Raw genomic sequence first — 144,179 nt, forward strand, 5'->3', positions numbered from 1 at the left:
GGGTGTATAGAGTATAGTGCAAGCAAACCACGGGGGGCAAGAGTGTAAGGAGGGTGTTGAGTGGTGACCGAGGTGTTCAGTCCGGGGCATGTGTGATGGTGACACATGATAATACGGGTGTCCACCCTTAATGGTGGGGTAGTGTGTCACGGAGATGGGGCCTTTGCTCTCTCTCTCTCTCTCTCTCTCTCTCTCTCTCTCTCTCTCTCTCTCTCTCTCTCTCTCTCTCTCTCTCTCTCTCTCTCTCTCTCTCTCTCTCTCTCTCTCTCTCTCTCTCTCTCTCTCTCTCTCTCTCTCTCTCTCTCTCTCTCTCTCTCTCTCTCTCTCTCTCTCTCTCTCTCTCTCTCTCTCTCTCTCTCTCTCTCTCTTTTCCTCCTCCTAAATTATCTTGCGTTAAGCTTTAATATTGGTCACTTGTTATTAATGTCTTCATCCATGGAGGAAAAACCTGAGCATAAGGAGGAGGTATACTATGCCAGAATTATTTGTCACTCTTGTGTCATGAAGATATTGATAAAGATCGTCATGAAGATCTCGTCAAGATCAGCTGTGCTGTGATAATATTCCTTTGGTCACAATATTGTGTGATGTGCCTAATGTTGGGGGTGTTATGGGTGGTAAGGTGATACCGTACCCACACCCAGTGCCACTCCCAGGCACTGGGTGTGGCTGGGTAGAGGCGTGCCAATACCGCGGTCACAATTCCATTGTTTTGTGCAGTTGCTGCTTGAATGGGCAATGTGACCATGTGACCAACTGGCCATTTGTTGTTGTTGTTGTTGTTTAAGATTCGCTGCTTGGAACAAAAAGTTGCAAGTAGTACGGGCTATGGTGAGCCCGAAGAGGACTTACCTGGCACAGGAGCGGGGCTGTAACTTGTGGAAACCCATCTGGTGGCCATTAGATACCCATCCATATATAAACCTCATTCATCCAGGAGGAGGAGGAGAGAGAGAGAGAAAGAGGAGCAGGAGAAGCAGGTGGTGGGGGAGGAGGAGGAGGCGTCGCCATCAAGTTTGCGACAATATTTGTGTAAGAGTTGAGACGTTGCTAGGTAGCTGTCCATAACTTCTTTGGCAGATAGTTGGGTGAGACTCCACGTGTGGAGGGTAGGGGAGGGGCGGGGTACAGATGAGGAGGTGAGTAGTAGGGGAGGGAGAGTAGGGGAGACGTTATGAGTTGACTTATTGGTGGGGGAATACTGGGTAGGGATTTACAGAAGGAGACTGCTGAAATATTGGTGGGGGGGGAGTTGTGGTGTGATGGTTGCAGGGGGAGACAGACGGGGGAGATGTTGGCAGGCAGGGGGGACAGCTTTGCTTTATTTATTTATTTATGTATATATACAAGTTCTTACACTAGAATGACAAATAGTAACGTGCGTGGGGGGTCTATAGGCCTACCTCATTTAAAATTAAAGATAGCTAGAGAAGGCTGAGAGGTACACTATTAACTGGAATGGACTGAAAGACGTAGTGGAAGTCGCCTCCTGTCACCTTGGATCTTAAGATTATAAACTTTTTGTAGAAGTGTATGTAATTACCTAAGGGTAGTTGAGTGACAGAGCAGACAAGCAGAGCGCAACGCCAGTGTCTCCTGAGACTGATGTCTCCTGAGACTGATGTCTCCTGAGACTGATGTCTCCTGAGACTGATGTCTCCTGAGACTGATGTCTCCTGAGACTGATGTCTCCTGAGACTGATGCCTACTACTAGTCGCAGGTAAGAGCTAGGCTGGTGGAGTCCCATCTTCCTGTGTTAAAGCTGTTGTTGTTTCAGATTTAGCTACTCTGAACGAAGTGTCCATGTAGCACGGGCTATGGTGAGCCCGTAACGTTGTTTTGGTCACCACCACCACCACCATCACCTCACTTGTTCCCACCGTCTGTCACTCTGTAAAAAGAAAACTTTCTAATATTTTTACGGAAGCTGTTTCTTTAGCTTGAATCTGTGACCTCTTGTTCTTGAAAATGCAGGTTTCAAGAATTCCTCGATTTAAATTTTGTCGATTCATGTTACTACTTTTTATGCAGTGATCATATAACCTCTTTTTATTCGATCCGGCCTTGGTATATTTAACACATTTAACACATTTAACCTCTTTAAATAGCTCATGTTTTTATTTTTATTTTTAGTTCCGGGAGCATTTAGTTACATGTCTTAGCATTTTTTCAGTTTACTGGTGTATTTCTTGAGATATGGGCGCTATTTAATTGCTGTATATTCCAATTTCGGTCTCACGAAGGTCAAGAAAATTTTCTTTTCATCATCATCCATGTATATAAAAAGTGTACTCATAAATATTATTTGTATACTCTTTGTATTACTATGTGAATAACCTCCTCTTTATTGGAGTAGATGGCGGTGAAATGTGGTAGGAAAGTGGGGGTGGTGGAAGCTCCTTATTTTTTATGTAATCGCGCATATCATGCCTTGGGTGGCGCCAGTGCTCATTAGCTCCGTCCTTATCCTTAAGGATCTGCTTCTTGGACATGGTGAGTGCCGTGTCTCACCAGAACATGCTCGGCATCGACTGGGGTGTGTGTACCTAGCCTCATACTTCTCAATTATCTTGAAGTCTTGGGCTTAGGTGGAGTCCCATGTTGGAGTGTGTGACGGGAACACTATTCGTGCCTCGAATAGAGTTTATGGAATACCTTGTAGAGGGCTCGAACTTGCGGGACAACACATGACAGGGACTCTATCGACTGTATCACAGCATCTCCCCCCTCCCCTCCCGTGTGTGTGTGTGTGTGTGTGTGTGTGTGTGTGTGTGTGTGTGTGTGTGTGTGTGTGTGTGTGTGTGGTTGTGAGTGTGTGGTTGTGAGTGTGTGTGTGTGTGTGTGTGTGTGTGTGTGTGTGTGTGTGTGTGTGGTTGTGAGTGAAGGGACCGTCGGGGCAGCAGTGCCTGCCAGGGTAGCTCTCCGGTTGGTGCCTTGGTAACCTGCTGCTACTTCTCTTTCAGCTCTTCATTACAGGATAAACATGATGGCTGTCATGTGATAGTGAGTCAAACGTCTCCAGCTGTGGACAAGTACCTTGTGTATATTGAGGAGAGTGACTGTAGCACTGCCTGACTACTCGCAGTCTGCTCAAAGTGTCATTCGCCATTCGGTGTAAGCGTAACCGTCGGTTTAAGCGTGAGAGCGTCGGTGTAAGCGTGACGGTCGGTTTAAGCGTGAGAGCGTCGGTGTAAGCGAGTAAGCCATGCTGTCCTCTGAGGACAGTGCTGATGACGAGTTTGTGTTCGTAACCAAGACGACGGCGGGGGCGGGTGTGGCCTACCAGGACTCTCCTGGCACCACCACGCCCATCACCCGCCACCCCCGCCCACACCATCGCCTCAACCAGCCTATACCCATCACCCTGGACCTAGTGACCGTGCCGGCGACGCCAGTGCCACGCACATGGCCCGCCTCTTGCAGTGCCACTGCCACCCGGGCTAAGGTCACCCCGCTGCCCCCTGAGCTGATAGAACTGCTGCCGCCACACCTGCGGGAGAACACGGTACCGGACTACTCAACGTCGACCACACCTGCAGAGGAGAGCTTGCCCGAGAGACCGCCGCTGCCCACCACATACTGCCCAGGTGACTACTCTAATTTGGATGACCCCTCCACCCCCACCACACCACACAACTACGACTATTTGTCCCACATCATCACCCCCGACGCCCTCGGTCCTCTTACGTCCACTCACGCCATCCGGTCCGCGTCTCTCTCGCGGGCCACCGTTCGTAACACCTGCACTCCCAACTCTTCCCACACTGCTCCAGCTGCCCTGGCGCTCACAGACTCTGGTATCAGCAGCGGCGGAAGCAGTAGCAGCAGCAGAAGCAACAGCAGCAGAAGCCTTCCTCGAGAAGTATCAAGGATATGCAACAGTGGGCGGCCCTTACTACCTCCTTCGCCCAAGTTCACTAGGACAGCCACGAGCAGCACCGCCAGCAGCACCAGCACCACTCAGCCCCAAACACGTGTCTCCTACACTGCCGTCCTGGCTAGTGACGGCGAGAGGGCCTCTATGATCCGCCGTCTGGAGGCCCTCACGCCGACACACACACCATTGCTCAGTAACTTCAGAGCTGCTAACAGTCACAACATTGGTGCATTTCAGGCAGATCTCTCTAACATAGAGGAGCGTCCACACACGCGTCACGTGGCCACAGCCCACACTACTGTTGCACCAGTTGACCAGCCCAAACCCAGCCCGGTTGCTAACCTTGTGCCATCCTCTGTGTCTTGGACCACACCCACACTAGAGGGCGGTGTGGGATACTCTTTCCCTGACCCGCCCACCACAACACAGCCCACGCCCTCTGCCCACCCACCATTTCCTCCCGCACCTGTGTCAACATGCGCTCATGTACACACACAGCGAGCATCTACCCGACCCTCACAGACGTGGGCTGCCTCACCGCCCTCCAGTCCTCAAATGCGTCGTGCATGGAACGTGATTGGTGTCCCGGTACGAGAAATACGCCACAAAGGCAGTCCGTCACCAGGTAGCCGTAGCCCGTCACCAGCTGCCCACAGTCCGTCACCAGCTGCCCGGAGTCCTTCGCCAGCTGGTCGAAGTTCGTCACCAATTCAAATGTCCCAACGAGGCCTTCACTGTGGTGGCTTTCATTCGGACTCTGATAACATCTACGATAACGTGGTGGTGCGCCACCCACCCCTGGCTGCCGCCACCGTGCGGACTGCGCCCACTGCCAGCGTTCCGCCCACCTTCACCCCACATCCCCACCCCACCACTCCGCCACGAAGAGTGCCCTGCTCGTCTCTTGCTGGAAAACCACCTTCGCCTCCCACCCAGCGGCGAGCCTCCCGCTCTCCCACGCCCCAGACGGGCTGGAAGCCAGCAGGCAGGCCCAGCAGCCCCCACTGTCCTGCCTTATTATCATACTCCAGACCCACATTATGGGGGATGCTGGGTGCCCATGTGGGGATCGTCGCCGCAGCTGTTCCAGCCGGGCGCCGGCCCCATGTATCCTGCTTATGTATACAGCGGGCCGACCGGGGAAATGTGTGAAGGCCGGAGTCACAGTTGTGATCGCATCCCTGCTCGCCCCTCCCCGCCACCCTCGCCCCGTAACGGGCGGCGATCAGCCTCGCCCTGGCGAGGAGGGTCGGCCTCTCCCATCGGACAGGTGCAGGCCCCCTCCGCAGACTGTGGCAGTGGCCGCCCACCACGCCCCAGACGACCACCCCACAGGAGGTCCAAAACAGTGGAAGTGGGTTGTCTGGGTGTGCTGGCTCACCCGCCATCCAGCGGGGCCATGCCCGCCGTGGTGCTGGCTGACTCCACACAGATATCGCCGCACGCCATCGCCTACCTCCCCTCCTCGCCCACCTCTCGAGGTCCTCCTCCTAACCAGCTATACATGCAAGGCTTTGGCCACCAAAACGTACCCACCTGTCACACGCACACTCAGCCCAGACAGCAATGTGTCCCGCACATCGGTACAATTGCCGAGCAGAGCGGCAGGCTTGGGGTCGAGGCTTGTTCTAGCAGGACAGGAACACCGTCGCCATCCATGATGACGTCGCTGTACAGTCCGCCATCCTTGCCAGTACCTTCACCTGTGTTTGACAGGCAAGCACACGCAGGTTCCTCGAAACATAAGGTAACGTACAAGTCTTCCTTCTACAAGTGCATGAAAAATCTTCTGAGACCGGTACAGTAGTCTCCGCTGCATCTTGCATGAACGCCATTTTCTATGAGACATGCTGTGCATCAAAGAACATGTCTCTGTATCAAGCCGTATGGGTTACTATTTTGTTTGTGAAATAAGTAGGAAAATAATTGAGTATGGTAAGTAACCTTAATAATTCCACGTGATACTTAAAACACTAAGTAGAAAATTATTGGCAACTGTTCCAGTAGGGGGAATATCGACAAGTTATTAGTGCAGCCAGTAAGTATAATCGATCAGGAAATTATTACAAACGAGAAATCTCTTCGCGCAATATATAGCAAGATTTGTACAAGAATATAAAATTAAAAAAGTGTCGATTGCAAATAGAGATGTGGCAGTAGTGAAGTTAGAGACCTTGAGGAAAGAGAATAGTTGTCACTTGTGGAAGGGGTCTCACCAGTGAGCTGCTACGGACTGACCCCCTCTAGTGGTGTGGCCAGGGGGTCCAACTAGTGGTGTGGCCAGGGGGTCCAACTAGTGGTGTGGCCAGAGTTCCAACTAGTGGTGTGGCCAGAGGTCCAACTAGTGGTGTGGCCAGAGGTCCAACTAGTGATGTGGCCAGGGTTCGCTAGTGGTGTGGCCAGGGTCCCCTAGAGGTGTGGCCAGGGTCCGCTAGTGGTGTGGCCAGGGTCCCCTAGAGGTGTGGCCAGGGTCCGCTAGTGGTGTGGCCAGTGTCTTCTAGTGGTGTGGCCAGAGGTCCAACTAGTGGTGTGGCCAGAGGTCCAACTAGTGATGTGGCCAGGGTTCGCTAGTGGTGTGGCCAGGGTCCCCTAGAGGTGTGGCCAGGGTCCGCTAGTGGTGTGGCCAGGGTCCCCTAGAGGTGTGGCCAGGGTCCGCTAGTGGTGTGGCCAGGGTCCCCTAGTGGTGTGGCCAGAGGGTGCAACTAGAGGCCAGGGCCTGACCGAGAGTGGTGAGGTATAGTGAACAAGCCACCTCCTGCAGCTGACAACCTTCACCATCTTGGACACCATCTTGCTTCATGGTAATTATCACAGTTATTGAGTAGATAAACTAATAAAGCTATGCTGTTTGATAGTTATTAGATGTGAAGTGTGCTGCATGCAAGGTTGCTTCCGTTCCGCCTCACCACCCGACCACATCATCACCTCTAACATTATTGACATCATTAACAATTCCCTTTGTCGGGGACAGGAAGCCTATTCTCTAGATTATCGACGTCCCCTCCTAGAGCCTAGGCCAACTATTGACCTTCCCCACGATGCAACCTACAATAAGTTGTCTAACATTTGGGTACCTAATATATATATATATATATATATATATATATATATATATATATATATATATATATATATATATATATATATATATATATATATATATCTGATTTAATTCTGTGACCTGCATTATCTACCTGTGGCTGTCGTAACCTCGTCAAAGCTGTGCCATATTGGGATACATTATCGAGCCGGACACCAGGTGCTCACCACGGAGACTATACCACTTGCACAGTGGACGGAACACGCAGCCATGATTCACTCTCACAGTGCATGACAAGTTTCCTTCACCAACCCTTCACCCACCACAAATCCCTTCCATCAACCTCCCTTGCCTACACAAGGAACGTTTTTGTGCAAACAGTTCCATGGAGGCAGTGGTGGAGGCAGGTGTGACTGGCGGGAGTGATGGGGCTGCCTCTGGCTGTGTGGGAGGCAGTGTTTGTGTACACGGTGGAGGTGGCTGGCCAGCGCCACACCGTCACGCCACATCTCTCCTTTCAGCCCATCTTTACCGGCACTACACACCATGTCTTGCCCCTCACATCGTCTCTCCCAACATCCCAACTCATGACCACCAAACCACAACCCAGAAGACGACGACGACGTTTCGGTCCGTCCTGGATCATGATTAAGTCGACCATCACAATCGACTTGAGAATGGTCCAGGAGGGACCGAAACGTCGTCGTCTCTTCATCTTCTGGTGTGTGGTTTGCTCGACATATCTTCAGCCACGTTATTGGGACTCATCGTCTGCATCCCACCTCATGCCACACCTCATTCTCAAACCACATCTCTAGTGTTTGTTGTGATGAGGTGGGTGTGTGTGTACTCACCTAATTGTGCTTGGGGGCTGAGCTCTGACTCTTTGGTCCCGCCTCTCAACCGTCAATCAACAGGTGTACAGGTTGCTGAGCCTATTGGGTTCTATCATATCTACACTTGAAACTGTGTATGGAGTCGGCCTCCATCACATCACTGCCTAATGCATTATGCAGTGATGTGCAGCGGGCAGCGCCACTCATCCTGTGAGTGGACACACCGCCATAGCAGCATGTACAACACTCCCCAATAGGAAGAAAACCCGCTGGGTTGGAGGACATGTAAAGCCATCAGTGCATGTTCTTCGGCCACGGGATGGGTATGGGGTGCATAATAAATGACTAACTCGACTCAACTCTAGGTCATTGAGGCTACGGGCCCGCGTTAAGTGTTCAAGTTTGGGCTACTTACACACACCCACAGAGACCAGGTAGTCACCAGGGAAGGCTGGTCTCGGGCTAGGCTGCGTATTATGTGTAGGTGACACACTGCCTTCGTTTTGGAACGTTCCGTCCCAGCTTCACGGCAGGGGCGGCAAAGGCAGGGGCAGGGGCGGCAGGGGCAGGGGCGGCAGGGGCGGCAGGGGCAGGGGCAGGGGCGGCAGGGGCAGGGGCAGGGGCGGCAGGGGCGGGGACGGCAGGGTCAGGTCCGATGCAGTTAAATTACGTCCTTTTTTTGTAAGAAATTGTATACCTGGTGGTGCTTAATGCTCTTAAGTAGAGCGGTCATGCACAGGGTAAGGGTGGAAGGATGAGGGGAGGCGGGGTGAGGGTGGAAGGATGAGGGGAGGCAGGGATGAGTGTGAGGGTAGTGAGGGGAGGTGTAGGACCCGGGCAGCGGGGCAGGGAGGTGGTGGTGGTGGGTGGCACGCCGCTGCTGCCGCCTCTGCTACACTTGACCAGGCAGGCACTAGAGGTGGCGGGTGTAGAGCCACATGGCACCCGTGCCCTGACGTGTGTGTGTGATACATTCCACCCTAAACCCACGTTTCAGCCCCCCCCTTCCCCCCCCTCCTCCTGGTCACTGTGGCCGGCGCAGTGTACAAGTGGGTGGTGAGGGCGTGAACCCGGTGAGCAGCCAGCCAGCATGTTGTACTCCAGTGTGGAGGCCATCAGCCAGCGGCGGCGACCTGCCACTCAACATCATGGCGTCTGCGGCAAGCTGCTCCTTATCCTCCCACGGAGGTGTTCTCACTTTCCCTGAGTCCGTCTCATCGTGAGTGAGTTGTCATCCTCCGGATCAGCGAAGCGATTTATGTCCAAGTCTTCCTTCATGCCAGCAAGTCGTCCTCCGTCCCAGTGAGTCGTCCTCCGTCCCAGGAAGTCGTCCTCCGTCCCAGGAAGTCATCCATCACGTCAGTGAGTCGTCCTCCGCCGCCAGTAAGTCATCCATCACGTCAGTGAGTCGTCCTTGGCAAGCTATGAAGATGTCGTCACGCTCGTCGTACCGTGCGAGACTACCTGGCTTCTGCATCGCTCACGCAGGTTTGTGTCTCCCTGTTGTAGGCGTGACGCCCCTGGTGTCTTGGCTGGGGCGTCACGCCGTCTGTTGGAGGGGTGACGTTGGTCTTAGTCCTGCCCCACACCGCCCTCCCGGTACACCACCACCACACTCCCGGTACAGCACCACCACACTCTCCCGGTACACCACCACCACACTCTCCCGGTACACCACCACCACACTCTCCCTGTATACCACCATAAACCTCCGATACACCACTAGTCGTGGATACTATTTCGGTACAGAAAGATACACATTCTATCCTGCGCACAGCAAAACACGTGGAGTCCATCCTGTGGGCAGTGGTGGAGCCCCATACCCATCCTGTGGGCAGTGGTGGAGCCCCATACCCATCCTGTGGGCAGTGGTGGAGCCCCATACCCATCCTGTGGGCAGTGGTGGAGCCCCATACCCATCCTGTGGGCAGTGGTGGAGCCCATACCCATCCTGTGGACAGTGGTGGAGCCCATACCCATCCTGTGGACAGTGGTGGAGCCCATACCCATCCTGTGGACAGTGGTGGAGCCCATACCCATCCTGTGGGCAGTGATGGAAAGGTTACAGTCACGTGTATATAACAATAGTCATGTGTAGTTCACGTGAGCTGATCAAGGATTCAGAGCCTTGAAATTTGGATTTGAAGAATGTGGTAGTGAGGTGGAGCACCCATGGCCGCTCTTGTGTTGTGGGAGTTTAACCCATGATGCCACGACACCTTCCCAACTTGTCAGACTCTGGCCATCAAAACACCGGGATTTAGCTAGGAAACCACTTGAATATTGTCAAAGAATGCGTGGAAATATGCACAAGCAAGTAATTGCTTTAGCAAAAATGACTGTTGGAGATAAAACCTTATCAGCGGTCCGCGGGATTTAAAATTATGAATTTAGTGGTCTGTAAGGTCCGAAAGATTGGCGATCGCTGCTCTGAGAGGTTAGGATTTAACGTTTTGAGTTAATGTTTGGCAAGTTGTACAGACTGTCAGACAAATGTGGTGCAAGTGTCATTAATATGTCGGTGTGACACACGTGTACCCCGATGGCGGCAGTATTGACGGCAGAGGAAGCAGGGAGAGCAGCAGCAGCCGGACGCTGTGCACGTGTTCTCACCCAGTTTAATCAGCTGTATGTTTGGTCCCCGGGGGTGGGGGGGGGGGTTATAGTGTGTGGTACAGCCGCCACTGACGGCGCGGGTCACCCCTGCCCAGTGATCCATGACCCACGGGGTGTGCGGCACTCAACACTTGGGCCTGAGCTCTGCACGTAGTCCTCGACGGGTTACCTAACTCTTCCACGCTATCAAGCTCAAATTGTCGCCTCTGTTCTCTATCCACCACCACTATCCCCTCCCCTCCTCACCGCCGCCACCGCCACCACCACCACCACCTCGCCGCCACCACCATAACCACCACCACCACCACCATAACCACCACCACCACCACCATAACCACCACCACCACAACCACCACCACCACAACCACCACCACCACCACCACCATAACCACCACCACCATAACCACCACCACCATCACCACCATCACCACCATCACCACCATCACCACTACCACCACCACCACCACCATAACCACCACCAGCCTCCTGCTCGCCACCATTATCCTCTGCCAAACCTTCGTCCTCAATCTTCTGGTCATTACTATTATTCTTTGCAAACCATTGCAAGAGGTCTGGTGTTGGGTAGGTGGTGCAGCGGCAGCAGTAGGGGTTGTAGGATGGATGTAGACTCGCCGTAGTTTAGAGTAAACCTCCTTCCTGCCTGGGCACACGGAGGTGGGGGTGTAGGCCCGCTGGCTCTCTTTAGAGACACGTGGGCGACCTGCAGGGAACACAACAGGTGGGGGGCGACCTGCAGGGAACACAACAGGTGGGGGGCGACCTGCAGGGAACACAACAGGTGGGGCGTCCTGCAGGGGACACAACAGGTGGGGGGCGACCTGCAGGGGACACAACAGGTGGGGCGACCTGCAGGGAACACAACAGGTGGGGGGCGACCTGCAGGGAACACAACAGGTGGGGCGTCCTGCAGGGAACACAACAGGTGGGGGGCGACCTGCAGGGGACACAACAGGTGGGGCGTCCTGCAGGGAACACAACAGGTGGGGGGCGACCTGCAGGGAACACAACAGGTGGGGCGTCCTGCAGGGAACACAACAGGTGGGGGGCGACCTGCAGGGGACACAACAGGTGGGGCGACCTGCAGGGGACACAACAGGTGGGGGGCGACCTGCAGGGGACACAACAGGTGGGGGGCGACCTGCAGGGGACACAACAGGTGGGGGGCGACCTGCAGGGGACACAACAGGTGGGGGGCGACCTGCAGGGGACACAACAGGTGGGGCGACCTGCAGGGGACACAACAGGTGGGGGGCGACCTGCAGGGGACACAACAGGTGGGGGGCGACCTGCAGGGGACACAACAGGTGGGGGGCGACCTGCAGGGGACACAACAGGTGGGGGGCGACCTGCAGGGGACACAACAGGTGGGGGGGGCGACCTGCAGGGAACACAACAGGTGGGGGGGGCGACCTGCAGGGGACACAACAGGTGGGGGGCGACCTGCAGGGAACACAACAGGTGGGGCGACCTGCAGGGAACACAACAGGTGGGGGGCGACCTGCAGGGAACACAACAGGTGGGGCGTCCTGCAGGGAACACAACAGGTGGGGGGCGACCTGCAGGGAACACAACAGGTGGGGGGCGACCTGCAGGGAACACAACAGGTGGGGGGCGACCTGCAGGGGACACAACAGGTGGGGGGCGACCTGCAGGGAACACAACAGGTGGGGGGCGACCTGCAGGGGACACAGCAGGTGGGGGGCGACCTGCAGGGGACACAACAGGTGGGGCGACCTGCAGGGGACACAACATGTGGGGGGCGACCTGCAGGGGACACAACAGGTGGGGCGACCTGCAGGGGACACAACAGGTGGGGGGCGACCTGCAGGGGACACAACAGGTGGGGCGACCTGCAGGGGACACAACAGGTGGGGCGACCTGCAGGGAACACAACAGGTGGGGCGTCCTGCAGGGAACACAACAGGTGGGGCGTCCTGCAGGGAACACAACAGGTGGGGCGTCCTGCAGGGAACACAACAGGTGGGGCGACCTGCAGGGAACACAACAGGTGGGGCGTCCTACAGGGGACACAACAGGTGGGGCGTCCTGCAGGGAACACAACAGGTGGGGCGTCCTGCAGGGAACACAACAGGTGGGGCGTCCTGCAGGGGACACAACAGGTGGGGCGTCCTGCAGGGAACACAACAGGTGGGGCGTCCTGCAGGGGACACAACAGGTGGGGCGTCCTGCAGGGAACAGAACAAAGAACTTGTTGCCATGTGGCGAGACACTGGCACTTAAGAACACCGGTTATACAATCTGGTCTCAAAGGCGTCGCTATCTACCTTGTTCTCCAGGAACAATTACCTGTTCTCCAGGAACAATTACCTGTTCTCCAGGAACAATTACCTGTTCTCCAGGAACAATTACCTGTTCTCCCAGGAACAATTACCTGTTCTCCAGGAACAATTACCTGTTCTCCAGGAACAATTACCTGTTCTCCAGGAACAATTACCTGTTCTCCAGGAACAATTACCTGTTCTCCAGGAACAATTACCTGTTCTCCCAGGAACAATTACGTGTTCCGCCAGTCATTGCTGCTAACACTAGAGCCTTGTAAGGTGAGTTACAACACCCTCTCAAGATCGTCGCAAGTCTCTCAGACTGGCCTCTAAAGTCCCATTACACATTGGAACCGTCTTGCTTACGTCACTTGATAACATCATTAAATGTTTAACATTGTGTGTAAGTTCATCATAACAATTTAACAGAAGTTATAAATCTCCATAAAAAAGAGAGATTCATTGAGACATTTGGCTGCTTTACACTACATGTCTACATTTTGCACAGTGAGATCACAATAGGGTGATATAACCAGTGGGAATTTATGAAGCACTGCTTTAGACACACACACCAACATTGTACCTTGGACTGTGTCAAATTAAACCATTTAGAGATAAATCTAAGAACATAAGGACTTCGATTAAGTCTTATTAAAGTGAGGATAATGCTGGTATTCACTGTCATGCAGGACAGAGGGTCATACATAAGACAATAGGTCTAAACTGTAGGCTGAAGTACTGCATATATATATCATGGTTACAATCAATGTTTTAATGTATGGATATGTGAAAACAACTTTCTATTGTGCACACGAGCCAGCAGCTATTTATAACCACCCAATTCCACTCATATACATGTCCAACCCACGTTTGAAACAATAGAGGGACCCCACCTCCTCCACGTTACGAGGTAATTGGTTCCACAAATCAACGACCCTGTTTCATCTAAACTCTCGTTGTCTGAAGTGGCAAACCATCTAATTACTAAGGATAAAATACCTGAAATCCTTGCACTGTATCCATATTTCGCTTCCAGTAGATAAACGACATATGAGATTAAGAAACAAGTAGCGTATTGTGAAGACTAATAATAAACAGCAGCTCCCCTACGACTGTAATATCTCCATTGCTCAAACAATTATGTATTAGCGATAAGACCTATCTTTAATGTATAATGACTTACTGTAAATATATTGCTCTTGAAATAGAACATTCTATGTAACTAGCTGACACTAATTATAAGGTGTGAAGGATAGATGAAAGTGTTTATTTAATAATCTCCGTTGAGGTCTGATAAAGACCTTTTGTGCTCTCTGTAATGCGTTTGCGCTACCGCTCACTGGATGAGTATGGGGTGCACAATAAACTAGCCACCTCCGGCGGCAACAATTAATCACTGCTGAACCTCACCTAGTTGTGTTTGCGGGGGTTGAGCTTTGGCTCTTTGGTCCCGCCTTTCAACTGTGAATCTACTGGTGTACAGATTCCTGAGCTTCTCAAACTCCATCATATCTACATTTAAAACTGTGTATGGAGTCAGCCTCCACCACATCACTTCCTAGTGCATTCCATTTACTAACTACTATGACACTAAAAAAGTTTTTTCTAATGTCTCTGTAGCTCATTTGGTTACTCAGCTTCCACCTGTGTCCCCTTGTGCGTGTACCACCCGTGTTAAATAATCCATCCTTCTCTACCCTGTCAATTCCCCTGAGAATTTTGTATGAGTTGAACATGTCTCCCCGAGCTCTTCTGTCTTTCAGCGACGTGAGGTGCAGTTCCCTCACTCTTTCCTCGTAACTCACATCTTAGTTCTGGGACTACCTCTGAACTTTTTCCAACTTCGTCTTGTGTTTGACATGGTACGAGCTCCATGCTGGGACCGCATACTCCAGGATTGGCCTTACATACGTGGTATATAAGATTTTGAATGATTCCTTACACAGGTTTCTGAAGGCAGTTCTGATGTTAGCGAACCTCGCATATGCCGCCGATGTTATTCTTTTGATGTGGGCTTCAAGAGACAGGTTTGGCGTGATATCACACTCCTAGATCTTTCTCTCTGTACGTTTCGTGAAGGACTTCATCTCCCATTCTGTATCCTGTGTCTGCCCTATTTCCTCCTCCCTAGTTTTATTACCTTACATTTACTTGGGTTGAACTTTAGTAGCCATTTGTTGGACCATTCCTTCAGTTTGTTTAGGTCATCTTGTAGCCTCATACTCTCTTCTTCTGTCTTAATCCTCCTCATAATTTTTGCATCATCAGCAAACACTGAGAGGAACGAGTCTATTCCCTCTGGGAGATCATGTGGATCACATGTTGATCATGGGGTCCGTCTGGGATGCTGGGGAAGTGAACTTGGGTCTCTGGTCACTCTATGTATTAGTGTAAGGTGCAGCTTGAGGTTCACCTCCCGCCATATAAGTGTGTACATTTTTAGGAAGGACTGCTAGTGTAGTATGAGAGATTATATGCTGGTATAGTAGGAGATGCCTCAGTTCTCTGGCTGCCTAAATGTTTGTGTTTTGTTATAATTGATTTTCTACGTTAGACGTGGCCAAGCTGACCAGGATATGTGCGGTGTCGTCTGGGTTGTGGCGTGTCGTGGCCTGCTGACCAGGATATGTGCTGTGTCGTCTGGGTTGTGGCGTGTCGTGGCCATGCTGACCAGGATATGTGCGGTGTCGTCTGGGTTGTGGCGTGTCGTGGCCTGCTGACCAGGATATGTGCGGTGTCGTCTGGGTTGTGGCGTGTCGTGGCCATGCTGACCAGGATATGTGCGGTGTCGTCTGGGTTGTGGCGTGTCGTGCCCTGTTGAACTCTGGCGTTAATGACGTATTTGTTGAGCTGTGGTCTAGTATTTATAGTCAAATAAGGCAACCATGTGAGAGGAGTGTGTGCGTGGGCGGGTTGCTGACCCGCTACACTTACTGGAGTGTCAAGTGGGAGAGGGCGCCACCCACACTCAACACCCCCGCCCACCCTCCACCCACTACCCTCAACACTAGCCTCACCCAAATTTGCAAAGAGAATGGTGTGGGGTGCGGGACGAACATACGCTGGTGGGTACTCTGAGAGAGAACTCAATTGTTGCCTTACGCTCTGCGGCTTGGTCGCCATCCTAAGGTTATCATGAGGAGAAACTGCTAAGCCAGTTTGACTATATAACACGTGGAAACAAATGAGGACAAGGAGCTGAGAAAAGGGGCCCCATCCACCTGGATTATCGGGGATCGAACGCCGACTCAGCATGAAGCGAGGCTCTTCCGACCAGTCCAAATGGATGGACATTAAAATTCTCGGGGAAATATATGGAGAGGGATGATGCTGTGTAGTTTTGTGTAAACTCGATTATAAATATACAGATAAGTTTATCACCTGCAATATTGGCACCTTATTGAGTTATGTTAGGACGATATGAGGCTCCACACTCAGGTGTAGAGTGATGTTTATACTGAAGTTTATACGTGGAGGAGAGAGAAATTAAAGATATAAATAGGGTATGAAAGATCTATACAGGAGAGAGAACCCGCAACTGTTTGTCAATAATGTTGGGGAAGATTAAGACCCTCTAAGGCCATTGGTGGTGATACTCTGTTGCCTTAACTTTTGAGTGAGGATAATTTAGTGAAGTAGGATGTATGTGTAATAGTGCCAGTTGGTCTAGTGGTCACTGGTCGTAGTGAGACGTCCACCCACAACACCTGTCCCGCCATGCCTCAGAGCTCCCTCATCAAAACTTACACCACACGGTTCGACAAAGCCAGTTTTCTGCTCGTCAAGACCTTTATATACAGTGTTTGGTTAGGGTGTATTAGCCAAGGTTAGGCTCATACTGGCTGGTATTGTCTCGGTTATGTTGGGTAATGTTAGGTTGTAAATGTGTTTGAGAAGCGTGTTGTGTAGGGTGAGAGTGGTGTCTCTGTGAGAGGAACCCCAGACGCTGCAGCAGGCGGCGCTGGGGCTCCGGGTTCATCTGGGGCGCCCAGGCATAGGACGCGCCACACCCGCCCAGGCATAGGACGCGCCACACCCGCCCAGACATAGGACGCGCCACACCCGCCCAGACATAGGACGCACCACACCCGCCCAGACATAGGACGCGCCACACCCGCCCAGACATAGGACGCGCCACACCCGCCCAGACATAGGACGCGCCACACCCGCCCAGACATAGGACGCGCCACACCCGCCCAGACATAGGACGCGCCACACCCGCCCAGACATAGGACGCGCCACACCCGCCCAGACATAGGACGCGCCACACCCGCCCAGACATAGGACGCGCCACACCCGCCCAGACATAGGACGCGCCACACCCGCCTTCATTACACAGGATCTGCCACAGGTTTAAAGCAGCCGCAGCAGGTTCCTCCCGTCTGCGATTACTGTTGCTCAGCCCATTGATAGTGTCATTAGCTTTGGTGGTGGGAGGAAATGGCTTAATTTTTGAAGTTATTAAGGCCACCACTAGAGCTTGCTGACCAACCACCAAGTATGCTGTAGAGGTTCACGAGTAAACCCTGTGTATATTCAGCAAGATGTGTGGTTAACGTGTGGGTGTTGCTTATATATGCCTTTGAGCGTGGGTGAAGGCATGTGTGCCACTACACACCAGCAGCAGCAGCAACAGTAACAGCAGCAGAGACTCGTGAGCCTCACCCCGGAATGCCCAGAATGTTGTGTTAGTGGCAGTAGGTGAGTGGCCAGCCCAGGCCGAGGGGAGAGGCACGAGGGGACTAGCACAGCTATTAATATAGTTGACAAGGTAACACACAAGGGTGAGGGAAGCACAGAGGCCTGGTGTTGAGCGTGAGGGGCAGAGGCTGGTGTGTTAGGGTGAGGGGAGAGGCTGGTGTGTTAGGGTGAGGGGAGAGGCTGGGGTGTTAGGGTGAGGGGAGAGGCTGGGGTGTTAGGGTGAGGGGAGAGGCTGGGGTGTCAGGGTGAGGGGAGAGGCTGGGGTGTTAGGGTGAGGGGAGAGGCTGGGGTGTTAGGGTGAGGGGAGAGGCTGGGGTGTTACGGTGAGGGGAGAGGCTGGTGTGTTAGGGTGAGGGGAGAGGCTGGGGTGTTAGGGTGAGGGGAGAGACGCGAGGGTGTTAGGGTGAGGGGAGAGACTGGGGTGTTAGGGTGAGGGGAGAGGCTGGGGTGTTAGGGTGAGGGGAGAGGCTGGGGTGTTAGGGTGAGGGGAGAGGCTGGGGTGTTAGGGTGAGGGGAGAGGCTGGTGTGTTAGGGTGAGGCAACCCGCTCTCGCACAAGACAGCACATATATGACTTATTGTTTATAGTCACTATTTCGCTTATAAATAAGTACATATGTCACATATGCACTTATTCATAGCAAGATATTGACTATAAGCAAGTGCGAGAACGGGTTGGGTGAGAGGTGGTGTGTCACTGGTGGTGCAGGAAGGGCAGGGGACACCATGGGTACACTCGGGTCTCTCCTAAAGGTTAATTTGTTGATGATGGAGGGTGAGGGAGGTGGTGGTGGTGCAGGAGTGGTGGTGTGAAGGAGCAGAGGCACCCACAGATGGGGAGGGAGGGAGGCAGCACAGTACATCTCGCACGAATATGCGCTTCCCCATCAAAATCCATTAGCAAAATGTCCATTAGACGTTTGAGGAAGACTATCAGTGAATAGTAGCCTCATCAAACATTCAGTTGGTGTTCTGAGGTGAATACCAGCGTCACCAAGCCGTGAGTCAGTGTTCAGGAGTCATGAACCCAGCTGATAAACACCGCCATTTTTAACTGTGATTGAAGAAAGGTTTAGGGTAATTTATTTTCCGTAGAGGGAAGGGTAAACAATATGGACTGGTAGAGGTGTGAGCGAGGCACTGTGAGGAGACGAAGGCCAGGCACCCTGGCACTCCTGCGGCCAGAGGCACCTCCTCACGCCCACCCCACCCCCCCCCCCCCCCTCACACTTACGCCCTCTCCTTCCTTCTCATGTTTCCCCCCCACCCGTTTTCTCCATAATATAATAAATACATGCATGGTTATACCTCGTAATATCAACGTTGTAGACCGTACGCTTGTGCCGGGCCACTCTGTACACGTGTGGCCCCGGGACGTGAGAGGGCTGGTCGTGTTGGGTCCACACACACACACACACACACACACACACACACACACACACACACACACACACACACACACACACACACACACACACACACACACACACACACACACACACACACACACACACACTTGTGTGTGTTTCAACACAGTTTCTGTTGAGAGGCGGGACCAAAAGAACGTATACGGGATACATAAACGAGATTAAGCATCTAAATTATTGGGATCGTCTCAAAGCGCTCAGAATGTACTCGCTACAAAGACGAGAGAGATAGCAAATAATATACACGTGGAAAATACTGGAGGACCAGGTCCCAAATCTACACAGTAAAATAACAACGTACTGGAGTGAACGATATGGAAGAAAATGCAGAATAGAACCAGTGAGGAGCAGAGGTGCCATAGGCACAATCAGAGAACACTGTATAAACATCAGAGGTCCGTGGTTGTTCAACATCCTCCCAGCGAGCATAAGAAATATTGCCGGAACAACAGTAGACATCTTCAAGTGGAAACTAGACAGTTTTCTTCAAGGAGTGCCGGACCAACCTGGCTGTGGTGGGTATGTGGGCCTGCGGGCCGCTCCAAGCAACAGCCTGGTGGACCAAACTCTCAAGTCAAGCCTGACCTCGGGCCGGGCTTGGGGAGTAGAAGAACTCCCAGAACCCCATCAGCTAGGTATCAACGAGGTATCATACGGAATGAGAGATGAAGTCCTTCACGAAACGAAGAGAGAGAAAGATCTAGGAGTTTGATATCACTCCAAACCTGTCTCCTGAAGCACACATCAAAAGAATAACATCGGCGGCGTATGCGAGGATGGCTAATATCAGAACCGCCTTCAGAAACCTGTGTAAGGAATCTTTCAAAACCTTGTATACCACGTATGTAAGACCAATTCTGGAGTTTGCGGCCCCAGCATGGAGCCCGTACCTTGTCAAACACAAGATGAATCTGGAAAACGTTCAGAGATATGGCACTAGGCTAGTCCCAGAACTAAGATGTGAGTTACGAGGAAAGAGTGAGGGAACTGCACCTCACGTCGCTGAAAGACAGAAGAGCTCGGAGAGACATGTTCACCTCATACAAAATTCTTAGGGGAATTGACAGGGTAGAGAAGGATGGATTATTTAACACGGGGAAATACACGAACAAGGGGACACAGGTACCAAAGTACCCAAATGAGCCACAGAGACATTAGAAAGAACGTTTTCAGTGTCATAGTAGTTAGTAAAGGGAATGCACTGGGAAGTGATGTGGTGGAGGCTGACTCCATACACAGTTTCAAATGTAGATATGATGGAGCTTGCGAAGCTCAAGAATCTGTACACCAGTAGATGTGACGGTTGAGAGGCGGGACCAAAGAGCCAAAGCTCAACCACCGCAAGCACAACTAGGTGAGTACACACGAGTGTTTGAGATCAATGTTAAATGTACGTTGTCGGGTCCGTAGAGTTTTACGGTGGTCATAATACACCCAAAATTGACCCGTGCAGACTACTGATCACGTGGTCGTGTATGTCTAACCATCCTGTGTGACAGGGATTTTTACCATTAACTTGCTAATTTTTAACACTGTACTCCCTTGATATAGTCTAGGGTAGCTGCATAAATGCCAGTGTACCAAGGTAATAAATAACTTAAGGTAAATTCCCTGCTAAGAGGGGGGAAGTAACAGAGGGTATATGTTCAGGACATACAAGATACTGAGGGAAACAGCCATGGCAGACAATGATAGCTTGTTTAAATTGAGAGAACGAAGGACAAGATCGAAAGAAGGAAGGCAGGGGTGAGAAGAGGATGAAGGAATTTCAATGTTAAAGTGTTTTATAAGGAAAGGCATACAATACAAAACAAGGCATGCAGGAAGGGGAGGGTGAGGCAGGAAGGGGAGGGTGAGGCAGGAAGGGGAGGGTGGTAGGGTGTGAAGGCAGGCAGGAAGGGGAGGGAGAGGCAGGAAGGGGGAGATGAGGCAGGGAGAGTGAGGCAGGTGGTTTACCATTAAGAGTGACCGTGATAGTGTTCAGGAGATCAAACATTGTTGTGTTGGGGAGCCAGTGTCATCGCTATAGACCCCCACCCCCCTGGTACCAACGCTCCTAGACACACGTTTACGACACGTGCCAGACGATAGACACACGATTGTGACACTGTGTCAGACGATAGACACACGATTGTGACACTGTGTCAGACGATAGACACACGATTGTGACACATGTCAGACGATAGACACATGATTGTGACACCTGCCATGATGGAAAACCGTTTATGGGGAAACTTGTACAAGTTGAATTCACGAATCATTTACATTGAGCAGAAAGCTATTGTGTTCATTTAGCGACGAGGCAGAGGAGCAGCAGTAGTGAGACGAGGAGGCGGGGCCCAGGAGACACACCCCGCCACCCCCGCCATCACCCACTCATATCAACAGAGGAGAAAAAAAGGAATCTGCAGATGGCCTTTTGGCCCAATGCTCGGCATCTCCTATTTATATCCAGCCACACCCACTCGTCTGCTTGTCCAACCGAGGCGGGGAACTTGGCCCTGGGTTTGGTTATGGCATGTTGCTTGGTAACTTGTTTTACGAGTCCCACAACTTGTTCTGAACTTCACAAGTTCTCAACTTGTGTTTACCTATGTATCATCTTAATCTACACCTTCCAATTTGAAAACACCGTCTGATGATCTAATTTGGAATAATATCTTTAGAAAAGTGCTGTATTTATATTATTTCTTAAGACTTTCATCTAGTTGTACACTTTCATTGTGTTGTCCCTTACTGTACGACTTTCTAGAGAATTTTAATTTAGTTTCTTTATTAATCATAACGATGAACAGCCTAGCTAGTTTTCTTCCAATGGGGGAGTGCATGTTCAGTGCATGCTGCGGTGGCAGTCTGTTCACTCACAGGCATGACTTCACTCCCCAATGTTTCCTAACAGCCTGTAGAACTCCTCCGATGCTGGGCATTTCATACTGAAAAATATTAAATCAATATATATATATATATATATATATATATATATATATATATATATATATATATATATATATATATATATATATATATATATATAACTGAAAACTCACACCCCAGAAGTGACTCGAACCCATACTCCCAGAAGCAACGCAACTGGTATGTACAAGACGCCTTAATCCACTTGACCATCACGACCGGACAAAATGAGGTGATAGCCGAGGCTATTTGAACCACCCCACCGCCGGCACTCGGATAGTAATCTTGGGCATAGCATTTTACCAAATCACCTCATTCTTTGGGGCACACGTGAGGAACACAAAGAATTTTTTGTGTTCCTCACGTGTGCCCCAAAGAATGAGGTGATTTGGTAAAATGCTATGCCCAAGATTACTATCCGAGTGCCGGCGGTGGGGTGGTTCAAATAGCCTCGGCTATCACCTCATTTTGTCCGGTCGTGATGGTCAAGTGGATTAAGGCGTCTTGTACATACCAGTTGCGTTGCTTCTGGGAGTATGGGTTCGAGTCACTTCTGGGGTGTGAGTTTTCAGTTGCATATTGTCCTGGGGACCATTCAGGCTTGTTCGCATATATATATATATATATATATATATATATATATATATATATATATATATATATATATATATATATATATATATATATTATATATATATATATATATATATATATAGTGTATCAGAGTTACTTTTCTGGTCAAAGCATAGTGGAGAGACTAATTCCGTTCATTAGCATAAGCCCCATGGTCATGTAGGGCCACAGAGCATTATCCCCTCTTGTTTGAGTCTTACTGGTTAGAGAATTACAAACCAAAGCCCAAAATGAGGTGACTATTGTGTTGGAGTGGTTGGTGTGAAGCCTGGCGCTGGAGCAGCGGGGTTACCGCGTCAGGTTGACGGTGGTGCAAGCCTGGTGTGATGGTGACAGGTATGTGGGGTGGGGGCGGTGTAGGTGTGTAGGGTGTGTAGCCGTGGTGGTGTTGTGAGGGGAAGCGAGGGTGGTGGTGAGGGCGTCAGGGGCAAGAAAGGGGAATGGGGGAGAGATTTCCGAGGGTGCCACCTCCCCCCCCCCCTCCCCTGGCATCAGCGGGCACCAGTCAGTTGGTGGGTGAGGTGTAGAGTGCGCGCGGCACTCCTCTCACGCCCTCTACAGCACCAAGTGTGTCACCAGCCCTAGTGTAGGCGGCCCTGGTGCCCTCGGGGGGTGAGGGCGGGTCACTAGCATGCTGGATCACCTGCCAGGGTGTGACCCAGCCCCAGGCTCCCCCTCCCACCGCCCTCACCAGCAGCCCCCAGTAGGGGACGTTCACTCGCAGTGACTCCTACTCCCTAGTGAGGGGCGGGAAGGTGGTGTCGTCCCGCCCCTGGGCCGCGGGCGGGGCGCTGCACGGCACCCTGCACGCCCACGGCAAGAGTCCCAGTGACACACGTACTCCAGGGTCGCCCTCGGGAGGGTCCTCGTCGTCCTCCGACTCGGACGACTCCGACGACACTTCCGAGGAGGAGTACGAGGTGCGAGGGAGAGGGGCGCCGGGAGGCTACGCCCACTTCACCATCCTGGAGGAGGACCTCGGGGCTCCGGAGGGCGGCGCGTGCGGCAGCGAGCAGCGCCTCCCGGGCGACGGGACACTCGCGGCCACACCTCGCGCGGGAAGTTAGGACAAGCGCGCGACAGTGACGCCCAGTGTGAGCGAGGTGACGAAAGTGAGAGTGATGATGACGATGATGATGATAGTGAGAGTGATGAGACAGAGAGCACGGTGCGTGCGAGGCTGCAGGCGGTGAGCGGGTGTGGGGAGGGGCACGGCCACACCTGCGGGGAGGAGCACAACGACACACTCAGCACAGTTAGCGACGACCTCAGCTTCGACGACGGAGACCCGTCGTCTCCTGCTGGCGACCAGGAGGCTGCGGCGGCTATAAGGGGTGACTCCACCCCCGCCCACGTGACGCCCACCCCCGCCCACGTGACGCCCACCCCCGCCCACATGACGCCCACCGCCGCCGTGTTGAGGCGTGACAGTGCCCAAGACAGAGAGGTGGCGGCGGCTCCTGCAGAAGGTGAGGAGGAGGAGGAGAGCGGCGGGGGGCGTCCGCGTGCCTCCCGAGGGGGAGAGGTGCAGGCCCCAGCGGGAGGGTGTCCGCGCCGGGGTGTTCTGCCTCAGTGGGTACCCCCGTCAGGAGCCCCCACACTCCCCCCTCAACCCTGTCCTCTACCCACCGTCCACTCTCCAGACGGACGCCCCGGGCCACCGTGTGGGGGAGACGGGTGAGGACGGGAGGCTGACGGGAGACGCCCCTCACTCATGGCACCAACATGGCCACCATCACCCCTCAACTTACCAAAACCCTCGGCCACAACCACCATTCCCACCTCGAGTTACAGGTGCTCACACTCGAGGGGCTCAGCTGAGTGGAGTGGGAGCGTCCAGGACGCACGAGGAACTCCTAGTAGCGCCCCGCCAGGCACCTGCGCTGCCCTTGTCTTTGAACACCATAGCCGGTACTGTGAGCGGCCAGCAGGAGGGAGAGGGCGGGGCACGTGACACCAGCCAGGCTGCTGTGACACTGGTGACGCAGGTCCACCACCGGCAGCAGCAGGACGCCCCTACACCACAGCAGGCAGCGTATGCCAGCAAGGACACCACTGGTCTGCCAGGCAACATCACACGTAATTATTATTTTGGTATACATTGTTAAGGGGTGGGGGTGGGTGGGTATGCTTCTGTTACTGGTGTTTATGTGTGTGTACTCACCTAATTGTACTCACCTAATTGTGCTTGCGGGGGTTGAGCTCTGGCTCTTTGGTCCCGCCTCTCAACCGTCAATCAACTGGTGTACAGATTCCTGAGCCTATTGGGCTCTATCATATCTACATTTGAAACTGTGTATGGAGTCAGCCTCCACCACATCACTGCCTAATGCATTCCATTTACTAACTACTCTGACACTGAAAAAGTTCTTTCTGTGTGTGCCAGTGTTGGTGTCACACTGACACACCCCAGTGTTGGTGTCACTCTGACACACCCCAGTGTAGGTGTCACACTGTCACACCCCAGTGTTGGTGTCACTCTGACACACCCCAGTGTTGGTGTCACACGGACACACCCCAGTGTTGGTGTCACACTGACACCCCCCAGTGTTGGTGTCACACTGAGAGAGTGCAGAAGCACTAAGTGTGCCACTCTCTATGGTGTATAACAGGTCACTGTAAACAGGAGACCTACCGGAAAGCTGGAAGACAGCTAATGTAAAAACAGCTGCTAAAAGGAGCCTGGAGGTGTGTGCGCGCGCGCGTGTTAGAAATATATCTAGTAGATATAATAGAAGAAAATAGACTGGTTAGAAAGGTGGGGTCCAAGAGCTAATAGCTCCAATCTGCAGACAAATAGTAAATACACTCACACATACAGGTATTGTGTAATACAATACAGTTCTCGATATGTTGAGTTGGAGCCAAGCACAGAGGAGGGACGCGATCTTCTTCTTGAGATGATTTCGGGGCTTTAGTGTTCCCGCGGCCCGGTCCTCGACCAGGCCTCCACCCCCAGGAAGTGGAATGACTGGAACTGGATTACCAGCACAGAACCAGGTCACTTAAGAACAAATGTTCATACACAAATGAAATCACACGCGTTATATATCTACGAGAAAATCTTTGGAGCAGAGCGGTGGAATCGAACCCTCGTCACTAGTCATCCAAGACGCACGCATTACCCATTGGTCCATGCTGTACTTAAAAAGGACCTTAACCTGAAATGTTTGTTTACTTTAAAAACTTACATACAATTTTAAAAGATAAAATAAATGAAATTTTATGAGGTCCCTGCGGATTGTGAGAGGCTTAAGCTGTAGCTTGTTTAACTTATGCCTAAATCCAGCACTGCCTATAGCTGATATTTTGGTCAGTAGAACAACGGCCTCGCTTCTTGCAGAGTCTGTGTTCGATCCCCAATGTTCTAAGAGGCTGGACACCTAACCTTCACTCTGTCCTATTCAAGCTCCTTGTTTTTGTAGCCTTTCTAAGGGCTATATAATGACGCTGGCTTAGTGCTTTCTCCTATTAATGACCTTTTATAAGCACAGTAAAGACACCAGGGGCCAGATTCACGAAGCAGCTACGCAAGCACTTACGAACCTGTACATCTTTTCTCAGTCTTTGGCGGCTTTGTTTACAAATATTAAACAGTTAATGAGCTCCGAAGCACCAGGAGGCTGTTTATAACAATAACAACAGTTGATTGGCAAGTTTTCATGCTTGTAAACTGTTTAATAAATGTAACCAAAGCCGTCAAAGATTGAGGAAAGATGTACACGTTCGTAAGTACTTGTGTAACTGCTTCGTGAATCCGGATCCAGAATGTGATGCTGATTGATTTGATTAATAAAGATTAAGCCACCCAAAAGGTGGCACGGGCATGAATAGCCCGTAAGTGGTGGCCCTTTCGAATCATTACCAGTATCAAGAGATGATACTGGAGATCTGTGGAGGCGCGACTGCACCCTGCGTGACGGGAGATGTCTCCCGGACCAAATGGTGTCAATGTTACCATTATTATTTGTATTGGTCGTGTGTGCTTAGTAGTGGAGTTCCTGGCTAAAGGGGAATGCTCTATAAATTGGCATGCCAGTACGAGCCTCTATTGTAGGTTCAAGCGCAAGTTAGCTCTAAGGTTGCTCTAGTGACCTCTCCCAGGCGGCTCTAACTACTCTCTATATTCAAACTATGGCGCGTGCGCACCAGACGTGTGACGTCACAGCTATACTCGCTGAACGAGGCCGTTAAATCACTTGACTTAACGGTTGAACGACCTTAACGTTCCCTTTACCGTTTAGAACTTCTATTTTGGCTCTAAGCGTTGTTCTTGAGTCGAGAAGACTTGAAAAGATGACACAGAACTTGGTTAAGGATATGCATAAACCTTCAGTTATAAGGTAATTAATAATTTATGTCGACTGTCAGTCCTGGGGCTAGATTCACGAAAGCACTTACGCAAGCACTTGAGAAAGTGAACATCTTTCCTCAATCTTTGACGGCTTTGATTACAATTATTAAACAGTTTACAAGCATGAAAACTTCCCAATCAACTGTTGTTATTGTTATAAACAGCCTCCTGGTGCTTCGGAGCTCATTAACTGTTTAATAATTGGGAACAAAACTGCAAAAGATTGAGAAAAGATGTACAAGTTCGTAAGTGCTTGCGTAACTGCTTTGGTGAATCTGGCCCCTGGAATTTGTCCTCTGGAAATATTCCAAACGTGTTCACCTTCCGGAAAGTTCTGGATTATAATGCTCCGTTCCTCTAAAATTATGTTTAATGACTTTGAATTACAGTAATTATTGATCAATCTGTTTATTACTGTTAAGTGAACAAGATGTTACCCCGTTGATGAAAATATATAAGTGTGTGTGTACTCACCTAGTTGTACTCACCTAGTTGTGTTTGCGGGGGTTGAGCTCTGGCTCTTTGGTTCCGCCTCTCAACCGTCAATCAACAGGTGTACAGATTCCTGAACTGTGTGTGTGTGTGTGTGTGTGTGTGTGTGTGTGTGTGTACTCACCTAGTTGTACTCACCTAGTTGTGTTTGCGGGGGTTGAGCTCTGGCTCTTTGGTCCCGCCTCTCAACCGTCAATCAACAGGTGTACAGATTCATGAGCCTATCGGGCTCTGTCATATCTACACTTGAAACTGTGTATGGAGTCAGCCTCCACCACATCACTTCCTAATGCATTCCATTTGTCAACCACTCTGACACTAAAAAAGTTCTTTCTAATATCTCTGTGGCTCATTTGGGCACTCAGTTTCCACCTGTGTCCCCTTGTGCGTGTTCCCCTTGTGTTAAATAGACTGTCTTTATCTACCCTACCTGTGTGTGTGTGTGTGTGTGTGTGTGTGCGCGTGCGCGCTCATGCTAAGGTCCTTCCTTGTTGTCTAGGAATTAGAATGTCATCGTTGTATAAATAAATTCCATAGTGCACACATATGGAGTGAAGGTGGCGGGGTTGTAGTTCACCAGCTGCGACACTTCACAACCCAAGGTTATTATTGTTATACATTATTATTAACATCTTTATTGATAAAATTAATTACAAATTTTGCCTAATCTGAGGATTTCAATTGTCTTATTAAAGTGAGGACAACTGTTGCTTCGGAGCTTATGAACTGTGTAACGAATGCCAGAAACGCTGTGCGTACTAGTGGCTTTACAAGACTGTAATTACCATATTATGTATCCTCACATTCCCAATGTACCTTCTTGTATATGCATAAATAAATAATAAATAAATAAATAATAAATAAATAAATAAATAAATAAATAAATAAATAAATAAATAAATAAATAAATAAATAAATAAATAAATAAGAATGTAAACAATACTGCCATGACTGCTGAACACAACCCGTCCTCGACTCAAGTCCATTCCATCCAGCGGTCGACCCCACAGACGCATTCATAAATGTGTACATGCTGTTCATTCAAAACAAGAATTTTCTCAAATATAAATTAATATTTGTTCATATTGCTATATTGTACATATTTAGGAACTGATTAGGTTAGTTTAGGTGTTTAGGTTCTGTTGGCGATTATTTGTATTTGTAGTACGTGGGTGAAGCATTTACAGCGTTGTGGTTCGAACAAAATTCGTCAGTGAAGCACTTGTTCCGGATATGTTCGAACGTCAGCAGTTGTGAGTCGTGTGTAAACCGCTTTTCATTCATAAACACCTGAGGGGTTGGCGGGTGCATGGAATCACTTTTGGGTCTTTGACTGGAGGACGGGCTGGCTGAATGATACACAGGTTTCGTTAGTGGATACGTAAATGCTTCATGAGTCTTGGACCTACCTGGCAGGACCCATATCAAGTGAGAGAGCCAGAGTGGGAGAAATTTAAATTGAAATTGAAATAAGTTTAATTTGAGATTTGTAATTTTATCGTCTTCAACCGAGGCTGGTTGGTTGGTTGGTTTTTAGATTTAGCTTCCTTGAACAACAGTTGCAAGTAGCACGGGCTATGGTGAGCCCGTAGTGGACTTACCTGGCACAGGAGCGGGGCAAGTAGCACGGGCTATGGTGAGCCCGTAGTGGACTTACCTGGCACAGGAGCGGGGCAAGTAGCACGGGCTATGGTGAGCCCGTAGTGGACTTACCTGGCACAGGAGCCGGGCTGTGACTGATGTGGAGGTTATTGGTGTACTCGCCTAATTATATTTACGGGAGTTGAGCCGCGGCGCTTGGGTCCCGCCTCTCAGCTCTTAGTCGATTAGTATATCGGTTCCAGAGCCTTCTGGGCGCTTTCCTGCCTCTCTTTAAAGCTGTGTGCGGAGTATATCTGGCGAGGTGTGGCCGTCCCCGTGGTTGGTGGGGTATGTCTGGTGGTGGTGGTGGACACCAGGGAAGATGGTAGGGTAGTGTGTGCTATTTGTGTGGTGGTAGTGGAGGATGGTGGCGGTAATGGCGTGGTTACCATAGGCCTATGATCCGGGGCGGCGCTGGCCGTGCCCTGCCCGCCTCTGTAAGGGCTATAAACGAGCGATCTTGGCACCGGTCAAGGTGGTGTGTGTGTAATGTGGAGTGTTTATGGTTGATCTCTTAATACCTGCTGCTACACGGCGATTTCTGCGAGTGTGTGTGTGTGTGTGTGTGTGTGTGTGTGTGTGTGTGTGTGTGTGTGTGTGTGTGTGTGTGTGTGGCGTAAGCCCTCGGCTTGCTGGGGGGGGGGGGGTCAGTGCCAGGCCAGGCCAGTCGACAGCTGCACACAGCTTCAGTGTTGTGTTGGGTCGCGGTGCCCTGGGACGTCCCACACTTGTCCCCGTCCACACTACTGCTCACTCCCTTGTTCTTCCTCCCCCCTTATCTCTCTCTCTCTCTCTCTCTCTCTCTCTCTCTCTCTCTCTCTCTCTCTCTCTCTCTCTCTCTCTCTCTCTCTCTCTCTCTCTCTCTCTCTCTCTCTAGCTTTCTCTCTCCCTGCCTTGTGTGTGGCCGTAAGCTGGTGTTTGAGCTGTAGGCTGTATAAGAGGTAGTGTGTATGGTGTGTCCAGTGTCGCGGGTGGTGTGTGTGTCCTCAAGAACAGTGCCTCTAGTGACCTCTGCCACCCCCTCAAGAACACCTAGACTTCGGCTTGACCCCCCAGGCACATGTCTGGTGTTGTGCGAGCGCTCCCACGCGCGCCTACTCAAGCTGCAACCCCTCACATGGACCTCCAACCCACATATATGCACTTGCAACCCTCACACAAGTGCTTTGGTGTCTCGGTATACTAGATTCGGAACATAGCTATACTACATATTAATTATATCGGTATATACTCGCTTCTGTTCAGTCTAAACCAAATATACCTCAGGCATCCAGATGTTCCAGCTAGTGAAGTGAGGGAGAGTGCCAGTGAGGGAGTGCCAGTGAGGGAGAGTGCCAGTGTAAGGCCTACAACTATCCACAGTTGACAAATTAACTATAACAATTAAGGAAGGGGAAGTGAAGTTGGGTGATGGAGACACTTTGGGGAAAGAACTGGTAGCCAAGAACACCACTACACACACGCCCACACGCGCCCACACCTCCACACACGCCCACAGGGTACACACTTCAGTACAGGAGAGAACACGACCCCAAATGTGGCGGCAAGTGGAAGCTTCAACCATACATGCCTTCAAAATAGACATGACAAAAAATCATAATAAAATCAGGAAGGTTAAATTATATGCACCAGATACAGTTTGTTAAGAGGCAGGGCCCGAGAGGTGGAGCTCGGTGTGCGGCATGTACTGAGCAAGGTAGGCACACCAACCCTTGCACGCTCCTATATAAACTCAGGCTCTCTCTGTAATCCCGACCCGCGCGGGGCGTGTGTTGTAGTGTACATTTGACACCATTGGTAGTGTTGTGGGGGGGGGGGGGGCAGTCCTACACACCACACCACACCACACCACACACCACACCACACACCACACACACACACACCACACACACACACACCACACACACCACACACACACACACACACCACACACACACACACACACACACACACACACACACACACACACACACACACACACACACACACACCACACCACACACCACACACACACCACACACCACACACACACACACACACACCACACCACACACACACACACACACACACACACACACACACCACACCACACACCACACCACACACCACACACACACACACACACACAAACACCACACCACACACACACACACACACACCACACCACACACACACACACACACACACCACACACACACACACACACACACACACACAAACACCACACCACACCACACACCACACACCACACACCACACCACACACCACACACACACACACACACACACACACACACACACACACACACACACACACCACACACACACCACACACCACACACACACACACACACCACACCACACACACACACACACACAAACACCACACCACACCACACACCACACACCACACACCACACCACACACCACACACACACACACACACACACACACACACACCACACCACACACCTGCCTACCTTAGTGACTGGCCACTAAAGGGTAGAGCATTAATAACTCTTATTTCCCCGACATGAAAGGAGGCCGTGATGTGTTGAGCATAATATACAAGTTTATTAATATACTTGCTGCTACAGCTCGAGCCTTAAGGTAATGTTCCTCTCACTTGGAGGATGAACAACCAAAAATGGTGAGTCGTTCACTGTTGAATAAATGTGAATGGTGTGTGGGTCAATTGTTTGTGGGTTGTGGCGTGGGTGTAGAGAGGAGGTGAGCCATGCTGACCCACCCTCCCACCCACACAGCATGACATGCTGCCTGGGGTGAACACGCCGCCAGCATGTGCAGGACTAAACCCAAACATTAGGAGCAAGTCCGAGGTGTGGCCGGCCACTGGTGCCTGCAGGCCATGATGGAGCACCAGGAAGTGAGAGCCACATCCTTCAAGGTGTATGCCAGTGGCACCAGTCAGAGGTCAACATACACCAATGGCGACAGAAGGAGCGTGGAGCGTGTGGCGAGCCGGGTGGCGGCAGCCTCCTCCTCCCGCGCTTTTCTTCGGGAAAAGTGCGTGTCGTCGAGCCGCCAGTACCACAGCGACGACAGCGCCGTGCGGGGCCCGTGTCAGCCCCAGCACGCCGCCCTCAGGAGGCTCTTTCACAGCCTCAGCGACTACTCCATGTACCCCACCTATCTTACGGGGCTCGGCCTCTCCACCATAGTTCCCAGCGTGTCAGGTGAGGCTCTCACCCGCCCCCTCTTCCCTCACCCGCCCCTCTCCTCTCACCCATACTTGTGCCACCAGATCTTCCCTCTCAGGCATTGGATGTATGGTCATAAACAATGTAAATCGTGGCCAAATGTTCAACCCGTTCTCGCACTTTCTTTAAGTCAATATTGACTTATTAAATAAGTGCATATGTGACATACTAATTTATTGTGAATATTTTAGTTTACCTTGAAAAGCTTCATAGAAAACACCGACCTTACCTATCCTTAATATGTTAAGATAAGCATCTTATTGCTTCGTAATTACAATTATTACTTAACCTATTATAGGTTTAGGTTAAGTAATAATTGTAATTACGAAACAATAAGATGCTTATCTTAACATACTAAGAAGGTTAGGTAAGGTCGGTGTTTTCTATGAAGCTTTTCAAGGTAAACTAAAATATTCACAATAAATTAGTATGTTACATATGCACGTATTTAATAAGTCAATATTGACTATAAGACAGTGCGAGAACGGGTTGAAATGTTACATAAACTGTGTTGAGAGGGAGTCTGGTCCTACCTTATTCCCGTCTCTCCTCATGAACAACTCATCATATTTTGGTTAATGTTTCTATAAAGTTTATGTATAAGCTCCTCTTTTCCTATATATAAGCTCCTCTTTTCCTATATATAAGCTCCTCTTTTCCTATATATAAGCTCCTCTTTTCCTATATATAAGCTCCTCTTTTCCAATAATTTGATATAAACACAATAACAATAAAGGGCAGTTTAACTATTGTCATAATGTCTGGCAATGTTTACTAACGTTGTATCTTTTATATAAACTCATCTTGTAAACACATTGCTGGAAATGCATTATGGAAACATGTAAATGAAAGGAACTCATCAGTTAGGGAGATTCGTGTTGGTAGAGAACTCTTTGACTATTAGGTGCATCATAAGTTTGTGAAGGCACTTTTGGAGTGTCAGTATAGCTGTGGGTTTAATGTTCTTCTTCACATACATCTTCTGTTTTCTTTATAACAAACTTGTGTTTTAAATTTTGCCCCGAGGGGCGAGTTTATTGGGGACAGCGCCACTCATCCTGTGAGTGGACACACCGCCATAGTGACAGTATTGGGCAGCGCCACTCATCCTGTGGGTGGACACACCGCCATAGTGACAGTATTGGGCAGCGCCACTCATCCTGTGAGTGGACACACCGCCATAGTGACAGTATTGGGCAGCGTCACTCGTCCTGTGAGTGGACACACCGCCATAGTGACAGTATTGGGCAGCGCCACTCGTCCTGTGAGTAGACACACCGCCATAGTGACAGTATTGGGCAGCGCCACTCATCCTGTGAGTGGACACACCGCCATAGTGACAGTATTGGGCAGCGCCACTCATCCTGTGAGTGGACACACCGCCATAGTGACAGTATTGGGCAGCGCCACTCGTCCTGTGAGTAGACACACCGCCATAGTGACAGTATTGGGCAGCGCCACTCATCCTGTGAGTGGACACGCCGCCATAGTGACAGTATTGGGCAGCGCCACTCATCCTGTGAGTGGACACACCGCCATAGTGACAGTATTGGGCAGCGCCACTCGTCCTGTGAGTAGACACACCGCCATAGTGACAGTATTGGGCAGCGCCACTCATCCTGTGAGTGGACACACCGCCATAGTGACAGTATTGGGCAGCGCCACTCATCCTGTGAGTGGACACACCGCCATAGTGACAGTATTGGGCAGCGTCACTCATCCTGTGAGTGGACACACCGCCATAGTGACAGTATTGGGCAGCGCCACTCATCCTGTGAGTGGACACACCGCCATAGTGACAGTATTGGGCAGCGCCACTCATCCTGTGAGTGGACACACCGCCATAGTGACAGTATTGGGCAGCGCCACTCATCCTGTGAGTGGACACACCGCCATAGTGACAGTATTGGGCAGCGCCACTCATCCTGTGAGTGGACACACCGCCATAGTGACAGTATTGGGCAGCGCCACTCATCCTGTGAGTGGACACACCGCCATAGTGACAGTATTGGGCAGCGTCACTCATCCTGTGAGTGGACACACCGCCATAGTGACAGTATTGGGCAGCGCCACTCATCCTGTGAGTGGACACACCGCCATAGTGACAGTATTGGGCAGCGCCACTCATCCTGTGAGTGGACACACCGCCATAGTGACAGTATTGGGCAGCGCCACTCATCCTGTGAGTGGACACACCGCCATAGTGACAGTATTGGGCAGCGCCACTCATCCTGTGAGTGGACACACCGCCATAGTGACAGTATTGGGCAGCGCCACTCATCCTGTGAGTGGACACACCGCCATAGTGACAGTATTGGGCAGCGCCACTCATCCTGTGAGTGGACACACCGCCATAGTGACAGTATTGGGCAGCGTCACTCATCCTGTGAGTGGACACACCGCCATAGTGACAGTATTGGGCAGCGCCACTCATCCTGTGAGTGGACACACCGCCATAGTGACAGTATTGGGCAGCGCCACTCATCCTGTGAGTGGACACACCGCCATAGTGACAGTATTGGGCAGCGCCACTCATCCTGTGAGTGGACACACCGCCATAGTGACAGTATTGGGCAGCGCCACTCATCCTGTGAGTGGACACACCGCCATAGTGACAGTATTGGGCAGCGCCACTCATCCTATGAATGGACACACCGCCATAGTGACAGTATTGGGCAGCGCCACTCATCCTGTGAGTGGACACACCGCCATAGTGACAGTATTGGGCAGCGCCACTCATCCTGTGAGTGGACACACCGCCATAGTGACAGTATTGGGCAGCGCCACTCATCCTGTGAGTGGACACACCGCCATAGTGACAGTATTGGGCAGCGCCACTCATCCTGTGAGTGGACACACCGCCATAGTGACAGTATTGGGCAGCGCCACTCATCCTGTGAGTGGACACACCGCCATAGTGACAGTATTGGGCAGCGCCACTCCAAAAACCAGGAGGTTATTGTTATAAAGCACCAGGAGGCTGTTTATAACAATAACAACACTTGATTGGGAAGTTTTCATGCTTGTAAACTGCTTAATAAATGTAGCCAAAGGCGTCAAAGATTGAGGGTAGATGTACAGGTTCGTAAGTACTTGCGTCAGTGCTTCGTGAATCTGGCCCCAGGTCAAGGCATGCCAGGGTAACACTTTTCTCCTGTTACGGTGGCGTAGGTTTCATAGCCGGATGTGTGCTTGAATTACATTTATTATTAACGATGAGTCACAATAACGTGGCTGAAGATATGATGAGCAAACCACACACCAGAAGATGACACGACCACGACGTTTTGTGGGTTGATGATTTGTGGATTATTATTATTAACATCTTTATTGACAAAATTAATTACAATTTTGCCTAATCTGAGGATTTTGATAGTCTTATTAAAGTAGTCTTATTAAAGTGAGGATAATGCTGGTATTCACTGTCACGCAGGATAGAGGGTCTAAACTGTAGGCTGAAGCACATATATATGTTTGGTTACAATCAATGTTTTAATGTATGGATATGTGAAAACAACTTTCTATTGTGGAACCAATTACCGCGTAACGTGATTGAGGTGGGGTCCCTCGATTGTTTCAAGCGCGGGTTGGACATGTATATGAGTGGGATTGGGTGGTTATAAATAGGAGCTGCCTCGTATGGGCCAACAGGCCTTCTGCAGTTATCTTTGTTCTTATGTTCTTATGACGTTTCGACTTAATAATGGTCCAGGGTGGACCGAAACGTCGTTGTCTCTTTACCTTGAGGTGTGTGATTTTTTCATCATACATTTAATGGTTTAAATTGATATGAAAACCACAGTTTTCATCAACATTTATTGAACATAAAAATAATGAAAACTGCAGAAGGCCTATTGGCCCAAACATGCCCCATACTCTCCGGGACTGGTCGGTATAGGGGGAGGCCTCGCTGCTTGCAGGTCAGCGCTCGATCCCCGATGGTCCAAGTGGTTAAGCATCACGTTCCTTCTCCCCGTCCCTTCTATTCTGTCATTGTAGCTTAGCGCGTTCTCTTCATCATAATACCCTCACCTTCCACGGGTATAGTGCCGGGGTCACCATCACCCCCGCGTCACCACCACCTACACGGCTCTCTTGTTAGCAGGTGACTGTGACAGCAGGTGACTGTGACAGCAGGTGACTGTGACAGCAGGTGACTGTGGCAGCAGGTGACTGTGACAGCAGGTGACTGTGACAGCAGGTGACTGTGACAGCAGGTGACTGTGACAGCAGGTGACTGTGACAGCAGGTGACTGTGACAGCAGGTGACTGTGACAGCAGGTGACTGTGACAGCAGGTGGGAGAGCATGACCAGCTGGCAGACCCAGGGGGGGGGGCGGGGATGAGTGAAGCAAATTCAAAAAATCGTTATCAGTAGTGTAGGAGAAGACGGGAAGCGACTGGACGGGTGAGCGGCCCGGGTCCTCGCCCCCTGGGGGGGGGAGGGAGGGGGGCCAAATCCTTTCATACAACAATTTATTAAGTACAGTTGTGGAGAAGTTAAGGTCCAATATCATTGTATTAGACAGTCGGCTACAGGGGAAGGCGGGGCCCGGGAATTAAAGCTGATCCCGTAACCTGTCCTCGTACAAAGAATGTCGCTTTTCGCGCGTAGGCGTTACATGAGGTCAAAAATTGTCGTGCAGGAAAATGGAAGCGGTTGGCGAAAGTGACGTACTGTGCCGTTTTCTGTTTTGGGTCCTCTGGTAGGTTAGGAGAGGGCACTTTACTTCCCAGCCTGTCCTCCACACAAAGACCCAAAAGTGATTCCATGCACCCGCCAACCCCCCCCCCCCAGGTGTTTATGAATGAAAAACGGTTTACACACGACTCACAACTGCTGACGTTCGAACACTTCCGGAACAAGTGCTGCACTGACGACTTGTGTTCGAACCACAACGCTGTAAATGCTTCACCCACGTACTACAAATAATCGCCAACAGAACCTAAACACCTAACCCAACCTATGCCAATATATGCACAATATGCTAATATATTATCATATTAATTTATATTTGAGAAAATTCCTGTTTTGAATGAACAGCATGTACACATTTATAATGCGTCTGTGGGGTCGGCCGCTGGATGGAATGGACTTGAGTCGAGGACAGGTTGTTCATTGACCGTTTTATTGACGTTGGGACAACTTAGGAGGACGAACTGGATCCCGAGGGCACAAATAGGTTATACCACGCACGCACGATCTCGCGCACGCGCACAAGATGTTCACATTGTTAGAATAAAGTTTGCGGCTTATACAAACCTACAAATGCTTGGGTAGCATTCAGGGACGTTGACAAGTAAACCGGAGCGCAGTATACAACGTACGCGAGAGCCATCCTCGAGTATGCAGCTCCCGCATGAAATTCTTCCCATGCAAAAATCACGGGTTGTGGAGTGGTGGAGGCAGACTCCGTAGGTGAGAGCACTTAGTGATGCATTACTCTCTCACTCTCACACACAGTTGTGGTGAAGGTGTGTGTGTGTGTGTGTGTGTGTGTGTGGTGACTGTGTGGTTGACACACGAGGGCCACCACCACCATCACCACCACCACCAACTGTAGCTGTGGACTGTGGTAGTGGTGAAGGTGTTGGCTGGTGGAGAGCATTAAAGTAGTGTGGCGACCAGCGGGTGTGGGAGCCCTGTTGGGTGGTGGTGGTGGTGGTGGTAGTGGTAGTGGTAGTAGAGGTGTGTGGTGTCACACAGGACCCCCAGGTAACGAGGGCACCATTTACCTGTAACAGGCCAGTAATACCGAGCTTGAAGTGGTTATCATCCGATGGTATCCAAAGCAATTTAATCTCAAACATATATTATTGATGAGAGTAAAATATTGTGAGGATGGATTACACACACACACACACACACGCTAGTGTGGGTCCTGCACCAGGGGCCAGGGTAGTGCCACTGGCCAGGGGAGTGTCAGGAGCCAGGGGAGTGCCAGGAGCCAGGGGAGTGCCAGTCTTCACTGGTAGTTCCACCAGCGTAATACTTGACACTTCCCTACTCTATGAGCCAGAGAAGATTGTTTAAATATATTCCAGGCCCCTGGGAGTGCACGGGCTCACCATAGCCCGTGCTACATGGACACTTCGTTCTAAGTAGCTAAATCTGAAACAACAACAACCTGGGAGCGAGGAGACACAAGGAGCCAACAGGAACCAGCTGACTTTTGTTTACAACACCACACTATCACACGCCTCTCATTCATACCCGCCAACCTGTCCTCACACTTAATCCACCCCACCGCCTCTGGGACAGAGCATCGGTCTCTATAGAGCCGGTGAGTGTACTAGAGCCCAGCTCTTTACGGTGGGGCAAGAAAACCCACTTTTAATGTTGACGGTGATCAAATAGTGAAAGCGGACTGCCGGAGGTCAATAATCTCAGTGGGAAGTGACCACCAGAAGTGGTGATCTTCTCTGTAGTTGACACTGGCAGCCACACCATCACTATACAGCCACACCCTCACTGTACATCACTTCCACTCATAGTTCACTGCACTTCCTTCCTTGGGGGGAAAAGATGGAGAAAGTGTTAGGTGTTACAGAGGGAGATGTATGGTGGAGCGCCCTCCCACCCCCCCCCCTCACACGCGACGAACACTGTGGCTTGTATTGGGTACAGTTTACTGGGGGTAGAGTGTGGGTGGATCAGGAGTTTACAGGCGAGGCTGTGTACCGAGAATAAAGAGGAGCGGGATCTGAGTAGCGGAAACGTTGTTGCCAATCAATAATCTAGGCCAAGGTTACTGGCCCCCCTCCCCCCACCCCCCACTCACCCCTCACATTGTAACTATCACTATCAACACGACTATCATCCCCACTACCACCTCCAAGCTCCAGTGTCCTCAGGGATAGTCCACCAGGATAGTCCACCAGTAGGGGAGGCCGAGTATAAACAAACAATGATATAAGAGGGATCACTGCGCCAAATACAGTTCCAAACTGATATCTCTCGTATATAAGACTCACCAAGGCCACACAGGAGAGGAAAATTTAATTTCGTATCTCGGGTTCGTAGGGTAGCAAACTTCATTAGAAATTATAATTAGGCTTCCGAGCCAATTAATGGTAAATCAATCAATTACTCCCCCAAGGGAGACGTGGACCTCTGGATGGATGGGGTTGATCAATACAGGTGAGGAAGCTGGTGTACATCTCCCATGTTGTTACTGGAGTTGGTAGCATCATTGTGTGTTCAGGGTGTGGGTGACGCCGCCTCTCACTCCTACACTCACACTTCTCACTCACACCTCTCACTCCTACATTCACGCCTCTCAATCATATACTCACACCTCTCACTGCCGGGCTTGGGGAGAACAACTCTCAGAACCCCATCAAGCAGGTACCAAGCAGGTACCACCACCAACCCCCGTAATGTTAGTGATAGAAAATGTGGCAATAGTGGTCGTGTCTAGCTTGTCCGGTGAAGCTAAACCTGTAACACGTGTGGTGTATGGGGACACTGGTGGTGTATGGGGACACTGGTGGTGTATGGGGACACTGGTGGTGTATGGGGGACAGTGGTGGTGTATGGGGACACCGGTGGTGTATGGGGGACACTGGTGGTGTATGGGGACACCGGTGGTGTATGGGGGACACTGGTGGTGTATGGGGACACTGGTGGTGTATGGGGACACCGGTGGTGTATGGGGGACAGTGGTGGTGTGTGGGGACACTGGTGGTGTATGGGGACACTGGTGGTGTATGGGGACACTGGTGGTGTATGGGGACACTGGTGGTGTATGGGGACACTGGTGGTGTATGGGGGACAGTGGTGGTGTGTGGGGACACTGGTGGTGTATGGGGACACTGGTGGTGTATGGGGACACTGGTGGTGTATGGGGACACCGGTGGTGTATGGGGGACACTGGTGGTGTGTGGGGTATGGGTGAACAAGGGATGGTGTGTGGCTAGGTATTGGAGACAAGACTTAGAAGCTAGTTCAAGTGATGGGTGAGGGAGGCAGCAGGCGGTACATAGTATCACTACAACAGTACACAGACACCGTCATCCACCACCTGCCCGTGTTGATCTTATCCGGTAGAAATTATGATGAAAATAAGATTTCAAATTGGGCGGGAGAATGGGGGGGGGGGTTGATGGGCGGACGTGATGGGTTTGTCAGGCGTGGGTGGGTGGGTGTGTGTGTGGGGGGGAAGGGCAGATGGGGAGTGCCAGTGGCATGTGTGGCCGGAGCAGTCAGTGCCAGTGGCATGTGTGTGGCCGTGACAGTTGTGGAGGGGGGCAGCGTAGGGTTGTGGTAGCCTCTTGCCTGACCAGAACAACGTGTTTGGGTGTATACCCTCGGCCTCCAGCCCCACATGCGGCCACACTGAGCCTCGCCGCTCACGCCCTCGTAATTAATATTCGAATGCATATTGTGTGTGTAGTAAATGTGTAGCATAGGAGAGGTATTGATTGTGGCGGTGATAAGCTGACGTCAGAGGTAAGGATTGTTTACTAGTGCTTGAGCTCCGTCACACACACTCGTATAATGTCCTTGTGGGTACTCTGGCCCTCACTCTCCTGGTGCCGAACCCCTCCTCTGCACCAGGCATCACGCACCTCACAATTACATCTCGATAGTCTTAATTCCCCTACACTTGTTCCTAGGTTGATCCTTGGAGGGTTGGGTTGCGTGTTGAGGCCCGGCCCAGGCATGTCTTCCCCCGCCCCGGATCCGCCTCGCAAACTTGGTACCTTCTCCTTCTCCTGATCCGGCCCCTAACCCGGCCCCCTAATCCGGTCCCCTAACCCGGACCCCTAACCCGGACCCCTAACCCGGCCCCCTAACCAGGCCCCCCGGGTTGGGAGGCCGGTTTTGTTAGGTTCGACATTATTGTTTATTCATTCCCATACATTCACTTCTTCCCATGAGGTGCATTTGCAATATTTGTCAGGTTGGGATATAGGCCTAGAACCCCAGGTTCTAAAGCTGTTAGGTTACCTCCGCCCGCACACCTCTGTTTATTTTTTGCTATTTGTGTCTGTAGAATCGAGCTATTAGCTCTTGGACCCCGTCTTTCTAACCAATCTATTTTTCCTCTATTATATCTCCTACATATATTTCTAACACACGCGCGCGCGCACACACTTCCCCGGGAAAGAGTCCGTAATAGCTGTCTAACTCCCAGGTATCTATTTACTTCTAGGTGAACAGAGCACTAGGGTAAAAGAAAATATGCCTATTTGTATCCGCCTCCGCCGGGAATCCAACCCGGATCCTTAATAGGACTACGACCCAGGAGCGCTGTCCACTCAGCCGCCAGGTCCCCTAACACAATCGTGTGTGTACTCACCTATATGTACTCACCTATATGTGCTTGCAGGATCGAGCATTGACTCTTGGATCCCGCCTTTCTAGCTATCGGTTGTTTACAGCAATGACTCCTGTCCCATTTCCCTATCATACCTAGTTTTAAAAGTATGAATAGTATTTGCTTCCACAACCTGTTCCCCAAGTGCATTCCATTTTTCTACTACTCTCACGCTAAAAGAAAACTTCCTAACATCTCTGTGACTCATCTGAGTTTCCAGTTTCCACCCATGTCCCCTCGTTCTGTTATTATTACGTGTGAACATTTCATCTATTTCCACTTTATCAATTCCCCTGAGTATTTTATATGTCCCTATCATATCTCCTCTCCCTTCTTTTCTCTAGTGTCGTTAGGTTCAGTTCGTGTGTGTGTGTGTGTGTGTGTGTGTGTGTGTGTGTGTGTGTGTGTGTGTGTGTGTGTGTGTGTGTTTTGAAGGGGGTTAAGACTTGCTCCACACTTAGTCATTATTAAGATATCAAAATGTCTTGTGGTGTGTTGAGGAGAGGTTATGGAGAGTGGGGGAGACCAACCCCAGTAGGTCAGATACAGAACCCCATCAAGTTTTTGTCCCGAGTAAAACTAATGGTTGGAATTAACTAGGCCAAATTTCCCAATCAAATTTCCCCCCACAAACACACCATTAATTTGGATAATAATGAATAGGCCGGAATGCAGGCTTTGCTGAACAAGTCGGAATTTCCTTCATAAATCTAGTTGTGAATCTGGACGCTGAATGTAAATCTGGGTATAGGCCGTGAATCTGGTCGTTTAATGTAAATCTGGGTATGGGCCGTGAATCTGGTCGTTTAATGTAAATCTGGGTATGGGCCGTGAATCTGGTCGTTTAATGTAAATCTGGGTATGGGCCGTGAATCTGGTCGTTTAATGTAAATCTGGGTATGGGCCGTGAATCTGGTCGTTTAATGTAAATCTGGGTATGGGCCGTGAATCTGGTCGTTTAATGTAAATCTGGGTATGGGCCGTGAATCTGGTCGTTTAATGTAAATCTGGGTATGGGCCGTGAATCTGGTCGTTTAATGTAAATCTGGGTATGGGCCGTGAATCTGGTCGTTTAATGTAAATCTGGGTATGGGCCGTGAATCTGGTCGTTTAATGTAAATCTGGGTATGGGCCGTGAATCTGGTCGCTTAATGTAAATCTGGGTATGGGCCGTGAATCTGGTCGTTTAATGTAAATCTGGGTATGGGCCGTGAATCTGGTCGCTTAATGTAAATCTGGGTATGGGCCGTGAATCTGGTCGTTTAATGTAAATCTGGGTATGGGCCGTGAATCTGGTCGCTTAATGTAAATCTGGGTATGGGCCGTGAATCTGGTCGTTTAATGTAAATCTGGGTATGGGCCGTGAATCTGGTCGCTTAATGTAAATCTGGGTATGGGCCGTGAATCTGGTCGTTTAATGTAAATCTGGGTATGGGCCGTGAATCTGGTCCCTTAATGTAAATCTGGATATGGGCCGTGAATCTGGTCGTTTAATGTAAATCTGGGTATGGGCCGTGAATCTGGTCGCTTAATGTAAATCTGGGTATGGGCCGTGAATCTGGTCGTTTAATGTAAATCTGGGTATGGGCCGTGAATCTGGTCGCTTAATGTAAATCTGGGTATGGGCCGTGAATCTGGTCGTTTAATGTAAATCTGGGTATGGGCCGTGAATCTGGTCCCTTAATGTAAATCTGGGTATGGGCCGTGAATCTGGTCATCTCGGCTCTCGTTACCGTCCGATACGATAGTCTAATATATACGTCTCCATAAGGAATTATTGACTGCCCATTAAAGCTATCGTCGCCTCACACCGCTTGTGTAATGTGTGGTGAATGAAGACGTCATGAGTGTAGAGTGTGGGCCCCGACGCTCACACTTCCTTATGGTGAGTCCTTCTCACTTGACTCCAAACACCAGTACCATCTGTGAGGAAATATAACCTGGCTGTGGTGCGTTGTGTTCAGTGTAACCGAGCAACTTACACCTGATGCTTCTATTCACCTAGCAGGAAATCGTTACCCGGGAGCTAGGCACTTGTAGGTTGCGTTCGGGACAGGTCATTGGTTGACCTAGATGTTAGGGGGGGGGGGGAAGGCTTAATAAGACTAGTAGCTTACTAGTCTTACTAGGCACCCCGGCACCATCTAGGTGGTGCCGGGGTGCCAGCTCCCTGCCTGCCCTGGGAGGGAGGGAGTAGTTGGCTGTAACTGGCCCTCGTGATGTGGCACTCCACCACCAACATAATGTGTAAGTGAAGGTTGTGACAAGTGACAAAGTCAACACTGGCCCCGGCCACTGTGACACCAAACGTTCCGCCGCCGCCGCCACCCACCAAACTGTCCCAATTAAGCGTGAGTCGCGTCACTCCTGTGACCAGGTTACGATCTCAACGACAGGTTTGGTGCCGAGCGATGCCTCCCCTTCCCCCTGCCCGCGGTGGGTAGGGTGTGCCTTGAACTCCCCCGAGGTGGGCAGTGTGCCCCAGAGGCAGGAGGAGGAGGAGGAGGGTGCTGATCTAATTTTGGGGATGTGTTGGTGGGTGTGGTGCCAACACCTGGGCAGGAGGGAGGCGGAGGGCTAGACTCAGTGTGGGTATGGCAGTGGGCAGGAGAGGCCAGCCTAATTAGCCACAGAGGCTTAATTGTAACACGCATCACCCTAATATTGTACCCCCCCCCCCCTGTCTCTCTCTCTCTCCCTATATATATATATATATATATATATATATATATATATATATATATATATATATATATATATATATATATACACATATATATACATATATAATGAGAGAGAGAGAGAGAGAGAGAGAGAGAGAGAGAGAGAGAGAGAGAGAGAGAGAGAGAGAGAGAGAGAGAGAGAGAGAGAAGGGGAGAGAGAAAGAGAGAGAGAGAAGGGGAGAGAGAAAGAGAGAGAGAGAAGGGGAGAGAGAGAGAGAGAGAGAGAGAGAGAGAGAGAGAGAGAGAGAGAGAGAGAGAGAGAGAGAGAGAGAGAGAGAGAGAGAGAGAGAGAGAGAGAGAGGGAGAGAGAGAGAGCGGTGAGAGAGAGAGAGAGAGAGAGAGAGAGAGAGAGAGAGAGAGAGAGAGAGAGAGAGAGAGAGAGAGAAGGGGAGAGAGAAAGAGAGAGAGAGAAGGGGAGAGAGAAAGAGAGAGAGAGAAGGGGAGAGAGAAAGAGAGAGAGAGAAGGGGAGAGAGAGAGAGAGAGAGAGAGAGAGAGAGAGAGAGAGAGAGAGAGAGAGAGAGAGAGAGAGAGAGAGAGAGAGAGAGAGAGAGAGAGAGAGAGAGAGAGGTCAGGTGGATGGATATGGCAGGAATCATTATTATTTCCTAGTTATTTTCGTGGGAAGGAAGTTTAGAAATTTAACTTCCCAAGTGAAGAACAATCTAACAAAATTAGACAAGTTTGGTGACAGCGGCGTCGACCTAACTTTTCCCTAATATTCACAGCGGCGTCGACCCAACTTTTCCCTAATATTCACAGCGGCGTCGACCTAACTTTTCCCTAATATTCACAGCGGCGTCGACCCAACTTTTCCCTAATATTCACAGCGGCGTCGACCTAACTTTTCCCTAATATTCACAGCGGCGTCGACCTAACTTTTCCCTAATATTCACAGCGGCGTCGACCTAACTTTTCCCTAATATTCACAGCGGCGTCGACCCAACTTTTCCCTAATATTCACAGCGGCGTCGACCTAACTTTTCCCTAATATTCACAGCGGCGTCGACCCAACTTTTCCCTAATATTCACAGCGGCGTCGACCCAACTTTTCCCTAATATTCACAGCGGCGTCGACCTAACTTTTCCCTAATATTCACAGCGGCGTCGACCTAACTTTTCCCTAATATTCACAGCGGCGTCGACCTAACTTTTCCCTAATATTCACAGCGGCGTCGACCTAACTTTTCCCTAATATTCACAGCGGCGTCGACCTAACTTTTCCCTAATATTCACAGCGGCGTCGACCTAACTTTTCCCTAATATTCACAGCGGCGTCGACCTAACTTTTCCCTAATATTCACAGCGGCGTCGACCCAACTTTTCCCTAATATTCACAGCGGCGTCGACCTAACTTTTCCCTAATATTCACAGCGGCGTCGACCCAACTTTTCCCTAATATTCACAGCGGCGTCGACCTAACTTTTCCCTAATATTCACAGCGGCGTCGACCTAACTTTTCCCTAATATTCACAGCGGCGTCGACCTAACTTTTCCCTAATATTCACAGCGGCGTCGACCTAACTTTTCCCTAATATTCACAGCGGCGTCGACCCAACTTTTCCCTAATATTCACAGCGGCGTCGACCCAACTTTTCCCTAATATTCACAGCGGCGTCGACCTAACTTTTCCCTAATATTCACAGCGGCGTCGACCTAACTTTTCCCTAATATTCACAGCGGCGTCGACCCAACTTTTCCCTAATATTCACAGCGGCGTCGACCCAACTTTTCCCTAATATTCACAGCGGCGTCGACCTAACTTTTCCCTAATATTCACAGCGGCGTCGACCTAACTTTTCCCTAATATTCACAGCGGCGTCGACCTAACTTTTCCCTAATATTCACAGCGGCGTCGACCTAACTTTTCCCTAATATTCACAGCGGCGTCGACCCAACTTTTCCCTAATATTCACAGCGGCGTCGACCTAACTTTTCCCTAATATTCACAGCGGCGTCGACCCAACTTTTCCCTAATATTCACAGCGGCGTCGACCCAACTTTTCCCTAATATTCACAGCGGCGTCGACCTAACTTTTCCCTAATATTCACAGCGGCGTCGACCTAACTTTTCCCTAATATTCACAGCGGCGTCGACCTAACTTTTCCCTAATATTCACAGCGGCGTCGACCCAACTTTTCCCTAATATTCACAGCGGCGTCGACCCAACTTTTCCCTAATATTCACAGCGGCGTCGACCCAACTTTTCCCTAATATTCACAGCGGCGTCGACCTAACTTTTCCCTAATATTCACAGCGGCGTCGACCCAACTTTTCCCTAATATTCACAGCGGCGTCGACCTAACTTTTCCCTAATATTCACAGCGGCGTCGACCTAACTTTTCCCTAATATTCACAGCGGCGTCGACCTAACTTTTCCCTAATATTCACAGCGGCGTCGACCCAACTTTTCCCTAATATTCACAGCGGCGTCGACCTAACTTTTCCCTAATATTCACAGCGGCGTCGACCTAACTTTTCCCTAATATTCACAGCGGCGTCGACCCAACTTTTCCCTAATATTCACAGCGGCGTCGACCCAACTTTTCCCTAATATTCACAGCGGCGTCGACCCAACTTTTCCCTAATATTCACAGCGGCGTCGACCCAACTTTTCCCTAATATTCACAGCGGCGTCGACCCAACTTTTCCCTAATATTCACAGCGGCGTCGACCCAACTTTTCCCTAATATTCACAGCGGCGTCGACCTAACTTTTCCCTAATATTCACAGCGGCGTCGACCTAACTTTTCCCTAATATTCACAGCGGCGTCGACCTAACTTTTCCCTAATATTCACAGCGGCGTCGACCCAACTTTTCCCTAATATTCACAGCGGCGTCGACCCAACTTTTCCCTAATATTCACAGCGGCGTCGACTCAACTTTTCCCTAATATTCACAGCGGCGTCGACCTAACTTTTCCCTAATATTCACAGCGGCGTCGACCCAACTTTTCCCTAATATTCACAGCGGCGTCGACCCAACTTTTCCCTAATATTCACAGCGGCGTCGACCTAACTTTTCCCTAATATTCACAGCGGCGTCGACCTAACTTTTCCCTAATATTCACAGCGGCGTCGACCCAACTTTTCCCTAATATTCACAGCGGCGTCGACCTAACTTTTCCCTAATATTCACAGCGGCGTCGACCTAACTTTTCCCTAATATTCACAGCGGCGTCGACCCAACTTTTCCCTAATATTCACAGCGGCGTCGACCTAACTTTTCCCTAATATTCACAGCGGCGTCGACCCAACTTTTCCCTAATATTCACAGCGGCGTCGACCCAACTTTTCCCTAATATTCAATAAACTAACCTTTGTGGGGACTTGACCTGTGAGATTTATACTTGTTTAGTTTATATTAATTTATATAGTAATTTATAATTTACGTTAATTTATGTTTTTTCGATAGTAAACTGTTTGATGTTTAAAGTGGACTGTATGATTTAAAATTCTCACAAATCGCTTTCCTTACACATTCTGGGGGGTTATAGGTTATTTATATAGTCATCAATATAAATTTTAAATCAATAACAATTTAAACAATATCAATTTAAACTGTTAAACCGACGGTTGAGAGGCGGGACCAAAGAGCCAGAGCTCAATCCCCGCAAGCTCAACTAGGTGAGTACGCACCTAGGGGCCGGTGGCTGAGTGGACAGCACGCTGGGCGCGTGATCCTGTGGTCCCGGGTTCGATTCCCGGCGCCTGCGAGAAACAATGAGCAGAGTTTCTTTCACCCTATGCCCCTGTTACCTAGCAGTAAATAGGTACCTGGGAGTTAGTCAGCTGTCACGGGCGCGGCGGTGAGAGCCACGCCTGCATGTAGTGTCCATGTTTACAGACGCCTCACATAACCTACATTGCTCACTGTGTTGCACTTCTCACACAACCTCAACATGTCAAGAGACGCTTCACGGTTGTCAAGTGAAGCTTTAGTTGACCACCACAAGCATCCTTGACGCCCCATTATTTACCCATTCAGTTTTCTCTTGATATGTTTGTGGCTACTAGATTTGGCCATTATTTTCACTGTAAAAATATTATGGGAGTATAGTTTTAAATTCATTATAATTCATATGATTTGAAACTAATGTGTACGTTGTGTCAAACATTCCGATTGTCCTTTAAAAAATCCCTTATTGATGATATATTATGTACCAAAATCAAACTAAAATACGCATAGTATTTCTAAATACTAAAAGTTCCTAGAGTATGCTTCTAAAGTTTCACAGCCTGATGTTATACCCAACTTACTCGGAGTAGAGGGCATCTAACTCATGCCGAAATCCAAATTGTACCCGATACCCGCTCAGGCAAAGTCACATATACAAGTACACACTGGAGTTGGGCACGAGCTGGACGCCTCCCACTCCATGTAACTTCAGTAGAACATCCGGTTGTGAGACCTTTTGAAGTCTCTCTCCTGGCCCAGTGGGTAGTGTGTGTGTGTGTGTGTTGACATAATAGTGGTGGATTGTGACAGTTGCCACATGTACAGGTGAGGGTGTGTATGGGGGGAGTGGGCGTGGGACCCTCGCCCACGCTGCCCCACCCACCTCGCCCACGCCCCGCCTGCTGGGGTCGACCAGTGGGCTGAGCGGGTCGACCTCGCGCCTGGGCGGGGGCCTGGCTGCTGGGGCGGCCTACGGGGGCGGCCTGACTGCCGCCACCAGACTGGGCGGCTCCTACACGGCGCTGGCTTCCACGACCTCCTCGGGCTACGGGTCGGGCGCCGCCGGGGCAGCCGTGGCCTCCTCCAGACACGAGGACTCCGAGGACCTCTCTGACGTGTCCTCCGGCGCCACCTCCGAGGACTCCGCCAGACGCCGACGCCGACGCTCGGCTCAGTCTATGAAAGGTGATGGAGACTACCACTGTTGAGACTGCTTCAGTAGTCCCCCCACCCCTTCCCCCGTCATCCCTTGTCCCAGACCCCCTCTTAGTGTCCCTACTGTCCCACTACGCTGTGTCCCACCACCCTCGCATGTCCCACAACTTCATCCCTCATGAGCCAGACCGTATTAATTGTCCTACCACGTGTCCTAGACGTCTGTTTATCTTATTGTGTCCAATAATGTTATTATCCTAAATATATCCCAGTTTCTCTTTGGTGTCCAACATGTGTTTCAGGACATTGCTCTACACGTGTCCCATATGTGCTTGCTATTATTTCACGTGTCCCATGGTCCTTGTTATTGTTCCTCACGTGTCCCAAGCCCTGGCATGTGTCATGCACGTGTCCCGCAGGTATCCAGCAGGGATCCAGCAGGTTACAATTAGAATCAATTAGAATTAGAATCTCACATTCTAATTGTCATTGCTCTCGCTTAGTGCGGCGAGGTCCACTTCCCGCAGTCTTTCCTAGTAGCTCAAGCCCATCAGCTCACGAACCAGCCTTGTTGCATATCTTTGAACATTTTAGTGTGTGTAGCGGTGCAGGGTGAGGAACTACGAGGATAGTAAGTGTACTAGTACATGGCTAGACGTCATATTGAGTAAGAACATGGATAGTGAAGGTGGGGTGGGATATACACACACACCTTTCGGATTTGACTTTTAATAGCCGGACAACTCGAAGGTATCTTATGTCCCAAATATCATGTGGCCACTGAGGTACACGGCCTTACGGGGAAGTGAGTACATTGAGGTCTTGTGGCAAGTGTATCCATACAAGTGTCACTTACTTAATATTGTGTTTATATACGTTGAGCTAAAGTGGTATCATATACATTGTGATGGGACAAGGAGGTGTCCCACACAACTGTTGAGATGTTTGTACATCAGGTGGTAGTGGTCACCACGATCGAAGGTCTCGGGTTCGATTCCCTCTGTAGGACAGAGACGTGTGGGCCTCGTTTCTTGTCACATAATTGCTGTGTTAACCTAGCAGTAAATACATAGCCGGGTGGTAGGCAGTTGTTAAGGGTGGCATTCTGGGGAAAGGTGAATGGGTGACCCAAGGGTGGGGGGGGGCACGTTGATCAGCCTGACAGGCTTCCTGTCCCCGTCATTGGGGGACCATTCCCTACACACCGCCCGTCTCGCACACCGTCTTCACAAACCTGCTGTCCGAAAAATAACATAAATGTTAAAATCTAGCGTCTGGGAATGTTTCTTGAAATTCTGGACCTGGGCAGTTGCTGTGGATAAGTTTACGATAGTAAACATGTTGGGTGTGAGTGTACTCATAAACTTGGGTGGTTGTGTGAGAGCCGTGTTGATGAGTGTGGGTGTATGAGGTTATGGAGCCACACGCTATAGTGTGGCTGGTCTAGGCTGCACACAACACATCATCATCATCTCCTTCCCTCAGGAGAAGCTTCAGTATCTGGGAACGAAGACTTTGAATGGGTGCGAGGATCACCCATGTTGACTGGCCTGCTGGAGGGCCATGTCACCCGCCTGGCCACTCCTCCGGACCACCGCACCCACTCCTTGAGGGCCACTCTGGCCACACCGCCAGAGTCTGGAGAGGAAGGCGTCGGAGCGTCGACGCACCGACACCGTCAGTATACCCGGCCGCCTCCCGCGCCGCGCCCCAGGACCCTGGAGGCCGGAGACCTGCTGCCCCACAGACCCGTCAGGGACGGTCTCAGGGACGGTCTCAGGGACTCCAGGGACGGCCTCAGGGATCGTTTATATTCTCCGTGTCGAGAGCTGGTGGCTCACCGACGGTCACGAGACTCCTCCGTGGAGAGGAGTGGGCGAGACTCGTCGTGTGAGCGGGGGTCGGTGTCGAGCCTTCACCAGCACAGTCACCACCACCACCACCACCTCACTCCTCGCCTCCCTCACCAACACCCGTGTGACTCTCCCTCCTGCTGGTGTGACGACGACGAGCCCGGCTACGACTCCTGCGACGAGCGCCATCACCACCACCGACACAGCTACCACGAGGGCCTTCAGCACGCCCACCTGCACCACCTGCAGCCTCACCACCACCACCACCACACCTGCAGGCCGCACGAGAACTCTCCCGCGACCGACGGAACAGAGGCCACACGTCGGCCGACAGCGGGAGGTCGTCACCGTCTTGCTGTAGGCACTGTAACCCGCTCGGGTCGTTAAGTTCACTCTCAAGTCACGACTACTGCAGCAACACTCGCCTGGCGCTGCCCTGCACAGCCAAGGTGGGTGGACGCCTCGCCACCCCCCAGCGGAGCCGCCCACTCCCACGCCTCGACTCTGACTACATCACACTGTGGAGCTGCCACTCCCCGCCGGTATGTGTCGCCTACACTGATGCCCACACTCACACCCACTCTCCAACCTCACACTCCAACCTCACACTCCAACCTCACTCTCCAACCTCACTCTCCAACCTCACACTCACCCTCCAGCCGCGCACACACCCACCCACCCCACCAGAAGTAAGCGTTACTGCAAATAGTTTGAGGAATTTGTGGCACAACTGCAGATTATTAGCTTGAAAGGAAAGATAATTCAATGATTATACATTTTAGCGATGGGAGGAGACAACTATGAGAGTAATATGATGTAGACAAGAGGCTAGGGAGGCTGGTGTGGCCGGCTGGAAGGTGGTGGTGATGTGGTCTTAACATTGGGCATCATGTGGCATCATACACTTGGGCTGACCCATCTTCACAGTTCAGCTCACCTCTTAAAAGGAAACTTTCTTGGCAACACGTACAACAAAAATATCAACATGGGAAGCAACATTGAACTATATTTTACCTCACACCGAGATAAATGTTTCAGATTATTCAAACGCAGCAGTAGCGAATCATTGAGATAATAGCCTGCATATTCTCAGTGTAAATATTGGTGTTGTATGTTGCTGCTGTGAGGTTGAGGCCGAGCACTGTGGCACCCGCGATGTTGAGTGAGGCGCCGGGCACACAGGCGAGCTCTACTGGGGGGGGGGGGGGGGGGGGGACACTCACACACACCCCCAGTATATATATACGTGTTCTTAACCAGCTTTTGTTGTAGTCGTGTGTCTCGCCAAGGTGTAGATATACTGTTATGTATCAGTGTTTAGTGGCAGCTCGGATGAAACCAATCTTCAGTACGTATTGTTCCAGTTACCAGGTGTGTGTGTGTTACCAGGTGTGTGTGTGTTACCAGGTGTGTGTGTGTGCGAGTGTTTCCCGTTGTGTTACGCATGTTTAGTTATGTGTGTAAATCACGAAAAATAAACACGTGATTAAAAATGTGACAGTGTCCGACCACGGAGGAAAATTGAAACAGGGATTTCCTTAAGTACTTTCGTATATTAATACATCTTCAGAAGGAGTCTCCTTCTGAAGATGTATTAATATCCTTCTGAAGATGTATTAATATACGAAACTACTTAAGGAAATTCCTGTTTCAATTTTCCTCCGTGGTCTGACACTGTCACATGTTCAGAGTTATGTATATAGATTCCTAACCAACTATAGCTTTGCCTAACTAAACCTGAACTAACTCATTACTGTACCAACCACAGAGACCAGACATGTAATCATGTCTCTGTTGATTTGTAATATTACACGTGTGTCAGTTATCAATTTCAATAGGCAATTTGTTAGGCTACGAGGCGGCCTGCAGGTAGGCTACTGTGGTCTACGTTCTCGGCTCACAATCCAGGGACCTGGATTCAATCCCATCCTTTCCATTCTTTATGGACATCAAAGGGTTCAATCTTCGGCAGGACGCAAATGGGTTAACATGTTTCCGTTCACCTAATACCTCTGTTCACCTATAGTAGTAAATTGCCAGCCGGAAGTTAGGCCACTTGCTGTGGGTTGTATCCTGGCGGAAGATTAAGTTGATTAGTTGATTAAGGTCTCTAGGGGGAACTTGATAAGATTAAGTACAGGCTTCCTGTTCCCCAAAACGGGAATTCAATTATATTTTCACCCACTGCAAAAATATCCATTTAAGGTTACCTTGCTATGATTTCGAGGCTCAATGTCCCCGCGGCCCGGTCCCCGACCAGGCCCCCTGGTTGCTGCACTGATCAACGAGTCTACCAGTCAAATACTAGACATTGTGTAATATATATATATATATATATATATATATATATATATATATATATATATATATATATATATATAATATATATATATATATATATATATATATATATATATATATATATATATATATATAATATATATATATATATATATATATATATATATATATATATATATATATATATATATATATATATATATATATATATATATATATATGTCGTACCTAGTAGCCAGAACGCACTTTTCAGCCTACTATGCAAGGCCCGATTTGCCTAATAAGCTAAGTTTTCCTGATTTAATATATTTTCTCAAATTTTTTTCTTATGAAATGATAAAGCTACCCATTTCATTATGCATGAGGTCAATTTATTTTATTGGAGTTAAAATTAACGTAGATATATGACCGAACCTAACCAACCCTACCTAACCTAACCTAACTTATCTTTATAGGTTAGGTTAGGTTAGGTAGCCGAAAAAGTTAGGTTAGGTTGAGTTAGGTAGGTTAGGTAATCGAAAAACAATTAATTCATGAAAACTTGGCTTATTAGGCAAATCGGGCCTTGCATAGTAGGCTGAGAAGTGAGTTCTGGCTACTAGGTACGACATATATATATATATATATATATATATATATATATATATATATATATATATATATATATATATATATATATATATATATATATATATATATTACATGTGTCTCATGTGTGGCCGCGTTTGTGGTAGAAAATAATAATATAAAAAACTCATCACCCCATCATTTTCGTTTTATAATAATAATAATAATAATAATAATATATTATTATTATTATTATTATTTATGATGTCTATGCTCTTGTTTACTGTCAAATTTGGGTGCGCATCGCTGCAAGTCGAATGACCTGATTTGACAGAGGTCTATGCTTACACAAAGTTTAATGTTTGTATTAGCTTTGTGTAGTTTTCGTATACTGACATCATAGTTTTGATTAATTTAGTTAAAAGTGCATGAGTAGTCTGCGTGATCTGAAAAAAGGTGCATGTGTAACTATTGAATATATATTGGGTTAGATGTGTGTGTGTGTGTGTGTGTGTGTATTTATTATTTGTGTCTGCAGATTCGAGCTATTTAGCTCTTGGTCCCCACCTTCCTAGGCAGTCTATTTTTCTTATGTCTACTACATGCATTTTTCTCTAACACACGCACGCACACACACACATATCCCCAGGAAGTAGGCCGTAATAGCTGTCTTAACTATCAGGTACTTATTTACTGCTAGGTGAACAGCGAATCATCAGGGTGAAAGAAACTCTGCTCATTTGTTTCCGCCTCCGCCGGGAATCGAACCCGGGCTATTCGGACTACGATCCCCGAGCGTTGTCCAATCAGCCGTAAGGCCCAGTGTGTGTGTGTGTGTGTGTGTGTGTGTGTGTGTGTGTGTGTGTGTGTGTGTGTGTGTGTGTGTGTGTGTGTGTGTGTGTGTGTACTCACCTAGTTGTGCTTGCGGGGGTTGAGGTCTGGGTCTTTGGTCCTGGTTGATACCTGGCAACCCGTTCTCGCAAATTCGTAAAGTCAATATTGACTTATTAACTACGTGCATAGGTGATATACTAAACATAATAGATACCCTTAAAAAGATTCATAGAAAACACCGACCTTACCTAACCTTGTTAGTATCTTAAGATAAGCATCTTATTGCTTCGTAATTACAATTATTACTTAACCTATACCTATTATAGGTTAGGTAATAATTGTAATTACGAAGCAATAAGATGCTTATCTTAACATACTAAGTAGGTTAGGTAAGGTCGGTGTTTTCTATGAAGCTTTTCAAGGGAAACTATTATGTTAAGTATGTCACCTATGCACATATTTTATAAGTCAATATTGACTTATTAAATTTGCGAGAACGGGTTGCACCTGGTTGATGGGGTTCTGGGAGTTCTTCTACTCCCCAAGCCCGGCCCGAGGCCAGGCTCGACTTGTGAGAGTTTGGTCCACCAGGCTGTTGCTTGGAGCGGCCCGCAGGCCCACATACCCACCACAGCCCGGTTGGTCCGGCACTCCTTGGAGGAATAAATCTAGTTTCCTCTTGAAAATGTCCACGGTTGTTCCGGCAATATTTGCCGGAACCGTTGTTCCTGCCTCTCAACCGTCAATCAACTGATGTACAGATTCCTGAGCCTACTGGGCTGTGTGTGTGTGTGTGTGCGTGTGTGTGTGTGTGTGTGTGTGTGTGTGTGTGTGTGTGTGTGTGTGTGTGTGCGTGTGCGTGTGCGTGTGTGTGTGTGTGTGTGTGTGTGTGTGTGTGTGTGTGTGTGTGTGTGTGTGTGTGTGTGCGTGTGTGTGTGTGTGTGTGTGTGTGTGTGTGTGTGTGTGTGTGTGTGTGCGTGTGTGTGTGTGTGTGTGTGTGTGCGTGTGTGTGTGTGTGTGTGTGTGTGTGTGTGTGTGTGTGTGCGTGTGTGTGTGTGTGTGTGTGTGTGTGTGTGTGTGTGTGTGTGTGTGTGTGTGTCCAAACTGAGGGTATGCATTCTTCCTGTCTTCTCAGACTAATATAATCTCTGTTATTTGTATTTGGTGCTTAATGTTTTATTAGTTTTAATTCAATAATGTATTTAGTTGTTTGTTTTAATTAATTGCATAGAATAGTGGCATTATTTCCTTTAAATTACATTAGTCTAATAAAATCCACAGGAGCCGTGGTGGGGATTCGAACCTAATGTGCTGGGTGTTCCCAGATGCACGCTCTATACGACTACATCCCCCCCCACACACACTGGCTCTGTCGTCCAGTAACTCTACCTCTGACGCTCTTCTTTCAATACACAGAGAATCACATTGTCGTGAATGATATATGATCAGTCATATATAATATATACTAGTATATGATATATGGTCAAAATCAACAGGATTTTCTTTTTGATATATCAGATAATGTGAGTCTCTGTGTGTTAAAAGAGGAGCGTCAGAGGTTGAGTTACTAGACGACGGAGTGCATGGGGGGGGGGGGGTTGTGGGAAACCCTGGCTTGGCTTCAGTGGAAGCTTCAGGAATCCTCGAGAGTGCAGTAGTGCCCCAGGTTGCAATTCTTTTACCATGTCGTGGTGTAGTCAAGAGTGTGCATCTGGGAACACCCAACGCATAGATTCGAACCCCCATCACGGCTCCTGTGGATTTTCTCATTCATATATTGTATCACGATAATGTGATTTGTCTGTGTATTATATTAGTCTAGTTTATCCAATTCATTATTTTTTTTTATCGTACTTCGACTAGACTGGTGTTGTTGCTGTTGTGTGTGTTTCATATTGCTGTATATGCCATTTGTGTGGTTAATTCATTAAGTGTGGGTTGCAGGGCAGCTCTGTGGAGGAGCGAGTGAGCAGGTTGGAGGGTGACAAGGAGTCCTTGCAGCTTCAGGTGACGGTCCTCAGTGAGCAGGTGGAGGCGCAGACGGAGAAGATAGCAGACCTGGAGAGTCTCCTCCAACAAAAGAAGGACCAACTGCACAAGTCTGAGGAACAGTTACAGAAAGTATGTTGACTGGTAGTTGCTAGCTAGATGCCCTTCAGTATAAATTGACTTAATATACAAGACTTGAGTGTATTAGGTCAACATATATACACACAGCATATGTATCAGAGATTTGACTTTGACTGGATGTAGAGTGCTTGTCAACAAGCCATCTCTTTGTGACCGTCTTATTCTATCCTGTAGATCTATCTTCCACACCAATGTACATATCACATTTTCTAGATCATGTTGATATTTCCAGCAGTGGTGGAGTGGCTAGTGATAAGGGTGTGCCTCGAAAAAAAGGTACATTAATGCTATTTGTGGACGGGTCTATGGCAAGGTAATCATTTGTATGTGAATTATTTAATGATGATAGATGTTGATATCATGCCAAGCAGCAACTTGCAAATGAGTTCTAGGATGGACATCTAAGATACATCTTCAGCACTTCAATCACAATTTAGCCTTCTGAGGCCAATATTTTGCCATATAAACTGAGGCAGACTTTTCAATAATTATACAGTATTTTCAACCAGGTGTCTAGCTGACTAAAGTGCATTTGGTATGTTGTTTGCTCTGACATTCAGCCATGACATGAAAATTTGACATGCAGACCCTTTGAGGATTTAATATTACCATGGTGTCTAATATGTGGGCATCATTCTGTCATCAGTACTGTTATGAGATGACTTAGTGGTCATTGCAGTATTTTCTGGCCCTTCACCAGATGTCGTTTATTTTCATGATGGTGGTGTCATATTTCTTTGTTATGGCTGTGTGTTGAGCACCGCCTACTGCCCAACACGGCTTGCTTGCTTGTGCAGGTTGGCACTGTTAAGAGTGTTGATGTTGGGGTTTGGTTTATCTTACTTTTCCTCGTGTTATGTCTGGAATTTTTCCACATTTGTTCTTTGCTTTGTACTTGTCATTGGAGTGTCTAGTTTGTGTTAAGGTTCTTCCACTAATAATAATTTTGTTAGGTAATAGGGTTGGGAACTTCTTACGTGTACAATGACGTTCAGGCTTTTTGACATTTGGCCAAGGTGATAATTGTTTTTTCTGTGGTGATCCCCTTCGGCACCCTGGAGCTTATCGGACTGATATTCTCTATATTAGTCTGGGACCTTAATCAATGGAGTTCTACCTACCGGGGACCACGAGCCACAAGCCTGGCCCCCCTCAGAGAGGCGCAGGGAGCAATGGCTCATAGAAACCCCCCCCCCCCTTGTATTTGGGAGTATTCCATATCTGTCATCGACTGGGGTTAGGCACCCAGAAAGGTAGATGTCTAAGGTGGCAGCTCCTCCTTTGGGAGGTTTGGGGCTGGCAGGGCAGGCTTCTTCCCCTTCGCTACGTCAGGTCATCTTGGAGTGGGTACACTTGGGCAGTGGTTGAAACGACCTCGTGTCTCAGGTGGATTTCCTGCTTGTTTCCAGTACCGAAACGGGACTGTGCGGATCTTCGGTTCATTGTGGACTTGTCCCGTCTGAACCGCTGGATTCCTTGCCCCCCTCCTTTCGGATGACCATTCTGTCCCAGGTCCGGCTTCTCTTGGAGCTGGGGTGTTGGATGGTGTCTTTGGACCTCAGGGACGCGTATTGGCACGTCCCGATTCATCTGGGGCTCAGGGACCGGTTAGGTTTCGTTGTGGGGAGGCATGCTTACCACTTTTGTTGCCTTCCTTTTGGCTTGAATCTGGCACCTCATTTTACCTAGGTCATGATGACCTGTCTGCGTATGCTAGGGGTTTGGGTTCTGGTCTACCTCGACGACTGGCTGGTGTGGGATCCCAGCCAGTCTGCTTGTTTGCTCATCAGGAGTGTGGTTCTTTCCCAGCTTGCTAGGTTCGGGTTCCTGGGGAACAGGAGGAAGTCCTATCAGGTTTTGTCCCAGGTTTGGACTTGGCTGGGCCTTGTGTGGGACTCAGATTCAGATTCAGATTCAGATGTTTATTCAGGTAAGGTATATACATACAAGTGATGTTACATTAATGGATTGATATATAGATAGAGCTAGTACATACACTGCCTAAAGCCACTATTACGCAATGCGTTTCGGGCAATGCGTTTTCGGACTCTTGGACAGCTTCCGTGTCTCTCCCTCCTGGGTGTTGCTGCAGCTGCAGTCCCGCCTTCAGTTGTTCCTGGGGGAGGTCCTGGGTCATTTGGCAGTTGCTCGAGCAGTTGTGTGGGAGTCTGAACTTTCCCGTGCTAGTTTACCTGCCGGGTAGGGTCTGGGGGTACTAACCACCCCCACACACACATATTCCCAGTATAAAACTAGATATGATAGGGAAATAGAACCGGAGTCATTGCTGTAAACAACCAATGGCTAGAAAAGCGGGATCCAAGAGTCAATGCTCAATCCTGCAGGCACAAATAGGCGAGTGTACGCACACACACACACAACACACACACACACACACACACACACACACACTCACAACACTGGAAGACAGAAGAGTAAGAGGAGACATGATCACTATAGTACCTACAAAATTCTCAGAGGAATTCACAGGGTAGATAAGGATAAACTTTTTAACATAGGTGGTACGCGAACAAGGGGACACAGGTGGAGACTTGAGTACCCAAATGAGCCACAGGGATGCTAGAAAGAACTTTTTCAGTGACAGAGTATTAACAATTGGAATGCATTAGGCAGTGATGTGGTGGAGGCTGACTCCATACACAGTTTCAAATATAGATATGATAGAGCCCAATAGGCTAAGGAATCTGTACACCAGTTGATTGACAGTTGAGAGGTGGGACCAAAGAGCCAGAGCTCAACCCCCGCAAACACAACTAGGTGTGTACACTCACTCACTCACTCACTCACTCATACTCATGCTTTCACTGTCACACTCACTCTCACTCCATAATGAATCTTTGTACTCTGCTGTACCTTGTATACAATATTATCCTGATAAATGTTGGAACAGCTATTGTATAATGAATCTTTTTACCTCTTTCTCAGTTTCAATATTTAGTATTTATGTTAACTACAGGAAGCAATGGCAAGATCGAGTTTGGAGACGCAGTGTCTGGAACTAGTAAGTGAAATAAGCAATTTGAAGCTCCGTCAAGCTGCATACGAACGCGAAAATATTGATCTTCGAGAAAAAATTAGACGATCGGATCATCAATCTGATCATGCCAAAGCACAGGTACATAAATCCAATTTTTATTTTAACTCTATTTGTATATGCTTTTTAGTCTGTATATGTCAATGTGCTCAGCTAAGTGTTGTGTTGTGTTTTTAAATGTTATTGACAGTATTGTAATTTATTGCTGATGAGTACTAATAAAAGTCCACTTTACCTGCAAGCTTCATTGGCTGTTGTTAAAATGAGACTTGACATTGTTGGTTTTTGTGGTATTAACCTACCGGCCAACTTTGTTGGAGTAGAATGCCTTTATTACTGTTCATTATTAATATTTTATGAAAGGAAGTCTACTTTGCTGATGTGTGCCATTATATCATGATAGAATCTGTTAACATTTATTCATGATTTCAAGTTTTGACAAGCTAGAGATAGTTTACATATTGATTTAAATATGTATATTTTATGTATATTACTTTTACATATCAGTTAGGTTTTTTTCAGTATCCTGAGTAACCTTGGTTATTATGATCAGTTACTACAACATGAGTTCCAAAACAAGTTGTTAACTTCGTAAATTTATGTTGCGTCTTTAGCATGTTACTCTTAAAACTTCATACCTACTGTTTAAATAATTCTAGTTTCCATATGATTTTGTTTAACTAGATATAAGCCTTAAATTGGAAGAGATGTTACCTTATATTTGAGACTAATGGAATGTGTCACATAAGTAGCTTCCTCTGCTAGCCTTTATGTGTCATAATATCATCAGCACCCTGTTTAATGAATGGTCCGTGTATTACATGTAGTGTTGCTATAGTGTTTGTACTGAGCATGTTAGTTATGTGTTGTACCAATTGTGTTGTGGTGTGATCAGCCAGCAGTGTCTGGTGCCTGTATTGGACGCACTCCTAGCATCCGGAGCGTGACACCCGCGGCTGCTTCCACTCCTATTCACTCCTTCCTGGTCACACCAGATTCACCACCACCTAGTCACCAGGTATTGTATTACCTTACTGCTTGCCGGCTAACATGTTTCATTCACTTGGATTGTAAGAGATTTGAACTCAGGCCTTAAAATTATGAGACCACTGTCCTGTGAACCAGGCCATGAATCCTCATACCCTTGTTGTAAGAATCCATGTCCAGGTTGGTAGCCGTCTCTTCTTGTTGAGGCCAGAGTTGAAATTTCCGATAATCTAAGTGAATTGAATGCTATTATCCATGCTAAAGTGGTTTGCATCTTATCATTTAATGTTTTATCTTACCATACTTCAGTAATAAGCATAGCATAGAGAAAACACTTCCCCTTATTGATGGCTTTTATCTTAACAACATTCCAACCTGGTGGTCGACTCTACAGTGCAGTATTTCTTTCTACAAGGTCTTTTCAATGCATAGTGTCCTGGCTATACTGATTTTCTGTTTAGGTATTCCCAGTAGAGATGACTTATGGTTTTCTTTATTTATAAACCAGTCCCCATGTAGTTGCAAATGGCAGACTGAATATAACGTGATGAATAAAACTCAAGCCATCTCTTAGACACAAACATATTATCATACAAAAGAGCAAACATTAAACTCAACATACCCCCTCCCAGTGAATATTTAAATACTGGTACAGTAAAACAGTGCAATACAGTTTAAATATTGTACTACATTAGAGCTGGAAGAGTCTACAACCTCACTTGTGGCTTCATAGTTCACGATTTCTTCTCCAGGTCTGTAGTGGCCAATAGGTTAACTTTTAATCAGTTTATCCTTGAAGATGCTGTCTCTGTGTTGATGGCTGCTCAGGGGCTGCCGCCCCAGCTATCGGGCGCCTGACAGCTGAGTGGACAGCGCTGAGGATTTATAGTCCTGAGGTTCCGGGTTCGATCCCCAGTGGAGGTGGAGACAAATGAGCAAAATGTTTCTTTCAACCTGATGCCCCTGTTACCTAGCAGTAAATAGGTACCTGGGAGTTAGACAGCTGCTACGGGCTGCTTCCTGGGGGGTGTAACAAAAAGGAGGCTTGGTCGAGGACCGGGCCACGGGGACGCTAAGCCCCGAAATCATCTCAAGATAACCTCCATGCTTTAGTGTTTGCTTTGCTGCATATACTGTAACCAGTTATTTGCATGCCACTATCTAGTGTTCTCAATTAGCAGCTTTAAGCAACTTCACCTTCTCCACTGACTGTTGTAGTAGGTAGGGTTACCATATAGTAGTTAATTAGCTAACTATTGATTTGCAGAAGGATAATTGGCTATCCTGTTAATTACAGCTATATCTTAAATGAGGCATAGTGTGTTATGATTATAATATTTGGTTTTATAGCAAGTGGTCACCTTAATCGGGGATTCAGTTATTTCTCCTGTCTTTCTAACTGCAAAGTCAACTTTATGTTGATTTTGGGGATCAACGTCGCTGTGGCCCAGTCTCTGACCAGGCCTTTCGTTTGGTGATTGTACAACCACGATGTTTGATTCAGCTGCTCGCAGCCTGATGTATAAGTCACAGACTGTATGTGATTGTATAATTGTATATTTTTACCCATCTCTACACCAATTATAATGGAGTTTAATGGAGTTTGCATATTATTCTATATTCACCATAACATTGTCTCCCTTTAAATATATATCCCTGGAATTGTATACAGTATGTGGTTATATATATTACTGTTACTGTACTCATTATCCCAAATAACAACTTGGTAGTACAGTACCTCTAGTTACTCAGGTGTATAACATCTATACAGGATATGTATTTCTTTCTCCTTGCATTTAGAGCACGACCTTGAATCATTACTAACGCAATGACGTCCATCTTATGTTGTATTTTAATGACAATAACAATATGCACTTTATTATGGTGTACATTTTTTGTATTTATATATTTATAGAAAAACATCAAATTAACATGCAATATTTTATTAAAATTTACATAAAATGTGATATGTTAACCTGGGTGTGATGCTAACTTGAAATATGTGTCCAGCTTGCAGCCCAGCTGACCAACTCCCCTTCTCCAAGTAGCATCTCAACCCTGTCCACAATCCCAGCCTCCTCACCCACCAAGTCCCCCGCTCAACCCACCACTGCTTCACCTGCCTCATCACCAGTAGCCTCACATGATACGCGCGAGTTCATGCCACCAAGGGTAAGATATTCCTATACCTCAGCTGATGTGTAAATGCTTAAGTCATATTCCATTATACAACCTCAATATACTGTACAGTATATTAATTTTTCACCATCTTTTACTTTGTACAATAAACAAAGGGTATTGTATAGATATATGTCTCATACACAGGATTAACATTACTACTACTGTATATATCATACACTTCTCTTGAGCCACACTACTGCACCATATATCATACACTTCTCTTGAGCCACACTACTGCCCCATATATCATACACTTCTCTTGAGCCACACTACTGCACCATATATCATACACTTCTCTTGAGCCACACTACTGCATCATATATCATACACTTCTCTTGAGCCACACTACTGCTCCATATATCATACACTTCTCTTGAGCCACACTACTGCACCATATATCATACACTTCTCTTGAGCCACACTACTGCACAATATATCATACACTTCTCTTGAGCCACACTACTGCTCCATATATCATACACTTCTCTTGAGCCACACTACTGCACCATATATCATACACTTCTCTTGAGCCATGCTATTACTTCATATATCATACACTTCTCTTGAGCCATGCTATTACTTCATATATCATACACAATTACTTCGTATATTTTCAAACTAACCAGCTTTTTCTCACTGTATAGATTATCATGCACGCTGGGGAACAGTGAAAAATATTTAAATTTGCACAATGTCTTTTGCATTTTGCAGACCCCACCACCAAATGCTAGACGAAAAATTGACCAGTTTGGCACAGTTCCCCGCCAAAGAGAGGCTGGAGTGTGTGGAGAAAACAACCATGGAGCACCATCTTCAGGACGATCTAAGGGCGTCATGTTCGGTAAAGGATTTCACTTCCTTCCATTCCGTGTGGCGGGAAAACGGAGCACTTCGGCCCCCAACTTAGGTGACGGTGGTGATCATGCATGAGTGCAACTCTGGAACTCTCCCTCCTCTCCCCCTGGGTCCTCAGTTACTGTAGTAGAAAATGATGATAAAATGCAAATTATTTATTACTTGGAGTACGTATTTGGAATTTAAATTATCTTCAGTGACGGTACGTACTTAAATTTGGGATTCTGATCAGCTTCATAGTTTTTAAATGCAAACAAAAACAAATTCAAATCTAGATATAGATAATATAAATATAGAGGGATAGAGTGAGATAGAGAGACAAATGAAGAGAGGTAGATATAGAGATATAAATATAGACACTTAGAAATAGAGAGATACGGGTAAAAATATTTGTGTGGTTATAGAAAAGGTTTTTAAACTGTCAACCCACAGCAATGGATACAAACAGAAGGACTTTAGTTTTAGAAAGGGTATAAAGAAGTACTGTACTAGGTTTGAAATAGATTTATCGATAAGTGGAGTTGGCTGCCAACTAGTATTATGATTCAAACAGCTTACCAGCTTTCAAATATAGATTGGATTGGTATATGAGTGAAAGGGGTGGATTTAAATGAGACCCCTCATAATATGGGCCAACAGGCCTACTAATGTGCTCCATAATTCTTATGTTCCTATGTCAGAAATGTAAGGATAATTAGTCCAGATTACTAGATATCCCATATGTGTTGAACATTTGTGAATATTATCATTATTTTCTACTGCAAAGTCTCTGACAGCTGTTTGTGGTTATGAGATGAATTAAGATTTGTAAGATGGCCTTATTTTGTTCTAGATTATGAATACAGATGTTACCTGTGCATATCATACTAGAGCATAAATACAGAAGTATACATCTGTTCATATGGCTCTAGATCATAAATACAGACGTATACATATGTTCATATGGCTCTAGAGCATAAATACAGAAGTATACATATGTTCATATGGTTCTAGAGCATAAATACAGAAGTATACATCTGTTCATATGGCTCTAGAGCATAAATACAGAAGTATACATATGTACATATGGTTCTAGAGCATAAGTACAGAAGTATACATATTGTTCATATGGCACTAGAGCATAAATACAGGATGATGCATCTGTTAATCTCTCTTGCATCTGATAATGGCAGCAGGTGTGAGGTGAGCCTGCCAACCAGTACAGCATGAACTGTGTGCAGGTGGCCCAAGAACTGTCAAAGTAATAGAGCCTTTTGTGTTGCATATAACTTGTAAATACCTCTTAAATGACTGCCGTGCTCTCAGTATGTTTTCCTCAGCATGAGATATGATAATAACTTGATATGATAATAAATCTAAAGTTAATGTTAATGTTCTTTCACAAATATTTGAATGCCCTTGACTGAAGCTCCTTCAGCGGTGCAGTTTGCTGTCGTGCAGACACTGCCTCTGTCTCCCAAGTTGTATGTTCCTGTTATACTCACACTACATGAGTTGTTGGCCTTCCTTACATGCTCATATCTCACACAATACTAACATACTTGCATATGTTTTACTTGGCTAACCCTAGTTATATGAAGGCTTAATAGTCCCTGGTATTTATGGTCTTTTGAGTTATTTAATCTTCATTCTTTGTAAATTCTTAAATTTACAAAGAATTTTACATGTGTTTGCTGAATAGGTAATGTATTGTGTTTTAACATTATTGTTTTGAGAAAGAGCATCAAATATTTATTGAAAGTGATTTTAAAGTGCAGCTTCCTTATTGCCATTTTCTTTCATATTATCTATAACATGGAACTTAAACTTAATGTTATAACAATGCATCCTGTCTGCCAACAAGTTTGGTATTTTTCCTTGGTGTTGACAATTCGTAGTTACATTCTGATGGAATACTGGCTTTTGTTTATAGTATTTTTCCTTCAGCAATACTTCCTGCCGAAATGTCAGCACTGTGGAGAAATGCCCGACAGATCCCTGGAACATTATTTAACACAGTGCAGAGTTACAAACCAAATAAGGTTTCAACTACGATTCAACAGCAGTTGTTGTTAAACACATTGAGCATAATCTTACAGAAATGAATATATAAGTCATAAATACTCATACACCACCTAAGACAGAAACAAGAAACAAGTAACACTTTGTGGGCCAGCCAGATGCTTAGGGCCCATGTAGGAATATCACTGAAAAAATAAAAACAAAATTACTGCCTTTATCTCCTGGTACAATCTCTTTTATGCACTATCCCTTCGTAGATGCTCTTGCAAGACCAGCACCCACTTACCACACAATAGTCACTAGTATGCTGTGTTTAATAGCCTGCATTTATCCTTCACTTTGCAGCATTCTCAGTATGCACCAGAATTTTTGTATTCATCATTTTTCTTGGAAGATGATGTACTAGTTGTGAGAGATAGAGATCAAGGTATGCATTTACTGTTTTATGATATTCACCCTCCATGACTGCTCAGGACCAAGCCGCTATGCATCTATGTTACAGGTATTATTCATGCATGGATTTTTGCATAGAACAATTTTGTGGAAATATCTCAAATCTGCAATGACAAAAATAATGCTTACTTTGTAGTTAGTTCTAGTTTACAGCAGTAATAATATGATAATTGTGCTTCAAAAACTCTATAAGAATAAGCATTTTTCTTGTATATTTATAATGTCCTGATGTTTGCAAGATGCATGTTAGTGTTAATCTATTAAGTGGATTTTATAACGTGACTTGCCTGAAGTTTCCTTGAGATTAATTATGCATGCTGGAAAAACTGGCAAGTTTGAGAAGTTGTACAATAGCCAGGTCAGGTAGATAAATAAAGTAGCATATTGCTTAAGGATATAATGTATACATTGTACAGTTCAGTATATTGAAATGTATTATTACCAAATGACTCCAAAACTCATTGTAGTTAATTATGTTTGTCCTAACAATTATTGAGTAAGGATAACCATCAGATAAATATTTGTGTATTTGCTAATTTTTGTTTAAGTCTTTCTTAGACTTCTTCTTAGACTTCTTTCTTAGACTTTCTTAGACTTTCTTCTTTCTTTCTTTCTTTCTGTCTGTCTGTCTCTCATCCTTTTCTTTCTCTTTCTTTCTCTCTTTCTTTCTTTCGTTCTTTTCTTTCTCTCAAGTAATGCTCATCTACTGGTAATTACCAAATGTCAGATGAATGTGTGGTCAACACCAGCACCACCACCAAGTGGCAGCACAAGTTGTGTACAAGGGAATAGTAATCACTCTCGCCTCGCTTTAAAATCCCGAACCCAGACATGGCACTCAGTAGGCTAGAACAAATGGAGGGCATGTAAGTGCCTGGCTTATAAAGGAGCATTTCATGTACACTCAACGCCTTATTTCTGATCATAGACTGCTTGGTCACTTCGTTAGGCAAGATTAACTACAGTTAGCAGAGACAGAAAACAGAGAAGTGAACTTATGTTTTGTGTTCAAAAGAAGACTCCAGAAGTAGGAGAATTGCAGAAAGGAGGATGCCAAGACCCCAGAGCCTGAATCCTGCCAAAAGATTCAAATGTAAGGGAAGAATGCCTTGTGGCCCATAATAACCCAATGAAAGCAAGGCAGGAAAATGAGTGGCTTTCCAGTGTTCTATTTTCTAGTGTTCTATTTAAAGTACAGTATTTTAAATTTGGAAATCCTCTTGTGTTTAGTATCAAGTCCTTTAATAGTATCCAAGGGTATTGCTTAGTGGGCAGACTGGTAACAGGTTGGTGTAAAGAATTGATGATTGTTCTATCACCAGAACTGAGCAAATAATTGTTGACCATTTACAAAAGTTATAAGGATAGCAGTAAAGCAAGTCATGTGCACAATAAGGGCAAGTCAAGAAATATTACAGGCTCAGGAATATCTTCTTAAAGACCCCCCTCCCCATCACCCTGCAGTCCCCTGATCTGAAAGTTTCCTCCTTGGACTTTCTAAGAGTTCTGTGTGATGACAGCTTGTGGGTCCTTCACTCAAATAAGTTGTGGACCGACGGGTTTTGGCCACCAGCCTTCACAATGGGAAGGAACTCTGGTGTCTGGTGTTGATGTGTGCCTTCATTATTGTGCAGGAATTAGAAGCAGTCTGGACGATGCTTCTGCACATCTTTCTTCTCCTGGGGTAGTGAGTGAGGGTTAGCATAGCCCTGAGGCTAGTGATGGTTTGGATGCCACCTGGTGGCAAGTAGGAAAGAGACCACACGTTGAAAGTTCTGCACTTTTCCAAATTATTTTTCAGAGGGAATTCAGGTGTCTTGTGGCCTTGTTATTTCTTTAGTGCAGTTTACCTAGAATAGTTGAATCTCATAGCTCCCTATCCTCCTCATCCAATAGAGGCAGTAGAAGTAGGTCCCTTGTTCCAGTTTGGTAAAGTCTTTTTGTTACCTGGCATTAGTTAATCTGACTAGTATTATCCCGTGCATAAGCTTAGGGAAGTTCTTAAGACCAAGCCCAGAGAAAGGCATTTCATTATATTCATCACTTAATTTTTTATATTTAATACCAAATACATGGCTGCATTGTGTGTGGACAGTTTTAAATATTAACAGGCTGTAGTGATTGTATAATTTATTTTGTGTCAGCAATGCTGTAATTGTCTTGTATAATTTATTATTATTTCTGAAAAGAATTCAAGACAGTTTTGTGATTTCTACAGCGGAGACTGAAATGCAGATGATCGATGACCTTTCCGAAGGAGATTACTACCCACAGGTGGATGGGGTGGTACAGTCTGCATCATCATCTCCACGGTGCAATACCCTCACTGGCCATAGGTCTCCACCCACACACCCCAAGGCAACAGGCATCAAAAAAATATTTACCAGGTTAGTAAATCTGGTACAAATTTGTCATCATTATTATTGCTTGAATGGGAGGAATCTGTCTGGAAACAGTGGATAAGCTTTATATGAAAGATTGTTAAGCATAGTAAGAATGCTTACTATTCTTACTATGTACAAACAAGTACAGTAACAAATTGTGAAAACAGATATACGGTGTACTGTATTAAGTTGTTAAAATGTAGCTATTTACTGTATCATGACCAGATGAGTCACAACTAGATAGCTACATATTCCGTGGAAGGTTTTTACGTACCCTAATCTTCCATTCACCCAAATTCACATCTCATAGGTTCATACCTATGTACAGAATTTGGAAGCCCCAATAATCCAATATGAATTCAGAAATACTGTATTTCAGATTTCAGTTCTTACCTTTACTGTATGTTATTAGGAATGTTAGAGTTAAGGTTAGGAATTTGAATGGGTTGACCATAATTTAGTGCCTGAATATAAGAGGGAGTCATGTAAAATGTAAATTGGGGTTGAGATTATCGTCCGCAGCCTGTGTGGAGACTTCTGAGACTCTGGATCTGACTTTTATGTGATTGTGGTACAAGGGTTAATATGCGGGACTGACATCCTGCATATGTGTATGTGTAAATCACGAAGAAATTAACATGTGATGAACAATGTGATAGTGTCAGACCACGAAGGAAAGATTAAGACAAGAATTTCCTTAAGTACATTCATATTTAATAATATATCTTCAGAAGGATACCTCTTCATCCTTCTGAAAATGTGTATATGAATGTGGTGGAGGTTGACTCCATACACAGTTTCAAATGTAGATATGATAGAGCCCAGTAGGCTCAGGAATCTGTACACCAGTTGATTGACAGTCGAGAGGCGGGACCAAAGAGCCAAAGCTCAACCCCCGCAAGCACAATTAGGTGAGTATATGTTGATACCTAGTTTTCTTTACCGTTAGTGAGATATAGCTGATATTTTTAGTTTTACCTGATGCATTACTTCTGGTATTATTACATTTGTGCAGGTTGCGTCGTAGCAGTTCTGGTCATCTTGACAGTGACCTGGGGGAAGGAGATTTCAGACGAGGAGGAATGAGAGCCACTGCTTCTGCCCGCCTTGGCTGGACATCTCCTACAACCTCTTTTAAAGAGTAAGTTTTCCATTTGTAGATTTAATCTTGAAAATGTAAAATATATGCAAGTTTGAATATTCTGGAGTAGACAGGCTGGCTTTGGCAGCCCAGGAAATACAGCTTTAGTGGCAGTCAAGTGTGTATCTTTTCTATCACTGATGGTTCTTTAATAAGGTTATAGAAAAGCCAGCTACAGTAGCTAAGGTAGTGAAGAGCTAAGATTTAATTTCATCAGGAGTTTAACAATAAAGAAATAGATTTGGTAATGAAGGAACCTCATGGGGCCCACAGGCCATAGGTAATCATTACTTCCCACTCTCATTGGGTACTGCTTACTGTTTCATTACTCCTAAACTAGATGCTTCTTAGTTTTATGATATCTGTGTGACTTAAATTATAATGCAGGTTGAATTGGAAGTGACATTTGTCAGCGAACCTTTATTAGCAATTCAGGGTTTCCGTAGGCCAACTTCCTGTAGCATGTAAGCATAATTTCTCATCTGAGTCTTCATCACATTCATGCTGAACCACATAAATATGTTTACCAAATTTCATTCTTATATTTCATTGATTTTGTTTCCAGGCCAAATGAAGCCTTTACTGGATGGAGCATAGAGACTATAGAAGCATGGTTTGGTGCTCTTGGACTGAGTCAGTATTGTTCAGGTGTTCGTGCTTGGTCGTCATCTGGACACCATTTGTCTAGAGCTACACAACAACAACTGGAACGAGAGCTTGGCATTCGCCATCCGCTACATCGAAAAAAATTACAATTAGCAATTGCGGCAAGACTGTCTGGGGACCAAATTAATACTCCATTAGCTCGATTAGACCATTCCTGGGTATTGCGGTGGCTGGATGATGTGGGTTTACCTCAGTATAAAGATTCCTTTAGTGAAGCTCGCATTGATGGTAGAGTTCTCAACTGCTTGACATACGATGACTTGTCTTTCCTCCGTCTCTCTAACCTCTTACATGTCACATCTTTAAAGCGAGGTATTCAGGTTAGTACATAAGTGTTGTTATTATTACAAATATGTGTAAAAAATATTTATATATATATTATACTGTATATCAGAGAGAGCTTCCTCTCATGAAAGGTTCAAACCTTAGACTGACAAGGGTAATGAACACCTTGACAAGTCCAGTACTCTGTACTCTGACCAAATGGCTACCAGACTGTTAAGACATTGGTAGCCATAGCTGTTTACATTCAATGTCCCAACAGCAATTCAGTAGCCACAGACCAGGAGTTCGTTTTCATTGACACAATTCACTTATATGAATTGGTCAGAGTACTGGACGTGTCAAAGTATTCATTACCCTATACAGTACAGTACATATATGTATATATTAAACAATCAAAATAACATTACACAACATTTGATTCTAAAAATTTTAAATTAATTTTATAGGTGTTACGAGAGCACAACTTTGATCCTTCTGTGCTGAAACGTCGTTCAGTGCCAGATGAGGGTCAGAGAATTAGAACAGCAGGCTGAAGTTGCCCTTTGGACAAATCACCGGGTCATGGAATGGCTACGAACCGTTGACCTCTCTGAATATGCTCCCAATCTAAGAGGCTCAGGTTAGTTGAATGTACTGTAGGTGTTACTGTACATTGTTATGTATTGAAGCTATTCTGAGCTCTGAGAGTTGGCTGATTCCTGTAGTTAAAATACCACTGTGTCCTTGGACGTGCATTGTGTTATTAGGCAGATGCGACATGCACAGTAGGGCTTTTGTAAGCATCTCTTGGGGAAGATATAATGACTTTGGTATTCCACCCCACCTACTGGACAGGAATGGGTTACAGAGTACTTGATAAAGAGAAAATAGGCCATAGTGATGGGAGAAATGTCATTGTTCATGAAGTATATGGATTACTATCCTGACAGGTAAAGTCTTACATAATAATATTTGCAAATGATACAGAACTGATAAAAAGCATAAGGGGTGAGTGAGATTGCACAATACTACAGGAAGACCTAAGTAAACAACAAATCTGGGCAGGTAAATGCTTAGTAGAGTTCAGTTTCAACAAGTGTAAAGTTATGAGATTTGGGTGAAGGGAAGAAGAGTTCGGGAAGGACAGTGCAGTATATGAAACTGGCTTGAAATGTGAAGATAAATTTGAGTGATGAGAGTTCAGAAGTAAAGTGTTTAGGAGTTAGATAAAAGTGACTGAAGAAATTGAAGGTTACTCAACATTTTAATAGAACAAAGCAGGGAAGTATACATATTAAATGTCTTGTCAATATTGAAGAGGAAATAAAGAGAAGTTCCTGGAGTTAAGGAGTTGCCAGAGATATAAATAAACTGATAGAGAATTTTACTATGATTATATACAAGAAAAAAAAGATGATTATTCTTTTTGTCAATCAGGAGTTCATGGAGCACTAATGGTTTATGAAGTCCGCTTCACATCTGAGCTTCTTGCATCACTCCTTTCAATACCTTGTGGTAAAACACTCCTAAGACGACACCTCAACACACATTTCAAGGAGTTGGTTGGGCGTTCTGTAGTCCAGGAAAAGAGAGAATTAGAAGCTGCATCTGGGTACACTCCTCTAACCACCTCAGCTAAAGTCAAGGTTAGTTTCAAGATTTTCTTTGTAATTGATTTCTGTATATTTTTTAGTGGTTTCTGGTTATATCTTAAGCTCCGAAGAAGATTACTCTATAAATTATTCACATCTTTAATATAGTTTTCTTTATTTTGTGTACAAGAAATTCTCCTTAGTTGTTGTTTAATAATAATTTCCTTAAAACCTACCAAAAATTTTTTGTTTACGATGTGTGATGCCGTAAGAATATGGTAAAGTACTTTCTGCATTAATTTCAGATGCCCAAAAAATCCCAGTTTTCTCTCAAGCGCAAGAAATCTAAGTCTGACTTGGAATTTGACTGACTTGCTGTGCCCTCTTGATGAGAAACCTCCAGTTGGTGCTCTGCAGGACAAGGACAAGGAGGTGAGGACAAGGATAATAGAGAAGATAAGTTGTGTGATGATAGAGAAGGATTTGGAGAAGTAAGTAAGTAGAGAGGTGGTGAATGAGGTAAGAGGAAGATGGTGGTAAGATTATAGATACATTTATGGGGGACCTTTGTGCAAGATTGCCAAAATGAAATGGTGATGGAATTAAAATAATTTTTGTGCAGTGTTTTAGGAAATAGTAAAATCTTTAAAGAGAAACCAAGTGAAGAAGAAGACTAAAGAATGTTTTGAAATATTATGACTTGGTAAAAAAAAGTTTGGTGGAAGGTATATTATTTATACCTTCCGTAAATACTATGGAATTTTATTTATAGTCTGTACAGAAAAGAAAAACTAATTAAAGATAAATATTTAAGAAATACTTATTAATAAACACTTTTGTTCGGTAACGATGCAGAATTGCGTCGTCCATTTAGTAGACGAATGTCCAGTAACGATGCAGCATTGCGTGTTCAGTTAATATATTTGCTAAAAATCGGGGTTTTATCCGATTTTTGGGGGACTGATTTTAAACTGCGCGACAACGTCTTCCCATTTTCCTTGCTAGGTCATGTGGCACCCAGGTGGTGCAACCCACGCCGTAGGCCCATTGTTTTTGCTCCACCGTCGTGACCGGTCTTGCCTTCCCTTGTGTCGCAAACGTGTGAACATTTCGCCTATTTTCCGTGGCTATATTTCTTAGGTGCGGCTTTAGATACAGTACTATCTGCGCTTACTCCACGATGGATAGTGATCCAGAACAGAACCATTCTAGGAAGAAATCAGCGAAAGAAACGTGCCAGAAAGAGAAGCTAAGTACTGTACAGTACTGGTACTTGCAAGTTTGCTTCCCTGCTCTGAACATTGAAGTACTGTACAGTATTTTTCTGGTTTCCATATCTTAACAGGTTTTTGAGGTTTTCATTATTAAAGTCTGGATTTTTGAGGTTACACTTCATGTTTTACTTTATTATGGAATAGGTATTTATGGAATAGCATATATTATGGGATGACACGATACTATATTTTGTCCCTACCATTTAGCCATGCCTTTTGAGCTAAACTAATTTTAGTAAGGCATGGTTATTATAGATAATTTTGGTTAGATTAAGTTGGAAATTGGAACAATTTCACCTTAAACTTGTCATTCATCAGGTGATGCAAAAGTTTGCATGGGATGAATGGAGTCTTCCCCCACATATATCATACAAGCAAGGTTCTACCGTATTCTGCCTCAAGCTATTTGTTCTATCTTGTTTGTTTCTTTCAGTATACATACTACCAAGTACTTTAAATTATAATTTTCTTTATAGTGTAAATATAAGCATGTCAAAAAACTTTTAATTTGGAATGAAATTATCTCTTATGAAAATAGTAAATATAGTTTTCTTCTAGACTGCATGTTTATTGTACAGTGCAATCCAAGACAAAGTTGGTTTCTTGAAGTCAGTCTTGTAGACTGGTTTCTTGATAAAGCCATCCTGGATGGTTGAGTAAATATTGAGGCCATACAATGGTACTGAACCTGTACCTCCTGGACTGCCATGGCACAGGTGGTACTGACTCGACCAGAGACGTGGGTTCACTCACATTGTACGGCCTCCATATTTACTCATAGATACATCACGTTCTTGTACTTTCCCTGTGCCTCCATGGTTATCTTTTCTGGAAATATTAATTTAAAATTGCTGAAAATATTGTCATTAAATTAAAGATAAATGTACTACTATATATATATAGTAGTACACAAAGTGTGTGTGTGTTTTATATATATATATATATATATATATATATATATATATATATATATATATATATATATATATATATATATATATATATATATATATATATATATATATATATATATGTATGTCGTACCTAGTAGCCAGAACGCACTTGTCAGCCTACTATGCAAGGCTCGATTTGCCTAATAAGCCAAGTTTTCATGAATTAATTATTTTTCGACTACCTAACCTACCTAACCTAACCTAACCTAACTTTTTCGGCCACCTAACCTAACCTAACCTTTTAAGATAGGTTAGGTTAGGTTAGGTAGGATTGGTTAGGTTCAGTCACATATCTACGTTAATTTTAACTCCAATAAAAAAAAATTGACCTCATACGTAATGAAATGGGTAGCTTTATCATTTCATAAGAAAAAAATTAGAGAAAATATATTAATTCAGGAAAACTTGGCTTATTAGGCAAATTGGGCCTTGTATAGTTGGCTGAGAAGTGCGTTCTGGCTACTAGGTACGACATTATATATATATATGTATATATATATATATATATATATATATATATATATATATATATATATATATATATATATATATATATATATATATATATATATATATATATATATATATATATATATATATATATATATATATATATATATGTCGTACCTAGTAGCCAGAACTCACTTTTTGGCCTATTATGCAAGGCCCAATTTGCCTAATGAGCCAAGTTTTCCTGAATTAATATATTTTTTCTATTTTTTTTTCTTATGAAATGATAAAGCTACCCATTTCATTATGTATGAAGTCAATTTTTTTTATTGGAGTTAAAATTAACGTAGATATATGACCGAACCTAACCAACCCTACCTAACCTAACCTAACCTATATTTATAGGTAAGGTTAGGCTAGGTAGCCAAAAAAAGCTAGGTTAGGTTAGGTTAGGTAGGTTAGGTAGACGAAAAAACATTAATTCATGAAAACTTGGCTTATTAGGCAAATCGGGCCTTGAATAGTAGGCTGAGAAGTGCGTTCTGGCTATTAGGTACGACATATATATATATATATATATATATATATATATATATATATATATATATATATATATATATATATATATATATATATATATATATATATATATATATATATATATATATATATATATATATATATATATATATATATATATATATATGTCGTACCTAATAGCCAGAACGCACTTCTCAGCCTACTATTCAAGGCCCGATTTGCCTAATAAGCCAAGTTTTCATGAATTAATGTTTTTTCGTCTACCTAACCTACCTAACCTAACCTAACCTAGCTTTTTTTGGCTACCTAGCCTAACCTTACCTATAAATATAGGTTAGGTTAGGTTAGGTAGGGTTGGTTAGGTTCGGTCATATATCTACGTTAATTTTAACTCCAATAAAAAAAATTGACTTCATACATAATGAAATGGGTAGCTTTATCATTTCATAAGAAAAAAAAATAGAAAAAATATATTAATTCAGGAAAACTTGGCTCATTAGGCAAATTGGGCCTTGCATAATAGGCCAAAAAGTGAGTTCTGGCTACTAGGTACGACATATATATATATATATATATATATATATATATATATATATATATATATATATATATATATATATATATATATATATATATATATATATATGTCGTACCTAGTAGCCAGAACGCACTTCTCAGTCTACTATGCAAGGCCCAATTTGCCTAATAAGCCAAGTTTTCATGAATTAATGTTTTTTCGACGACCTAACCTACCTAACCTAACCTAACCTACCTTTTTCGGTTACCTAACCCAACATAACCTATAAAGATAGGTTAGGTTAGGTTAGGTAGGGTTGGTTAGGTTCGGTCATATATCTACGTTAATTATATATATATATATATATATATATATATATATATATATATATATATTATATATATATATATATATATATATATATATATATATATATATATATATATATATATATATATATATACTCACATTGTACGGCCTCCATATTTACTCATAGATACATCACGTTCTTGTACTTTCCCTGTGCCTCCATGGTTATCTTTTCTGGAAATATTAATTTAAAATTGCTGAAAATATTGTCATTAAATTAAAGATAAATGTACTACTATATATATATAGTAGTACACAAAGTGTGTGTGTGTTTTATATATATATATATATATATATATATATATATATATATATATATATATATATATATATATATATATATATATATATATATATATATATATATATATATATATATATATGTCGTACCTAATAGCCAGAACGCGCTTCTCAGCCTACTATCCAAGGCCCGATTTGCCTAATAAGCCAAGTTTTCATGCATTAATATATTTTCTCAAATGTTTTTCTTATTAAATGATAAAGCTACCCATTTCATTATGTATGAGGTCAATTTTTTTTTATTGGAGTTAAAATTAACGTAGATATATATATATATATATATATATATATATATATATATATATATATATATATATATATATATATATATATATATATATATATATAATAAAAATCAGAATTCTACTCTTAATAGATATACAGTATATTGTATAAAACTTGGAATGGTTTTAGTGTAGCATGAAAACCTTTGTAACTACAAGATTTTCAACATAACTGGATGCTGGATGTCTATTAATTAAAAAAGTACAGTATAACTCCATGCCAAGTCATAAAAATATACATTTTTACTTACAAAATATATTCTATTTCACTTTTCTGTATTGAGCCCCTCCTGCTCCCCGGAGCTATTCCGGGCTGATGTGCATATATTACACTGTGGCATCAGTCAATTCGATTGGAGTTCTAAACTACTGGGAACCATGAGCCAGAACCTGGCCTTTTCCTCCTCAGAGAGGTTCGAGGAGCAATGGCCTATAGAAACCCCCATGTGGTTGGAAGCATTGTGTGTGTGCCATCTACTGAGTTAGGCACGTAGAAAGGTAGGCGTCCCAAGACAGACTCCACCTGGTGAAAATTGCTACCAAAAACCGAACTATCAAGGAGAACTCCACAAGCTAAAAACAAGCAAAAATAAATAAATAAATTATGTTAAATAAATTAAGAACACATTTAATAGCCATATACAGTATTGTATAGCACTTAATGTCACAACAGTACTTGATTATTTTGACAAAGGTTGCACAATCATAATCTTGCATGATGTTCATAGTTATACTGTATGAGTATTGTACTGTGTAGTACAGCACGTTAAACCGGTTTTGTTGAATGTATACTGTTTGATACAGTTAGGTGGTGCATTTTTGAGCCTGTTGTTGTGTGCTGTGATGAATGTAACCTGTGTTGTGTTCGTGTGCACTATATCATGCTGTGCCTCTTTGCTTTCACGTGTGGCTAACCATTTTCTCTTCTCCATGGCACTGCTTCCCACAGACCAATGGTGACGGCAGGCTTTGTTGAGGTAAATATACCTACACTTATTGCCAATTTAGACAAAAAAAATATATATGAGCTTACCATCCTTTTGTATATGCATTTTTTCTTGTGACTTTTGTTTAAATCATGGCAAGTCATATAAGCCATGTAATCAGATTGCCAGTTTGCTTCTGTTAGGTGTTACAGTACCTACAAATACCTGTACTAATTACTGTAATTTATTGATCTTGTCATGCATCTACAAGGTAGTTATTTAGTTTGTTTTTTTCAAAATCTTATAAACATTAAGAATACTTATGAATAATAATAATGTTGGGAATATTGACATGACAAGTATTAACATTTCTTGTTACTACTGTAGCGTCTCCAGCGAGCGTCCGCTCCACCAGTGATTGGCCGCATCACCAAGGTGTAGTTGGAAGACTCTACTGGTTGTCAGACTTCTCTACTAGTCTGACCAGTCTACAGCTCTCACTTCTGCCTGCGTCCAGTGCCTCTTTATTGACATGTGAGCCAGTGTACATTCATCTAAGTCAGGGATTTGAACTTTCATTTTCTGTAGTTACGAGTTACAATTTTCTTTAGTGATTACCAAAAATTATTAATTTTAATAGTGGCATATTTTAAGATACTGTTCCATTTATTATCTCAAATAATAATCTTAGTTAACAATATACTGTACTGAAATATTATTTGAGAGATGCAAGAGACAATCTGTACAAGAACATATTCCTACTAGAAATACCATTTCTTGTATTCTGAAATGGACTGACTTCCATGAATGAACTTTCAGGCTTACCAACCTCATATGTGCCTTATTGTTATGTTACCATTGATGAAATGCCATTCCATTCCGGCAGTTTGGAGGCATGGCAGATTTTCACTACCATGTGCACTTGTTCTTGACATCTCTGCAATTCCTCCACAAAAAATCTATGAAAGATGTGACATAATTGTTTATTGTTCCTAAATAGTTCCAGCTTATGGTTAAAAGAAGTCATACTTGTCAGACAGTGAAGTGGTCTACTGAATTTGGCCATTGCTCAAATTAAAATTTCATGTTGATAAAATTCCATACGAAGTGATCATGTATAACTGCAAAATTAAAAAAGATATCGTATATTAAGTTTAAGAAAAAATGAGCTGATTTTGTTTGTTTGAGCTTGAGATTGCAGTGAAAAGGATCTTTTAAATTATAATAAAAATATGTCAGATCTCATTAGAGAAAGGTTATTTACATAGCTTGATCAAAAAGTAATTTAACTTGCCTTGGATGATATATGATCCTTGTACACATTGTTCAAAACAAAATGATACCTGGTTTCTTTAAGGAAATACATAAGTTTTAATTTAAGTTTTAATTTAAGGGAAATGTCTGAGTCATATTAATCTTGCCAAGTTTCTTTAGTAATCAATTTATTAATATTTGACTTCTTTGACTGTTATTAAATACATGTATTAAAAAAAATTTATGCTGCAGATAAGTTGAGAGTCAGACATTGGCCTTTATTATGTAATTTGTGCAGCTACATGCATCAGGGACAGCTAAATTGAAGCTTTAATGTAGGTGAATGACTGAGCTTGCCAAGTATTGTACACGATGATGGGGGTACATGTACACTGTGTTGAAGCTGGTGAACAGGAAATGTTCAGCAAAGTGCCAATATTGGTTTTAAATATTGTATTTACTGCTTATGATAGGTAGTCAGTACATTAGAGAGAGAGAACAGTCTTTGTATAGATTTTTAAAATAAGATTTATATATGATTATTTCTAGTTCTGAAGTGATAACTTTCCACACCAAACGTAATTGGCAGCATAAGAAGGAATACAGATATTAAATGACTAAAGCTTGTTTTCTACCTTAAATATCTTAATGAATTCCTTTATTTTAATTTTAATTTACATTGCCATCATGTAAACAACAAATACAAACTTGTCTTAGGGAGGATGTAAGGATTTGGTACAAGTTTTATTTCTCTTAAATATTTTGCTACTTATTGCTTGGTACTCAAGTTACCAGTATACTGTATACTGTTGCATTGCCTTTCATTATAAGTAGATTACAGAAGAGTCAACAGTCAGGAACTGTCGGTGTTTTTCTGTGCCAGTTGAAGCTTTTGGATGTATTTTATTGTTTGATTTATAAAAAAAAAAAAGAGTTCATTGTACAGTAATTAAAAAACCAGACCAAGCCACATTTGTGCTCCAGTGCACACCATGCAGAGAAAGTGACTGATTAGTTGTTATATTAATAGTATAATATTAATTCATTGATTTAACACCATGACTAACAGGTTATATGGTATCACACATTACACTATGGTGGCGAGAGGAAACACCTTCCCAACCTCCTAGTCACTGCTCCCGCCCGACACCTGGCAAGTGTCGAGCAATACGCTCGGCATCACTAAATTGTTTTCTCTTTTTTTTTTTTTTTGGAAGTGTAAAAATCTTTACATTTTAATCCATAATTTTTGTTTAATGTATTCATAAATAATTGGAGCATAATATATTATTAGATAATTTTGTAATTTGTGTATAAAATCATTCACAGTAATTCAAAAAGGAAAAGCAAACATTTTGCTATTCAGGATGATGAAACTTGCTTCATTTTACTTTATGATTAAATTCTATTGTAACATTGATTTATTGTTCCACTTCACTAATTATTTTGGCTTGTTATGTATCTTTATAAAGTTCTCCAGCCAGTACTGATCATGCTGTTTAAACTCATTATCTGGGGATGATTTCTAAGAGGTTTTTATTAAAATCACTAAATCATTCACACTGGTTTTATTTCCTGGGCCCATAGTGAGAACTTTTCCCCCAGTCTTCCTACCCTCAACTGTGTAACTTGACATGCTATTAGCAATGTAATTAATGATGACCAAAATAGTTACCATTGTTGAGAACAGGAAGGCTATTATTGTTCCTGGGTAATAAGTTTTATTTTCTGATGGCTTATGTGTCCAGAGTATAGATGCTATTTATTCTATTTAAACTTTGCTTTGATCTTTTCCAAAGATAGCTTAGAGAAGATGTCTTGAAAGTACAATACAACCTGAATTTGGCAAATCTCTTATTACAACATTTTGGAGGATGAATTTACCTGCCATCTTTGTTCAACTAGTGTTCAGCAGAGCAGATATGTAGACGTGCTTAGAATGCAGGGTCAGAGTTCACAGACCTCTTCAAAAGTCTATGTGCCTATGGTTATTTATCCCAATTTGGGGTCATGGCTCTGACTAAAATTCTAAATTTAAGGGGCTTGATTCTGAGAAATACTGTATAAGTTCACTTACCCAAAGCCCATTTTTCCGAATCTTTGGGTTATCTGGCAAGTGTTTCAGAAATGCTGGTGAAAATTTTGAAAGACAGAATGTGGTTGAATGGCTAGAAAGAGATGTCAATGTCCCAGGATTTGTTGTGATGAGCGAAGAAGAGATTCTCCAGTCTGTTACTGGTGAGGTGGATGAAGAGGAGGAGGACCAAGATGGTGATGAAGAACCAATACTACAGACAACAAAATACAGTTTACTCATGTCAAGAACCTTCAACCAGTGATGCCTCACAAGCAAGCCAAGGACCTTCAACCAGTGAGGCTTCACAAGCAAGTCAAGAACCTTCAACCAGTGAGGCCTCACAAGCAAGCCAAGGGCCTTCAACCAGTGATGCCTCACAAGCAAGCCAAGGACCTTCAACCAGTGAGGCTTCACAAGCAAGCCAAGGGCCTTCAACCAGTGATGCCTCACAAGCAAGCCAAGGACCTTCAACCAGTGAGGCCTCACAAGCAAGCCAAGGGCCTTCAACCAGTGATGCCTCACAAGCAAGCCAAGGACCTTCAACCAGTGAGGCTTCACAAGCAAGTCAAGAACCTTCAACCAGTGAGGCCTCACAAGCAAGCCAAGGGCCTTCAACCAGTGATGCCTCACAAACAAGCCAAGGGCCTTCAACCAGTGAGGCTTCAGCAGCTACCAGTCAAAACTGACCTTGCCAAGCTCATGTACTTTACAGTAATTTTAAGTGTTAATTTTAGTGTTGTTAGGTTATGTAAATTTTCAAAAAATTTTAACTTCAAGATATGTAACATTAATCAAGATGATGAACTACAATAAGGTAAGCTGAAGTTTCTGTTTAAAATTAATTATAGTACTGTATTTGAATATTTTATAATTACTGTATAGTCTGTGTGTGGCAATTCAAATTATGACAGGACAATTGTTGTCCTGTCTGTATGTATGTTGCCTGTATGTCTGCTTTGAGAAGCGCAAGGTTCTCATTACCCCTCTTACTGATAGATGTGTGAGATAACTGGATGGTTGAGTGGAGAAGTTTGGAAATCTGTGACAGGTATTTTAAATGTGATGCAGGTGGAAACATTATTACTTAACCAATCACTATACAGTGAGTAAGTTGGTGTCTTAGTAAAAATTGCTGGCCTCTTGGAAGCACAAAACAATTTATCTCTGAATAATGCTGGAGATGTCGTCTTAGTAACCTGTATATCAATAAGTAAACAATATCAATACATATTTAAACACCTGGAAATAGTTTCAATGGGAATTGAAGTACTGATGATGATTATCCATAACCAAAATATGTATATTACAGTATAATGTATGCAAGCTGAGAATAAGAAATTCTTATTAAATCAGCTAGCATATATGCATTAGGGTCTAGATGGTTCTAGTGAATCAGCTAGATAATTGACTTAAGGCCACCATCGCAGGAAGGCGTATAATTCAATCCCCCACCCTCCCCTCTCCCCATCCCACAATTATTCCTTCAGATTTTTTTCCAACCGAACTTAGAACTGAAATACAGGCACCTCTAAAATTCAGATTATGTACCATTCTAGACCCAATCTGAATTTGAGTGAAATTTGGATATCTGGAAATTTATCATTTTTGTACCTACCACCAAATTTTCAATATTTATCATAAAATTTTGAAAATGAATATGAACTAAAGAAATTTGTTTTAATAGAGTATTGTCTTGGCATTTAGTATGTAGCCAAAAGCTTGGAAGTAATAGTGGTGTCTGTTACTATCAGATAATTTTTTTTTTTTTATTTATTTATACAGTACAGTACAAGAGTTCTTACATTCTTGTAAAGCCACTAGCACCCATAGCGTTTCGAGCAGATCCTTGATCCTAATTTTTTCCCCGAATACGACCCGCCAAATTGTTTAACAACCAGGTATCTATTTACTGCTGGGTGAACAAAGGCTATAGTTAAGGATTGGCACCCAGTCAATCGTTCCTGGTTAGGATAGAAACCCAGGCCAAAGCGCTCACGAAGCGCCAGGCGAGTGTTTTACTACTGTTCCACGGGAACTGCAAATGTATTGGCAGGTCTTGGGAATGGGGATCAATGCAGTGGAATACTACAATATTGTCTGTGTTGAACCAGTAGATAACTGAGGCAACAAGATACTGTAAATGATGATAATCATGATATGAACAAAGGGCTAATCAGGAACATTGTATCTTGCTCTCAGATACTACAGTACTTTGACTATAAGCTCATTAGCTATCTCAAATATTTGTAGCCATAGTGGTTAGACCAGTTAGTTGACAACCATAAGGACCCGGGTTTGATTCCCGTGGCAGGACAGTGAAGTGCATTTGGGCAACTTTCTTTTCAGTTAATGCCTCTGTTCCCTACCAGTAGGAAACAAAGCCCCCCCTCCCCTAGGGACTACAATATGCCTAGCAGTATACACAGAAATCACAATAGCGTAATATATCAAATGAACAAATGCCTAGGTTTTCTGTCCCTGACTATGGGTAGTGGGGAAACTACCTACTGTAATTAACACCCACCAACACTAGCTCACCCCACCATGAGTAGAAGCATTGAATATGCCAAAAACTTGAAGATTGAAGAAAAAGAGGCGATATGATCACTATGTACAAAATAGTAACGGGAATCAATGAATTGATAGGAAAGAATTCCTGAGACCTGGAACTTCAAGAACAAGAGGTCATATATTTAAATTAACTAGACAAAGCTGCCGAAGAAATATAAGAAAATTTGCTTTTGCAGACAGACGGTTGGAACAAGTCAGTAGTTTTAAATCATTATATGACAGAGTACTGGGAAGACGGGACACTACGAGCATAGCTCTCATCCTGTAACTACACTTAGGTAATTATCATCACTGACACCTGCCCACCGCACTACTCGCCCATCCAACCCCCTGGCAACAAACACTTGGACTGTGTTTGCTAGTTACTGCGGGGACATTGATTCCTGGAGCCAGCACAAGGTAGATCACTTAGCCTTGGGCGCATTTCTATTGATCTCCCACAGTAGTCGCCCTAGGTTACTCCCACTTGTCCCAGGCCACCCACATTAACTACCGCCCACCATTACTAACACCCACCCACCCACACTAACTACCACATACCAAGTTCAAATTCAAGTATGTTTATTGAGACAAGAAAAAAAATACATCTCAAAGGGATAGAGTAGCTTAGGCTATTTCTACCCCCCTCTACTTCAAGTCCCTCAAGGGGCGCACAAATTCAGTGAGTAAATATACACAAATCACAATACAAGAATCCCATTTAACATTGCAGGTTAATATAGTAAGCACAGCATATAAGTGCTACACTCTTGGGGCAAAATTCTTGTATTTTCTAAGTATTCTGTCTATCATACCATTATCACACATCCAAACAATTTGATGTAGTACACTACTTATTTCCTTATTTCTATAGTTGTCAATAAGTTGACAAGACCAATACATAATGTTCTAAGGTGTGGGCGTGCGGCATACTACATAATTTACACTCCTTATCTTTTTCACTGACATCAACACCGTATTGCCAGATATATTTGTATCCTAATCTTAATCTCATGTAAATTGAATCCTTCCAAGTAGACTTTCCTCTACCTTAGGTGAAGGACGATTTTGTATTTATTATTGAATAATTAAATAATAAGTGTGTTACTGCTGTCCACCATTGCCATTCTCTTCACCATTTCTTCACCCTCTTGGATCATCTTGATTCTTGTTTTTATTTGTTTCAAGATTATCTGACATATCGCCTACCATCCCACTCCGACCAATTCTCAGAGGAATTGACAGGGGTGGACAAAAACAAACTATTTAATATGGGTGAAAACTTAGTACCCAAATGAGCCACAGAGACCTTAGATAGATTTTTTAGTCAGAGTAGTTAACAAATGGAATGTATTAGGCAGTGATGTGGTGGAGGCCGACTCCATACACAGTTTCAAATGTAGATATGTAGCCCAGTAGGCCCAGGAATCTGTACACCAGTTGGATTGACAGTTGAGAGGCGGGACCAAAGAGTCAAAGCTCAACCCCCGCAAGCACAAAGACCATCACTAACCCGTTCACACTACACCTGTCCATCATTACTAACATAGCGTTTCGGGCAGGTCCTTAATCCTATGTTCTCAGGAATACGACTCTACTAAATCGTTTAACAACCAGGTACCCATTTTACTGTTGGGTAACCAGAGGTTACAGTTAAGGATTGACGCCCAGTAAATCCTCCCCGGCCAGGATACGAACCCAGGACAAAGTGCTCGCGAAACGTCAGGCGAGTAGTTTCACGAGTGTTTCGCGAACTACACCATGGGAACACTTGTAGAGAGGAGACCTCTTATAGGTTGTACCACTAGCCAAGGGCGAGGATGTTTCCCCCCTAGTCAATGCCGAAGCTGTCCCCATTGGTCAAGGGCGAGGTTGTTCCCCTAGCCAAGGGCAAGGTTTGTTCTAGCCAAGGGCAAGGTTGCTTGTCCCCTAGCCAAGGGCAAGGTTGTTCCCACTAGTCAAGGGTGAGGCTGTCCATGCGGTCATCCATGCAGTTATTGGCCAAATCTAGCGATGTTTAACCCTGACCCGTCCTAATATTGCACATATCATTCACTGCAACATTCCCAGGCAGCACACATGTGGATCTTTACTTACACTACACACAGAAATCATAATTGCGTGATGCATCAAATTAACAAATCCACCAGATTTATAACAAACCAGAGGTTGAGAGACCTTAATAACCCACCAGAGGTTGATAGACCTTAATAACCCACCAGAGGTTGACACACCTTAATAACCCACCAGAGGTTGACACACCTTAACCCACCAGAGGTTGACACACCTTAATAACCCACCAGAGGTTGATACACCTTAATAACCCACCAGAGGTTGACACACCTTAATAACCCACCAGAGGTTGATACACCTTAATAACCCACCAGAGGTTGACACACCTTAATAACCCCTCAGAAGTTGAAAGGCTCTTAGACTCAGCCCCAAACATACCCAAGAGGGTGCACGTCACAACCTTGAGGCCCCACAACATGCTGGAGCACGAGCGGCGCGCCCTGGCTGGGCCGCCTCTCGCGCCTCAGATAAAAGGGTCCGCGGGTCCTGGCCCCCACCAGTGACAGGCTCGCCCCAGCAGACGTAGTATCACGCTGCTACTCCAGTCTTGCCTGCCAGTGGCCCTCATCAACACCCACCGCCCTACCACAGCACTTTCAGAAGAGGTAATGAGAACGTGTATGTTGTAATATACATTTAGTTATTAATTTATCGCAATACTCTTCATCATATTCTACTGTAATAAAGTTTAACTACTTTTTTTTAAGCTTAGGCACACACACACACTATATATATATATATATATATATATATATATATATATATATATATATATATATATATATATATATATATATATATATATATATATATATATATATATATATATATATATATATATATATATGTCGTACCTAGTAGCCAGAACGCACTTCTCAGCCTACTATGCAAGGCCCGATTTGCCTAATAAGCCAAGTTTTCCTGAAGTAATATATTTTCTCTAATTTTTTTCTTATGAAATGATAAAGCTACTCATTTCATTATGTATGAGGTCAATTTTTTTTATTGGAGTTAAAATTAACGAAGATATGTGACCGAACCCAACCAACCCTACCTAACCTAACCTAACTTATCTCTATAGGTTAGGTAGCCGAAAAAGTTAGGTTAGGTTAGGTTAGGTAGTCGAAAAACAATTCATGAAAACTTGGCTTATTAGGCAAATTGGGCCTTGCGTAGTAGGCTGAGAAGTGCGTTCTGGCTACTAGGTACGACATATATATATATATATATATATATATATATATATATATATATATATATATATATATATATATATATATATATATATATGTCGTACCTAATAGCCAGAACGCACTTCTCAGCCTATTATGCAAGGCCCGATTTGCCTAATAAGCCAAGTTTTCATGAATTAATTGTTTTTCGACTACCTAACCTACCTAACCTAACCTAACCTAACTTTTTCGGCTACCTAACCTAACCTAACCTATAAAGATAGGTTAGGTTAGGTTAGGTAGGGTTGGTTAGGTTCGGTCATATATCTACGTTAATTTTAACTCCAATAAAAAAAAAATTGACCTCATACATAGAGAAAAGGGTTGCTTTATCATTTCATAATACAAAAATTATAGTAAATATATTAATTCAGGAAAACTTGGCTTATTAGGCAAATCGGGCCATGAATAGTAGGCTGAGAAGTGAGTTCTGGCTACTAGGTACGACATATATATATATATATATATATATATATATATATGTCGTACCTAGTAGCCAGAACACACTTCTCAGCCTACTATGCAAGGCCCGATTTGCCTAATAAGCCAAGTTTTCCTGAATTAATATATTTTCTCTAATTTTTTTCTTATGAAATGATAAAGCTACTCATTTCATTATGTATGAGGTCAATTTTTTTTTATTGGAGTTAAAGTTTACGTAGATATATGACCGAACCTAAACAACCCTACCTAACCTAACCTAACCTATCTTTATAGGTTAGGTTAGGTTAGGTAGCCGAAAAAGGTAGGTTAGGTTAGATAGACGAAAAACAATTAATTCATGAAAACTTGACTTATTAGGCAAATCGGGGCTTGCATATTAGGCTGAGAAGTGCGTTCTGGCTACTAGGTACGACATATATATATATATATATATATATATATATATATATATATATATATATATATATATATATATATATATATATATATATATATATATACATATATATATATATTTATGTGTGTCTCGTACCTAACGAGCCTAATTTTCCTGAAATATTATATTTGTCAGTTTTTTGGAATGGAATGATAAAACTTTACATTAGGCTATAATTGATTAGAATTTTTCTTTCGGTCAAAACTAACAAATTTGATTAAATCTCCGTAACTTAATTAACCTGCCCAAACATCAAAAACAATTCATGTTCCTAATATAATATATTAATATTGTTAGGAAGGAACCAGTTTGGAAAGGAATATTTGAAAATAATAAAAATCGCTCGGCCTGTTAGACAGATTGGGCCTTTGCCTATTGAAGGGACGCCATAATTAATTATGTCGCCCCTCATTCTTCGTATTTCAAGAAGATAATGTAAATTAATTTCGTAATCTGCACCTGAAATCTGATAGTTGAGTGGACAGCATTCTGGACTCGTATTCCTAAGGTCCGGGTTCGATTCCCGGTAATGGCAGGCAGAAACAAAATGGGCAGAGTTTCTTTTACCCTGATGCTCCTGTACCTATTTAGCAGTAAATAGGTACCTGGGAGGCAATCAACAGGTGTACAGGTACCTGAGCCTATTGGGTTCTATCATATCTTCACTTGCAACTGTATATGGAGTCAGCCTCCACCACATCACTTCCTAATGCATTTCATTTGTCAACCACTCTGACACTAAAAAAGTTCTTTCTAATATCTCTGTGGCTCATTTGGGCACTCAGTTTCCACCTGTGTCCCCCTAGTGCGTGTGCCCCTTGTGTTAAATAGCCTGTCTTTATCTACCCTATGTGTGTGTGTGTGTGTGTGTGTGTGTGTGTGTGTGTGTGTGTGTGTGTGTGTGTGTGTGTGTGTGTGTGTGTGTGTGTGTGTGTGTGTGTGTGTGAAAAAAGTTAGTAGCAGTTGATGTTACTAACATCAAAGGGCCGAAAGAGCAAAGCTCAACCCCCGTAAGCACAACTAGGTGAATACACAAAGAAGGGGAGGGAACTATCAGGAATTTAGTTTCTTCAAGCTGTCTGTTTAATATAATGTCAGGAATAGCGTGTTGGTGCCATTTTCAACAGGCTGCCGGGGCTATGAACATTGTGGTGAGGCGCAGTTCTCGGGCGGTAAACACAGGCACCATGGTAGCCGGGAATCAATATCGTGACCTCGAGGATTCAAACAAGAATTCAACACAGTTCTCTAAACTTTACCGATAGGATTATCTTAATACTCTAGTACCAGACGCTTTAATATATGAATACAAGTAAATTCCTTTGCTGTTCAGAATGCAGTATTTACAACGAATTCTCGCAGTTCAAGAATACACGTACAAGTATTGTAATAACGGTTTGAGAAAATGTTCCTACTCAGGTTATATTGTTTACTTGAATTGCTATAATTGATCATTGACTGATGATCCCATGCCTTTCCTAGCTGTGAAAGCTGTATGGGGTGGCGATGGACCCCCATACTCATTCCGTGGGCGGTCGCGGATCTCATGCATTATTTAAGATATGTAATATATTAAATTTTTTAACATATTTAATGTTAGCAACCATCTTTTTCCCTAGGAAACCTAATACATGCAATGGAGAGGGAGGAAGTATCCGAAGATTTGTTCACAAAAGACAATGGACTAAACCAATCGTGCATTCAGGGTTCTGCCATGGTGTTGCATAGTTCAAAATCTGACTCAGGCCAGTTCATTACGGATGAATTATGCAACGAAGAATACAACAGCACGGACTTCGTGAGCCAAGATTTACACACTAAGGAGCCAAATAAGATTTTAGGAAAGCAGTCTCCAAGTACACAATCATACACAGTACGGGACAACAGCAGCTCATCCCGCCAGTCACCATCCCAGGCACCCATGACCCGGCAGTCCAGCCGGGCCTCAGACCAATCACCATCCCATGAGGTACTCATGACCCGGCAGTCCAGCCGGGCCTCAGACCAATCACCATCCCATGAGGTACTCATGACCCGGCAGTCCAGCCGGGCCTCAGACCAATCACCATCCCATGAGGTACTCATGACCCGGCAGTCCAGCCGGGCCTCAGACCAATCACCATCCCATGAGGTACTCATGACCCGGCAGTCCAGCCGGGCCTCAGACCAATCACCATCCCATGAGGTACTCATGACCCGGCAGTCCAGCCGGGCCTCAGACCAATCACCATCCCATGAGGTACCCATGACCCGACAGTCCAGCAGGTCCAGTTCAACAACTCAAGAGGTGAGGCAGGGGAAAATCCTTCCATGTTATCACTAAAATACAGTACATACTTTGAATATACTTTCATAATTTCTAGATTACATACAAAAGTTTGAAACAATAACAACTGTATTCTGATCTCAGTTCACGTAACCCTGGAAGTAGTATGTGTATACGACAAATCTATGTAGGTGGTGATGACAAATCTATGTAGGTGGTGAAAAGGACAAGTTGAACTAGTTTAGTGGTTACCAGGTGTAATTCTATGAAGTTACTAAACAAATATAAAAATTTAAGCTCAACAAGTCACAAGGATCAGACAAAGTGTTTGTTAGGGTCCTTTAAGAATGTAAAGATGAACTACATGAGCCCTTGTCTCACATATTTCATTAATCATTTTAGTCGAGCAGTATCAGAATTGTGGAGGGTTGCAATTTGATGCCAATTTTAAAGAATGGGGAATGACTTGCGTCTTGAAAATCTTATATTATACTGGCCAACAGCCAAAATGCCCCTGAAACATATGGAGTCAATCTTGACTACTTCTGGGGTACTGAGAATGGAAATGTTTAAAATTGTTGATTAGCTCTAGTTTTCATCCAGTATGTCTTAATGATGTTTTCCTGGATAATGGGAGTATTTTGTCATCAATTTTATTGGGCTATGCATCCCATACGAGGAAAAGCTTATAACAACATGAAGTAGCTTTTGATATGCATAAACGATGACCAATATTAGTGGCAGTTCTATGTTGCCTTGAAGGTTGTTGCTCTTGTGATGGGTCTGCAAGGTGGAGACACAAATTACTTTGTTTTCTTTGTGAGTGGGATAGTCGTACGATAGATTACATTCCGTCCATCATAGGAGTCTGGGTGAATAACGTTCAGCTCACGAAAGACTCATTAAAGGTAAGGGAATATGATATATAGGATTAGGTTGGCTTATAACATAGTTATTTCCAAGAAAACAGAGAGCATAAATGGAGTAAAGTTGGAGTGGGAACCGCTGTAAGGGAAGTGCCCCGGAGCTCTGTCCTGGGACCTCTCTTGTTTTCCATATTAGTAAACGACATAGACACAGGACTGATTAGTAACAATAATAAATTTATAAATGATGCAAAAATAGGACAGGAAATAAATTCAGAAGATGGCTCAAAATCGCTACAGTACAATTTACTTAGGCTAATAAATTGGACAAAAGATTAGCAGATGCAATTTAATGCTAACAGATGTTGGGCTCTGAATCTAAGTAATGATATATAGTTACCAAATATCAGCTGGACAACGTTGAAATTTCCAAATTTGAATGCGAGAAAAAGGAGTCTCGGTCATGATTATTTGGGATATTAAGCCAAAAAATCAATGTCATCTTCAAAATAAGGCAATCAGGATATTAGGATTCATATTTAGAAGCATTAATAATATATCTAATGTTATTTTTCGGCTTTATCTTGCCTTTGTTAGGCCCCATTTTGACTACGCAATTCAGTTTGGTCACCATACTCTTGTGTCAGCTGACCCTGAGCTTGAGGATAGAGTTGTGATAGCCTATCCTGAACATTAGGAGAGGATGTTTATCTAAGCACTGCAATATCGATATCATTCTTGTTTCCAAACAAAAAATTAATATTTTACTGACAATTAAATGAGTTAATTAGGCTGAGCAAGAGTTATGATACATCGGTGTACTTAATTAATAAGATAATATATTCAAGATTTAAAATCAACAAAAGTTTATTAAATGATTGTTCACAGGTTCTTACAAGGGATGCGACGCTCAGAATGACCACAAGTTCGCCAGGAAATATTAGGTCTGACGTCTCACCTTCAGGATCTCTTGTGACTAACACTTCTACACAAGTATTATGCAGGACTTCTTCCTCAGTAACAGTGGATTTGCAAAGTTTATCAGAGGAGAGACCTATAAGTCTCACTTACGAACCTTATACGCCAATGGACGTCGAAGCTGTAGAAGATGAAAGGTCCAAAAAATCATCACCAGTCCCTAGTTTTGTCCGAACACGCCAAGAGGAAAAGTCTTTTGTGGGCTTCAATGTTAATGACCAATGTTTAACAGGTGTGAATTTAAAGCGTTCATCCCCAGCTCATGACATTCCCCGCCTTGTAACCACCGCTTCCCAAACACATGCTGATGAAGATTCCAGGAACTCGACTCCAGATAACATGTATGATGAGACTCCAAGTGAGAGTTCAAGATGTTCAACACCAATCCTTGTTTACGCTGAAGAACCTACTTGCAGTACAAACCAGTGCCCTTCGCATGTGTGCATGTCTACACAAACATCAACAAGCATGTCAGTGTGCGCGAGACGAGTGTGTATGTCAACCCAAACGTCGAAGTACAGGCGATCCCTGAGCTCACGTTCAACTCTTTTATCACCTTCTGGAGAAAAATGCAAAGGCGCTAAGCTAAAAAGCAAGTCAAGCAGTAGACCTACTCCAAGAGTGAGGAAGCAAAGACAGTCACCAGTAGGTACTGTGAAAAGAATTGTGAATAATAAAAAATCTCAACACGACTCACCAACACCAGTGGCCATCAGAAAACGAAAAATTAAGACCTCAAGCACAATATTATCAAAACGTTCTGTCCAAATACGCAAAACTAAAAGATTAAATATATCGTCCTCAGCACCTAAGTTAACCATAAAGCTCCGTGTCAGGAAGTACCCACAACACTCACCATATGCTGGATCTGTACAGACACAACATGTAAGAAAATCTGCAAGGTTCGACGCAATTCCTGTCTATCCAAAAACACTCCTGATGTCGGGTAATCTACACAAAGAGCCTCTCTCTTCTGAAGCACCAAGGACCTCGACTGAGGACGAACTCACAGACGTGTTATCAAAGACTACTAGCTTCGGGAATCTATCTACACTATCTTCGTCTTCTCAGAGAAACTCACCGACGCCGTCACATAAAAGCGCCTCGCACACTACTGGTGCTGGTGTTGACTCTCACAATTTAACACCGACAGGTGAAACAGTGGAATCCTCGAGCACAGAAGCCAAGGCTTCATCGCCACTGATAACGACGGCTTTCCCACGTGCTCAAAAACGAAAATGTATTGTTGCATCTGCCACAAAGAATAAAAAATGTAGTGGTCGTGGTTTGAAAAGTATTCCGCAGAGAGATGTAGGCAAGGCACAGATCAGGGCTGAAGATGACCTTGCCAGCTGCTGCCCCCCAGAAATGGTATGGTATTTGTTTAACTTCTTTGATACATTGTTATAAATATTTCGTATTGAAATTATTAACTTACAAGTACAGTTGTAATTATTAAATTTCAGTGCAATGGCATATCATTCAGTAAGTCAATTATGGTCACTCTTGGCATACTATTATAGAAGCACACAGTAGGCTTCCTGATTTTATCAAAGATAACTAAATTGGGACAGTAAATTACAATAAATATTTGTAATAGGATGTAAAATTATTCTTTAAAATTGGTCTTATTTATTGAATCTAAAGATTTGTGATTTCAAGATCTCTAACACTAAAGAGGGTTAGTAACAGTATGCACTAAAATAAATCATTTTGCATTAGGTTGAGGTGCTTGCAGCCGGGCAGCGGGGAGACTTGGAGCGAGTGGAGGAGCTGGTGCAGCTCCCGGGCCCCACAGTAACAAACCCCCAGACTGGGTGTACGCTCCTGCACGCTGCAGCAGCCAGCAACCAGCCCGAGGTGGTGCTCCTCCTCCTCAAGTTCATCAGCCCCAACATTGTCAACAAGGAGGGCCGCACCCCGGCCCACCTGGCCGCCATTAAGGGCCACACTCAGGTCTTGAAGATTCTGTTGGCTGATGAAGAAATGAATCCCAACAAGCGAGACAACTCCAACAGAACTTACAAGGACTTGGTAAGTTAAATATAGCATTATTTTAAAGTATATTTATGGTAGTGAAGCGCACGAAGTGATGACAACGATGTAGAGAAACACGAAGATGAGCGTAGGCTTTAATATTACATAGCACTTCACATTGGTGTGTTGGGACAGAGGGACTGGGACATCAACTGGCGGTTCTCTATTTGTCATGCTGAAGGAAAATTAAATCTGATATCAGCTGGCTGTTGATTATTGGACGAGTGTGTTTGGTGAAAAGGTATTTTCTCTATTTATTTTCTTATTGTTGCAATCTGTTGATATATGTACATGCATAAAAACAAATACACACACACACACATATACATACTGTATATACACACAACGTGAGGTTCAACTGAATCTACTTGAAGTAGAAGTGAACAGGTGAAATACATTCTCTACATTTAAGACGCTACCTGCTCTTCTGATAGAATGTATCTTGCATTCATTATTTTGCAGTAGTTACTATATCAATGTAATGTTAATATTGTTCCTGGTGATCCCTGAAGACATTACCTTGGTTTCTCATTCCAGCTCTCTGAGCCTCTGTTACTGGCAGTGCTGAATGGGAATGTGAGCAACATAGAGTCTCTCCTCAAGATGGGTGCTGACCCAGACTACCCTGCTGGTCAGCTGGTCCGTGGAGCGCTCTCTCGGGAACTAAATGTCACTACCCCCAGGCAGCTGGCTCAAACTCTCAACCGGGAATACCTTTTACGGTGGTTTCACAGTGTAAGCCTCCCCCCCCCCCATCCCTCTGGGGATTTTCTTGTTTCATTTATTCGCTAGTTTTAGATGCTTAATATTGATCTTTACAGTATATGAATAAAAAATAAGCTCGACCACTTTACGTAATGCTTATTTTGCTAATTGTTTTAATGTCAAATGCATTCAAAACGTTATATTATGAACACAAGTGGTGACTGTGTAGCATGGGAGGTGCGTAGTGTGATGAACACTGACATAATCATGCGAGTGGGAGTTGAGATAAGTGAATGTTATCACAATAACTGAGATAAGAACTTATCACTGCACGAAACATAAAACAGCTCACATGTTAGTAAATAAACAAATTAGCTATAAAATGAACATGCTTATGAACATGTGAACATTTGCAGCTCTCTCATGGTGCTTTTACCATGTGAAAGACATCAGGAAAATGTATTAACATGTGATATGCATTATTATTATTATTGTCTCACGAAGATTTATTTATTTTTTTTAAAGTAATGCAAATGGAATCAATGTATTTGTAGGAGGTGAAGGATGGCGGAGAGGACAATGAGGCGGGCGAGGAGGAGTCAGCCACTTGCATCAACAACCTGGCTGCCACTCTCAGGGTATGGCAATTTTGGCATCTATCCTAGCTCATATTAATTTTGTTTAGGAGATTTCCATGGAAATCGCATTGTTGACTTATATTACGTATATATAATTTCCAATACTTTTTAAGTTTTGATAAGAGTGATGACTTATAATATCGCAACTGTATTTCCATATCAAATTCTAATCTGGTTTTATGTGTATATATTTTTTATGAATATGTATCTAGCGATCTGTTCCTTTAATTTGAACTTATTACAGCCGAGGCGAGTGAAGCCAGCAAGAGGCCAGGCTTCAGGACCCAACGTGTACAAGATGGACACAGACCCCAGAGGATACGTCTGTATCCTCAGCTACAGTTCCTTCAAGGACCGCCCCGACCTGGACCTCGAGGGTTCACACTCTGACGTCAACAACCTGTCAAACGTCTTCGGGAAAATGGGATACACTGGACACTCACACTCCTCCTTGACGGCACACCAGACCAAGCAAGTGTTGACGAGTGTCAGGGACATGGAAGTCCTCGACCATGTTGGATGTGCTGTTTTTGTCATCTCTAGTCATGGTGTTGGAAACGAAAAGTTTCTAACTAATGACATGAAACGTTTGTCAACCGAATGGGTTTGTGACCTCTTTAAGGATTCAGAATGTCCACGATTAAAAAATAAACCCAAACTGTTTATCTTCAACTTCTGCCGTGGCCATTACCAAGAACAACTTCTTAGACAAGCCAGCGCTGTGAAATGTACGAGAGTGAAGGAACCTCTTAAAGACATGATGTGTTTCTACTCAAACAGTGGAGGCTTCATGTCGTACACCTTCACTAAGGATGGAACCCCCTTTCCTAGGGCTCTGTGTCGCACTCTAGCCAAGCATGCCCACAATAAGGAGCTTAACGAGTTGTACAGAGAGTTCCTGAAGGAGTACTCTAAGGTATGTCCCACCGCTGCTCCTCAACTCCGGAACCTTGGCTTTACCAAGAAGTTCTACTTTAATCCAGTAACAACAGCTTAATATATGCAATGCATTTGAGGCAAGTCCAAGAGTATTTAAAATCTCAAGGAGAAATGCATAAGAGCTTTACGTACCACTTACAATACTTGTTAGCACAGACAATCGAGTTAGCAAACAAGATAACACAAGTACTTACGTTTACAGTAATTTTAGTCACTACAGGAGAATAGTGTACCTTCGTGGGCCCAGATCTAGACAACCAGCCCCAGCCGACTGGGTGTCTAGTAACGAGTCTGAATTATAGTAAAAGTTCCAATACACATTATGTTGCTATTTTTAGATTTTCGAAACGAATAAAAATCTTAAAAATTTTGTAATAATTAGATTTTTTAAATAAAATAGTATATTGAATTACATTGTTGCAGGAACCACATGAAGCCTATACTGTGTTATTGTTTGTGATACTCTCCCAGGTATCTGATAGATAATGTGAGTAGCAGCAAGCCTAACCTTTCACTTTGTCCTAATTTATTTCAATATTTACTGTAGTGTGCCTAAGCCAATAGAAAAATCTAAATATATGTTCAGGACGAAAGTGTATTTTCTGGTTGTCAGTAAGCTATCATGGTGGCCTTAATAACCCGCCAGAGGTTGATAGGCTATAATAACCCGCTAGAGGTTGATAGGCTATAATAACCCGCCAGAGGTTGATAGGCTATAGTAACCCGCCAGAGGTTGATAGGCTATAGTAACCCGGCAGAGGTTGATAGGCTATAATAACCCGCCAGAGGTTGATAGGCTATAGTAACCCGCCAGAGGTTGATAGGCTATAGTAACCCGCCAGAGGTTGATAGGCTATAGTAACCCGGCAGAGGTTGATAGGCTATAGTAACCTGGCAGAGGTTGCTAGGCTATAGTAACCCGCCAGAGGTTTACAGTCCCTAATTACCCACCAGAGGTCGAAAAGTTTTAAGCTCAACACCAAATGACAATACCGAAGATACTTTTAATGATTTATACATTTTTTTTGTTAATCAAATATTTAAAATAAAATTATAATTGTCTGCATTGTTGGTTAATTAATATCATCGAGCATTTTTACTATAACAGAGTAACAAACATACACTTCTACAGTATATTACTGGATCAATGATCAGAAGCTGATGTCAGGACTTACAGCTATTGTAACTTGTTGCAGCTGTTGTCACTTGTTACAGCTGTTGTCACTTGTTACAGCTGTTGTCACTTGTTGCAGCTGTTGTCACTTGTTACAGCTGTTGTCACTTGTTACAGCTGTTGTCACTTGTTACAGCTGTTGTCACTTGTTACAGCTGTTGTAACTTGTTACAGCTGTTGTCACTTGTTACAGCTGTTGTCACTTGTTGCAGCTGTTGTCACTTGTTACAGCTGTTGTCACTTGTTACAGCTGTTGTCACTTGTTACAGCTGTTGTCACTTGTTACAGCTGTTGTAACTTGTTACAGCTGTTGTCACTTGTTACAGCTGTTGTCACTTGTTACAGCTGTTGTCACTTGTTACAGCTGTTGTCACTTGTTACAGCTGTTGTCACTTGTTACAGCTGTTGTCACTTGTTACAGCTGTTGTCACTTGTTACAGCTGTTGTCACTTGTTACAGCTGTTCAGTCCATCCTAGCAACTAATGTAATTTTTTACGCTCGTAACCATCATTACTTTTTATTTTTTTTAAACATATTTAGGTACATCTGCATTTTTGCAGCTGTTCTAGACTATATGAAGGGCTACATAGTATGAGCATTAAATGCAGATATACCTAAATGTGAATAAAAAAAAAGTAATGTTGGTTACGAAAACGTAAAAAATACGACCTATTTGGTGCAAGGACGGGTTGATAAGAAAAAAAAAAGATTCTTCCACACAGTTATCAAGCACTGAGCAAGCAGACACATATCACCGGCCATTAACTGCTGAAAATTACAACGTGAATGTAAGACGACAACTTTTCAGTACGAACGAGAACCAACTATTTCTTCTTTAGGATACGAACAGTTTGCCGATGACTACAGAGGCAGGCGGTCTTGCGCAGCTGCGTCATGGTGGCTCATCATTATCTTTTTTTTTTTTTTTTTTTTTTTTTTTTTTTTTTTTTTTTTATTATTGAGATATATACAAGAGTTGTTACATTCTTGTACAGCCACTAGTACGCGTAGCGTTTCGGGCAAGTCCTTAATCCTATGGTCCCTGGAATACGATCCCCTGCCGCGAAGAATCGTTTTTTCATCCAAGTACACATTTTACTGTTGCGTTAAACAGAGGCTACAGTTAAGGAATTGTGCCCAGTAAATCCTCCCCGGCCAGGATACGAACCCATGACATAGCGCTCGCGGAACGCCAGGCGAGTGTCTTACCACTACACCACGGAGACTGCAAACTGTTCATCGTTAGTGTTATCGACACTTGATCAATCGCGATTTCATTGTTTTGCGGTTAAACTTGATGTTCTCACCTAGTTGTGATTGCGGGGCTTGAACTCTGGCTCCTTGGTCCCGCAAATCTTTGTTACACGTGCTGTCTGGGTAAGTTTCCTCCCTACGACCTTTCCTAAAAACTTGGGGAAGTTTTTAATCCTTATATGGGGCCGGACCCGAAACTGGCACATACGTTGAAGAAACAGATAAGAGAAACGAGCGGTGATAGCTGGTGTTGTGTTGATAGGCACCATTCTGTTGTTGCCAAGGAACAATGGGCATCAGAGCCGGGCTGGAGCCGGAACTAAAAGTCTGAAAAAGATTCGATCTGTGAGGGAAGCCAACAGGCGGACGAAACATGCCCGGCTGTGATTATTTCCGAGGTTAGTAGATGTGTTCTATGTCCACATGTGGTCAAAAGAAGAGGCAGATGCTTAAATAATTGTTGGGGGGTTTTGTGAACCTAGATAACCTAGATAGATTTACAGTCTCCGTAGTGTAGTGGTAAGACACTCGCCTGGCGTTCCGCGAGCGCTATGTCAAGGGTTTGTATCCTGGCCGGGGAGGATTTACTGGGCGCAATTCCTCAACTGTAGCCTCTGTTTAACGCAACAGTAAAATGTGTACTTGGATGAAAAAACGATTCTTCGCGGCAAGGGATCGTATTCCAGGGACCTGCCCGAAACGCTACGCGTACTAGTGGCTGTACAAGAATGTAACAACTCTTGTATATATCTCAAAAAAAAAAAAAAAGATACTGCCCGAAACGCTGCGCGTACTAGTGGCTTTACAATGATTGTAAATACTATGCTATGTATTCTCTCTAACCCAATGTACCTTCTTGCATATAAATTAATAAATAAATAAATAAAGATACAAGCATGCATTTGAGAAAGCTAGCGACTTGTGGGTTGTATAGTTGGTTTAATTTACTAGATGAGGCACTCGGGTTTCCCTCCCCCTTGTCTCTTCTCCCTGTTTTTTATCTCCTCCCTTATCCCCCCCTCTATTCCATTCTCCCCTTTCTGCCTTTCTCTCCCTTTCCTCTTTCCTACTCCACCTCTCTCCCCCCCTCTCCTCCCATCTACTTCCCTCTCCACCTTTCTTGCCCTCTCTCCTTCCCTTTTACAACCATCCCTCTCACAGAAAATGTAATATTATGAAGTATTAAAAACTATCAAATAATTCTATGGCAAATACAAACTCTAATTCACACTGGACTTTATGAAAATCGCAGTGGGTGTCGCTATAGATGCCGATATTTCTTAAAGTGTGGCACTAAGGCCAACCCCGACTGGTCTATGACATTCCCTTAAATCTCCACCATGTATCATCTTGGAAAGATAGATGAGGCTATCCCCAAACGTCTGGCTTGCAATAGACAACACGATGTTATAATTTATAGATATAAAGTATACATCCAACAAGATGCATACCACGAACTGTTTCGTTAGTGTTAGAACCCTCGACCGTAAACTGGGAAAATATTATCCGCCGGTGTCTTTAGGTGTAATATTTCTGTGTATTCAAACAACTGATCATACACACAACACAGCAGTAGTTGTTACACTGGAGTTTGTTATTTAATACTTGAGTTACTATTTTACCCATCAATTACTTGGCAATTTAATTTAATGTATTAACCTTTCGGTATATTAGTCGTAGTTCCTAGTAACCTATGTGCTCCAATTTGTTGCACGTTACTCTTGTTTACGCTGACTACTAGCCTATGTGTTCAAATTCATGGCACATCATATGTTTACTATTTAATTTGATCATAAAAATCAATTAAATTAAATCTTGATTAAAATTATAATTATTCCCAGTGTCACTTACTTAGCTAAACGAACTGTGAGGTTCAGTTCCTGAACCCATTATGTGCCTCTGTAACACCTTCCACCACCGCCCACGGGATGGGTATAGGGTGCATAATAAAAAACGAAATTGAATTCCGTTTCACTCAACTCTCAGAAACAGAGATTTTGGATACGGGCGTAGTTATTGTACACCGTTCATTTATTGGAGGAAGTTATGGTGGTATTCAGGATTTACTGGAGTTCACCGAGATAAGTCACAAGCATTGTCTTCGTGGTTGCTTTTATATTGAGTTCCAGTTGTGACCCGTCGTCCTAGTCCCAGGTCTCTTGATACAGCCTGTGTTTATTCACCTTGTCGACTCCTTCAGGAGTATATACCTTGTAAGGTGACCATATTCTCTCCATGTGTGTGTGTGAGTGTGTATACGTCACACTGCTACATGTTAAGGCGTGTGGCGGCGCCCGGTGATGTCTCACGTGTTGCAACTCCTCCAACCTCTCCCCCCATCGCCTCTCACCCGTAAAGACTGCCTGAGCGCGCTCTCTAGTCTCTCTCTATCAAGCAACAAAGCATTTGTGCTCCTGTGCCAGGTAAGTCCACCAGGGGCTCAGCATAGCCCCGTGCTACTTGGAACTTTCTGTTCAGAGTAGCTGAATCTAAAACAACAAAACAAAAACAGCTTTCTCGAATAGCCGCTGGCGCGTCGCCGGCATCAACAAGGAAAACACTACACTGTGGACCCTTTGAACTCGGATAATTTGTATTGTTTTTCCCTTATATATTATTAATACTGGTAAATACATTTTTGGTGGGATCACCAGACTTCTCAAGACCAGTCTTGGCTATTAACAGCATTTATAAGCAGGTATATTAGAAATTACTTATTACGGACACCTACAATACTTTGCTCTTGTTAATATACTGATCTACATCACTAGTTCATGACTTGGACTTTGGGTCTTTGTTTAGAGGACGGGCTGTATAAACAGCCCGTCATCATAAACAAAGGCCAAAGTCCAGTCCATACACCCGCCAAACCCCCTGTTTATGAATGAAAAACGGTTTACACATGACTTACAACTGATTTCGTTCGAACACTTCCGGAACAAGTGCTTCACTGACGAATTTTGTTCAAACCACAATGCTATAAATGCTTCACCCACGAACTACAAATACAAATAATCGCCAACAGAACCTAAACAACTAACATAACCTATGCCTATATATGCACAATATGCTAATATAATATTATTTTATATTTGAGAAAATTCCCGTTTTGAATGAACAGTATGTAAAAATTTATGAATGAGTCTATGGGGTCGACCGCTGGATGTACAACCCATTCTCGACTCAAGTCCATTACATCCAGTGGTCGGCCCCCACAGACGCATTCATAAATTTTGACATGCTGTTCATTCAAAACGGGAATTTTCTCAAATATAAAATAATATTATATTAGCAAATTGTGCATATATAGGCATAGGTTAGGTTAGGTTAGGTGTTTAGGTTCTGTTGGCGATTATTTGTATTTGTAGTACGTGGGTGAAGCATTTATAGCATTGTGTTTCGAACAAAATTCGTCAGTGAAGCTCTTGTTCCGGAAATGTTCGAACGAAATCAGTTGTGAATCGTGTGTAAACGGGTTTTCATTCATAAAACAGGGGGTTTGGCGTGTGCATGGAATCACTTTTGGGTCTTTATTTGGAGGACGGGCTAGGATGTAATGGACTTGAGTTGAGGACGGGTTGCAAATGCTTCACCCACGTACTACAAATACAAATAATCGGCAACAGAACCTAAACACCTAACCAGTGCCTGTATATGCACAATATACTAATATATAATATATTCATATATAAAAAAAATATTTGAGAAGTTTTGTTTTGAATGAACAAAATGTTAAAATTGATGAATGCGCTTTTGGGGTCGACCGCTGGATAGAATGGACGTGATCTGAGAATGGTTTATAGAGGTGTGTGATTCGAGCAAAGACCGTGGACGAAGCACTGCTCGAGAAACATACATACTGTCATCAGTTGTCAGTCGTGTGTAAAGTGTTTTTCATTCATTAAACAGGGGGAAGGGAGGTTGGTGGCTGGATTAACGAGCGTTTGACGTTTGTTGATAAGGACGAGCTGTGACTTACTCCTGATTAAGTTCAAAATGTTCTCAATCCGTGCATCTTTTCGCTCTGTTCTATGCTCGCATTGCTCTTCACTAAATTGCGCACCGTGCTCATCATATTTGGTCAGGGAGGGCTTGCTAAATGTAGTCCGTCTCAAAGAATAAAGCCAAATACTCGTAGAAATTGCCGTTTTTATTTAGTTGGAAATACTGTTGAATCTCTTATTATTTACAAGCACAATAAACTTTAATATAAATCAAAAGCATATTCACCATTGTATAGTGTCATTGTAAAATGTAAGAAGTTTATCTTATTTATAAGATAAATTTATCTTATATTTGTAACGGTTCTATTGTTACGTAAAGTATGGTGACAAATAAACACAGACACTAAGGTACCTATATATATATTCTGTAGCGAGTAGATTATCCCAAGTAATATACTCGCTACATATTTATAAGAATGTATTCTCACAAACCCACTGTACCTTCTTGTATATAAATAAATAAATAATAAATAAATATCTTGTATTGAAGAACCATCACCTAAGCGCCTTACGACAGCAGCGCCGCCAGTGTGTTGTGTCCCGCACCAGCGTTGCCAGATTGGGCTACAAATAGCGCATTGGGCTACTTTTGAGAGCCCCGCGCTCCCAAATTTTTAATTTCGCTACTTGCTAGTTTTTGGGATAATTTAAAAGCAAGATGTGCTAATTTGGGCTATTAATGTTAAGAATGTACGATTGCGAGTTACATGACAGTAACTAAGCTATAAATAATTGTAATTAATAATAATTGTAAATATTAATTAATACTAAATAATATTATTTAATAAATTAGTCCCAATTTAATGCAGAGTTTTCTTCCAAGCACAGAAACGTGTAAATATAAATACAAGATAACAGATAGATCGATAAATAAATAGACAACTTTCAAATACTTGCACCAAGTAATGGCGAGAGGAATAACTAAACAGTATACATTACATTTGAAATTAATAATGGATGAATTGTAATAAATTGGTGTATGTTTGTATGTATACCAGACAAAGTCCATTTAATGGCAGAATTTAGCCATTTTGTGTAAAAACTTTTATATCTCATATTATTAATTATAACAGTAATCGAAAAAAGTCATAGTTTGTATATACAAGAGATGAAACAGCGAGCCATGAGCTAGAGCGATGTGTTGAGTCCATAAGGAGGCCGAGCTTCCGGAAATACCTTCCTGTGATTGGCTGTTGCGGGGAATACCAACACTCTTTTATGAATAAAATTTTAACTGAGAAATAGGTCCTTGTGCACAACAACAAGATTGTTGTGAAAAAGAACAACAGTTTCTGTTTTGCATCAGACAGAAATCTCCATCTAACTGAATAATTTACTCGAATAAGAGGGTAGAGCAGCGTATCATTATTTGTGTGAGGCAATTCCCCACTGATGACGTCACAAGTTAGGTAGCCAGTCCATGTTTCTGTAACACTCGTTACATCCTGCAGTATTTAATTATCACTATATTAATATCTTTAAAGTACTTAACATTTCACTTTTTATGTAGATTAAAGTTGAAGCAGAATGTCATAAGCAAGGATGGTGTGTTGAATAAAGATGATTTATTAAGTGGATGAAGCCTTTAGCTGATCGCTTCCTGTGATTGGCTGTTGTGTGAATGTCAACAAAGAATATCTACCAATGATATGCCATTTATTATGCACCCCATACCACTTGTGGGCGGAGCTTGGAACCTCCTACCCGAGCACAACAACCCACCTTATGGGTTGCTGTTTGGCTATTTATAGTGCGTTGGAAAAAATAGAGATGGCGCTAGTTGTATTTTGCAGGGTAATTTGTTATAGGTGTAATTTGATGTCAACAGATGGCGTAAGCTGTACCTTATGGCCACTGTTGACCAGCCAGTTGATAGTGTTCTCTTCTGCCGACAGATGGCATCAGCTGTATCATTATTACTTCCAAATTCCCTTTAAACACTGATCTACAAATCCCTTGGCTTATGATAAGGTTTTATACCATTTATGATAAGTATTAGATAACTGGAGTTCCACAATTACTTTTATTTATCAACTGTTCAGGATATCATTATATAATGTCTGGTTAGGACGTACTGCTCTCGATTGATGAAGATTAAGCCACCCAAGAGGCGGTACGGGCATGAATAGCCCGTAAATACTGCTCTCGTAATATTATTCAAGGAGGGGGGGGGGGGAACTATCAAGTGAAAGCGCCCAGCCGTTACGACTATATAGCACTCGGAAGGGATCAGGATACGGATTTGGGATGGAACGGAGGAAAGGAATGGTGCCCAACCTCTTGGGCGGTCGGGGATTGAACGCGGACCTGTAGGAAAGGAGACTGTCACTCTAACCGTCCAGTCCAAGTGGTTAAGCGTAATATTATTAAAACAACAATTTATGCATATAATAACAGCATTTCACACTAAAAATACTTGGATATATTGAAATTTGGTAGTGAATTCCAATCTAGGAATCTCCTATGACTAAACTGTACTTTTTAATTATTTTAATGTACTACTACTTATTATTAAATTATTAAGTACTTACTATAATAATTAAATAAATTATTTTATTTAATATTTAAATTAAACGATACAATAATAGGTAATAATAAATCATTGTGTAGGGGGACAGGCAGCCAGTGTGTATATATACATGTTAGGCTTATACCAAGGTGCCACAAAGGTGCCAAATTAAAGACTGGGAGCTGCCGGGGCGGGCCCAAGGGCTGCTGGCGGCCCTGGCCAGGCTGAACTTCCGCGCCCTTATAATCACCATTGTTTAATAATCTTCACAGGGAGAAACAACTGTAAATATAGGAATAGTTTATTACAACATACACGGTAAAGAAGGAAATAAAGCTGCCGAAAAAACATTAAAGTCCATTTCAAGTTCAAGTATGTTTATTGTCGGTTCGTTCATGGTAGGCTTGCAGTTACACAACTGGTCGGGGTCCGCTTACACAACCGGTCGGGGTGTGCTTACACAACCGGTCGGGGTGTGCTTACACAACCGGTCGGGGCTCGGGGTGCACAACAAACTACCACTCACTGGTTGAATAGGGGATGCTTAATGAACTATCCACCTCTGGCGGCAAAAATTATATATATATATACTTTGTGTGTGTGTATGTGCAGAAATAATATTAATAAAACAATTAACATCGTGTAGTGTACTCTATGTAGCAAAATATATTATTTTGAAACCCATATCATTCACTAAAAAAAAATTAGGCTACTCTTATTACAAATTAGCTACTTTTTGGCCGTCAGCTGCTACATTCCGCAATTTGGATCTGGCAACCCTGGTGTTGTGTCCCCACACCAGCGTTGCCAGATTGGGCTACAAATAGCGCATTGGGCTACTTTTGAGAGCCCCGCGCTCCCAAATTTTTAATTTCGCTACTTGTTACTTTTTGGGCTAATTTAAAAGCAAGATGTGCTAATTTGGGCTATTAATGTTAAGAATGTACGATTGCGAGGTACATGAAAGTAACTAAGCTATAAATAATTGTAATTAATAATAATTGTAAATATTAATTAATACTAAATAATATTATTTAATATATTCGTCCCAATTCAATGCAGTTTTCTTCCAAGCACAGAAACTTGTAAATATAAATACAAGATAATAGATAGATCGATAAATAAATAGACAACTTTCAAATATTACACCAAGTAATGGCGAGAGGAAAAAACTAAACAGTATACATTACATTTCAAATTAATAATGGATGAATTGTAATAAATTGGTGTATGTTTGTATGTATACCAGACAAAGTCCATTTAATGGCAGAATTTAGCCATTTTGTGTACAAACTTTTATATCTCATATTATTAATTATAACAGTAATCGAAGAAATTCATAGTTTGTATATACAAGAGATGAAACAGCGAGCCATGAGCTAGAGCGATGCGTTGAGTCCATAAGGAGGCCGAGCTTCCGGAAATACCTTCCTGTGATTGGCTGTTGCGGGAATACCAACACTCTTTTATGAATAAAATTTTAACTGAGAAATAGGTCCTTGTGCACAACAACAAGGTTGTTGTGAAAAAGAAAAAAGTTTCTGTTTTGCTCCTAACAGAAATCTCCATCTAACTGAATAATTTACTCGAATAAGAGGGTAGAGCAGCGTATCATTATTTGTGTGAGGCAATTCCCCACTGATGACGTCACAAGTTAGGTAGCCAGTCCATGTTTCTGTAACACTCGTTACATCCTGCAGTATTTAATTATCACTATATTAATATTTTTAAATACTTAACATTTCACTTTTTAGGTAGATTAAAGTTGAAGCAGAATGTCATAAGCAAGGATGGTGTGTTGAATAAAGATGATTTATTAAGTGGATGGAGCCTTTAGCTGATCGCTTCCTGTGATTGGTTGTTGTGTGAATGTCAACAAAGAATATCTAGGCGGAGCTTGGAACCTCCTACCCGAGCACAACAACCCGCCTTATGGGTTGCTGTTTGGCTATTTATAGTGCGTTGGAAAAAAAAGAGATGGCGCTAGTTGTATTTTGTAGGGTAATTTGTTATAGGTGTAATTTGATGTCAACAGATGGCGTAAGCTGTATCTTATGGCCACTGTTGACCAGCCAGTTGATAGTGTTCTCTTCTGCCGACAGATGGCATCAGCTGTATCATTATTACTTCCAAATTCCCTTTAAACACTGATCTACAAATCCCTTGGCTTATGATAAGGTTTTATACCATTTATGATAAGTATTAGGATAACTGGAGTTCCGCAATTACTTTTATTTATCAACTGTTAAGGATATCATCATATAATGTCTGGTTAGGACGTACTGCTCTCGATTGATGAAGATTAAGCCACCCAAGAGGTGGCACGGGCATGAATAGCCCGTAAATACTGCTCTCGTAATATTATTCAAGGAGGGTGGGGGAACTATCAAATGAAAGCGCCAAGCCATTACGACTATATAGCACTCGGAAGGGATCAGGATACGGATTTGGGATGGAACGGAGGAAAGGAATGGTGCCCAACCTCTTGGGCGGTCAGGGATTGAACGCGGTCCTGTAGGAAACGGAGACCGTCGCTCTATTGTCCAGCCCAAGTGGTTAAGCGTAATATTATTAAAACAACAATTTATGCATATAATAACAGCATTTCACACTAAAAATACTTGGATATATTGAAATTTGGTAGTGAATTCCAATCTAGGAATCTCCTATGACTAAACTGTACTTTTTAATTATTTTTATGTACTTACGACTTATTATTAAATTATTAAGTACTTACTATAATAATTAAATAAATTATTTTATTTAATATTTAAATTAAACGATACAATAATAGGTAATAATAATTCATTGTGTAGAGGGACAGGCAGCCAGTGTATATATACATGTTAGGCTTATACCAAGGTCCCACAAAGGTGCCAAATTAAAGACTGGGAGCTGCCGGGGCGGGCCAAAGGGCTGCTGGCGCCCTGGCCAAGCTGAACTTCAGCGCCCTTATAATCACCATTGTTTAATAATCTTCACAGGGAGAAACAACTGTAAATATAGGAATAGTTTATTACAACATACACGGTAAAGAAAACAGCTCGGAAACTAAGGAAATAAAGCTGCCGAAAAAAGCATTAAAGTCCATTTCAAGTTCAAGTATGTTTATTGTCGGTTCGTTCATGGTAGGCTTGCAGTTACACAACTGGTCGGGGTCCGCTTACACAACTGGTCTTTTACAATGTATCAAAATACATTGATACTGCTTACACAATGTATCAAAATATATTACTTTGAAACCCATATCATTCACTGAAAAAAATTGGGCTACTCTTATTACAAATTCGCTACGTTTTGGCCGTCAGCTGCTACTTTCCGCAATTTGGATCTGGCAACCCTGGTGTTGTGTCCCACACTGGTTAGTGTCATCAACGCCTTCAGTGTGGACGTGTGTCTGTGTCAGTCTCTAGTGGTTCCCCAGCTTGTTATTCTTCACCAAGGGAGGCCCCATATCATCAGGTGAATGACCACATCAAACAACACCCTGAATGTCCTTTTAGAACCAATTTATTTATTTATTTGTTTACATTGGACGAGAGTGACAGGTGATAGCACCCAACCTCTCAATTATCCTGTTCAATTCACGTCGACTCGTAGATCATTATTCACGTTTCGTCATCCAGTTCCCGTACTCACAGCCTGGTGAAGACGCAGGTATATGAGTTACTGGTAAACGTAGTTAACATCGTGTGTAATCTCAGGTCTCCCCCTCTTTACTAAGACTTTGAGCTGTAAGGTCCAATTGTACTGTATTGGACTGCGTGTGAACACTCACTCTGGGCCACAGGTCTTCAGGATGTGTCCTCCGAGAGGTACAGCCTGCTTTATATGCAGTGAGGTTGATTGTTGCCGCCTAAGACTGATAAAGATTGTTGTATATTCCTCCCATACTCGTCCTATGAGCGGCAATACCAAAGGGATTAAGAAGGTCTTAATCAGACCTCAGCGGGGTATGTTTACATTTCAATTTATATCTGCACACTTTATACTTGTAATGACATCTAGAAACGAACTATTTTGTGCTGCAACAAATGCGAATTTACAGTATATGTTGTAAATTGAACATAATGTCATTTGTCATAAAAGGAGTAAGTTGGTATGTTGGCACCAGTCAATAGGGTGTTAACAGCACTAAATAATTTGTCTCTGAGCAATACAGGAGATGTAGGGTCTCTCATGACTTTAAGGCAAAAGGTAGTGTTGACTTGCATGATTCTCTCTAGCATGGTTGGAAGCTTCAGTTCTTCCCTCATGTTGATGATTCTTGTGCATCTTGGGGCACCAAGAATTATCCTCATGGCTTCATTCTGTATTACTTCAAGTTTGTCCAACACAGAGGTGGGGAAGTTAATTAGGTGTAAAGCATGATAATCAACTAGAGATCTAACAAACATCATATAGAATAATCTAGCATATTTAATATTGATACCAATATTCTTACTAGTAAGTGTTTTCAGTGGTTTAAGTCTTTTTTCTTAACCTACGGTGTATATCGTTTACAATGTCACTGTTGATACCAACTCCAAGGTATTTGTTCTGCCTACACCTTTCAATGTTCTGGTTGTTAACCTTGAAAGTTATAGGGACAGGGGTTTTTTCTTGGAGATGGAGAACTCTGGATTTAGTTATAGAGATATCAACACCACCCTCAATGCTTTTAGCAGCGAGTGAATCAAGTAGAGCTTGCAGTCTAGTTTAGGTATTTGCAACAATGCATATGCCATCGGCATAACAGATGCGAATGCCACATTTTTTTCAAATGAAAAAATGTGTATTTGCACTTTATATCTCTGTGGACAGTGAAAAATGTTTTAATCATACACTAAGTTTGGTTCAGTCCGAGACTATGATTAAGACAAAGGCATACTTTCTGGTTGATCAGTAAGTTATTGTAGTAGTCTTAACTCTCCCGAGGGTGACAGGTATTGAGCCCAGCTCAACCAACTGGTCTTGTCGGTAAATGTATTTGAAATCACACAAGTTGGAGATTGTACTGTAAATGTAGGTCCGGATTTAGGCATAAGCTATAAACTGCAGCTCGGTCTGAAGGGGCCTCTCAAAATCTTAATTAAATCATTTTTCATTTGTTAATTTTAATCAATATAATATTTAATGATTTAACCTAATTAACATAACCAAATTAATATTAACAAATTAAACCAGATTTATTTAAAATCATCGTTTATAATAAGTTTGTTGGATTTGGTTATTTCATAACTATGCTTAAAAATTAATTTATATTAGATTTAATTATACATGTTTTTTATTACTTTGGTAGATATGTTTTACCAATGATGATTATTGTTCTGTATTTCTATATTACTTGCTATTGCGGCATTCTTTCCATGTTCAGTTGTTACACAGCCTTATTCATTGGTAAAGCTTGCCAAATAGTGGCCTCTACAGCTTTTCTCAGTGTAGGGTCTCATCATGCCTAAATCTGGCCCTGAATATATATGCCTGAGCACTCTCGTGTTTAACAAATTTGTGTCGAGTATGACACAGACCGCGAGCGAGACGTGGTTAAATAAGTGAATAATAGTGTTATCTGGGCCGAGCAAGATAGCAAAAAAAAAAAAAAAAAGTAGCAAAATTAGAAGAAAAACTGCAAAAAGTAAAGAGATAAAAAAAAACGTATTTTATATATGCCTACATGTTAATTAGTTTAGTTAATATGCACCGTGAGCCTATGCTATAGCAGTAATGGAAATATGTTAATACTATGAGAATGTGAATTATATTAGTTTTAACATTTGCACCAAATGCTGCTCGCGATTAGCGGTTTCTACGAAATATGCTTAACAAGCCACAATGTAGAACCGCCTACCCACCGGAGTTATAAATGTCAAGACATTACTTTAAGTAAAGTAATAGTTGTTAAACGATTTGGCGGGGTCGTATTCCGGGGAACATTGGATTATAGACTTGCCCGAAACGCTACGCATACTAGTGGCTGTACAAGAATGTAAGAACTCTTGTATATATAAATAAAATAAAATAAAATAAAATAAAATAAAATATATTTCAAAATCCAGTTGGAACAATGGGGAAAACCTTTGGCAAGCCTCCACCTTCCTGTCCCTATTGAGGCCACTAAAGAGATAGTGGTCTTTATGTAAATTCTGGTAAATAATTATGTACATATATGGATACAAGACATTATCTTTTTTTAGCGTGTAAGCAAACTGCAAGAGTAAGCAGGTAAACCATGAAAATGAGCTGGTAAATGACGGGTGTAAGCAGGTACGCAATGGAAAACAAATTTCCAATTTCAGACTTTAAAATAATCACAGGGAAGGTCGCTGTAGATTGTCAATATTTCTTACAGTAGTACTGGGGCTTACCCTGAATGGCCTATGACACTCGCATACCCTGCATGTGTCACCTTGGAGAGTTAGGCGCTTGCTAGTCCTGAGCATCTGGCTCTCGAACTTCGGACTGAGAGACATTCTATTTTATAGATATAGATTGTAGTAATGGAAATTGCTTTTATTGTGTAAATGAATAATAAGAAACCTATTTTTCTTAAACAGTTACACATGCAACCACATATACTAGTTTATGAATAACATATTGTATGAATAACAATTTCCAAACCAAAATTTCGCCCAACGTGGGGCTCGAACCCACGACCCCGAGATTAAGAGTCTCGTGCTCTACCGACTGAGCTAGCCGGGCATGGGATGTAGATGACACATGCAAATATTTTAATTTGTTTATATACATTATTAGTAGATATGCTTATTTAAATTTTTGAAAGGCCTGATCACTAAGAGCAATGGAATGTAAAACCTAGCACTGCAGTCGCCGACCAAAAGTTATGTATGTACTCTGTATGTTAAGGACACGAGTTTCCAGAGTAGCTACCTGAAGTCTACTTAACTGTGAACCGGGCGATATTTTTTTTTCTTTCAGCGTAGATAAGCTCCGTCTTTATTTCAAGATGTGTTGCCTATCTCTGGTTAAAAATCTGATGACTTAAAAATTCTTTTTTGGCACGAACAAAAAGTCAACATTAGGCATATTTCAGGTGGTTTATAAGTATTTTTCATGGCCTAGATAGCTCAGTTGGGAGAGCGTTAGACTGAAGATCTAAAGGTCCCCGGTTCGATCCCGGGTCTGGGCAGACTTTTGTTATAAATGTGTGGAAGACACATTGAAGGTGGTATGTGTGGTGTACACACACCACATTGTTGATGTGGTGAGTGGTGTTAAGTAGTTGTTGTGTTAAGCAATTGTTTAGGACGTAGAGTAGTTGAGGATTAAACTCGATCTAATAATCAAGTGCTCAGTTTCTTATCATGTGGTTGTCTTAATCCCAAATTAATGCCTTCAGCATTAATACCTTCAGCTGTAATGGAGTATTCAAATGTTTTTGGTATCAAAATTCTTACTTTGAATTTATCAATTCTAAAACACATTTTCCACTTGGTAGATATGTAATAGTGACTAGTGTAATTAATAGTGCTTAAATTAGTCTGTAATCTCTAATGCTCATGTTGTTCCATTCATGTCTTAGAACCTTAGCTGTTCACCATTGTTCACCCAATGTTCACACCTATTGACTCATTGTTGAGGGCCTGGTTGTAAACCACGCCCTCAATCAATATGGTGGGTCGTTTTCCATGGGGAAAATTAGTAGGATAAAGATTGAATTCAAACGAGCCACGGAAAGGGAAAGCTCTAAGGTATCTAACTAGTTGGTAATTTTAAATATATCAAATGTTGCACGTAATTGGCCACCAAGTTGCTTATCAAGCCGAGTTTTCCTGAAATTATATATTTGTCTAATGTGTGTTTTTTTCTAATTGTTTTTATTATGGATTTTTTTGGGGGAATTATTATGGAATCACATTATATTGACTTTATTTTTTGTTTAATTTCAGTTAAAACTAAATTTGAGCAAACCTAGCCAAGTCAGCAATTCATGTTCTTAATATTTTTGTTTTGTTTTTTGAGATATATACAAGAGTTGTTACATTCTTGTACATAACAAAATATATAATATAACATAATATAACATAATATAACAAAATATATAATATAACATAATATAACAAAATGTTCTTAAATATTAATTCAAATAAACCAATTTGAAAAGGAATATTTGAAAACGATGAAAATCACTCTTCCATGTTAGGCAAATCGGGCCTTGCATATTAGACCAAGTAATGCGTTCTGGCTATTCGGTACAACATACCCGTTATTAGGCCGCTTTATACAGTACTGTATAAACATAACGCACTTCCCAGTGTATGTTTACTAAAAGTTTACTTAAACTTGAATTATGTTCTGAACTAATGTAGTATTGCTGGCTGGTCAATCAACCTCAAAGGCTATGTACAGTATTTTTTCTACCTTAAATCTATAAACTTTCGTGTAGATATTCTACATAAATTTTATAATTTTGCGTGTGACCGAGGGAGAGTCGCTCTACTCATGTCAGCAAACATTATGGACTGTTATCACTATGTTAAATCACTCATTGTTTATATTAACAAAACAAATAATTATTCAAAGTTATTTTGCTTGCTGTGCCATCAACCAAACACTACAATCGTCCCCAGTACTTCAGATTAGTTACTGACTATGGCGTTTATGTGATAAGCATTTTGGGTATTTTACACAAATCGAACCAATATAGTTTATTTAAAAGTTATATAATAATCAAGTACGTAAAGTTATAGTGGTGTACAATGTGATTACGGATCTTATGATAAGTGCCTTAGACTTATGATAAGCGCGTACAACATGCGTAAGAAAGTGAAAATTCTTGTGAAGTTAGTCGTGAAATTAACTTTGCATCAGTAAGACGTCTTGATGAACTCATAAGAAACTGTAAAAGTTTCAAACTCATTACGGTGCACGTACTGTGTCAGACGGCGACACAGGGGTGAAGTAAAACTTCTTAGTGAAGCCAAAGTTACAGAGCTGTGGAACGCCTGTGAGAAGCGTTTTGGCATGTTCCTTGAGGAACTCTCTGTACAATTCGCCAAATTCATTATCATGAGCGTGCTGCGCCAGGGTGCGACACAGGGCCGTGATGAAGGGAGTTCCGTCCTTGGTAAAGGTGTACGATGTGAAACTTCCGTCGCTGGAGTAGAGGCACATCATGTCCCGTAGAGGCTCCTCCACTCTTGTATCGTGGATGGTGCTGCTTGATCTAGGAGTCTGATCCTTATAATAGCCACAACAAAAGTCGAAGATGAACAGTTTGGGTTTATGTTTTAATCGTGGACATTCTGAATCTTTAAAGAGGCCACAAACCCATTCAGTTGTTAAAAGTTTCACTGTCATTAGTTAGAAACTTTTCGTTTCCAACACCATGACTAGAGATGACAAAAACAGCACATCCAACATGGTCGAGGACTTCCATGTCCCTGACACTCGTCAACACTTGCTTGGTCTGGTGTGCCGTCAAGGAGGAGTGTGAGTGTCCAGTGTATCCCATTTTCCCGAAGACGTTTGACAGGTTGTTGACGTCAGAGTGTGAAGCCTCGAGGTCCAGGTCGGGACGGTCCTTGAAGGAACTGTAGCTGAGGATACAGACGTATCCTCGGGGGTCTGTGTCCATCTTGTACACGTTGGGGCCTGAAGCCTGGCCTCTTGCTGGCCTTCACTCGCAGCCTCAGTGGACCCATCTGGTAAAGTACATCGATAAATTAGTGAATGTAAGTAAACTGTTTATTAAGGAAGAATATAATCATAAGAATATTCCATAGTTAAAAATTAAGTTCAGAAGAGAATGGTAACGAACGTTTACAAAGAATGTTGCTACTTACCGGAAGTTCATTATCAAGGGTTTCACCATTACTGAAGTTGAAACCCATCAGGGCTTTGGTTTCTTTTATGGTTTCAGGTGTTCGTCGCTGAAACATATTAATTTTATTATTTATTAAATTATTCTTGATGAAAAAACTTATCAATTGAAAGTGTGAGCCATAGTGGTGTACAGTGAGGAAAGTCTCACCTGAGGGAGCATGCTGAGGATAGTTTGTCCGTGTAAGGTTAGAGCCAAGTGGCGGGCTGTGGTGACCCTCAACTCCCGGGCCAGGGCTCCCTCCACCATCCTCCCAGCGTGGTAGTCTGGGTCACCACCAAGACTCAACACCTCTTGTATCCTCCTCTTGTCCCGCCACAAAACTGCCTCAAATAACGGCGCAGCAAGCTGTAGGAAGAACACATTTATGTACTATGTTACACTAATGGATTAACAGATATAGTGTTAGAAAATGCTATTATCAGTTCGAAATCATATCTGTGTAAGTAACAGGTTAGGAAAGCCTCGTGCTGGCTACACCATGTTTACATAGAACCAGAACGGTAAAAATCACTAACCAAGTCCTTGTAAGTTCTGTTGGAGTTGTCTCGCTTGTCATGATTCAGTCCGTCATCAGCCATCAGAATCCTCAAGACCTGAGTGTGGCCCTTAATGGCGGCCAGGTGGGCCGGCGTGCGGCCCTCCTTGTTGACAATGTTGGGGCTGATGAACTTGAGGAGGAAGAGCACCACCTCGGGCTGGTTGCTAGCTGCTGCAGCGTGCAGGAGCGTACACCCAGTCTGGGCTTTGGTCACCACAGGACCCGTGTCATGTATAAGAGCCTCGACCTTGTCTAGGTCACCCATCTCGACAGCTTTGAATATTTCTCCCTGGAAATGAAGGTACACGAACACCTTTATTAAGAACATTATAGCCCGTGGATGTTTACTATCTCACGCTTCTGAAATTGCAACATTATGAGCAGATGCATTAATTATAGTGTACCTTTTTAAGATAGATGTTTGATGCTGAATGGTTTGGTGTTGTCTTCATCAATTTCTTTGTTGACAATCGTGTTTTCATGACGCTTCGCCTCAATTGTGTTTTGGTGGACATGGCTGGTGACAAGTACCCACATCTCTTTGGTGTACTTCTAGTAGCAACACAACATTGTGACGGACCCGTCGATGTTTTCCTTCTTGATTTTTTCAAGGCCTTGTCAAGTTAAGTCTTCGTTAGTATCAGTGAAATTTAGTCTGGTGAATAAAACAAACACACACGCAATGGGGGGTAGGGGTAGTGACTCTTACGACAACTGGCTGAGTATGAACAGTTTATGTAAACATCGCTCAATAGAAGTCCTAAAAAGGCGAAGATTAGTTTATCTGGATGTTTTGATAACACAATTTAATGTTTAATTACAAAAAATCCAGCTTTAGATATGAAGAATATACTTAGGAGCATTTGTCGGAGAAATGATGGCTAACATGCGTAATTAAAGGCAATAATGAGAGGCTGGGGACTTTAGTAAACATTATTAGTAGTACAAGAGGCAATCGGTAATTGCATTTCTGAAGCATAAATATGCCCATATCAAAATAATATTCCTCAATGAAACATTTACATATAAAGGAGCGTCCGACTTGATTTATGGTCATTGTAACTTCAACATCTGTATAATTATTATTATTAACCAATTACAATGTGACAAGGATTTGCTCATATTAATAACCACAATAAATTGTAGCGTAATACTCACAAGACAGCTGCGATGACTTAAAAGCCCACAGGTAAATTGTATTTATCATATAAACCAAACGTGCAATTGTTTGATAGCCTAATAAGTATATTACCTTTGTGTTGTCATCGGTGTTAGGCTCCAAGTTCTGAAGTGCGGCTACAGCTGTGGCAAGTGCTCTGTTCTGAGGCTTCGATCTGTAACACGTGTAGATACAGTATAATTATTAGTTTGGACAATTGTGTTATATAATCATATTGATGAAGATAACATTAATGAAGGCGTGTTAGCCTTTCCACAGTTTAATTCGTATTAAGAAGTCATTAGCGTTAAAATAATGGATATACAGTATTCAAATGGAAGGAGAGTTACTTATGGGTAAGTAGTATTAAAATGGAGTTAAATATCACAAAAAGGAACACGAAACAATATATATATAGTTTAGTCAGGGAAGACATGTAAATATTAATTCGAAAATAGGAAAGACATGGAATAGCTGAACTGTTTCGAGAGTAGGTTTGCAATGTATATTAGTGAGTTTGGTTGTGTAAATAGGAACTATCTCGTATGGGCGAATAGGCTCTCTGCAGTTCATTACACTCTTTGTTGCGCATTTCAGAATATTTTGATATTCCTTTGTGTTATATTACACGAAAATCCTCGGCAAATCTGATTCATATGAAATCACACGTCTAAAATTTGTTCTTGTATTCATGAATGATATCCATTTGTTTTATTCAAATATTTTGACACAGACGGTACCTTATTTTGATAAGTGCTTCCTCTATTCTTCTCTAATACTTACCTAAACAGTTTCAGGAGTTTAGGATAGAAGGTGGGGCACAATGCTGCCTGTGCATTGTGTGTGTGTGTTTTCACCAGGCTAACCAGAGCTTGGCTAGCCTCAGTGGACACCGTGTCATCGTTGTGCAAGGTGAGGCTACACACTGCTGGTACACACCGCGCCAGATGGGTAAAGTAAGTTGGTGAGCTATTCTCCGCACACAGGACACGCAATAACCACGCTCCTGTTCTTAATTCGTTAATATTCGTGTCATCCAGAATCCTGAAACACGAATACTCTGCTAATATTTTTTTAGGATTAACAAGGAGCACATCTAAGGAGACGTTATGTTCTGTTAATAATATTCACGAGAAAGCCAATAATGAATAGGTAGACGAAAGGTAAGTTTCTTATTATGGGGATACAAATGCTTCAAGAATAAAAGTGAAGTTAGGAAGCCGATATGAAGTTTTCTTATTTTTTTTAAATAACACTTGACAATTTCTATTGTTTAGATGCATTCCTAGGAATAACAAACGCGTGGTTGACATTTTATACTACTAGAACAATTAAAAACCTCGATCATAGCTTAGGTTGGGTTCTCAAGTTCGAACGCTTCTGGTTAGGCAATTTTTTTCCGGTGTCAAATCGCGACACGTGGGCTGAGATGGTAGTGTGACTTACCTTAACAGAGGGGTGAAGACATCTTGAGCCAGAACTAAGTTACGGTTAATATGGTTGTCTGCGCCAACATTAGCCAGGGCCCACATGGCTGTGTGGCACACCTCAGAGGACGTGTGTCTCAGGAGGCGCGCGAGGGCGGGTACAGCACCAGCATCCACCACAGCTTGGGTGTGTTCACTGGTGCCGCACGCTATGTTGCACAACACCCACGCTGCTTCGTTCTGCAATACGCCGTACTCTTATAAATATAAAAGCCAATAAAAAATGCACGTGTTCAAGAAACATAAACGTTCCTGCAGGAAGTGCTGGACCAATTGTAATTGATACATGTTGAGCCTGCGAGCTGTTCCAAGCATCATCCTTATAGGTGAAATTATCGCATGACAAGTCTAGCCTCAGTAGAAGAACTTTCGGAATCGACTCCCGGTAAATTCCAGATAAACCAACCCATCACAGGCCTTAATATATGTCGTCCCATAACTTCAGATGCCGAGTACGAGCTCCTTACTACACACACGCACTCCCCTTGCCCCCTACCTACCTACCTATATATGCACATAGAACTCCCCCTCTTAAACTATTTTCGTTATTGGTTGGTGCTGCTGGAAGTACCATTGTTTAGGAACTTCGAGGCGTTAATACTGCTAGGCTAAATTCTGCTGAAAGTCACTGATTTTGCACCACCTACGATGTATAACTAACCAGAGGTAAACTTAGGCCGCAAATTATTCACATACTTCACCATGTAATTGAATGCGAAAAAATCCGAGAATTTAGGGGCCATTTAATATTCAAGAAATGTTCATGTATATATTTAATCCGAAATAACATTCTTCAAAATCCTTGACAAACACCATATGTTTATATATTAATTTTTTTTTTTAAATACTGTTGACATAGCTAGCCTACCGAACGTACCGTAATATTAACTAGTTCTGCAGTACAAATATTATTATTGTAACTTGATGACATTTGATACAAATGAAAAGCCTGATACTAATACGTAACAAATGTTAAATTGCCTGGTTTAAAGAACATTGGGGTGCAGTTGAATCTATTCAACTGCACCAGAATTTATTATGTCCAATAGTCTTTCTGCCACTGTTCTGGCACGAGCATGAATAGCTCGTAAGTGCCACCGCCCTGTTTCCTAACTAGTATATACCTAGAACTTTCCTGAATCTAATACTAAGTTGCTAATCTTTATTTCACGTGTTTTCTGGCAATCTCGACAGTTAGAAACTATTCTGTACCTAAAATCATTTTAACAATTATTTGTATCGCAGAAATACTTCAGTTATCAAATCTGACTTTCCATTTTACGCCACAAACACCATAGTTTATATCAATATAAATACGATCATGAGAGTATTTTAACATGCCTGTAATTGCCAGCTGTGATCACTCTGGAGGAGGAGCACAAGTCTTGGGAGAGCGCCAGCCTGCAGGAGGCGCTCCATGAGCTTGTCCTCTGGTCCATGATTCAGGAGGAGCCTCAGCTCGTGTGCGGCCTTCGTCTGCTCTTCAGGACTCGAGCTGAATAGACTCTTCAATATCTGCCCCGTCGCCTCATCACCTCCGGTCAACACCTAAAAGGTACACCAACATGATTTTAGTGATGGCATTGATGAATATATAAGTATAGTTTTATGATAAATGTTAAGGTGATGACTGAGCCGCATATAACCTATGTTGATCACTAAGCACGATATATGCCATACGCACCTGTTGGGGGACGGCGGTACACGGAGACATACTGATCAGAGATCCTACCTGTGGGAACACCAGAAGTTGACATAAGCATTCGGGTTGGGTTGCAGCATTACTATAAATATATTAAAGCCTAAGGCCGAAGCTATAATGATGGATGAGGTGCTCTACGCTGGCTACATACTTTCACTAATAGTTTCATTGATCCGGGAATACGAGTCCCGTGAAAGTCGACGAAGGAACTTAATACATCGCCACGAACATTTATAAGCTCAATGCATTAACATTTTGTTTGTACCGTCAGTCATTTGCACGAAGTGAATTACATTACACAAGGGCATGGAAGGTTATTTTGCATATGAACGCAATATTCTTATTACCACAGAAAACAAAAGGAATATAGTTAGTGTTGGGCCTAGATCAGTTAAAATACATTTTTAATAAAAACTTACACTTGTATGCTGTTACTGAAGATATCGAAGAATAATAAAGTAAAGCTACTGAAAGTAAGATACCAAAAGTATCTTAGTATAGATCTGCAGTACAGTGTGATCGCCACACCAGTCAGCTGCTGAGGGGCGACTGGACGGGACACCTCTCAGAGCCACCTTATATGTGCGGGCCTGAGGGAGGGGGGAGGGCGGCACCAGCCAGCAGCGCGCCAGCTGGAACTTGTCGACAGTGCCGGGAGCTGCTACACGCGCGGACATGTGGTACTGTGACGTATACGAAGCTCGCATGCACGCGCGCGCGTGATGCTGATAAGCGAGATTGGCTAACATCAGAACATCCTTCAGGGACCTGTGTAAGGAATCATTCAGAACCTTGTACACAGTATATGTAAGACCAATCCTGGAGTATACGGCCCCAGCATGGAGTCCGTACCTTAGTCAAGCGCAGGACTAAGCTGTAAAAAGTTCAAAGGTATACCACTAGGCTAGTCCCAGAACTAAAAGACATGAGTTACGAGGAAAAGGCTGCATGAAATGCACCTAACGTCGCTGGAAAATAGGAGAGTTCGGGGAGATATGATCACTACCTTCAAAATTCTTAGAGGAATCGACAGGGTAGATTAAGATAAACTTTTTAACACGGGGAGTACTCGAACAAGGGGACACGGGTGGAAACTGAGTACCCAAATGAGCTACAGGGACGTTATAAAGAACTTTTTCAGTATCAGATTAGTTAACAGTTGGAATACATTAGGCAGTGATGTAGTGGAAGCAGACTCCATACAGTTTCAAATGTAGATATGATAGAGCTCAGTAGGCTCGGGAACCTGTACATCAGTTGATTGACAATAGAGAGGCGGGACGAAAAAGCCAGAGCTCAGCCCTCGCAAGCACCAGTAGGTGAGTACAACTACGTGAATACCCACACCCGTGCGCACTCACTCCCTCACTCACTGTATTTGTGGTCGGTCTCAAGCCCATTGATGATGTGACGATGTGCATTGAATTTTGTAACTAGCTCGTCAAGATTGTAACTTGCTTAGATAAATGAATGTTGGGGTTCAGTCCCTGAGCCAATTATGTGCCTCTGAAACCCTTTCCACTACTGCCCAGTAATTTTCAGTTTGAGTAATTAATTCTATAAAAAGGTTGTGGTGGTTAGTTTAGTTCATTAATATGTGCCCTATTTAGCTAAGCAAGTTACATCCTTGATAAGCTAGTGAGAGTTTCATCATGTATACCAAGAACTGTTTATAACACCGGCTTAGGAGCTAGTGGTTTGCCCAAGCATTGTAATAGCATTTAAAGCATTATTTTCGGTAACAATCACTGACGTTTAATACGGTAAGTTTCTTAATTGCTCACATTAATTATATAATCGTTGTGTAGCCCAATATCCAAGCTAGACGAGTTCCCTGAATTCGTTTTATATTTTGTAAAGACTCCAAGGAATTCCCTCAGGCAACTAGAACAATCAGAACTAGTTGAAGCATATAGCTGACTGTAATACGCAGGGAACGTCATTGAGTAATTGACATTTTCACGGGGGTCGGTGAAACCTGTTTACCTTACCGACATCCCGGCCTAACCCAACGATCGATCCAGCGGTCCCAGGATTCAGCCTGCTACAGCTGACTAATTCCGAGGTGCATATTTAATGCTAGGTGAACAAAAGCGTTAGATGAAAAGAAACTTGCCCAGACGGTTGTCTTGCCGCAGGAACCGAACCCCGGAGTTATGGGCTGTGAACCACAGTCTTGATAACTCGAGCCTGTCTCCGTGCTGGCGATAGTCTGGTTACAACTCTGACATACAGACGAGGCTGAGGCACCTTAAGGCCCAGGAATCTGAAGCTGGAGGCTGGGTTAAATTACAGTAATAATAATAATAATAATTTATTTAGGAAAAGTACGTACATAGTTGCAGAGTTACAGTACAAACATTGTTTGATTTAGAGATAGAGGTAGTACATACAACAACTAAAGCCACTAGTGCGCATAGCGTTTCGGGCTTCATGGAAGTGTTTTTTTTTTGCCTTTAGTTATTTTATTATGCACCCCATACCCAACATGTAAGCGGCGTGAGCTATCATAGCTGCATTAAACAAGCAGTTTCGCATCACCCTTTGGATTAACGTAAATTAATTGTTTTAAAATTTGGTTTTAAGTTTTTTACAATTGGCTATAATTTAGTCTAACCCATTCCTCTACAACTGTTTTCAGTTGCATCCTGAAGGTGGTTAGTAGTTGGCTTAGAAGGGCCTCGATAAGCCTGAGTACAAGCTTCCAGTCTCCTACACTGGGATTTAAAAATGAATGCATTCAAAATATTCCATAGTTTGCCCTAGAGAAGTGTAGTTTTCTATGGTCAGAGAAAGAAAACTATATTGTCCCTGTTGAGAGGAACTAATGTATTTACGAGACAGGAAGCCAGAGTATATTCATATAAGTAAGGCTTGTATCGAGGTCCCTCCCCCCCAAGGTCGAATTACTGACCCAGGATGCAACACCACAAGAAGCTGACTACCTTCAGAGTAATTACCTAAGTGTAGTTACAGGATGAGAGCTACGCTCGTGGCGTCCCGTCTTCCCAACACTGTCATATAACGCTTTGAAACTACTGACGGTCTTGGCCTCAACCACCTTCTCACCTAACTTGTTCCAACCGTCTACCACTCTTTGCGAAAGTGAATTTTCTTATTTCTTCGGCATCTGTGTTTAGCTACCTAGTTAATATTGCTAGGGTGAACAGCAACATTACGTGAAAGGAAATATGCCCAACCATTTCTGTCCCGTCCGGGTTTCGAACCAGAATTCTTGATTGTGCGTCGGGAACGAACCCGACTGTACTACCGGGACCCTCAAAATGTAGATATATAGTGAGGCTTAAGATTGGCTTATTGGATGAGGCTTATAGGTTGGGGAATGGCGGCATGATGTGTGTATTTATAGGCGGCTAGTTAGACAATGGCAGTTTACGGGCTATTCATGTCCGTGCCACCTCTTGCGTGGCTTAATTTCTATCAAATAATCAACCAATCATTGGCACACCCGGGAGACATCTCCCGTCACGCAGGGTGCAGTCGCACCTCCACAGATCTCCAGTATCAGCTAATGATGCTGGTAATGGCTCAAAAGGGCCACCACTTACGGGCTATTCATGCCCGTGCCACCTTTTGGGTGGCTTAATCTCTATCAAATAATCAATCAATCAATCATTGACAGTGTAGTGCAGCTACACACGCGCAGGTGTCAACTATCTGGTGCCAGAATGAGGGTTGTTGCTATAGATTCAGCTACATGGAACAAGTTCCAAGTAGCACGGGCTATGGTGAGCCCGTAACTTACCTGGCACAGGAGCGGGGCAAGAAGCACGGGCTATGGTGAGCCTCGTGGACGGGAGATGTCTCCCGTCTGCAGAATGAGGCTCTGGAGATACCTAAGTATCTCACTCTTTATTGTTTTATGAGGTGTGTTCTTGTACAGTAAAACAAATGAGGGTTGACGTAACTTTATTGAGTTAAATAAAGACGTACATTCATATAATACAATAACTGGCTTGACAGTTAATTGTTGCTTAAAGCAAACTACAGCCTAAATCTGGATATAATAATAATAATAATAATACAGTAGTTTATTCAGATAAAACTACACGTATACAAAATTATTAACATACAGACTGTTGGATTTCTAGATAGAGCCGTGCCACCTCTTGGGTGGCTTAATCAATCAATCAATCGCTAATACGCACAGCGTTTTGGGTAAACAAGGTCAGACCTGGAAACGAGCCAGGGATGATCCCATGATAAAGCATTAACCTGAAGTATGTGTGAATATTCAAATTCAAAATTTTATTCAGGTAAAATTACATACATAGATGATGAGTTACAAACATTATGTTGGATTTATAGATAGAGCTAGTACATATACAGTACCGAAAGCCACTAATACGCACATAGCGTTTCGGGCAATATGGGATCTCTCTGTCTCTGGAAAGATATACACACACGGTAATTACAGTTTATATGAATTGAAGAAATCATTCATTACATGTATACAGGTACATAATGTTGAGAATGAAGTTCTCACCTCTATGGTCACAATAATTATTGTTGTTACAAGTTCAACTATGTTTATTGAGACAAGAAAGAAATACGTCTCAAAGGGATAGAGTACCTTAGGCTATTCCTTCCCCCCCCCCCATCCCCCCCCCCCTCTTTGTTGTTACTTACTGTAGAGCGCAGGTGTTGTGTCTGACGCGTCACGTCAGGGTATTAGTATCAGTTGTTGTTATAGATTCAGCTACTCGGAACAAGTTCCAAGTAGCACGGGCTATGGTGAGCCCGTAGTGGACTTACCTGGCACAGGAGCGGTGCTGTGAGTATATTAGTATCAACATTCCTGCGGTCTTATAGTAACTGTTGTCGCTATTGCAATCCCGCTGAAGCTTCAACTGGAAACTTTAAATTCCACACAAGACTGCCTGAGCAAGTTGTTCACTCAATCTTGAACTCCGCGTGAAGTGTTGCAAACTATCCAGTTGTTAAATTGATCAAGCAGATTGTGTGCGTGGCAGTAACAGTCTAGACCTGATATCTTGCCTGCCTTGACAGCGGATGTGAGGACTAAATATTTCATACAAGAGATCACTTGGGCTCTCACGTGAGCTTTTGGGGTGGACGGTAGAGCGACGGTCTCGCTTCATGCAGGTCGGCGTTCAATCCCCGGCCGTCCAAGTGCTTGGGCACCATTCCTTCCCCCCGTCCCATCCCAAATCCTTATCCTGACCTCTTCCAAGTGCTATATAGTCGTAATGGCTTGGCGCTTTCCCCCTGATAATTCCATTCCATTCTCACGTGAGCTGTCACTCTTGTGGCGTCTCCTGGTTTGAATTCTGTTGCATTCCTGTTGTTGGAGACAGGAACCTGTCCGCAGGCTTATCGATATCTCCTCAAGGTCAACTACTGACCTCCTTCAGGATGCAACTCCACAACAATTGTTGATGTACCAGATACCTATTTACCGCTTGGAGAACAGGGGCATCAGGTGAAAGAAAACGTGCTCAACCGTTTCTTTCCCGCCTGGAGATTGAACTCGCTTCCCTCTGTTGCGAGTTGAGAACGTAGACCACTGTGCTCATTATCCAACCTCTCATTTTCCTGATTGTTGTCGTTTCCTTTATAAATCTTCAGACATTATTGTTCCAAGAACTTTGATCTTTTTTTAAAGGTCTGTACAAGGCCTTCATTACACCTTGATTAAGGCAGCGTCTGGGATGCTCTCGGAGGCAGGTTCGAATCCTCGTCACGGCCCTTATGGATTTGTTCAAGGCCTTCACATGACTCGACGAGTTAGGCTCGTGTAATTTATAAGGTGTTTAAAAATATTTATATACTGTAATTATATTCCAATTTATAATAATTTAATATTTGTTTTTATCAGTTTAAACATTATATTTGTCAGTATTACAATTTCTGAGGATATGAGAGATCATGAAATTGTTGAATAATTATCGTTCAAATAATTCACGTTTCACAAGTATTCAACCTTTTCTGGTAATGTAGGCGTGTTTATTGTAAGGTTCGTGGCTTAGAGGGATCCGTTACAGGTGTCACTGTTAGTGCCACTGTTAGTGCCACACACAGCACTAAAACATATATACAGTGAAATAAATGTTAATCTTTTAATCGAAACATTGAAACGTGTATATAACGATGTAGCAAGCAGGATCCGGTGACACAATAGTTTCTGTGGAGTGTTGTCCCCCGAGCCCATACCAGCACCATGTACCAGGCACAGTGTAGTAACAAGCCCCGGGTGTTACTGGGTGTAGTAACAACCCCGGGGTGTTACCGGGTGTTGTCACATGATGCCATACCTCACTCACTCAGCCCACTTGGTAAGGTTTCTGTAAACAACTCAACTTGACTAGTCCTTTCCACTGGAAATCTTGTCGATTTCGTTAACAACTAAATTGTTGATGTTCTATCCCCTGTCGCATTGGGCCGATGGCTGGAGATCTTGACAAGTTAGAGGTACACAGTTGTAATGGAAAATGTGAGTGAAGAGGGAAATGCCAACACTGCTGAGACATTTAATATACAGGGTTGAAGTAGAATTGTTTGACGAAGCTGAAGTTCCGGAGCTGCGGTGCCCCGGCGAGGGAGGTCCTGGTGCACTCCTTGAGGAACTCTCTGTACATCTCGCCAAGTTCCTTGCCTTGAGCGTGCTGCGCCAGGGTGCGACACAGGGCCGTGATGAAGGGAGTTCCGTCATCAGTAAAGGTGTACGATGTGAAACTTCCGTCATTGGAGTAGAGGCACATCATGTCCCGTAGAGGCTCCTCCACTCTCGTATATTTGGCAGTGTTGCATGGTCTAGGAGTCTGATCCTTATAATAACCACAACAAAAGTCGAAGATGAACAGCTTGGGTTTATGTTTTAATCGTGGACATTCTGAATCTTTAAAGAGGCCACAAACCCATTCGGTTGTTAAAAGTTTCATGTCATTAGTTAGAAACTTTTCGTTTCCAACACCATGACTAGAGATGACAAAAACAGCACATCCAACATGGTCGAGGACTTCCATGTCCCTGACACTCGTCAACACTTGCTTGGTCTGGTGTGCCGTCAAGGAGGAGTGTGAGTGTCCAGTGTATCCCATTTTCCCGAAGACGTTTGACAGGTTGTTGACGTCAGAGTGTGAACCCTCGAGGTCCAGGTCGGGGCGGTCCTTGAAGGAACTGTAGCTGAGGATACAGACGTATCCTCTGGGGTCTGTGTCCATCTTGTACACGTCGGGGCCTGAAGCCTGGCCGGTTCTGGGATTCATCATAAGTCTTGGTATCTGAAAAACATAAATGGTTACTAATGATTACAAAAACCACTTCGTCCACATAGAACATAGAAATGAATCGTCGATTCAATTCTATGAATTGGACGACGTCGTCGTCCTTTCACCTTCTAGTGTGTGGTCTGGTCAAACTACATCAGCCACGTTATTGTGACTCATCGCCTGCATAATGTTTTCCATGATAAAAAAAGACATATTAAGAGGTAGCAACGTTTCATTCTCTTATCACTGCCCCCTTGGTTCATGTTAACACATTTCGTGGGATAATGAAGCGAACTGTCACCAATGACACACAACATCTGTGTGTGTTCAACACAGAACTTTGGTAAACACATTGAAAGGTTCAAACAGCCTGGTTGACCAGACCAGCAACCTGCAGGAGGCTTGGTCAAAGAGCGGGCCGCGGGACGTTAATGATCCTAGATACATACACTTATTGACTTGTAAATAACCTCTGCACACTTGACACTTCCATATAAGCTCTTATGAAGTACGTGAGGTTTAGTTTTTTGTTTAAGTTTATAGGTACACGGCATTGTGGTGACAATGTGTTTCAACCACACTTGGGATATTAATGAATAACAGTAAACGGATGTGTTTCTTACCAATTGGTCTCTGGCTGGATGCAGTTCACACGAAGTCAGAGACAAACTATGATTAGTGTCTTCTGTGGCTTTCTCTGGGGGTCGCTCCTGTAACATAGAAACAACACATTTAAGACACATAAGGGACAATATTTTATCTGCGTATTTGAGATGTCAATAGACATCGTCGAGACGTGTTCAGTAACAGCATCTGCTCACTGATGTTCTCATTGATGTGAGGACAAGTTTCCCCCATTAACGTGAGGACGTGTTGCTACTGTTGACTCTATAATTGATGAATGATGATGTATTACAGTATGGCAAAAAGCCACGTTCCCCTCGTACGAAAGACTTACCTTAGCGAATAAGCGGATGATGGGTTCCTGGTTCAGTGTAAGGGCTAGATGGCGAGCCGTGACGACCTGTAGCTCCTCCTCCAGCAGTCCCTCGACCAGTGACCCCGCGTGATAGTCTGGGTCAACACCAAGCTTCAACAGCTCTTGTACTCTGCTTCGATTGTTTCCCAACACTGCCTCAAACAGAGGCGCAGAAAGCTGGAAAAAATATAAGCAGTAAAAATATTAATCCCAGGCCATACGACAACTATACTGAAGTTGCACGATATATTAAAGAAAAGATCGACAGCTTACATTATACTCTTGTGTTGCACTTACCAAGTCCTTGTAAGTTCTGTTGGAGTTGTCTCGCTTGTCGTGGTTCAGTTCTTCATCAGCCAACAGAATCCTCAAGACCTGAGTGTGGCCCTTAATGGCGGCCAGGTGGGCCGGGGTGCGGCCCTCCTTGTTGACAATGTTGGGGTTAATGAGCTTGAGGAGGAAGAGCACCACATCTAACTGATTGGAGGCGGCTGCAACATGGAGCAGAGTACAGTCCGTGTTGTCCCTCCTGATGGCTGGGCCGGTGTCCTGGATCAGCTCCCTCACTCGTTGTGTCTTACCTTCCTCTATTGCTTCAAACACTTCCATCTGTGTGTTACAAATATATATGTTATAAATTTATATTAAATGTATATATTACAGATGTATGAATAGAGTGTGTATGTAAACATGCACAATGAAATCACAACAACGGCTTCAATAGTTTCTCTGTTTTATACTCATTATTTTCCCCTGATTATCACGTCTTAAATCATGGAATTTGATTCGCCTGATGCAATGCGTTTATTATTGGATGAGATACGTGAGAGAAATTCGTACCCGCTTGTCAGCAACATGGAGGAGGTTGTGATTGGGAGACCTGGCCAGCAGTCTGCGCGCGGCGGCTCGCGTCATCACGGAGTTGCGCTGCACCTTGCTCTGCGTCTCTCTTGGTGGCGTCAACATGAATTCGTGAATTTTTGCCAGTAGAGCAGCTGTATCGACCGTTGCGTGGATTCTGATTTTTTTCTTTATATGGCATGCAGAATGGGAGTCTTCTGGAGATAGGTTTCTTTTGACACTTGATGATAGCAGTAGGGACTACCAGTTCGTCATTCTCCCGCTGGGATAGCATGGGACTACCATAGTCATTCTCCGGCTGGGATAGCATAGGGACTACCATAGTCATTCTCCCGCTGGGATAGCATAGGCTACCATAGTACATTCTCCGGCTGGGATAGCATGAGGCTACCATAGTCATTCTCCCGCTGGGATAGCATGGGGCTACCATAGTCATTCTCCCACTTCGATAGCATGGGATTACCATCGTCATTTTCCCGCTGGGATAGCATGGGTCTGCCAACATCATTTTTGGAGTGGAAGAAATCGGATTCACTAAGTTGGGGGGAACACATTTTCTTTGATGGTTGGTGTTCAGAGTCGAATTCAGAACTGGAGCGTCTTTTTTTTATGGTCGGAGACGCCACACTAGTTATAGACAAGTCAATATATACTTCACTGACATTATCAACAGGGAATGATTTCATATATACTTTCTTTGTTGGTAAACCCAAGAGAGATGGAGATGGGTTGCTGGTTTTTTCCAATAATGGGCTTTTGACACTCGCCAGAGGCTGTGAAGATACAGTAGTTGGTGATGGGGTCCTTGGTCTTTCCAGTGTTGGTGATGGACTCCTGGACCTTTCCAGTGTTGGTGATGGACTCCTGGACCTTTCCAGTGTTGGTGATGGACTCCTGGACCTTTCCAGTGTTGGTGATGGGCTCCTAGACCTTTCCAGTGTTGGTGATGGGCTCCTGGACCTTTCCAGTGTTGGTGATGGACTCCTGGACCTTTCCAGTGTTGGTGATGGGGTCCTGGACCTTTCCATTGTTGGTGATGGGCTCCTGGACCTTTCCAGTGTTGGTGATGGGCTCCTGGACCTTTCCAGTGTTGGTGATGGACTCCTGGACCTTTCCATTGTTGGTGATGGGGTCCTGGACCTTTCCAGTGTTGGTGATGGGCTCCTGGACCTTTCCAGTGTTGGTGATGGACTCCTGGACCTTTCCAGTGTTGGTGATGGACTCCTGGACCTTTCCAGTGTTGGTGATGGACTCCTGGACCTTTCCATTGTTGGTGATGGGGTCCTGGACCTTTCCATTGTTGGCGATGGACTCCTGGACCTTTCCATTGTTGGTGATGGACTCCTGGACCTTTCCAGTGTTGGTGATGGGGTCCTGGACCTTTCCAGTGTTTGTGATGGGGTCCTGGACATTTCTAGTGTTGTGATGGGGTCCTGGACCTTTCCAGTGTTGGTGATGGACTCCTGGACCTTTCCAGTGTTGGTGATGGACTCCTGGACCTTTCCAGTGTTGGTGATGGGGTCCTGGACCTTTCCAGTGTTGGTGATGGGGTCCTGGACCTTTCCAGTGTTGGTGATGGACTCCTGGACCTTTCCAGTGTTGATGGGCTCCTAGGTCTTTCCAGTGTTGGTGATGGGCTCCTAGGTCTTTCCAGTGTTGGTGATGGGCTCCTTGATCTTTCCAGTGTTGGTGATGGGCTCCTTGATCTTTCCAGTGTTGGTGATGGGGTCCTGGACCTTTCCAGTGTTGGTGATGGACTCCTGGACCTTCCCAGTGTTGGTGATGGACTCCTGGACCTTTCCAGTGTTGGTGATGGACTCCTGGACCTTTCCAGTGTTGGTGATGGACTCCTGGACCTTTCCAGTGTTGGTGATGGGCTCCTAGGTCTTTCCAGTGTTGGTGATGGACTCCTAGGTCTTTCCAGTGTTGGTGATGGACTCCTAGGTCTTTCCAGTGTTGGTGATGGACTCCTGGACCTTTCCAGTGTTGGTGATGGACTCCTGGACCTTTCCAGTGCTGGTGATGAACTCCTGGACCTTTCCAGTGTTGGTGATGGGGTCCTGGACCTTTCCAATGTTGGTGATGGGGTCCTGGACCTTTCCAGTGTTGGTGATGAACTCCTGGACCTGTCCAGTGTTGGTGATGGGCTCCTTGATCTGTCCAGTGTTGGTGATGGGCTCCTGGACCTTTCCAGTGTTGGTGATGGACTCCTGGACCTTTCCAGTGTTGGTGATGGGGTCCTGGACCTTTCCAGTGTTGGTGATGGGGTCCTGGACCTTTCCAGTGTTGGTGATGGACTCCTGGACCTTTCCAGTGTTGGTGATGGACTCCTGGACCTGTCGAGTGTTGGTGATGGACTCCTGGACCTTTCCAGTGTTGGTGATGGGGTCCTGGACCTTTCCAGTGTTGGTGATGGGGTCCTGGACCTTTCCAGTGTTGGTGATGGGCTCCTTGATCTTTCCAGTGTTGGTGATGGGCTCCTAGGTCTTTCCAGTGTTGGTGATGAACTCCTGGACCTTTCCAGTGTTGGTGATGAACTCCTGGACCTTTCCAGTGTTGGTGATGGGGTCCTGGACTTTTCCAGTGTTGGTGATGGGCTCCTTGATCTGTCCAGTGTTGGTGATGGGCTCCTTGATCTGTCCAGTGTTGGTGATGGGCTCCTGGACCTTTCCAGTGTTGGTGATGGACTCCTGGACCTTTCCAGTGTTGGTGATGGGCTCCTTGATCTGTCCAGTGTTGGTGATGGGCTCCTGGACCTTTCCAGTGTTGGTGATGGACTCCTGGACCTTTCCAGTGTTGGTGATGGGGTCCTGGACCTTTCCAGTGTTGGTGATGGACTCCTGGACCTTTCCAGTGTTGGTGTTGGGCTCCTTGATCTGTCCAGTGTTGGTGATGGGCTTCTTGATCTGTCCAGTGTTGGTGATGGGCTCCTGGTACTTTCCAGTGTTGGTGATGGGGTCCTGGACCTTTCCAGTGTTGGTGATGGGGTCCTGGACCTTTCCAGTGTTGTTGATGGGGTCCTGGACCTTTCCAGTGTTGGTGATGGGCTTCTGGACCTTTCCAGTGTTGGCGATGGGGTCCTGGACCTTTCCAGTGTTGGTGATGGGGTCCTGGACCTTTCCAGTGTTGGTGATGGGGTCCTGGACCATCCTGGTGTTGGAGATGGGGTTCGGGACCCTCGTGTTGGTGAAGCAACATTATCAGTTAAAGGGTGTCCTATATTCAGTAAAGAGGATATTTTAGGGAATGATTCCCCGACGTCTCCCTGATTAGGCACACACTCACCAGTGACAAGGTCACCGCTGGATCTCTCTCCTCTTGCACTCACGACTGTCATATTTACTGGTGGTGAACGTGAGCTCTCACTTCCTGGCTCATATTCCGTGGATATCCCGCCTGTACTTCTCATTAATACATCCCCTGCAGTCGTGTGTGTGTGTGGAGTACATGTATGAATATGTTGAATATTGGCATGCAAAGGGTTAAGTGTTGTCAGCTGGCTTATTGAGTCTTCCTTTGCCGCCATTGCTGTTGTGGAACATGGATTATATTCTTCGTTTCTTGAGAGTGAGGAATCTTCTCCTAGAGGAGATAAACGTTCCAGTCTGTCAGTATCTGTATCTGATATTTTAGGAGAGTTTACCAAGTCATCTTCTATTAACTGTTCAGGGTCCTCTAGAGAAAATGAACAGTTGGACCATCCCATCTTCGGTAACTGCAACAATGTATCTACTGAACACTGACTGTTAAAACTCTCGTCTGCCGCAGTGTGAAAAAATGGGTCTAATTCTGACAAGTTTCCAAAATGTCCACTTACACCATCCTCCACCGGGGCTGTCCTCCTGGACGCTTCATCGCTCTCAGCTGGACAACCCCCAAGAAAAGGGGAGAGGCTCCTTTCTGGGGAGTTACTGGTGGTAGCCGACTGGTCAGACGTGGGCAGTGCAGGGCACTTACCACGCGACGCTTTGCTTGTCAACTGAGGAAACTCCTCCTCTGAGTCGCTGTCGAGCGCCTCACAAGGACACTGGTTAAGAGTTGTGTTAGCTCGTGCCCGTGGGTAACCTAACCTATCACCACCTGGGGTTCGGGCAGGGGTTTGCAATGCGGGCCTATTGGCTGAAAATGAACGCCTCGGTCTTGTATCGTTCTTCCATCTGTAAAACTCATTCTGCAGAGACAACCACTTAGGCGTTCTTCTCCTGCGTCTACGGGAACGCCGCCGCCTACGTTTGGTCCTCCATGTAGGGACAGTCAGCTTTGATGGGCTCCAAGACCATCTGGTTTCTAATTTAATCCTGTATGCTAGATTCCAAAACCATTCATCTGCCATCGTGTTGGTTGGCAAGAATGGTGGTGAGGGACTCCAGGACCATTCATCTGCCATCGTGTTTGCTGGCAAAGGTGGTGTAGAATGACTCCAGGACCATTCCTCTCTGATAGTGTTGGCTACCATGGTTGCCGAAGGACTCCAGGACCATTCATCTCTGATAGTGTTGGCTACCATGGTAGCCGAGGGACTCCAGGACCATTCATCTCTGATAGTGTTGGGTGCCATGGTTGCTGGTGATGGACTCCAGGACCAGCCGTATTGTGCTTCCGAGCACTGCATAGGGCTCCGAGCCCAAGGACTCGGGAACCTCGAATCAAAATTCGGCGAAGATTCTCTTGGGTGCAGGTGGTAGTGTCCACGACGCTGTTGACACCACTCCGCACTCGCCTGAGAGAGAGGAGGTGTGAACATGAGACAGACTGCGTCACATGGTAATTAGTTATGCTCAATATAACGTAATCGTTGAGAGACATTCCGACCAGGAGTGCAGTCCGGCTAGGCCATCGTGTCATGGGCACTCTTCCCCGACCTTGATTACCTGAGCTTCACCGATCATAAGCCACAAGGCGAGCTGAGACCAGACCACACCAAGGTTTAGTTATTCCTATATTTATCACTCTACTACACACAAGCCTCTCACAAAGGAATAGTAAAAAGCAGTAAACAACCCTTCTGTCAACATCATTAAATCCCGCACATTAATTTAACTATAACATTTTTTTTATTTTTTGTTCCTAGGTAGTGTTATTCTCCAGTTGCTGTTGCCTCCCAAGTACCTCCCTCAAACTTTGCTCTGACCTTTGTCTCAAGACAGCTTAGGGAAGAGACCTTGAAGGTAGCTGAAGGCGGGCGACTCCTTACCTAGAGCTGTGACACGTTGTTTCATAAGTCTCCCCCCAGCCTTCATGGACCTTCAACACGTCTTCCCTTAGCTGTTTGAAGGTCAATGGTCAAAGGAGTTTGAGGGAAATAATATACATTTTCTATTTTCTAAACAATTAGAAAATTGCACTTGCTCTCCTGGGACAAAAGCCGTGAAGCGTTACACAGAAATCACAATAGCGTGATGCATCAAATGAACAAATCCACAAGGGCCGTGACGAGAATTCGAACCTGTGTCCTAGAGCTCTCGGACGTAAGTTCGAATCCGCGTCACGGCCCTTATGGATTTGTTCCGTGTAGCGTTATTGTCCCGTTGAATGACAGAAAATGTTTACCCGTTTTAAGAGATTGCTGAACCTGCTGTTATGGAAAGTAGCGAGTGATGGTGAGGAAGTACACAAGGGGTTAAGATGTGCCCATGACCGCGTCACTAAAGAGGTCAGGTGAAGGCCACAGACCGAATATTAACATTACCTCACACAGACAACACCACGTAGGTGTGTTAGTCATATTAATAATTTCTATTATTAGGAATCAATCTTAATTTTACCAATTGTCAGTATAGTAAGATAAGTGCGGTGTGTTACTGTGAGTGTGTTGAGGTTGTGAGGGACGCAACACTTGGGCTCACCCACCTGGTTAGTCTCCGTGGGTCGGTAAGACATCGTCTCCTTCAACACAGCCTCCTGTAAAGCACATGAAGGATTAAACTCTACATACTAAATCAATTGTATTCCCTATTACCAAACAATATGTATTTATACAGCTTTCTGAAATGTAAACAATGTCATTCATTAGACGTAGTATATGGGAAGGTTGGGTGTAGGTGAGAGTGGCCTTGGCCTACCCTCCCCCCACACCCCCAGGACCCCTCTAATGCGTCTCATTTGCATTATCCACATCTCTTCTACACCTTATTGCCACACTGTACGCATCTCTGCTCCTTCCTACGCCCACATTCGTCATAACTGTAGACTTTTCACACCAGGTGTATCACTGTGTACCACCCTCTTGTCCTTAGATCTCCTGGCAGCAGGACTCGTGAACACACACCTGCTGATGCAGCGCTGTAGCCTGAACCAGGTGCACCACCCACCTTCCTGGTGAAAGTGCACAATACAGGAATGTGTGCGTGTGCACTCACAGCATAAATAATGCACCAAAGTTGCATACAGTAAAGCCGTTATTCTAATAGTGTAATTATGAACTAAAACTCCGCAAGTGGCTGACTAATAACAAACTCTCTTAACTTTGAAATGACATGGTGCATATTATTTGGAAATAAATCCACCAAACACATTTACAAAATATAAATGACCATATTGTCATATAGCTACCTTTGGTTACATTATATATAACTGTAAACATACGCTCCAAAATCTGTCACAATGTAACTTGCTTTGCACTCATGTATCCATATCTCGCCTACTGTATCTGCGCTTGGTAATCTACGACACAAAACTGCCTCGCATGCTATTACTCGACACAAATCTGTTTTAGGACAATAGCAAACTCCAATTCCAGACAGCATGTCATATCTTTACTTTAATCTTTAATCAAGCCAAGTATCAGAAAGTCCGACTCAACCCAAGCAGAAATACCATGCAAATAAAGGGCTGAATAGCTGAAAGACTTCCCAAATGCATTAGTATTTAGTACTTCCATTTTAACCAATTTAAAGGAGAAATAAATGCCTAATTGTCACTATGCAGTCATTTATATTCAACCACAACAGAGCCTTCATCCTAAATAAGACACTTGTATTGTTATTTTTAGCTTTAAAATATAGTAATACACTTGTAATAATTATCCCAATTTAAAACCATATAATTATCATTACATTAATATTACAAAGGCTCACCTACCTAGTTAGTGACACACATGGCGATGGGTAAAATGACCGGTTCCAGTTTCTTCCTTCAAGGCCTTCAACGAATAGTAATACCAACGTATTTACACCAACAAACATGATTTTTTTCACAATACGAAATAAATCCAGTGTACGATTTTTCAGTTTGGTGTTGGCTTTAAGACCTAATCAACCGCGGGAGGGTAATTAAGACCACAAGGAGTTTATACTGACAATCCACAAGTATTCTGATGGCAAATTAAAATGTACTAGTTAACTACAAATAACATATTTGTAGAATATAAAACATTGGGGTTAAGTTTCTGAATCGATTTTATGGCTGTGATAAACTATTACACTATTGAAACTAACAACATTAGCCCTGTGTACATTCTTAGGAAAAAGAGGTAAACTTGTCAGTGTATGTATCCGTGTCGCTACTGGTGGATATATTGCGATATATACACGTATACCGATGACTTAACCCATTACGTCATGTTCCCGCATAAGAGAACTTCCCCGTCACTGGGAGTGGGCGGTGTGTGGGCGGCAGCTGTGGACGGTTACCGACACGACTGTTGTGGCCTGCAGCTGGCGATCTATGGGGGCGGCCGGGCCAATAATCATGGCCGGAATGCTTATATCTATCATGGCTTTTGTTTATCCGGATCCGGAGAAGCGATCGGTGACCGGGTAACATCAACTTTCTTTTTTGCATCTTCTCAGGGTTAGTGAGCGCTATTAAGCTGTGTTAGCCTAGATTATGCTAAACTAGGTTCAAGTTCAAGTATGTTTATTGAGATAAGCAATAAATACATCTCAAAGGGATAGAGTAGCTTAGGCTATTTCTACCCCCCCCCTAAACTAGGTTAGGTTGCGTTAGCTCGGATTGTGTTAACGTAGGTTAGGTTGTGGTAGGAGAGGCTGCGCAAGGTTTGGTCAGGTTAAGATTGTGCAGTTCGATTACCGTTAGTAAACAGAACTTGCCAGCTAGCAGTGCTACTTGAGACATGGCTAAGGATCGTACCCCCCCCCCCCCTGTGTCTGAGAGGTCAGGTGGTACTGGCGGGGGTTCTGTCAGATTAGGGGCCTCTACATTACACAATGACGTAACACCACGCACGAGGATACTATAACGTACCACATTAGTGACGTTGGTAGAGGGTGGGTGGATGTGGAGCAAAGCGGTCTTCTCACTAACCTCCCGCCATTTTAGCACCTTTGCTAACCCATTTGCTTACTTTTTGGCCGTTACGGAGAGTTTCACATATTTTAGTTAGCCTTAATTTTTGCTGAACCCTTAACAATTGATCATAATTTTTGGTTCAATAGTTTGATTTGACCCCATATTTCTCAAATCAGCTTCCTTGAAGCTCTCCAAATCATCTTTACTAATTTCTCGATTAATTTCAGTTGACTTAATTTTCCATACTCAATGCCTGCTTTAGGTTCAAATTCCTGACGTCTATAGGCTTGGTTTTTGTAAAGTCACTGTGCATTACCTTAGTCGTGGCAAAGAATGTTGTTACCCAGCCTATTGCAGGATCTGTTCAGCATTTGCACTATAAACATCTTGACCACAACATACATCACTTATTTAGCTGTTCATAATAAATACAATTGTTCCCCACCTTAGCTAATTCTGGCACCGTTGTAAACAACTTTCCAGAAATTCCTCTTTCCTTTTTTGTTACAGAATCACTATAACTAGTCTCCAGTTAGACTACATGTTGTGAATGTCACTAATAAAGCAGTGATAGTAATTTAGATTGTTAAAATTGTATGTGTATGTGTTTGAATAAAAAGTTACGACATTCGGTATGCACAAGATATATAACATATACAGTGAGCTAGCCAGGACCAGTCAAGTCGCCCACACTCACTGGCGGTTATATAGAGCTCAGAGATACCTGGTGGCCCACGCCTGCTCCCCCACCAACAACCTGTCCTCTCGAATAATACTCGAATAATACATTTTGACGTCAAAATCGCCAGCGGACAAAATATGATGGAATCGTAGCGGCTCGCAAACATTAATGCTTTCTATGCGTGGGGTCGGTCAGTTAAGTTCGGTTGTCTTGACACAATTTTCTCTCCGTTGTAGCAACACGGCAGAACGGTTTGCACCCACACCAGTAAGACATACACCTGGTAACCCACACCAGCAAGACATACACCTGGTAACCCACACCAGCAAGGCATACACCTGGTAACCCACACCAGCAAGGCATACACCTGGTAACCCACACCAGCAAGGCATACACCTGGTAACCCACACCAGCAAGGCAAACACCTGGTAACTTACACCAGCAAGGCATACACCTGGTAACCCACACCAGTAAGACATACACCTGGTAACCCACACCAGCAAGGCATACACCTGGTAACCCACACCAGCAAGGCAAACACCTGGTAACCCACACCAGCAAGGCAAACACCTGGTAACTTACACCAGCAAGGCATACACCTGGTAACCCACACCAGTAAGACATACACCTGGTAACCCACACCAGCAAGGCATACACCTGGTAACCCACACCAGCAAGGCAAACACCTGGTAACCCACACCAGCAAGGCAAACACCTGGTAACCCACACCAGTAAGACATACACCTGGTAACCCACACCACTTGTGCACACACCCTTCTGATGTGATCACCAACACAACACAACTCTCCCACATGATCTTTCCACACAACACAATAAAAGTTTCCCAATCATTAGAAAGAACGTTTTCAATGTCATGAGTAGTTAATAAATGGAATGCGTTAGGCAGTGATGTGGTGGAGGCTGACTCCACAGTTTCAAATGTAGATATGATAGAGCCCAGTATGCTCAGGAATCAATACACCAGTTGATTGACAGTTGAGAGGCGGGACCAAAGAACCAGAGTTCAACCCCCGCGAGCTCAACTAGGTGAGTACACAATACAACTAGCACAACACCATAGGTCTAACTGTACACACAATAGAACAACTCACACTGAAATATCCAGGAATAGTGTTCAAAGTTCATGATTAATTATACGAACTAATATCAAACTCAAGAAAGGGACTCGTCTCGACATAATTCGTTTTAAAATTGTGAATATGAAGATACACATTTTTACCTGATAGTGGATATTCTTGGGATTAGGATTGGTGGTGTCGCCGGAGCTGGGACAGGTTGTGTGGAGGAGGCTGCAGGAGCGGGTGATGCTCGCGCTCCCAGACTCTGGCACTGAATGGTGCGGCAGCAGGCGGACCCGGCCCCTGACACTCTTAACCCTGCACCCTCCCGCCTGCACGCTCCAACTTGTTCACAGATATGGTAGTGGGCCGCTCACCAATATACGCACGCACACACGCAGACACACACACACACACACACACACACACACACACACACACACACACACACACACACACTCACTCACTCACTCACTCACTCACTCACTCAGACTCACTCACTCACACACCTAGGGCGCTGGTGGCTGAGTGGAAAACACGCTGGAAGCATAGTCCGGGGTACGATTCCTGGCGCCGACGGAAACAGATGGGCAGAATTTCTTTCACCCTGATGCCCCTGTTACCTAGCAGTAAATACGTACCTGGGAGTTAGACAGCTTTTACAGGCTGCTTCCTGTGTGTGTGTGTGAGAGAAAAATTAGTAACAATTGAAAGAGCAGAGCTCAACCCCCGCAAGCACAACTAGGTGAATACACTACAGGTAAAATCTTGCAAATGTACCTGTGGTAGCCGGGATTGCTTTTATGCAGATTTTATTGAAATCTCTGTGCTTAGTAATATTTAAGTATTCTGAAAGCATGTAGTAGGTAATATTATATGTTCAAAATGCGCACATAAATTTTTGATGCTACAGAAACCCGAAGGTCAATCAAAACAAATGTTATTTTGAATGAATTGTCATCTTTTCCTCAGATAAATCTTTAATGATTCAAATGCTTTTAAGATTTAACTCAGGTAAATCCTAAAAGGTACCTCGGGTATCTTTAGTCATTTACCACCTCAGGTAAATCAGGTAAGTCTTGATACGTGGTCGAAATTAAAGTTATTTAACAGTGTCTCTGGTTGTGATAAGGGGACCTTCAATTCAAATGCTGACCTTGGTAGGTTAAATTTTGAATGGAGGAAATATTCAAAACGTATCTCAAGGGTTCATCGTCGCACCCATTGCAATCTCCTACCTAATGTCCGCACCTACAATTAAAGAGATAATTTACCAGCGAATTTCTTTTGGCTAAACAAAATGGTACAGTACCACCCATCCAGGAAACGCCATAAGCTTGACTTCTTTTTCATACATTCGCTAATCATTGTTTGACAGAAATCTGCACTTTCGTAATATTAAGTGCATATTTCCCTCACTGAAGGTAAGAATGAGTGAGGGTGAGACTGGTGGGAGGGATGGGGAAGGGGGTCCACACGACTGGTGGGAGGGATGGGGAAAGGGGGGGGCCACACCCAGGCTCCTGCTTGCTACAGCCTGCTTCCGCACACCTGACGTCATGTGTATACGGGGCGAGGGCCGCTCACAACTCTCCTCCCTCTCTCTACGCCAGGTGTGACTGTTTCCATGTCATTCCTTGTGTATACGCGTCGGTGTATCCTCTCTCTCGCTCTTTAAGTCAAACTTTACTAGTGTCTTCTAGTCCGAGGGATCAGCATTGTAAGTACGTACTGCACATACTTTATATATATATATATATATATATATATATATATATATATATATATATATATATATATATATATATATATATATATATATATATATATATATATATATATATATATATATATATATATATATATATATATATATATATATATATATATATATATATATATATATATATATATATATATATATATATATATATATATATATATATATATATATATATATATATATATATATATATATATATATATATATATATATATATATATATATATATATATATATATATATATATTATATATAATATATGTATGTCGTACCTAGTAGCCAGAACTCACTTCTCAGCCTACTATTCAAGGCCCGATTTGCCTAATAAGCCAAGTTTTCCTGAATTAATATATTTACTATAATTTTTTTCTTATGAAATGATAAAGCAACCCTTTTCTCTATGTATGAGGTCAATTTTTTTTTATTGGAGTTAACATTAACGTAGATATATGACCGAACCTAGCCAACCCTACCTAACCTAACCTAACCTATATTTATAGGTAAGGTTAGGTTAGGTAGCCAAAAAAAGCTAGGTTAGGTTAGGTAGGTTAGGTAGACGAAAAAACATTAATTCATGAAAACTTGGCTTATTAGGCAAATCGGGCCTTGAATAGTAGGCTGAGAAGTGCGTTCTGGCTATTAGGTACGACATATATATATATATATATATATATATATGTATGTATGTATGTCGTACCTAATAGCCAGAACGCACTTCTCAGCCTACAATGCAAGGCCCAATTTGCCTAATAAGCCAAGTTTTCATGAATTAATTGTTTTTCGACTACCTAACCTAACCTAACTTTTTCGGCTACCTAACCTAACCTATAAAGATAGGTTAGGTTAGGTTAGGTAGGGTTGGTTAGGTTCGGTCATATATCTACGTTAATTTTAACTCCAATAAAAAAAAATTGACCTCATACATAATGAAATGGGGAGCTTTATCATTTCATAAGAAAAAAATTAGAGAAAATATATTAATTCGGGAAAACTTGGCTTATTAGGCAAATCGGGCCTTGCATAGTAGGCAGAGAAGTGCATTCTGGCTACTAGGTACGACATATATATATATATATATATATATATATATATATATATATATATATATATATAATTATTAAATTCTGATATTGATATAAGTTCCTGAAATTTGGATAAAGTTGCATCTTTATTTGAGAAAAAAAAATGGGTGAAAGAAAAATACTAAAAGTGGTCTCAAACTTAATATTTCTAATCAAGATTTTTTGGCATTACATTAAAGGCTGAGAACAGTTTGCCTTCACCATTTCACTTCTTGGAGTGTGTTCCATTTGTTCACTATCTTGACATTTAAATGTTATTGTTTTGTTTCTGTGGGTCATTTGGGTACTTAGTTTCCTTGTGTTCTTTGATCATGTACTAGGCAATGCAAAATAATGTTATTTGCCATATGTATTCCCCTGAGTATTTTGTATGTGATCATGTCTACTGTTTTGTATCTCTTCTAGTGACGTGATGTACTCACCTAGTTGTACTCACCTAGTTGTGCTTGCGGGGGTTGAGCTCTGGCTCTTTGGTCCCGCCTCTCAACCGTCAATCAACAGGTGTACAGGTTCCTGAGCCTATTGGGCTCTATCATATCTACACTTGAAACTGTGTATGGAGTCAGCCTCCACCACATTGCTTCCTAATGCATTCCATTTGTCAACCACTCTGACACTAAAAAAGTTCTTTCTAATATCTCTGTGGCTCATTTGGGCACTCAGTTTCCACCTGTGTCCCCTAGTGCGTGTGCCCCTTGTGTTAAATAGCCTATCTTTATCAACCCTGTCGATTCCCTTGAGAATCTTGAATGTGGTGATCATGTCCCCCCTAACTCTTCTGTCTTCCAACGAAGTGAGGTTCAATTCCCGTAGTCTCTCCTCGTAGCTCATACCTCTCAGCTCGGGTACTAGTCTGGTGGCAAACCTTTGAACCTTTTCCAGTTTACTCTTATGCTTGACTAGATATGGACTCCATGCTGGAGCCGCATACTCCAGGATTGGTCTGACATATGTGGTATATAATGTTCTGAAAGATTTCTTACACAAGTTTCTAAAGGCCGTTCTTATGTTAGCCAACCTGGCATATGCTGCTGATGTTATCACATGTTATCACAACCTGGCATATGCTGCTGATGTTGTTGTGTGTCCCCTACTGTACTAACAGTATTATATCAGATCTGCAGATCCATCTTGGCCAGAATTTCTGAACCAGGGAGGAATTCTTCCAGAGGGGAGGAAGAACTGGGAATTGTGTTTTCTACAAACTACAAATCTACAGATTGTGCATAATCTATAGAACGTCATACCTTACTGTATGTCAAAGGTTAGTCTATAAAATGGAATGTTCGAGATTGGAGGCCAGATGTGGGGCTATCCTCATTAAACTTTGCTAGATTAATAGTTATGTATGTTATCGGGAGGCGTAGGAAGGGTGGGGTTATCCCAGTGCCCCCCATTCTGAAGAGGGGCACTGCCCCAATGCCCCTCCTTTCTTGAAGTCTGAAGATGTGAAATGTTCAGCCCTGAGCCAATAGACTTTACCATTACTTTAAATATTTGTGAATTCAGGCATTGACTTTCAAAACGTATGTTGTTCAGATGACACATCTGCATTCTAACCACAACGTTTTCGTTACAGTGATAGCGATGGTGGATGATGAATGGTTACAATGATGGAGGAGAAACAGGAAAGCTATGTGGGTGGGATATGGGGAGGGTATGTGGAGAGCGATGGGGAAGGTGGGTAGAGTGGTAAAGGAGAGGGTGTAGAGAGGGAGATGGGAATGTAGAGAAGGGGAGAGGGGGAGTTGGGGGAATGTGAAAAGGGAGGTTAGGAATCCTCCTAACCTCCTGTACATTCATTGTGCATAGGCCAGGGTGTACCAATTCCCTAAGTATACACATGCCCTAACTTAAGTGACAATGAACATAACATTTTTTGCTTAAAGTTTTGATAATGTTTTCTCCTCATAAATTCTAAACTTAAATAACCCTTAAGTACTGTCCTGTACTTTTATTTGTTACCATGTTAATTGCCCTGTAGTGAGTGTACCTGTGACTAGCTCATTTGACCATATCTTGAGATCATCTTGAGATGATTCCGGGGGTTAGGGTCCCTGTCCTCGACCAGGGCCGCGGTCAAGGACCTCGACCTCAACCTTAAAGGCAAATCCATTACAACTATTGGTACAGTAGTTGTTACTACATATAAATCCTGACTACAAATAAATACATGGTACTACATATAGTAGTCAATTTTGATTTGGACGAAACCTTATAATAAACAAAGTCAATAAGCCATGCCACTATTG

The 144,179-nt window shown here is 43.7% G+C and overlaps 5 protein-coding genes, 2 long non-coding RNA genes and 3 other non-coding genes across 13 annotated transcripts in view; 6 read left to right on the forward strand and 4 right to left on the reverse strand.

Moving 5' to 3' along the window:
• Positions 1 to 5,165, forward strand: part of LOC138359143 (nascent polypeptide-associated complex subunit alpha, muscle-specific form-like) — a 9,016-nt gene extending 3,851 nt beyond the window's left edge. Inside the window, exon 2 of the mRNA XM_069317912.1 lies at positions 2,965 to 5,165. Coding sequence (XP_069174013.1) covers positions 3,207 to 5,030 — 1,824 coding nt within the window. The 5' untranslated portion in view covers positions 2,965 to 3,206 and the 3' untranslated portion in view covers positions 5,031 to 5,165. The remainder of the gene's footprint in view (positions 1 to 2,964) is intronic.
• A 17,812-nt stretch (positions 5,166 to 22,977) lies between these two features.
• Liprin-beta (liprin-beta) lies at positions 22,978 to 72,873 on the forward strand. The gene is given in 23 exon segments (XM_069317823.1): positions 22,978 to 23,061; positions 23,063 to 23,236; positions 23,239 to 23,820; positions 23,822 to 24,425; positions 30,196 to 30,332; positions 31,660 to 32,029; positions 48,603 to 48,962; positions 50,418 to 51,049; positions 51,052 to 51,327; positions 56,432 to 56,608; positions 59,595 to 59,753; positions 60,568 to 60,690; positions 62,670 to 62,831; positions 63,552 to 63,747; positions 68,368 to 68,536; positions 69,549 to 69,674; positions 70,240 to 70,660; positions 71,072 to 71,149; positions 71,151 to 71,244; positions 72,042 to 72,250; positions 72,502 to 72,564; positions 72,566 to 72,687; positions 72,819 to 72,873. Coding segments are annotated over 23 exon segments (5,373 nt in total).
• A 4,048-nt stretch (positions 72,874 to 76,921) lies between these two features.
• Positions 76,922 to 80,621, forward strand: LOC138359145 (uncharacterized). The gene is made up of 2 exons (XR_011225771.1): positions 76,922 to 77,860; positions 78,197 to 80,621. It is a non-coding gene; the product is annotated as an uncharacterized lncRNA (long non-coding RNA).
• Positions 80,622 to 86,240: 5,619 nt separating this feature from the next.
• On the forward strand, positions 86,241 to 97,366 carry LOC123773477 (uncharacterized). 2 transcript variants are annotated; one of them, XR_006774833.2, is made up of 8 exons: positions 86,241 to 86,368; positions 89,495 to 90,162; positions 91,896 to 93,356; positions 93,708 to 94,019; positions 94,560 to 94,757; positions 95,282 to 95,365; positions 95,610 to 96,952; positions 97,205 to 97,366. XR_006774833.2 is itself a non-coding variant. In XM_045767280.2 (7 exons), exons 2-7 carry the CDS (start codon positions 89,512 to 89,514, stop codon positions 96,360 to 96,362), a joined length of 3,459 nt encoding a protein of 1,152 aa, XP_045623236.2. In that variant the 5' UTR covers positions 86,241 to 86,368; positions 89,495 to 89,511; the 3' UTR covers positions 96,363 to 97,366. The 2 variants fall into 2 exon arrangements, 1 of the variants encoding a protein (XP_045623236.2); XM_045767280.2 differs by having other exon boundaries at positions 95,610 to 97,366.
• Positions 97,367 to 111,854: 14,488 nt separating this feature from the next.
• On the reverse strand, positions 111,855 to 111,927 carry TRNAK-CUU (transfer RNA lysine (anticodon CUU)). The gene has a single exon. It is a non-coding gene; the product is annotated as a tRNA-Lys (tRNA).
• A 375-nt stretch (positions 111,928 to 112,302) lies between these two features.
• TRNAF-GAA (transfer RNA phenylalanine (anticodon GAA)) lies at positions 112,303 to 112,375 on the forward strand. The gene has a single exon. It is a non-coding gene; the product is annotated as a tRNA-Phe (tRNA).
• Positions 112,376 to 113,882: 1,507 nt separating this feature from the next.
• On the reverse strand, positions 113,883 to 120,563 carry LOC123773471 (uncharacterized). The gene is made up of 11 exons (XR_011225773.1): positions 120,378 to 120,563; positions 119,941 to 119,988; positions 119,598 to 119,804; positions 118,216 to 118,436; positions 117,553 to 117,813; positions 116,863 to 116,944; positions 116,015 to 116,224; positions 115,588 to 115,899; positions 115,220 to 115,417; positions 115,032 to 115,118; positions 113,883 to 114,890 (listed from the first exon to the last, which is right to left on the reverse strand). It is a non-coding gene; the product is annotated as an uncharacterized protein (transcript).
• Positions 120,564 to 126,045: 5,482 nt separating this feature from the next.
• On the reverse strand, positions 126,046 to 139,390 carry LOC123773297 (caspase Dronc). Of its 2 annotated transcripts, XM_069317917.1 has the most exons (6): positions 139,224 to 139,390; positions 134,902 to 134,952; positions 128,488 to 128,799; positions 128,170 to 128,367; positions 127,835 to 127,921; positions 126,046 to 127,223 (listed from the first exon to the last, which is right to left on the reverse strand). In XM_069317917.1, the coding sequence occupies exons 2-6, from the start codon at positions 134,929 to 134,931 to the stop codon at positions 126,471 to 126,473; spliced, it is 1,380 nt and encodes a 459-aa protein (XP_069174018.1). In that variant the 5' UTR covers positions 134,932 to 134,952; positions 139,224 to 139,390; the 3' UTR covers positions 126,046 to 126,470. The 2 variants fall into 2 exon arrangements, with proteins under 2 accessions (XP_069174018.1, XP_069174017.1); XM_069317916.1 differs by lacking the exons at positions 134,902 to 134,952; positions 139,224 to 139,390 and adding an exon at positions 129,031 to 129,278.
• LOC138359235 (serine/arginine repetitive matrix protein 5-like) lies at positions 129,402 to 130,580 on the reverse strand. The gene has a single exon (XM_069318228.1). The coding sequence runs from the start codon at positions 130,461 to 130,463 to the stop codon at positions 129,402 to 129,404; it is 1,062 nt and encodes a 353-aa protein (XP_069174329.1). The 5' UTR covers positions 130,464 to 130,580.
• Positions 139,391 to 140,570: 1,180 nt separating the features above from the next.
• The window catches only part of LOC123773476 (uncharacterized), a 4,438-nt gene continuing 829 nt past the window's right edge, over positions 140,571 to 144,179 (forward strand). Inside the window, exons 1-2 of one of the 2 annotated variants that reach the window (XR_006774831.2) lie at positions 140,571 to 140,786; positions 143,044 to 143,191. This is a non-coding gene — a long non-coding RNA (uncharacterized lncRNA). The remainder of the gene's footprint in view (positions 140,787 to 143,043; positions 143,192 to 144,179) is intronic. The other variant, XR_006774830.2, reaches the window with a different exon arrangement.

The sequence above is a fragment of the Procambarus clarkii genome, chromosome 89 (genome assembly GCF_040958095.1).
Source record: "Procambarus clarkii isolate CNS0578487 chromosome 89, FALCON_Pclarkii_2.0, whole genome shotgun sequence".
In the NCBI taxonomy this organism is placed as follows: domain Eukaryota; kingdom Metazoa; phylum Arthropoda; class Malacostraca; order Decapoda; family Cambaridae; genus Procambarus; species Procambarus clarkii.

Coding starts and splice junctions, on each gene's coding strand:
- LOC123773477 (XM_045767280.2), top strand. CDS start 89,512: ATGGAGAGGGAGGAAGTATCCGAAGATTTGTTCACAAAAGACAATGGA. Junction 90,163..91,895: donor CCAGTTCAACAACTCAAGAG/GTGAGGCAGGGG, acceptor GATTGTTCACAG/GTTCTTACAAGGGATGCGAC. Junction 94,020..94,559: donor ACAGAACTTACAAGGACTTG/GTAAGTTAAATA, acceptor TTCTCATTCCAG/CTCTCTGAGCCTCTGTTACT.
- LOC123773297 (XM_069317916.1), bottom strand. CDS start 129,156: ATGTTGACGCCACCAAGAGAGACGCAGAGCAAGGTGCAGCGCAACTCC. Junction 128,800..129,030: donor TCCATGTTGCTGACAAGCGG/GTACGAATTTCT, acceptor TGTAACACACAG/ATGGAAGTGTTTGAAGCAAT. Junction 128,368..128,487: donor ACAGAACTTACAAGGACTTG/GTAAGTGCAACA, acceptor TATTTTTTCCAG/CTTTCTGCGCCTCTGTTTGA.
- LOC138359235 (XM_069318228.1), bottom strand. CDS start 130,463: ATGTCCAGGACCCCATCACAAACACTGGAAAGGTCCAGGACCCCATCA.